The sequence below is a fragment of the Squalius cephalus genome (genome assembly GCF_949319135.1).
Source record: "Squalius cephalus genome assembly, chromosome: 10".
In the NCBI taxonomy this organism is placed as follows: domain Eukaryota; kingdom Metazoa; phylum Chordata; class Actinopteri; order Cypriniformes; family Leuciscidae; genus Squalius; species Squalius cephalus.
The window spans coordinates 34,201,687-34,345,865 of NC_137131.1; the positions used below are offsets into that span (position 1 = coordinate 34,201,687).

A 144,179-nucleotide genomic window follows, 5' to 3' on the forward strand; every position below is an offset into this window, starting at 1 on the left:
TATTGTTCTCTTTTAAAATGTTTGATTTTAAAACTCTGATATCATGTTTTATGTGTATACGTTATTTGTGAATATTCCCAAACTATCTGACAGTGCGATCTCTATGGGTTATGCAATGTCATTTTTATAAAAAATAAAATAAAAAAACACATATGTATGTATTAAAGAAAAAAAAGATTGATAAACATGTATTTGGAATGGAATTAAATAAGTAGGCTACTTTGGGTGTCTTGTTCATTATATTTATTTCCATATAAAAGCAACAGAACTTAAATTCCATCCAGTTTAGCAACACTGTGCACGAGCGTGAATCCCGTGAATTCCGCGATATCCATCTTTGATCTCACAGGTGTCAGATCCACTACGAGAAGAGAGAACTGTCCGTCTTGCCTGCGCTTTTTTCACTCCTCCCCTCACTGCAGCCGCCTACTCTCGCATACATTTCAGGCGAGGCAAGGCGCATCTCAAACAAGCCTAGTCACTTTAGTTTTTTAGAACCCAACCGAATCGCAAAACAAGTGTTTACTGCACTAATGCGGGCAGATGAGATTCCCATGCTCTGACTATTACAGCCGGTCTAGGTGACATGTCTAAACAGAACAGGCCGTGGTGGTTGTGATGTATGAATGCATGAAATAAACTTTCAGTTAATTTAATCTGATTTGAAAGCCCATGGGCCCTATTTGAACGATCTAAGCGCACTTAAGGCATGTCCGAATCCACTTTTGCTAGTTTAACGACGCGAAAAATGGTCTGCGTGCCCAGTGCATGGTCTAAAAGGGTTGTCCCTATTCTATTAATGAGTAATGGGTGTGTTTTGGGCGTAACGTGCAAAAAAACAATCAGAGTGTAATTTCACATGGTCCCATTGCATGAAAATTTCACTTTATGAGTTTTTTTAACCTCAATATGAGTTTCCCTAGCCTGCCTATGGTCCCCCGTGCTAGACGTTTTGATGGGTGTAAACCAAGCCCTGGGTATTTTTGAGAAAATAAAAGCTCAGACAGGCGAATCTAGAAATCTTCCCCTTATGTCGTCAAAAGGGGAAAGGTTACCTCCCCTTTCTCTGCTTTGCCCGCAAAGAGAATTTGGCCCGCCCATGAGAAAATGAGCTGCACGAGCGCGACATTGGTTTTTCCTCGAGAGACATGAAGGCTTGCAAACGAGCGAAGCATGGCAGTTGCTCAGTGTTTGTACAAATTAACACAAAAGTATTTTTTAGTTCCTTCATCCGAGCCTCTGAAGAACCAGTGGGTTATGTGAATTTCTGATGTGTAATTGTTCAAGTTCAGACAGATAATCTTTCTCTCAAAGTCATTCAATACTGTTTATGCATCAGTAAATCAAGCTAGTGACTAAACGATCAACTTCACGTCGTTTCTCTTAGTAGGATGAAAATAATCTTACTTAAACTGTGATTAATATATATACAGAAAGCGATCAAAGAACAATCCCTGTCCAATCGCCCAAGCTGTCAATCACACAGCGCAAGTTTATCTGGACACTTGCCAAAACTTGTTATGAAATCAATGACGCTGTTACACTGCACAACGAAGCTCTTACTGTACTTACCTCATGTTTGCATTGGTGAAATCATTAGTGAGAGTGAAGAAACTGCGTTGCAATGATAAGATCTTCATTCACGCGATCAACAGGCTGTCATCTGCTCAATGCTCATCACTGCAACCTTTTATGTGATGGGAATAGATCTAAATACTTAAAAAACTTCTCACGATTCGTTAATCTCGACAGCTGTAATAGTAAAAACGTATAATAGCTGTAATAGTAAAAGTATTCGAGAGAGTTCCACATGTAATGCTAGATATTTCATTTGCAAGCATGTCAGCCAATCAAAGCAGTGGGCGTTTACACTGAAGTCTCACACAGACACGCCCCTTCAAACAGAGTGTTCAAATCAGAGGCTAAAATCAGGCTAGCAAATATGCCTTTTATTTCTAAATTATAACAAACATACTAACATTATTAGGGCACCCCAGGAAACATTCTAAAATAATAAAATAATCCATGCAAAGGGAACTTTAAGAGCCAGTTGCGCTTGCGCCATGGCGGATTACTATTTATATGGCGGAATTTGCAAGCGGAAAGACTGAACCAGCCAGAGAGCTAACGGATCTGCTCGTGTGCGAGGTTAAAGCATGCAAGCAGACCATCTACGCCTACGGGACAAGCCGGATTCCACCATATCTTTATGTACACAATATAATCTTTTACATTGTAATCCTTTTATTTGTAATATTTGGCTAGTTTGTGTGCTGTTGGGGGTCCCTGTGTGTGTAATAAGCAGAGTGTATGCGCGTTGTGGACCCGCCTATAGGCGCATATTACTAACGTGCTCTTTAATAACAAAAAGAATTTGCGAAATTGACTTTAGACCAGGTTTCAGTTGGTCAATGGCGCAGTCTATTCTAGTTGCCTCAAAATAGCAACGCGCCAACAATGCACCTGAACACACCTCGTTTTCAGACCAGCATGCCCATGGGCAAACAGATGGGCGCAAATGCATTTGCTATTTAAACAACGTGGTGCAGGACGTGAAAATGATAACTGCGTCAGGCTGAAACTAGCAAAAAACACTTGCTTCGCGCCTGGCGCTGCATTGCACCAGGTGTATGATAGGGCCCCAGGTGTTCAAAGTAAAGGAGCTTCTCCTGAATCTTCATTCCATCATATCCAATGGAGAATTGCTTACAAGACCAAACTTTCATGCCATTCTGTGAGCAGACAATGGAACAGCCTGTGGCCTGATTTTAAAACTGGCAGAAAACAGTGTGTAGCTGACATAGTCTTCTTTCACTGTAAAGATCATTTGCATAACGCTTACACAACGCTTGCAAAAATACACCAAGCGGAACATTTGCTCAAGGCGTGGACATGACCAACCAAATTCTGTAATTGGTCCATTGAGAATTCAACAGTGCACAGAGCCTTCAAAGCCATCACGGGAACTGTGGGCAACCAGCTGAACTGACCCATTTGGATGACAGCTTGCAGAAACAAAGCCCATTCTGGTAGAGCATTGTTAATGGGCTGTATAGTGGGCTGTGTAGTGGGCTGCACAGGACAGCTGTGCATGTGCCACTCTCCCCAGATCTCCCTTAATGTTGCCAGCCTAAACTGTAATGATGCCGGCTGAATCAAAGGAGGAAGCAGGATCCACATGCAACAGCTTTATTAAATAAACTCAAAACTAGACAGACAGACTTAGACCAGGGAACATGACTCAGGAACAGAACAAACAACATTACAAAGTCAAGAACCCACAAACACTGACACAAGACACAGGGTTTAAATACAGAGGCAAACAAGCTAAACAAGATAACAAGGGGACGTGGCTACTCAGAAACACCTTAGGAAACTAATCAACATAACGGGGAACTGCTAAACAAGGGACAAGACAGGGGAACACAGACATGAATCATGACATAAACATTATTTTCTAGTTTCCTAATGAGCAGATGTGTGTGAAGGTATACAGTACAAGTTGCAAATGGAGAATATGACTGAGTTTGAGTAGTTAACTTAAATATACAGTTCAGCCCAAATTGAAAATAATTTACCCAGCTTTACGTCCTTCTGTGGTGGTGGAAAAAATTTGGGATGGGAGAAAAAATATTTTTCAAAACTTTTATGTTCCCCGAGAAACTTTGCGTTCCCTCACAAAGATATTTGCGTTCCCGTGCAAAAACTGTTGTGAGCTCGGACAGACATTTCCTGTTTAATGTCCACTAGCAGTGTTTCAGACAACTTTATAATATAAATTTGTCTCTAAGCAGGCGGTTGAAAGACATGTCCGAATAAGGGACTGTCTACAAAGTGCAAAACCCAAAACCCTTTTGCATATTTTATATTATGAAAAATATTCAGTAACTTCACTGTGACAAACTGTACTGTCACCAAATTCCCCTTTAAAATACAAATGATCTGGTGCTCCCGGCACAGAGGGTGGAGCTTCAACAGCTCCTGTGTGTGTGTGTGTGTGTGTGTGTATTAGTAGCTCTGATTACCTCACACAGACAAGCACTAAAAATGTCAGAAACTGTTCTGCCTTTTATGTTTAAACTGGAGTTGGACAATGATGGAGAGACTCAAGAAGAAGTGACAACATGTAGAATGCAACAGGATGCTTTTGAATGTTTAGTTGATTAATTTATGTTGCTGATGTAGAGTTAACTATCTTCATGTCTTTGATTAGCATATTCTGTCATGATAATCTATAAAATCGGTCGTGTGGGAACTGTTGGAAGATGCCTACAGAGTGACATGCTATTGCATTTGTGTTACGTACTGTATTGCATGTAAAAAAAGACGGATGCAACAGCTTGAGCAGACTCACAAATGTGCTCAACAACTCTTCCTCTTCTCAACATGGACTGCGTGTTCCCGGGGCCGGGGTTTATATTTTATAGTTTATATTTTAGGGTTGGTGAGGTCACTAACCCGGGAGGGATGTTGTGTAGTCCCTACCAGTGAGGGGAAAATGGCGGTGTGAAGTTGACAGCGTGAGTGAATCAGTCCGTGAACAATTGTTTTTAAACATGTAATTTAAAGTGCATCTCGTTTAATAGATATAATCTGTACTCGAAAGCACTTTCTGATCATTTAAGGGTCTGTTTTGTTACTTATTTTATTTTTTATTCTGCTTTTGGGATGTTCGTTGTCATGAATTAGGGCTATCCTTTTATTTAGATTTTCTTTAGTTAGGCCTAACACATTTGAACTTTCTCGTCACCTTCATTTTGTTCGTCAGCGTTACGTGCTGGAACCGCTGGAAGGATTTTTTAACTATGACAAAAGATAAGAAACACAAATCTAAGCTGATGGATTCATCTTTAGATCTTGGTGCAAGTGTTACTGTGGACTTCGACTCGTGCTCTGGTGCAGTCGTTTCTCTACCTGAAACTCTGATAAAGGAACCATCACACTAAAAAGGCAGGAATGATGATGATGATGAAGATCTGCATTCCCCTTTAGCCATGATGATGATAACATCTCTCAAGTCCGTCATTAATGAAAGAGCCGACATCCTTGACAAAGGTATTGAAGAAGTGAAGGTATCAGTCGAATTTCTGGCACAAGAAATTAAAGATGTAAATGGGAATGTGGAGCGAGATGATAAGCGGGTGACAAATGCCAAAAAAGATGAATCTGTGAATTGGAGAACAAAGTACAGGATCTCTCCAGATACAAAAGGAGATGGAATATGCGGCTCCACAGTCTACCTGAACAACTAGGAGAAAACATCAGGCAGAAAGTTCTGGATATATGTGACGCTCTTGTCCCAGCGTTTGCTGGTAAATCTCAAATCTCAGAGTTAATTGATGTGGTAGACCGTTTGGGAAAAGTGAGGAGCGACGACACTCTCCCCTCTAGTAAAAAAAAACCTTGCGAAATTATTCTTCAGTTCCCAATGCGTTATTTTCGGGATGCTCTCTGGAAAGCCGCAAAGAACTCTCCTTATCTTACCACGCACAACTTGCGTTTCGCAGAAGACTTGTCTCCCGAGGATCGTTGGTCCTTACTTCGTTGGTCCAAAGGCGTACATCGATGGCAAAGAACTCCTTTTGCAAGACATGGAGGTCGTTGAATGATTTGAATTTGATTTTGTTGCTAGTGGTACTGTTCTGCTTTTATTGTCATGTTTCTGACTTAAGTAACAGTTCTCAATCTTCAAAATGCTTACTGAAAGATTAACAGGCTATTTAGAAAAAGGTTCATCTGCGGATTATTAATAATTGTTATAAATATTGATAATTAACCCAAGAGGGTTACGTAATGACTTCAAACGTAAAGATATTTTTCTGTATGCTAAATCTCTTAGCACTGATTTTTGTTTTATACAAGAGTCTCATGCAAACTCTAGCGATTTTAAGTTTTGAAAATCACAATAGGGTGATGAGTTGTTTTCTTCATATGGTTCTAATCTTTCAGCAGAAGTCTTAACTTTAAAGCTACACTGTGTAACTTTTTTAGTTGATTCTTAGCAAAAAACACTTAGTTCTTTCAAAAATATATGTGCTCATTAATGTATATTTACTTCTTTCAAGTAATAAAGTATTCTCTTAAGTTTATAATCTGCCATTGAAAGTACATACGGGTGAGGGGTTCGAATGCCGGTCGCCATGTTGCCCCTCCATCTTGAAACTACATTAGCCAAAGAGGGACATGCCTGTAAATTCAAGCTTCGCCTTTTGCGTTTTTCACTCAGTGACACCGTGACGAATGCGAGGGGGGGGATTACTCGCGAGCTCGCGAGTGCCGGCAGATTTGAAAGATAGTGTGGTGTGTGTGTGTGTGTGTGTGTGTGCGCGCGCGCGTGCGTGCGTACTCACATTTGAAAGAGAGAATTAAAAGGTCAACGTGACAGACAAATCAGCAAGACCATAGTCAATATTGGAGTAACTTTTCCCAGATGGAAAGAGCTCATGAGGAGAAAAGATTTTAAAACGGACGCCGAGGTTGCCTGCTTTCTTCTCGACAGGTAATTCAGCCTGTTGTAATTTATTAGTGTAAATTCGAAGTTTTATAGTTGCTTGTCTAACCATAGCATGGTTGTGCATAACGCCAGAACGACCTCTAGTATAACTTCATCCTCGCGTCAATGGTGAAAAAGTATTGTTTACCTTGTAACATAAATCTGTGCTGCGACGGATCACAGGTGATGAATAGTTTTAAAGGCGCAATTTTTTAAGCTATATAAAAGGACACTGTAAATTTTAGTTATTTTTAATTGCTTTTACTTTGTACACATTGTAAAGTTAGCCTAATCTGATTATGCTGGGATAGCCGATTCCAAGGGTGACGTTTACCTCCTGACATCTGTCCAGTAGTTTTATTCATTTTAGACGTATTGTTTATTATTGTCATGGACGAAGTGATAACTGGAAGCCATGTTAATCTTGGAATAATACGGCCACCGTAGGAGTTAAAACGCCCTCGGAATTGAGAGGAACAGAAACTAATATTCACTGGGTAGTCATATACAATTTCACCGCTAGATGGGGGTAAAAATCACACAGTGTAGCTTTAAAGCACAAGTTTAAGGGTAAAATAATAGAGACAAATGAAATGTCTGATCCTGAAGGTCTTTTTCTTTTTTTATTAATTACCTTAAATGATTGTATCTTTGTCCTGGGTAACATTTATGGATTTAACACTGCAAAAAAAAAAAAAAAAAAAAAAAAAAAAAAAAACCTTTTAATTGTTTAATTCAAACATATTTAGACTACTTTAAATCTAAATATTCTAATTTGCATATTATTTTGAGTGGAGACTTTAACCAAACTATAAACAGATCTTTGGATAGATCACCACCTAGAATATGGATCATCAGGCCTCTGTGAATTGATTTCCTGTTTTGGTCTGACTGACATTTGGAGGGAAAAACATCCTCATGCTTCACAGTTTACCAGGTCTAACAGCTCTGGATTGACTTCTGGTTAATATCTGACTCTTTATCTGATTATGTCACTAAGGTTGAAATTTTGCCTTCTCCACTGGCCGATCATAAGTCTACTATTCTGTCTTTTGATAACCCATCTTACTCAAGAACAAGTTCATATTTGAAACTAAACTCAAGGAAACTTGTCAATCTGTAATTTCTAAGATTCATTTCTTTTTAATAAAGATTGAAGTCTCTATTAAAATTATTCACAATTGCAGTTAATTATAAATTTGCTAAATTTAATAAGAGTATTTCCCCCTTGTGCTCATTTTGTCATCAGACAATTATTAATTTGTTTTGGGAATGTGTGTATTGCAAAAAAATTTGGGTTGACTTTTCAAACTTTGTTAAAAGGTATCTATCTTTAAACTTCTGTACACTCAAAAAAATGATTTTAGCTCTTTGTTCAATTTCATTAATTAAAATGAGCATATACGACACAACCCTTCATAGAAATGATTCCAGCTTAATTTAATTAAATGGAATGGCTCATTCATTTTGAAAACATGCGTGACAGACATCAATAAAAATGCTTTATTCTTAGCTGTTGTCACTAAGGTATGTGAATTATGTGAATGCAAGTTGAATCAGATGTCTTTATACTTTCTCAGGATCCATTTCACCTGAGGGTAGGCTATAAGTACTATTCCAAGTAGTACACTGGGGCGAAGGTGAAAGTGTTTTTTCCCTCTGTTTTCTCAGTACTGTTCCTCCCTTTTCTCAGTACTTCTTTGGTTTGTCAGTACTAAGTTCATAAATAAGATGTTTTATTTTATCTTATTGCTAACAAGCATCGGTCAATACTGAAGCCACTTTTTCAAAACTCTTCATACAGTATGCATTACCAAGATGAATTTAGGCCAAACAGTTAATCTCACCTCCAAAAACTCACTCAGTTTGTTTGTTTATGTGTAGAACATAGGCCTTCAAAGATTCAGTGTGCAGGAGTTACAGATGCTATTCAATCTCTCCATATTTCAGTGTCAGACAGGAAGAATTGAACAATTTGCAATGCAACAAACTTTTATTAAACATGCAATTTATAACTTGTTGCAACCGTCCCCAACCCTATCAGCCATGACAGAACATCATATGCCTGCTAGACTCACTGACTTTGACACATGCTAACCATGTCACTTAGAAGTCAACAAAACAATAATTCAAACTAAGTAGGCTAAGTTTTGATTAATTCATACAAAATGTCAGGACAGTATGACAAAAATACATTTCATGAAAAAATTTACGTTCATACCTCCAAAACAAGTTTTGTTCAATAAATGCAGCAGCAGATATTGAATACGTCTTCTGTCTTCTTGGTGGGGGGAGGGTGTAACTGTGCATGTGCAGTATGTTAGCCTAGAAATCTAGACGCACCCTAGCGGCAGCAAAATTTATTTTGCAGCCAGGGTAGTCTAGCAACTCTCCATTGACTTTCGTGCTGGAAAAACCTAAATTGGGTCAGGCCAATCACGCCATGTATAGAGTAGGCGGGGTGGGCTTAACATAATGACGACAGAGTTGCAACGGTTCCCTGCTACTTGAAAACAAAGAATGGCGGCTGCTGCTGGAGAACAGTCTTTCGAATCGGCTTTGGCCGTGACTCTGGAGGACTTGGAGTCAAGTTTTTCTTTGAGAAAAGAGCAAAGAACGGCACTTAAGTCATTCTTAAAAAAGGAAGATGTGTTCGTAGTTTTGCCGGCCAGATTCAAAAGTTGAATCTATCAACTAACGTTAGCTCCGCTGTTGGGAAAACGCTCTGGTTGGTTGAAGCGCTGTCCTATTGCATGCAGAGGGAATTTGAAGGACAGCCGTTAATCCCGCCCCTCGGATTGAGCCGTGTCTATGGTGAGTTGCCAGACCTAACATCTTGATGTGGGTCTGGCTTGCCAGGCTAGCAGTATGTGTCACTCTAGCTTGTTTCTGATTGGAGAAAAATGACATGTTGCAACCGTTCCCTGTTACAACTCTTCAAACCACCTCACTCTTCAAACCACCTCACTCAAAACTCTTCAAACCACCTCACTCAAAACTCATCAACTCTTCCGTAAGACTTTGTCAAAGAAAACCCTCTCAGAGTTGCTCCAGCAGCTCCGCCAGACTCAGAGGAAACTCCGTTGCATAGCAACCCTCAATCCAGGAAAACCCACACAGGAAGCCCACCTGGCAAAGCCAACCAACCACTCACCATCGAGTGCTGTCCCTCAGAACGCATCATCGACCGACTGCCAGCCAAACAGCGCCGAAGAGAGCAACTTCGTCACGGAAGAGAACGCACGCGCTCACAGGAGCATCCGAACGCAAGTACACAATCTCCTAATTCTTGCTGAACTGGTGCAAATCTTATTAAGTGCAACCTTCCTTATGGACATTTTTGTCCTTTTCAGTTTTTTTTTTATTTTTTTATCACTTTGCCTGTGTTAATGCTAACTGCATAAAATTTGCCACAATTTTACTATTTCACCGCCATTTCCTTTAAAAAAAATCTATTTTGCACCAGGTACACAAAATACTTCCTCTCAGCACCTTTTGAAAAAATGTCCCCATTGAAACCCATTAAAACTTAATTTTTTTTATCCCAGGGCCGTTTAACTATAAAATGATGCAATCTTTTTTAAGAGGCTTTCATTCTGTTGGCAATTTTTACAATTTTTTATCAATGAGACCAATGAGATAGGTTTGGCCTATAAAACAAACACTCGCTTTATTCCTGTTTTCTGCTTCGGCATATTATAGAGCCAATTGGATAAATTATGCGACGATAATTGTGTGAGTGTGTTGGTATGGATGTCTGAGTGTGGTTTGTATGTGTGTAATAAAATAAAAAGTGTGTTTGCGTGCTTGTAATATTTGAGAGAGAAAAACTCAACTGCAAATCTAAAATCCAATCACTGTGATCACCAGTGGAGTTTTGCTGGCATCCAATGGGGAAAGTCTGGTACTGCGTCCAAACAAAATCTTACCGAAAGCTAATTTTTTGAGATATCAACCTCAAATTTGGAACACTACTTATTTAGATGTATGGCTTTGATTTTCTAGCCGTTTTAGAGTTCAACTTGTTTCATAAAATATATATTTTATATAAAATAATGTTCATAAATAATTTTCATAAACTGAAACCTATATAACTTTTTTTGTATTTACTTATTATTATTATTTTACTTAAGCAATAATCTGTCAAGGGTATTCTTTAAAATGATACCAAACTTAAGTCTGTGCTCCCAAGCTTAAATGTTTTATGACAGTTTTTTTGACACGGACATTTTTGTCCTCTATGTAGCTATCTGTATCTTTTTTTAATTGATGCACAAGGGTTAAGCAAACAAACTAAGATTAAAGTGCTAGTAGATTTTCTCAGGTTGCGCTCAAGAAATAGTGTCAAACGCGAGACATTTAGGACTCCATTCACACTCCGCTAATGACATCACATTTCTCTGTCACTGTTTGAATGAATGTTTGTGTTTTCGTTAAGATTAGTTTGTGTGTATTAGAGTAAGATTATTGGGTGTCGATTGGAGGCGCCCCAGATAAAGATATTAAGTGTCGACTGTAGGCGCTTGGGTGTCGATTGGAGACACTCCATAAATTAGAAGTCAGGTGCGTAAGGAGAAAAATCTACCTATAGGCTACCTTAAAAATATTATTCATTTTTTTACATAATCCTCTATAGATGCATTGGTTTGAGACAGATTTTTCAGTTTACTTCACAATAAAACATTTACAATCTTAATCTGTGATCTGCCGTGTTTTGAGCTTTCATTCAAACACATCCCCTTTCATAAATGTTTGTATTATCCTTTCGTAAACAACTAAATAGCACTTAGCATTAAGCTTGTGGTTAATTTTGGCATCTACATGGATGTGAGTACTTCTCAGGCCGCAATATCACTCCCCTTCACAGCATGTTATTTTCTTATTTTCATTTTTGACAATCTTTTTGATAATAGTTTACTAGACTCTTAACACCTTTTTAAATGTTATTGTTTTTTCCCCCAGAATTTTTAAATACTGTTTAAGTATAAATTGCATAGTTGTGATGCATTAATTTATATTGCCTGCATGCCCTATACCAACAAGAACATTTGCAAATTGCAAATTGGTGATGGCACACGCCTGCAGCATCAATCTGAGAAGTTTAACCAATAAGCTGAATCTTTGCTACGGGCAGTTGAAACATTCGCCATTAAACTCTCTTGTAAAGTGGCAGTGAAGAGTGATGTAACTTAATTAGGAGGCACAGTTCAACAGTGAGAGCAGTATAATGGACAATAAGTACCTGAACTTATTTTGGTATTATTTTAGACCTGGGAGGGGTATAGAAGTAAGATTAGGCTTGATAAATCCTGTCAGGTCCAATTAGTTTTATGTAACAAAAAATGTATACGAGATGGGGAGTGGTTTAGATTGAACATTTACAAAGGGGTAGGCTGAAGTGCATGAGGAATGTAACCAAGCAATAATTTGAGATTTTTTTTCTTTTATTTAACACCTCAGTAGCCTTTACTACTAAAAACAGAATACTTTAGCTTTAAAAAAAAATTGCAACACATATTTTTCAGGTCATTTCAATGCAAACAGAAAATGCATTGATATAAATGCAATTACAATGGAAACCTAGCCAAGATAGCAAGAGAAATTGTATTGTTTGTAATTTTACAGTTTTTCTTAATCGATTTGAGACATTTCTCCAAGTAACACAGCAAACTAAACACACTCTTATGTTGGCAAAACACTTTAGTATTCACTGCATAATGAAGCACTTCATTTTATTCAATGCGTTTATCAAAAATAAATATTAACATCAAAACTACGAGTGTGTTCTCTGTTGATTTGATAACAAATTCAGCTGTAGATAAACAAATAGATGAATGGAAATATGTTTGTGTTCTTCAAAGTTCTTTAATGAGTTTAGTTGTATAACAATGGGTTTTCGATCTTGCCTCTCATTTACATCTGGTCAAAGAATTATCAACATCACAGCATATATTTTCACGAGTCATGCATCGTGGGAAAAAAAAAAAAAAAAAAAAAAAAAAAAAAAAGCCCTGAACGCTGGATCCATCCTTGTGTCTCAACTTCTCCACAGGCCTCTTCTATTGCTTAAAGACTTACTTGGTTGTAAAGGTTGCAATCATATACTGGAAGGAGAATATGCTGGAAGGAACAGCATCCTGAATGTGGGTGATGCTCAAACCACTCTTGTTCCAGTGCTGAGTGGTGAAATTGGAAATTGTCCCAAACAAGTACACAATTTTGCTCAATTTGCTCCTGATCACCCAGCATGTTTAAATTGGTCTGAACTCTGTCCAGCTTTCTTCAAGGAAAGGCCAATTATTATTATTATTATTATTACAGGAAGATACTCATTGAGATTAAAAATCTCTTTTTCAAGAGTGTCCTGGCCAAGACAGGCAGCAGTACATACAAAAATATACAAAAACACTAGAAACATAAAACTACTAACACAGCAAATCTTTCAAAGTCAACTACAATCCTAAAAACACGTTAGGTAAAACATCTGCAGCCAGATGTGGCTGCCTCCATGTCAATCAACAACCTCTTAAAGCGACCAATGAGACGAGCTCAGCAAGTTAGAACACAGACGGCCGCCAACACAACAGGACAGGCGGGCGGACACAAACGCTGGATGGAACAGTGACGCAGGGACCTCGGGGTGCTGGTGCTCAGATCCAGTGATGATCCCTCGTGACGGTGTTCAGATCCAGTGAATATCCCTCGTTATGGTGCTCGGTGATCCAGTGCAGAGTGCAGCGAATCCGGAGACGAACACAACGACGACACGGGTAAACCAATCGACACGGGTAAACCAATCCACACGAACAGGCACCGGAAACACACCGGGAAACCACAACGATCTGACAACATGAGACCCCAGTTACTGAACATATAAAGGGGACAAACAATTGAATCCAGCTGGCGCTACTGATCATTGATGATCAGCGACCACGCCCACAGACACACATACACACACACACACACACACACACACACACACACACACAAACACACACACACACACACACACAACAGCACGCTAGACGAGAGAGAGAGACAGTGAATTCGTAAACCGTGACAATATGTCACTATTATCAGAAATTTTCCCTTCCATCCCTGAGCAGATCTGAATATTCACGAATTGTACATTAATGGGACTGTTGAAGCTATTTAAATCCTTCTAAATTCTGTTTAATTCAATTCATGCAAATGGAGACTTTTCCTATCATACCATTAAACAATGAAAACAGACTTACCCATTCCATGGTCAGAAGGTCAGCTTTAATCCATTCACAAAATCAACTGTGAAAAAATGTCCTCATTCTGATGACCGATCAAAGTAAATTTCAGAAAACTCACTGCAAGGGATCCCGTGTTTCGGCACCATCTGTAAGGGTGGATTCCTGATGACTAAAGAAATGTTATTCGCAAGATGGTAGAAAACTGTACATTTCTTGTCTTCCACCCACTGCTACTTATACCAACAACGGAAATAAGCACAGGTACAATAGCTTAATATGTGGGAGAGCATTGCTATAGAGACTGAGTGACAATGTTGTATTGCAATTTGTAGCACTTCAAAGTCAATACCAAATCAAAAATAGTTAGCACATTATTTGTAATTGAAACGGTTTAATGACAAAATATGGTTATGGTTACACTTAAAATGTTACAAAATAGATGTATGAGATGATGATAACTTATACCAATAATCTTACCCAGCATGTAAAATGTTACCAGAGAGAGAGAGAGAGAGAGAGAGAGAGAGAGAGAGAGAGAGAGAGAGAGAGAGAGAGAGAGAGAGAGAGAGAGAGAGAGAGAGAGAGAGAGAGAGAGAGAGAGACCCAAAAAAAGGGACCCATGAGAATAAGAGAGCCAGAGCACCAAAAAGACAGAACATCAGTTACAATCTTGTTTTATCCTTTTTTAAAATTGTATTCCTTGTTTTAACTTGAACTTGACACGGGAACTTTAAAAACACAACACTGAGTGCTGAACTCTGGTCAAGCCAGTCACAGCGAAAATAGTGTGCACAGTTATTATGACATACTGTTAATCTGTAGGCAGTGCACAAATACAGGCTTTGGGGTGTTTTTCCTAGAGTAAGTCAGCAAGTCTTCAAGACCTGCCATAATCTGATAAGCAGTAAAATGATGTGTCAATATTTGATATTTGATCTCATCCCAATTAAGAATTTATGGGTGGACTTGAAAAAGGCTATCCACTTATGATGTCCATTCAAAATGATTGTGTTTGAACAGTTTACTTTAGCTGTTGACTTTGGAAATGCCAACTTATTTCTGCTTTTCAAATTACCGTATTAATACTTCCCAATAGTCACATTTTCACAATTATAATTTTATAATTAAAACATATTTTCTCCCTGTTTTTTTCTGAAATGAAATTGATAATTGTTTGGAAAATCTTTCCCAGAACTGTTGTAAATGAAGTAGCATTTTCCCTCCATTGAAGTCTTGACTTTGCCTTTGTTTGACCCATAATAATAGCAATAATATTAATAATAACATATCAAGGAGTGTTACAAGTTTGGTTATGATTCTTTCTTTTAAATTGTGATAAGTAACTAAATTGAATTGTGTCATATAAAGTTTGATCCCTGTGGGATTAGGAAATTACAAATACACCCTCAAAAATACAAGTACACAGTAAAAGTGCATCGTTTTACCTGACCTCACCTTCAAACAAACAAACAAACAAACAGATTAATAAATAAACACCACTTGCCCAATAAACGAAACAGTGTGCAATAAAACTGCTTTGAACATAATATTATATATATATAATATTTGCAAAGCTAAAGTAATTTTAAATAACTAAGTCTATGACGTTCCCTCCACGAATGCGAATGCATAAAGAAGCACTCCCCGATGATGTAGCCTAAATGCATTGAACAACAGTGAGCATCCGACCGGATACTGCTTGTGCTCAGGGAAAGACATCGCGCGCTTTGGCACTGGATATTAGACATTTTGTCCAAAAGAAACGGCGTGGGAAAACACACTGAGGGCGGGCTGATTCCGTAGTCATCTTTCTTTCGTTGTCTGCACTCATTAGATCTGGTCCCAGAGTTTTGCGAGCTCATGTGGAGCGTGACTTGAGACAATAACATGCTGGTTGCGTAGCGAACTGGCATAAAATAAAGTAATGACAGAGAGAAAGGCTGTGGTCCAGTTCTTTGGCGTGGAAACGGCTCAATGGATTACAATTTTAGTGTAGTAAATGTTCACACGTGGACATTTATTACTGTTCAGTTTTGTTAAACAAGCGGCGCGAGCCGCAACTCGATCTGTCTACAGCTGCAGTAAGTGCACACTACTCCTTCCTTTCCACAGACTTGTGTCAGTAGAATCTATGTGTGCCTGATTATTGTATTCAGAACTTTGTTAGCTGTTTGTAAGATGATTCTAACTCCGTTTGTGTGTGTGTGTGTGTGTGTGTGTGTGTGTAATTTGGCTTTTTAAATGAAAGAGTAGTTTAATATTTTAATCTGAATGTGTAATTGTTCAGTGCATTTGTGGAGTTGCATACTTTCACAGTGTAATGACTGTTATTGAATTAATCTAATAGGATGTATGCAGTGTTTAAGTTATGTTGAGGACCTGCTGTCTGTTTGAATGACTTTGTTCCTTATAAAATAGCCTAATAAGTTGAGAAGGAAATTACTGCATCTAAAAAGCACAATCCATGAACGAAATGGGAGTTATCCTATTTTTATTTTCTAGTCTACTTCTGCATGCCAAAATGTAGATTAGATATAACAAACAGAACATTTTCAGTTGTATGCAGATAACTCTACACACAGAAGGGCATCTGTCTCTACATCTGTCCTAGACAGCACATTACCACCATTAGACATTACATACTGACATTATTCAATCAGCTTATGTTTGCCTCCTGTTTTTACTCAGCTTTTTATGGAAAAATGACATCCTGCAAATCTGGCTTCTGAAAAGTAGGCTACTCTGACTGTAGCAGATCTGTGAATATTGATTCAATATATAATGATTTGCAAACCATGTAAATAAGACTGGAAAAATATAATTATAATAAGGAAATATAACACTCAGTTCTTGAACATATTTTATTTTATACAGTTCTTTTTCAGAGACTTGATTTTTGGCAATAAGTACAGTCAGTATTTGGTGTCTCACACAAGGGTTAAAGGAGAACTCCGGTCAATTTTAACATTGAGCTCATTTTTTGGTAAATTTGGAGTGCTGTCAATACAGAGAACAACGACAAAAAATCGGTGTTGCCTACACCGTGTTATCCTCTTTTTAAAATTTGCACCCTGTTGACTTCAATGGGGCAATATTTAAACCTGCTTTTAGCCTCTTAACATCCTTGATGTGTCATTACAAGTGCACAGGTCATGTGAGTGATTCCTTCAGAGTGAACACGAGTGAATCTGACTGCAGTAGATGTGAAAGAAATGGATAAAAATGATGTTATTTAAGCCAGCGCAAATACCTGTATTTACATCCTGTTTTCGGTTGAAGTCCAAAGTAGTCGATTGTCGAGTTCACGCGCGTGATCATAGGTAACTAAACCTATTATTATTATGTTTGGATTGAAAAAGCTTTTCTTCATTTTTTTCCCTCTTTGGCAGGTTTGCTTAAGTGTGTTTAAAAGCTTTGCTGATTTAAAATTCTCCTCCACTGTGTATTGCCTTTGCTGTCGTAGGCGTTTGTTTCTCTCGGTGGTATTGGACACATGCCAAATATGAAGGACCAAGAGGCAGCAGGTGAAATTATTTATATCCTCTAATTTGTGATGGTGGTAGCCTAATGGTTAAGGATCAAAACAGAAAGCTTGCAGATTAAATTCCATGGTGTGAGAGGAGAGGTACATGATATAATAATTATTCATCACATTTGTGCCCTTGAGTAAGGGCACTCAACACCAGGTTGTCACAGAGATACCTTTTCTATAACAGTTTTCACACTGGATGCAAAAGAGCATTAAACATTAAACAAAAAGAACTGTGGAAGAATTTGCATATTTGGGGTGCTGTCGTTGTACTGGCACTCAGTGATTTTTTTTTTTTTTTTTTTTGCCAGCACAAAGCTGGAATTGTGCACCTGACTCCCACACTTTAAGCCTTACTAAACATGGTGTTTGTATCCATTTGTAGCATTTGTGTACAGTAGGCAGCTTATCAAATGCTCTTAGGTGTCTAAAACTATGATTAGAGAAGGTTTTTTGCATGGACAGAAGAATATTTTAAGTGAAAAGGGATATGGAGACATTGTCTTGTATAAAAGCTCCCCTTTAGCAGATTTAACAACAGATCCCAACCACATTGAATGCTTGATATTATCTCCCAAAAAAAGACAGATATTTCATAAAATCTTTCATCTGAAATCTTGCAGGAGCATGCTCCTGTTAAGACCAGAAGCGTCCCTTCCACCCACTCTTCTCCTTGGTTCACCCCTGAGCTTCGTATCTTAATAGAATGTAGTTTTGTTTTGGGTTCATGTTTCATGTTACAGTCATGTTTCCTGTCTTGTCATGTGATTCCCTTGCCCTCATTTGATCATGCCATGTGCTTCTAACTATTGCCCTTGCTCAAGGGCACAAAGGTGAGGAAGAATTATTTATATCATGTACCTCTCCTCTCACACCATGGGATTTAATCTGCAAGCTTTCTGTTTTGAACCTGAGATCCTTAACCATTAGGCTACCACCATCACAAATTAGGATATAAATAAATATTATGAGAAAAAGAAAAGGTTTTTTGACCTTTGTAAGGCTGGAAAAACTGGAAGAACTGGAAGAGAAAGCTGCTCTATTTGAACTCACTCTTCTAAAGTTAGCATCACCATTTAAGATGCAAAGTCTCACCTCAGAATACATCTCTTCCCCCACTCCCCCTCTCTCATGCTGAGATCACATGAAAATCACCCAAAGATCCATATGGTTTGATGTGAATAATTATCAGAGTATTATACATGTTTGGCATCATTTGAAATGTCTCAGCATTCCCAAATAAGTAAAACAAAAGGGAATAAGGTTTTTAAAAGTTTAGAGATAACTGGCACACAAAGGAAGGTGGTCTCTAGGCAAATGGTCTCCTACTCCCAAAAGGTGTCAACTCTGAATGTAAATTCCCATTGTTAGCAGATGTTGTTTCCATGTGAAAGAAGTTTCTGTCTATATAATGAAATGCAACTAGAGGATCAGGGCGATTCTGTAACCTAGATCAGCCTGTGATGCGAAGTTTAATCAAAACACTTTGCATCATGTATTTTATAATGTCAATTCCAGAGCATTTGATGTTTTGTATCTATTATCTTTGAACTGATTATTAAATTGGCATGATACATTTACCTGACATAATAAATTGTAAACATTTGATTTTATTCTAATCGACTCTGACATTATTTTCAGTGAAGAGTTAAAAGGAATAGTCAAACATTCGCTCACATTTAATGATGCACAGATATCATTAAAACCTTTTCATTTATGGAGTCAGATGAAATAACGAGAAAATACATATGAGAACATGTATTGCATTTAATCAAATTACTTTGCCACTCGGAAAGACAGTAACACGCAGAGACCTTCCCCCACTAATTGGATGCCTCCATTGGGCCGATTGAGCGTGGACTTACACCTATGATGTAAACCTGTTGTAGGAGACTCCAAAACTACATTAGGAAACTTTAAAATAGCATAATAGGGGCACTTTAAATCAGGGTTCACCAATCTCGGTCCTGGAGGGCCGCTGTCCTGCAGAGTTTAGCTCCAACCAGCTCCAACACACCTGTTTGAAAGTTTCTAGTATGCCTAGTGAGACCTTGATTAGCTGGTTCAGGTGTGTTTAATTGGAGTTGGAGCTAAACTCTGCAGGACAGCGGCCCTCCAGGACCGAGATTGGTGAACCCTGCTTTAAATAATGTAAACAGATAAATCATTTATTTTATTATAAATGCTGCAATATTCCATAAAAAAAAAAAAAAAAAAAATAGAATGGTCAATTTAGATTTTATTGTGACTATTATGTTTAGTTTTTTTTAGCGGTGGGCCGTTATCAGCGTTAACGTGAGACTCTTATCGGGCGATAAAAAAAATATCGCCGTTAATCTATTCTCAAAGTTGGGTTTGGAGCTGGGTCTATACTACGCAAGCTATGATGACTTTCACCTTGATATTTTAGCGCGGATATATACCTAGCCAAATTCGGTCCGTTGTTCGGTACGCATTTTCAAACCGAACGGTTCGTTGGACTTTCCCCGATTTCGCCTGTAGTAAGTCAGTCTGGTCACTGGGACAATACTACAACCTTTGGAACATGAAAAAAAAACAAAAAAAAACCTTTGGGTGAATTACAGTATTTTTTTTTCTGAAAATAATTGTTTACTGTAAATACATAAAGGGAGGTATTGACAATGTCACCTGTAGTAAATCAGTCTTACCAATAGGAACCTACAAGCTTTGGAATTTGAACATGTCTGTTTTTAAATGTTAAAAGTCATTTTAATTAATACAAATTTTACATTTTAAACACTTCGTGGAGATGGGAGAATTGGGAGATGTTCCCTTATACGCATCATGCGCCGTTGTAGCATGTCAAAGCATTCTCAGGTATAAATATGTTGCTATAATGCATGTAGGTTGTTTTGAATTTCATGTTGATATACAATGGTTACATACTGTTAAAACTAACCGTGGTATAGAGTGGTGCAGGTGTGATGTCACTTTGTAGGCCAACCAGCAGTTAGCATCACACTGGTTCCCTCGACAAAAACCCGACGTTTATCTCCTCGGCAGCGATTGTAGTCCCATTTAGCCACTTGTTAGCAACCGCCTTTTTCAAGACACGTAACAGTCAGCTTCCATGTAACAGAATTACGAGTGGGGTAAAGTTCATGTTTTATGTCGTACAATAAAACAAAGGTTTTTTGAAGGTGTCTTGAGCTTGTGTTCACCACAGATCTTATTTCAGCCATTTAACCAAAACCCCATTCAAAAAACCCACTGATCTCGGGACGATGGAACTGGAAGTGCTAAAATGCTAACTCTCTTCCGTGTTTTGGCCTACAAAGTTATGTCATACCTGCACCACTCTATTGATATCTTTGTAAGACTGCCGACTCTATAGAACAGTGGCAAGGGAAAACGAATATCGAACCTAAAACTAACTTTACCACGTTCTGGGTGTCCCCTAGTATTAGGGAGCATTTTCGTTGTGTTGTGGCTTGATTTCGTTGTGTTGTGACTTGTTTCTGTTGTGTTGTGGCTTCATTTTGTTGTTTTGTGGCTTCATTTCGTATGTTGTGGCTTGTTTCTGTTGTGTTGTGGCTTGATTTTGTTATGTTGTGGCTTGATAACATTAGCCGCTTTCCGACCGGAGGAACTTTTCACAGTTCCTAGAACTATTGGCTAAAGTACCCGGATGTCGGCGTGTTCGCACCGCAGGAACTAGGAACGATTTTAGTTCTAGGAACTCCATTTGGAGGAACTAATTTAGGTCCTACTTCAGAGTAGGGTCTAAACCAGCACTATAGGAACTACCCGTGACGTTAGTGTACGCTGATTGACCGAACGCACGCGGAACACCAACACCCGCCATTTTTAAAACAGCTAGAATGTAAACACACAGATTATAGCCAATACAGATATTATTTACTCCATAAACTAACTATACAAACATGGAAAACAGAGATAGATGGGTCTCTAAACCTTTATGCTGAAGAGAAAATCCAACGCAACTTTGAGGGGACCAAGCCAAACATGATTAACGTTATGTTTATCTGCCCAGCTAGCAACACTGGACATCAACCACACGACATAGGCTAATAACCTTTTTTTCATATACTGTCTACTTTCTATTACAGTTCTATCTAATAACATATTAAACAGTACTGTTAGACAGATCGCTAACTAATAAACACAGAGAATGCGAGCATTGTTTGCTCTGGCGTTCTCAGCGCCGCCAAAATAAAGGTCCGTCGCGCCGTCAAAATAAAAGTCACTGTGCTTGCGTCACTCCCTTACCCCTCCTACCAGTTCCTATGGCCACTTGGCCAGTGAGAACGCAAACAGCAAAACAGAGTTTGGGGGAGAGAAGTTCTTAGAACTGTTTAGAAGTGGACAGTTCCTAGAACTAAGTTCCTGTAACTATTGTGTTGTGGCTTGATTCCATTGTGTTGTGGCTTGATTTCGTTGTGTTGTGAACTTATGTTTGCTTTTTAAATTTCGTTGTGTTGTGCACTAATGGGCGACCGTACTAAACAGGGGTGTGTTTTCCGAAAGCATCGTTAGCCAACTATGGTCGCAAGTTCCGTCATTATCAACATAGTTCAATGAGTCTGTGTTTCCCGAAACCATCGTTCCAACGAACATTCGAAAACAGCATTGCAAAGTTGTGTGGTTGAAACTACAGCTCTCGACCTGTGGTTAGAAGCATAGTTTCTAGTTTGCATGACGTGGACTTAATAAATCCTTATCTTGAGAAAAATAAGCAAGCTGACATTCAGTGCAACCTGTGTCTTATTTAGAATACATACAAATGTAATTTACGTTTTATAGTTTGTCAAGAGATTTAAAGCACCGTTTTTGAAGACTGCACATGTGCAAATGTGCTCTAAGAACGAGCCTATGATTGTATCTGGAAATAAAGCAAAATAACTGAGAAAAATGAGAAATAGTCCTCAGATGCAATGTCTGTAATTTATATCAAAACATCTAGCGTTGATTCGATCTCAAACAGTTTCATTAAAAATAGTTTTTACTCCACCACGTGCGTGACGTCATAAATCAACATGTTTGAACGACCACTTTGCAACAATTCGGTTTCGGGAAACAGTCTTGACTATCTAGTTGATTTCTTTAATGAAGCATCGTACTATGGTAGTGAACCAGCGAGTTACATCATTGTACGGGAAACACACCCCAGTGCGTTTGTGACACATTGGGAAGAGAGGTGCTGCAATAATGTAAAATATGTGACAAATATTGCATTAAATATTGCAACCAGTGACTTCACTCGTCACCATAATGGCAGTCTGTCATCTGTAGAATTTTTGCCTCAAGCCCTTGTTGATTTCTGAACTTTGTGACAGTACAGTTAACACACTATAGCCTACATAAATGCTGGTTGGAATAATAGCATCTGAAATGCACCTGATTTCCTCTGTATCATTTAAAACCACTGTTATTAATACTTTAAATAGGAAACAGAGACTCTGACCCCAGGCAGATATACCAAACGTATGGGTAAACTTTCACCCTTATCTCATTTAATACTGTTATTGAATTTAACACAGACAGTAGGTCAAGTATATTTGTATAGCACTTTTCACAATACAGATTGTATCAAAGCAGCTTCACAGTATTAAATTAAAATAATACAACAAGGTTTGTTTCAAGTGGAATTTATTGATTGATAAAATAAAGTAGGTGCAAAAAAAACACACACAAAAAAAACATGTTTTTCCGGTCTGGGGATTAGATCTGTGTCTTTCCATCTTATAAAGTTGCACAACTACAAATACATAGCTATGTAAAAATCTTTGTGCAATTATGTTGTATTGGATAACAGTCAATTACACAGTTAGTGATCAGTATACAAATAAAGAAATGACAAAAAGTATGATTTTTGCAAAGTACTATATGTCATATGTCATTTTACATTTATTTTACATTTATTCATTTTAGCTGACGCTTTTATCCAAAGCGACTTACAATTGCTATACATGTCAGAGGTCGCACGCCTCTGGAGCAACTAGGGGTTAAGTGTCTTGCTCAGGGACACATTGGTGTCTCACAGTGGATTCGAACCCGGGTCTCTCACACCAAAGGCTTGTGTCTTATCCACTGCGCCATCACCCCCCACCATGGCATGTCAGTGTCGTGAGGATCCATATGCAGCTTTATTAAAACAGAATGCGAGTCAAACAGGCAGAGTTCAATCACGGGCTTCAAACACAATGTAGATAAGGCAGAATCAAAGTCAGAGTTCAGGCTGAAGATCAGGGCAGGCGGCAAACACACAGGATAATCAAATGACAAGGCAGATGGAATCAGAATAGGCAGGCGGCAAAGAATCAGAGTCCAGTAACCAGTCCAGGTCAGGTCATACACAGGAAATCACACACGGAATAAACGCTCAGAAATGTTTGCATGGCAAGACAAGACTTCGCAATGAGGAAGCTGGGAGAACAGTTTAAATAGTTCAGAGTCAATGGAAAACACCTGTGAGTCAATGGAAAACACCTGTGAGTGAAATCAGCCACAGGTACGGGGTATATAGGAAATTAAGTCCAAAGAGTTAGTACTCAGGTGATGGTGACCTCTGGTGGTGAGCGGAGGGAGCCACAGAGGCTGAATTCGTGACACTATAGAGGCAAAGAGTATAGAAGCCCAAGAGGCGAAACTCAATAGAACGCTCCACAGCAACAGTTGCTCCCATGACGTGACGGCGCGGCCGCCATTATGGACTGAAAACTGAAGGAAAACGCCGAAAAATAATGGGAGTCAATGGCACTGAAAAACTGAACATAACAAAAACTTAACATAACTTAATTTTTTCTGGCCGTCATATCTAAATATGAAAACAATTTAAAATACATTAATGAGGATGACCGACGTTAAATGACGTTAAATGACAGAAAATATACGTCTATGTGTTGGTTATGCATGGCCTAATTACCCTTAGGAAAATAGTATTTTGGGACAAAATATTACTATAGAAGTACTATAAGACTACTATAGAAATACTATAGCGGCTCTAGGATATTATAGAGGTATTACAGAACATAACATACTTCTGTGATGTTCTGTAATACCTCTATAATATTTTTAAGCTGCTATAGTATTTATTTAGTCTTATCGTACTTCTGTAGTATGTCCCAAATTACTATAGTATTCCTATAAGATTATTATAATATTTTGTCCCAAAATACTATAAGATTCCTATATAGTACTTTTTCGTAAGGGTACTGCTATGTTCCCCACCGAATCGGCTTCATTAGCCTACCACTTACGGTTTGCAAAGATAAAATTATAAAATTACTGCAAACCTTTAATCTATCAATATTTATGTTCTATTATGCATTTTCCTTGTTATATGAATAACAGAAATTCATGAAATAATATATGCAGACACACAGTAATAAGATATTTATTCAAATGTTGATTTTGAAATTAGTGAACATCACCATATATATGATTTGGAAAAATAAATAAATAACATTATAAATGAACATTTCTAAAGACTTTTCTTTTACATAGAATATCACAAAAATATTAACAACTTGTTTTTTCAACATCTTCAGTGAAAGTGCACACAGTGAACGTTTCAATGGCAAGAAAAAAAACAATCTATGAATGTCCTATTACAGGCGTAAAGGTACAAAAAAGATGTGCAATCTAGCAAGTGCACACATGAACTATAAACACCTACTAAAATGGATTTTGCCATTGACTGGCGCTAACGATTTCAGTAGCTTTCAGTCCATAATGGCGGACGCGCCTCCGCAGCGCCATCTACAGACTGTTACCCATAACCAGGGGCGCTGCTAAGGATTTTGGGCCCCATGAAAAGAATCTTGACAGGGCCCCCAACACAGCTGAGACTTTTTTCATATTAATTTACATAAAATCATGGTTTATGGTATTTTGACCATTGTCACAGGCGGTCCACTAACAATTTAGGCCTACTTACAAACCCACCTTGTGAAATATTGGGTAACATACTGTCGACCCTTTGCCTCTTTCCAGGGTTTCCCCAGGTTTGATCACCCCAAATTTAAGACTTTTTTAAGACCTTTTTAAGACCACTTTAATGAAAATTAAGACCTACATCGCATCCATTATGCAGTCGTAAAACACCAGATCAAATCCCAATAATGACTATTACTAACAAATGTTTTAATTAAAAATACATTTATTATAAAAAAAAAAACTCATTCAACAACACACTGCAAAGTGATGTTTTTGGTAAATATCAAACATTCATAACAATAAACAGATAAACTAACTTTTCAAATCGTCTTAGTAAAGTTTCTCAGCATTCAAATTGCTTTAACCATTGCTTCAGAGGGGTAGACAGATAGGTAAGAGAGATATAGATAGTAGGGGTGTAACGGTTCACAAAATTCACGGTTCGGTTCAATACGATACACTTGTGTCACGGTTTGGTACGTTTTCGATACAGCAAAAAGAAATAAATGCCAGAGAATTTTTTTTATTTTTTTTATTTATTAAAACTAACACACTTTGACCAATGATGGAGCTATAATAGACTCTTCTTAGGAGCATAAACAAAACAGCTCCTTGGAAAAAATGAAATGTAACCTAATATTGTAGTAGTTATAAACAAAGGTCTATTTTTAGTTCAGATTAACATTTGAGGGCAGCAATTGTATTCATAATGTCAGAATAAAACCAACGTAACGTTACTTGAAAGCATTGTAGCCTACTATTCCTGCCAAACTTCCATGGTTGCAGTTAGTGTTACTACAGTAAATCCATGGTGAATGTTGCTGATCTGTGGACACTGGATAGTTCATTCATGGCACAATGTTTCTTCCTGGCTTCCACGCTCTGTTTGATCCGTTAAAAACGGAGAAATGTGAATGTTTCTCACTAGATCTCACAGCGTTGTTATTGCTTCTGTGGCGAATTCAAATGATTTATTTTCTGGATCTCTTATTAGCGCTGTGTAACAGTGTCGCTTGATCAAGATCGCTCAAGCGGCACTGGTCCAAACTGATAAGCGGTCCTTTAACCACACAATAACGAGTAGCCCAGTTTCGTTCCGCTTACATTACGTTTGCACATTTGATGTTGGACATTGGACAATGTTGTGGTCGCGCCGGCGTCTCTTACATTATGAGCGCGCTTGCCACGCGCAACGCGCATTTGAGGCATTTTCACTTCCTCTTCCGTCAAGTTGATATTTATTTGTGTTGCCTGGATACAATTTGGGCGGACTGAACCATTTTATGATAATCGAGAGGGGGAGAGGGGCCCACGGACGTTTGTGTTTCCTAAACAAATAAAAAAATTTGACACCAGGAAACAGCAAATATAATAATTTAAAGTTAATAATTTTTACTATCAAATATATTTTTTTAGCACCACAATTTTATTGGGGGCTTCTCTGGGCCCCCTCTTAGTCATGGGCCCCGAGAATCGTCATCGTTTACCCCCCCTTTACAGCGCCCCAGCCCATAACACAACAGAGTTTCGCCTCTTGGGCTTCTATACTCTTTGATAGAGGTATTATTAAGGTTGTCCATATCACTTGTGAACTATTTTTCACATTACATTGACATTTAAGTTTAAAATCTTGACATCCAAGATATTGTAAAAAAAAAAAAAAAAAAAATCCTAATTTGCATTCCACAGAATAAAGAAAGTCCTACAGGTTTCGAAAAACATAAGCGAGTAAATTATGACAGATTTTTAAATTCTGACTGAACTATTCTTATAAATGTGCAATTATATAATTAATATATATATACACTGCTCAAAAAAATAAAGGGAACACTTTTTAATCAGAGAATAGCATCAAGTCAGTTAAACTCCTGGGATATTGATCTGGTCAGTTAAGTAACAGAGGGGGTTGGTAATCAGTTTCAGCTGCTTTAGTGTTAATGACATTAACAGCAGGTGCACTAGACTGGCAACAGTGAGACAACCCCCAAAACAGGAATGGTTTTACAGGTGGAGGCCACTGAGATTTTTTCCCTGCTCATCTTTTCGGACTGTTTTTCACCAGTTTTGCATTTGGCTAGGGTCAGTGTCACTACTGGTAACATGAGGCGATACCTGGACCCTACAGAGGTTGCGCAGGCAGTCCAGCTCCTTCAGGATGGCTCATCAATACGTGCCATTGCCAGAAGGTTTGCTGTGTCTCCCAGCACAGTCTCAAGAGCATGGAGGAGATTCCAGGAAGACAGACAGCTACTCTAGGAGAGCTGGACAGGGCCGTAGAAGGTCCTTAACCCATCAGCAGGACCAGTATCTGCTCCTTTGTGCGAGGAGGAACATGATGAGCACTGCCAGAGCCCTACAAAATGACCTCCAGCAGGCCACTGGTGTGAATGTCTCTGACCAAACAATCAGAAACAGACTTCATGAGGGTGGCCTGAGGGCCCGACGTCCTCGAGTGGGCCCTGTGCTCACTGCCCAGCACCAGGGAGCTCGATTGGCATTTCCCATTGAACACCAGAATTGGCAGGTCCGCCACTGGTGCCCTGTGGTTTTCACAAATGAGAGCAGGTTCACCCTGAGCACGTGACAGACAGGAAAGGGTCTGGAGAAGCCGTGGAGAATGTTATGCTGCCTGTAACATCGTTCAGCATGACCGGTTTGGTGGTGGGTCAGTGATGGTCTGGGGAGGCATATCCATGGAGGGACGCACAGACCTCTGCAGGCTAGACAATGGCACCCTGACTGCCATTAGGTATCGGGATGAAATCCTTGGATCCGGTGTCAGACCCTATGCTGGTGCAGTGGGTTCTGGGTTCCTCCTGGTGCACAACAATGCCCGGCCTCATGTGGCGAGAGCATGCAGGCAGTTCCTGGAGGATGAAGGAATGATACCATTGAAGGGCCACCACGCTCACCTGACCTACATCCAATAGAACACCTCTGGGACATTGTGTTTCGGTCCATCTGACATCACCTGGTTGCACCTTAGACTGTCCTGGAGCTCAGTGATGCGCTGGTACAGATCTGGGAGGAAATACCCCAGGACACCATCCATCGTCTCATTAGGAGCATGCCCCGACGTTGTCAGGCATGCATACAAGCACGTGGGGGCCATACAAACTACTGAGTACCATTCTGAGTTGCTGCAATGAAATTTCAGCAAAATTGACAAGCCTGCTGCATCATTTTTTCACTTAGATTTCCGGGGTGTCTTTGAATTCAATCCTCTGTAGGTTGATCATTTTCATTTCCATCAAACGATGTGGCATCCTTTCGTTCATAACACATTACCCAGTCCATATTAGTATAGATATCCAGCATGATATTTTTCCCCATTGAGATCTGATGTGTTTTCAAAGTGTTCCTTTAATTTTTTTGAGCAGTGTATATATTTAAAACGTTTAACCATAAAACGTTTTAAATAAATAAATTTAGATACCGGTTTCTTCCCAGTTGAGCTAAAACTTTCTATTGTTTTTCAACTTTCAAGCTCTTTGAAGTGTCTGGCTAAACATGTTTCAACACTGAATGAAATTTCAGTATAATATTCCGTCATTTATTTTTCTCTACAGAAAATGGCATTTAACTCACCATTAAATTTCTCTGTACTGTAGGCTACTATACATGCTATAGCCATTAAAGAAAACACATTTATTTTCATATTTATGTTTAAATAGCCAAATATAATGTTTTTTATTTATTTATTTTATTTATTTATTTTATTTAATCTATGTTTATTGATTATATTAAAAGTGAACAGCATGAGTAAGATAGGATCATAAGATGCGCAGTATATCGGAAGACATATGGAGTGGTTCAGACATGATTTTGACCACTTCATTAAGTTTTGTTTTGTAGAAAGCCTTTCTTTAAACTAAGTGAATTTAGTTTTGTATAAACTGTATCTTAATTTTAATCAATGTTTCATCAACCAATTGCTTGGATTTAATAAATAAGAAGCAACTATAGCAGACAATATAATCAGGAAATGGAGGCGCCGATGCGATCACTTGCTTTCCACGTGAACTGGAGCTCGTCTCATAAATGAACCGAAACTCGGCTACTTGCCTCACAGACATGAGAAATATATACAGTGAGGAAAATAAGTATTTGAACACCCTGCTATTTTGCAAGTTCTCCCACTTAGAAATCATGGAGGGGTCTGAAATTGTCATCGTAGGTGCATGTCCACTGTGAGAGACATAATCTAAAAAAAAAAAATCCAGAAATCACAATGTATGATTTTTTAACTAATTATTTGTATGATACAGCTGCAAATAAGTATTTGAACACCTGTCTATCAGCTAGAATTCTGACCCTCAAAGACCTGTTAGTCTGCCTTTAAAATGTCCACCTCCACTCCATTTATTATCCTAAATTAGATGCACCTGTTTGAGGTCATTAGCTGCATAAAGACACCTGTCCACCCCATACAATCAGTAAGAATCCAACTACTAACATGGCCAAGACCAAAGAGCTGTCCAAAGACACTAGAGACAAAATTGTACACCTCCACAAGGCTGGAAAGGGCTACGGGGAAATTGCCAAGCAGCTTGGTGAAAAAAGGTCCACTGTTGGAGCAATCATTAGAAAATGGAAAAACATGACTGTCAATCTCCCTCGGACTGGGGCTCCATGCAAGATCTCACCTCGTGGGGTCTCAATGATCCTAAGAAAGGTGAGAAATCAGCCCAGAACTACACGGGAGGAGCTGGTCAATGACCTGAAAAGAGCTGGGACCACCGTTTCCAAGGTTACTGTTGGTAATACACTAAGACGTCATGGTTTGAAATCATGCATGGCACGGAAGGTTCCCTTGCTTAAACCAGCACATGTCAAGGCCCGTCTTAAGTTTGCCAATGACCATTTGGATGATCCAGAGGAGTCATGGGAGAAAGTCATGTGGTCAGATGAGACAAAAATATAACTTTTTGGTCATAATTCCACTAAACGTGTTTGGAGGAAGAAGATTGATGAGTACCATCCCAAGAACACCATCCCTACTGTGAAGCATGGGGGTGGTAGCATCATGCTTTGGGGGTGTTTTTCTGCACATGGGACAGGGCGACTGCACTGTATTAAGGAGAGGATGACCGGGGCCATGTATTGCGAGATTTTGGGGAACAACCTCCTTCCCTCAGTTAGAGCATTGAAGATGGGTCGAGGCTGGGTCTTCCAACATGACAATGACCCGAAGCACACAGCCAGGATAACCAAGGAGTGGCTCTGTAAGAAGCATATTAAGGTTCTGGCGTGGCCTAGTCAGTCTCCAGACCTAAACCCAATAGAGAATCTTTGGAGGGAGCTCAAACTCCGTGTTTCTCAGCGACAGCCCAGAAACCTGACTGATCTAGAGAAGATCTGTGTGGAGGAGTGGGCCAAAATCCCTCCTGCAGTGTGTGCAAACCTGGTGAAAAACTACAGGTAACGTTTGACCTCTGTAATTGCAAACAAAGGCTACTGTACCAAATATATTAACATTGATTTTCTCAGGTGTTCAAATACTTATTTGCAGCTGTATCATACAAATAAATAGTTAAAAAAAATCATACATTGTGATTTCTGGATTTTTTTTTTTAGATTATGTCTCTCACAGTGGACATGCACCTACGATGACAATTTCAGACCCCTCCATGATTTCTAAGTGGGAGAACTTGCAAAATAGCAGGGTGTTCAAATACTTATTTTCCTCACTGTATATATATAAAGATTGAAACGTCTACTATTAAACAAAACAATTCAAAATTAAAAGAATCAGACTACTCTCTGCTTATGTAATCCATATGAAATGTGCATTTATCTCTATAGGCGCATTCAGTAGATGGCGAGTCAGCATCGTCAACTTCATCTTTGCATTTGTACTTTACAAAATATAGCTGAACAAGCTGTTTCAATTTTAATAACTTAAAGCTACACTGTGTAGGATTTTCGCCCATCTAGCACTGAAATTGTATATGACTACCAACTGAATATTACTTTCTAGCCCCTCCCATTCCGAGGGCATTTTAACTCCTACGGTGGCCGTATTATTTCAAATCTGCCGGCAGTCGCCGGTAATCTCCCCCTCGCATTCGTCACGGTGCCACTGAGTGTAAAAATGAGAAAGGTGAAGCTTGAATTTCCAGGTGTGTCCCTCTTTGGCTAATGTATTATCAAGATGGAGGCGCACCATTCGAGTGACTCGCTCGTATGTATTCTAAATGGCAGATTCTACGCTTACAAAAATACTTGATTAGTTGGTAGAAGCATTTACACATCAATGAGCACATATCATTTTAAAAAGAACAAAGTGTTTTTTGCTAAGAATCAACTTAAAAAATGACACAGTGTAGCTTTAACTTTATTATTTAACTTTAACACATTATTTTGTGATGTTTTAGCTATAAGCCGTATGCTCTGTTATGGCTATAATAAGGAACTCTAGCAGTTACAGTATACGGATTGATCGTGCTTGTGTCAGAGACTCCTTTTCTATGGAAGATATTTATTCCACGCAATTTTTTTTTACATAGGAACGATGATCCAGTGTTTAACCAGAGTTTTTTTATTTTTATGCAGTTACATGAAATACGTTTTATGTGTTCCATTCCACATCCGTTTTAACGTAGACTATTCCACGCAGGCTTTACGCGATCACAGTTAAAGCCCCGATATAGCTACTCAGGGCGAAGTTCTTTTTCGTTCTTCGTTTAGGGGTATAATGAAGAAACACGTGAGCAACGATATACTGTTAGAGAACATCTGACGCCGCCCACACTGCTGAGAGTTACGGTAAGATGAGTTAAAGGGGTACTTCACCTCTGGAAAGATGAATGTGTATTTAAAATAGGTCATTTATGTACAAGAAATGTGAAATTATTTTTTAATTTGGAGCTTTCTAGACTGAGAAAATCCAGAAAATGTATTTTTGGCTTATGTGGATGAAAGACAACAACTCCCAGAATGGACTTGCTTCGCTGCCCTACGAGGCCACTCCCAAGCCACGCCTACCGGTAAGAAAGCGCAGTTGAAAACAACAAGGCTAGGCTACTAGTGAGACTCCGTGATGAGTTTGCCCGGGATTTCGAGATCGCCCAAAATGTCCGGGATTCGGCTTTTGCATTCTACAGTCGCCATTCATCATGTTTACTGTGGCGAGCAGGACGAGGCTGACGGCCGCGGGAGAACGACGCGAGGCCGGTGGCGTCATTACTGAGACGCGCCGGTCTTGTATGTCTCACGGAGGAGCGGGAATTTTCTTAGCAATGTTAAAACACACATCAACCAATCACTTTTTTAGTGTTCATGTAAACACTACATTCAGATTCACCAATCGGAATGAATTCAGTTAGATTGAAACAAAAGGTGTGCATGTAAACAATGAATGGCCACTGCAGAAAGCAAAAGCCAAATCCCAGACATTTTGGACGATCTCGACGGCCGGACATGTCCGGGAAAAAGAGGATGGTAACCCCTACTACTTAGCTTTCTCTTACTACTCAGCTTTCTCCACAGAACAAGAGCCTGCTAGCTTAGCTTCCAAAGAAAGACGTCTGACGTCTGGATTTTTTCCTGACAAAAAATACATAAATCTCTCGTCTCAGGGGGATATGAGGGTGGAAAGCACGGGAATTCGAAAATACTACAGGTTTTCTACTAATACAAAGCTTAATGCTAAATCCTGAAGTATCCCTTTAATGTGCTGTGCACTTTCCTCTCTCAATAATAAAATAAACACACAACAAAATTAAGAAAATAGTAAGCTGTTTTGTAATTAGATACATGTTAAGGGATTTTCTCTAGATTTGAAGCAGGATTTTTATTTATTTTTTGCCACCCCAATAAAATCACTGGGTCTTATCTGGGCTGCGTTCAGCCCCGACAAAAAGTAGCAAAACTTTTTTAAACGGAAGCGGTGGTGCGTTGAACACCCTGTTCTGATGACGCAAGAGTTGCAACTATGGCAGGTGAGAAGGCTTTTGTGTTCTTTTTGAAGATATGTCGGAGCCTGATGAAATCGGTATAAATGTGTTTAATACTGCAAAATACACTTGATGTTACAGTCACTGACCTTGCCGTGCAGAATAAAAGAGAACATCCCAATCGAGTGAAGGGATTTGTGGAAACTGTGGTTCCTAATTATTGTGATCCAACATTTGATCCAGGATGAAACAAACATTTCAGGTGAAGGATAATCCACTTCTTACCTTCGAGACTGTGTTATGATCTATATGACCGTATTATTTTTATTGTATTAGGCTTATCATTATTTATGATCACTGTTGATATGCTATATTTTTACTATAAAACGCTTACGACAAACATGTCTTCTAATATCTTCAATTGTTGGACACATTTGTAAACGACTTTACTTGGACCTATTGTGCGAGCTGTCTATGTAATACCGCGTGGTTTACATGTTGCTGACATTTTTGAAACACCCACCAAACAAGAGAAAACGTATCTCAAACCCGTTGCACACAGTTTCCAGGAAACATGTCGTTTAACCTTTAAACCATAGCAAAGCATGGCACACCAGTTTAAGCTTGAACGTGCCCCTGGCCACCCCTGAAAAAAAGTTGGGGGAGCCAAAATAGAGCCCTGTGGAAGGCCACAAGTCATAGGTACCATGGAAGAGGAGAAATTACCCATCTTTACAAAAATTTTGTCAGACAGGTATGATTGAAACCATTTCAGAACAGTAGCTTTTAGACCCACCCAAGACTCTAGTCTAGATAATAGAGTAGGGTGGTCAATAGTATCAAAAGCAGTTGAAAGATTTAAAAGAATCAGAACCGCAGTGTCTCCGGAATCAGTAGAGAGATAAATATTGTTTAACACTCTGAGGAGGGTGGACTCAGTGCTTTGAGCAGACCTAAAGCCAGATTGAAAAACCTCATAGATACAATTACTTGACAAAACGTGTTGGAGTTGATCCAGCACAATTTTCTCCAGTAGCTTAGAAATGAAAGGTAAAACAGAAATAGGCCGATTTTTTTTTTTTTTTAAACGAAAGGATCTAGTGAAGGCTTCTTGAGCAGAGGAGTGACCGTAGCCATTTTAAGATTGGCAGGAACAGAGCCCATTTGGAGGCACTTGTTTATAAGAGATACCATACCTGGCCCAATCGCATCAATAATTAATTTTAAAAATCTCGGGTGAATGATATTGTTAGGACAAAATAAAGGTTTGCGCTTGACAATCACTTCCTTAAGTGTCTGGAGGTTGATAGGTTCAATAACCTCCCACAAATCAGAAACAGGTGACAAGATTGTGGAAACAGTTAAGTTAGGGCAGATGCTAAGTCTTAAGTTAGTAATTTTGTTAATAAAAAAATCTCACAAAGCCTTCACATAGAGCATCAGAAGCAACAGACAATGTGTTAACAGAAGGATTTACAACAGACTGAATAACTGAAAACAGAACCTTTGGTTTTGAGTGATTGGATTGGAGACATGCAGCCTGTCCCTTTTCCATTTGCGTTCTGCCTTTCTACAAATTTGTCTTTGGTGACGGGTGTCAGAATGTTGCCACAGTTCAGATTTTGGTTTGCACTTGTGAGGCTTTAGGGGAGCAGTCACATTTGCTACCTTAAGCCAAGCCGAATTTAAAAGGCTAAGATGTTGATCCGCATCCAGGTCAGATAATGGTTGATCCAAGTGCAACTGAGAGCAAAGTTCAGCAAAGCACAGATTGAAGTTTGTGCTAAACTGTGGAGAGTAGAACCGAGACAATGTTACAGGTGTAATAGAAAGTTGAGAGAGATCCAGAAGAGAGAGTGAGAATAAAATAGGCTTATGATCAGAGAACAGAAAATCTGAGAACACAATATCAGTGACATCAAACCCATAAGAGAGTACAAGATCCAACGTATGGCCCTGAATATGAGTAGAGTCTTTGATCCACTGCGATAGATTAAAAGCATATATTAGATTAAGGAACTCCTGCGACAAGGGATTAGACTGTTACATCACGTGGTTGTGGAAATAGCACGAAGACGAAGGAAGATGATGATAATGATCTTTAATGACAAAACTAAAACTTTGACAAATGTTTTACAAACTAAAAAATGACAAAACTTTAAGGAGAAAACCACACTAAACATTGACGAAGATTAAGGGAGAACACAGGGTATAAATACACAAAGCAAACAAAAGGTACTAAATTACAGTTACTTGATTTTTGTATCCTGATTACATAACGCCGTTACATGTATTCCGTTACTCCCCAACCCTGACAATGGCACATACAATGACACATGAGCCAGGGATTCAGAGGGAAAAATATTTTGTTTCTAGCCCTTACAGTTAAAAAGTTATTAGCAGAAACGTAAGTGCTACTTTAAACAGTTGGTGGCACTAGAGGGATTAAGTTAGAGACTCCAAAATTGTTGTGGTTTATGCGGGAAATGTGGGAAAACCAACTGATACAATAGGTGCCTAAGCACCCTTGGTGCTTGGCCTCTAAAATTCATGTCAAGTTGTATTTGCATTATTAATCTCTTAATTGTAAATTTTTTACCAATATTCAGCCAGCTTTGTCAAATAATGTCAAATTGGATACATAAACAGCACAGCTCTGTCAACTTCTATAGTGACTGTCAGACAGTAGCGACATTTGATCACAAATAACTATGGATTTGAACATTCAGATAGCTCAAAATAAAAAGTAAAAAGACAGTAACAAATATATTTCCTCTGAAATCAATAATTTCTGGATTTATTTGTGTCACTTTCCCTATATGTTATCAATGATTTTTGCATATGTCCCCTCAAACTCATATTAAGCACCACCCCTTTCTGTTTCCTTCCAGGGTGAGTGTTGTGAAACGGGGTGATGATAGTCCAGGACTCTCTTTTGCCTTGCCTACGGCATTTCATAAGGCAGTCGTCTCAACTTCTCCTGCTGGTCCTGCTGGTCTGGATGCTGCTCTTCTTTGCCGTCTTTTCCTACTTCACTGACTCCCAGGTGAACCAGTTCCATAGGACGACTTCCGTCTTCAACTCTGAATCTCAACACTCAACCCATGTTCAGCGTAGTTCCCGGGCCATCATGGCGTCCCATAATGTCCCCTGGGGTATGTTTGCGGAGAGGAGGGACACTTTCCAGCGCAAGCAAGTGTTTCAACCTCCTCGTACTAGAGAAGAATTTAATTTCAGGAATTTTGGCAAACGTCGGGTTGAGTTTAGGAAGAAAGTGATGAAGCCCCCTGAAACTGAATTCAACACCTGGTCGTTGGTCCGTGGTCTGTGGAAGGGACAGGTGTCCTCCAAATTGCTAGGCCAACGACTAGAGAAAGCCAAGAAGAACTATATTCTCTCTAATGAGCACAAAGTTTTCTATAAAGGCCAACGTAAGGAAGACAAGGGTAGGCAGGAGATACTGTGTCAGATAAAAGAGCAAGCTCAGCTCAGGACTCTGAATAGCTCTGAACAGCCCTTCGCTCACCTAGGTTTTCAACAGCTGGTTCCTCCTCAACTGCAGAAGGCATACAGGACATGTGCCGTGGTGACTTCAGCCGGGGCAATTCTTAACTCATTACTGGGGCGTGAAATTGGTGAGTTGGGTGGGGATAATATGCATATATACACAACTACCAGACAAAAGTTTGAAATTTAGATTTTAAAATGTTTTTGAAGTATTTTTTGCTCACTAAGACCGCATTTGATGAAAAATACAGTAAAAACAGCAATATTGTGAAATATTATTACAATTTAAAATAACTGTTTTCTGTTCATTTTAAAATGTAATTTTTTCCTGTGATGACAATGAATTTTTTTTACAGACATTACTCCAGTTGTCAGTGTCACACGATCCTTCAGAAATCAATCTTGTGCTGATTTGGTGCTCAAAAAACCTTTCTTATTATTATCATTGTTGAAAACTGTTTTTTGCTGCTTAACAGTTTTGTGGGAACCATGAGACACTATCATTTTAAAGTGTAGGGTAAGTGTTTTTTCAGCAAGGATACATCAAAAGTGATAGTAAAGTCATATATAATGTTACAAAAGATTTTTATTTTAAATAAATGCTAATCTCTTGGCCTTTCTATTCATCAAGAAATCCTGGAAGAAAAATCATGGTTTCCACAAAATATTAAGCAGCAAAAAAAGTTTTAATACAGCTGTTGCTGTAATGCATCTCTATATATTTGTTCCTCTTTTAGAATGTCGTTAAACAATTCTTTGTGGATTTTTTGCTTTTGCTGATGGAGCATGGGGAAAATAATATTTGGTTATAAATTTTATTTGCAATACAGTTATGTGTTGTCTTTGATATTCATCAATAATAAAGCATAACAAATATTTTGCACGGCTACAGAGTGCTGCAGGGATAACATATTGTTGTCGGTCAACCCGGAAATCAGCATCACCCTGGTTCCCTTGACAAAAACCCAACAGGATTTTTCCATTGGCTTTTGGATTATTGCAGAAAATAAGATCTATGACCAACAAAAGTTTATGTTTCTTACACGTTCTGTTCATCAAGATAATCTTCTCGAATTAACACAACTTTTATGAATTTTGAAGCCTAACCAGAGGTAGAAAGTTAAAGTAAGGCTAAAAGAACGTCTCAGGTTAGGACTGTAACCTATGTTCCCTGAGAAAAGGGAACGAGACACTGCTTCGAAATGACGCTAAGGGGAGACAGGCTTTGACCTCTCAGGCGTGACAGGTGTCTGAAATCACAATCAAATAACGGCAATCAGATTGACCGGCGACAGCCCATGAATCAATAGCGTGCGACCTGGAAGTATAAAAGGGCGCCTTGTAAACATGATAATCACCTTATTGTCTGAAGGGACTGTTAGGCAGGCAGGCCCCGAGGCATGGCGAAAAGACGCAGTGTCTCGTTCTCTGTTCTCAGGGAACATAGGTTACAGTCGTAACCTGAGACGTTCCCTTTCGAAAGGGAACTTAAACTGCGTCGAAATGATGCTAAGGGGAATGATATACCCACGCCACCATTCTAAGAGGAGTGCGTGATCATTAGCAGTAACAACTGTTACTCCTCAGGTCACACTGGGCTGTCAGTGATAGCATTCTCTACAGTCATAGCCCAAGCTATAAGCCTCACAGGGAAACCTCCATAAACATTGTTTACCGAAAGGCCTACCTGGCCCTGCTCAAGGGCCTGGAACCACAGCTTCAAATTAGAAGGGGTCCCTTCTAGGGAATGTGGCTAGGTAACCCAAAGGAACCCCAGCCAATCAATATTCAGGGGAACATACTCACCCGAAATGCCACCAGAAAGGCCTGATCTGGTGTCACTTACATTAGATACATCAGTCTGGCCAAATTCCTGTCTGTCCGAAGACAGAGCCTCTGGACACTTGCCTTTAGATAAGGCAATTGTCCTATAAGCCTATTACCTGACAACCACCCTATGTGGAAACTTGCCTTCAGGGAGGCCCGAAGAGGCCTACCACCTGACAGCAAGCTAAACAACTGGTTATGAACCCTGAATCCGAGTGTCAGTCCCAGAGCGGCCTGCTAAGGCCAGCCAGTCCTGGGACTCAGTCTCTGACCGGCCTGTTAAAGCCGGCCTCCTGAAAGTCGGCCTCCTGAAAGTCTTCTTATGTAAGAAACTTGGGGACTGAGTTACATGGTGGCCTGATAAGGCCAACCGACTGACAGTGGTCAAACCTATTTGGCTGATCGTAACCGGGGCTCACCTCCAGAGAGGCCCACTGAGGCCAATTATCTGATACTGATTTTAAACTGATACTGTTTTGCCACTTCTGTTTATTTTCCATTCTATATTTGAGTCTGATACTGTTTTGCTACTCTGATTTTAAGCTCTTAGCTTTGCTTAGCTCTATAGCTTTGCTGTTATGCAGGTATTATTTTCATATTATTTGTCTGGTTGTTCTGTAAAGCACTTTGGTCAGCCTAGTGGCTGTTGTAAATGTGCTATATAAATAAAATGAACTTGAACTTGAACTACAAACTTGAACTTTGAAAAAGTTTTCAGGACATATCCTAGTGACAAAGATGAATTAATGATATTAAGAAGATGATATATGCCCTCTGGAGGCATCTCTTTCAATAGCTTATTCGGTATAGGGTTTAACATTTTTTGATTTAGATGATTTAACGAGTTTAGACAATTCTTCATCACCTAAAGCAACGAATGAATGAAATTTGTCCTCAGGGAGACTACAATGCACTGTCTGATGCGATACTGTGGTAGATGGTTGCATAGTTATAATTTTCTCTCTAATATTATCAATCTTGTAAGTGAAGAAGTTCATAAAGTCATTACTGGTGTGTTGTTTGGAAGCGTGCAGTGTTAGAGCTTTATGTTTCGTTAATTTAGCCACTGTTTCGAATAAATACCTAGGGTTGTGTTTGTTTTCTTCTAAACATGTTAAAAAAATAAGCAGATCTAGCAGTTTTTAAGGCCTTTCTGTAGGCAATCGTGCTCTCGCTCTCCACGAAATGCGAAAAACTTCTAACTTTGTTTTCTTCCAGCTACGCTCCATTTTTTTGGCTGCTCTCTTTAGGGCCCGAGTGTGCTCGTTGTACCACTGTGTTGGACTATTTCCTTTAATCTTCTTTAAGCACAATGGAGCAACTGTGTCTAAAGTGCTGGAAAAGAGAAAGTCAATCATTTCTGTTGCAACATCGACTTCTTCTAAGCTATCTGGGATGCTGACGAGATGAAACTGATTAGGAAGATTATTTATAAAGCAATCTTTAATGGCAGAAGTGATAGTTCTACCATATTTATAACACAGAGTCGGCTTTGCAACCTTGGCTAAATTAATTATACATGAGATTAAATAATGATCTGAGATGTCATCGCTCTGCTGCAGAATTTCAATGGCATCATTGATTCCATGTGACAATATTAGATCTAAAGTATAATTATGACAATGAGTAGGTCCTGACACGTGTTGTCTAACTCCATAACACAGTCTCACCCCAAAACGTCACATACTGACGCGTCTTGACCATACGGCAACATACGACGAAAAGGGTACCCCTAAAACGTCCATATGTGACGTTTTGGGTTATGGGTAGGTTTAGGTATGCGTTAGGGTACCGCTAAGAGGCGCTGCTGGTGCGCTTATGTCTTCGTCTCATATGGACGTTTTAGGGGTACCCTTTTCGTCGTATGTTGCCGTATGGTCAAGACGCGTCAGTATGTGACGTTTTGGGGTGAGACCGGGCTGAACTCCAATAGTGTTTAGAATGTCTGTAAATGCTAATCCCAATGAGTCTTTTTCATTATCTACATGTAGCCTATATTAAAATCACCAACAATTAGGACATTATCTGCAGCCAGAAATAACTTTGAAAATCATCAAATTCTTTGATTAAAATATGTATGGTGCCCTGGTGGCCTGTATAGTAGCCAGCACAAATGTCAAATGGGATTGATCACTTACGCTATAACGTTACAGAAAGCACCATTACTTCAAAATAATTATACTTGAAACTACTTGAGTAATACTGAAGATATTGCTATAAATTACAGCAATACCTCCCCCCTTTCCTTTTAAACGAGCCTCGTGTTTATAGCAGTAATCTTGCGGGGTGGACTTATTTAAAGTAATGTAATTGTCTGGTTTTACCCAAGTTTCTGTCAATCACAGCACATCTAGGTTATGGTCTGTAATCATATCATTAACAATAAGTGCTTTTGAAGAAAGGGATTGAATATTCAGCAACCCGAGCTTTATCATTTGTTCATCTGCATTATATTTGTTTTTTATTTGTTGAACATCAATCAAATTTTTACCCTTAAATGGGTTTGGGAGTTTTTTGTATTTCCTAGTTCAGGGAACAGATACTGTCTGTGATAATATCTAGCTGAAAGAGTCTCTATGTGATGGGATTTATCTGACCTCAGTGACGTGAGACAGCTAGGCAAGGCCGTGAAGGATCCATCTGTTGTATCCTTCATCCACAGGAAAAACGAAGGCCACATTTGAAGGAGCCTTCAAATTGGGACAGCCTTCGTTGTGCCGCTGTGATGCAATCGCTTCTTCGAATGCGGCCTTCGGAGGATACAGCCTCTGAATTAGGACACAGCTTGTGTATTTACACTCCCTGTTTAGTTCAGTTCTTTGTTTGGTCTTGTTAATGCTTTGTGGTTGTGTTATGCTTAAATTCCAGTGATTTACTGTAACTGTTACAAATGAATTTAAATCATTATCTTTGTACACCTCAAAGGTAAACTGCACCTTATCTCTGCATGTTAAAACGGTGTCGTGTTAGCGGCTCCTAAGTTAATAACTAATGATCGTTGCGACGGAAGTGAATCAATCAAAACTAACTTTAGACAATAACTTTATTCTAGAGCTGCTTTAAAGCCAAAACAATTTCTGTTACTTTATTTTCCTATTATCAATGTGAAGCCGCTTTGGAACAATCTACATTGTTAAAAGCGCTATATAAATGAAGATGACTTGACTTGACTTGCATTTGGATGCTCGTTTTTGGAATCAGTTGCTGTTCTCTGTAGTATTTCAGAGAAACGTGCCGCACCAGTAGATGCAGATTCCTTGTGTACAATAAAAAGTTTTTAATGGATGGCCCCAATGTAACACAAATAACGTTTATAATTCAAAACTATGAATTTTCAGCAAAAGGGGGTGTGTTTGCAGCATTGATGTTCTATCTATATTTGTGAATTCTAATTATCAAAGGAAAAAAATATTTATTTTTTGGGGGGGAAGTTGCATTCAAAATCTTAGCTTCAAAAATCTGTGTACAATGCTTCTTATTACACACCAGCTTGTGCTAAAGTTTCTTCTCAGACTTTTATTTGCCAAACCGCCACTTTCTTGTCTTGTTTTGACAGTTGCGCTCTCTTTCTTTCTCTCTCGATTTTACTCTCTCTCTGTCATGCAATTTCTTTCTACTCAATTCATCGTCTCTCTTTTTTTTTTCTCCTTGTTAGTCCTTGTTTTGGTCTGCTGTTGAATAGAGACATTGATGCACAGGGTCCTAATTGTTGAATGTGTTGGAACATGAATACTGCAGCTGACAGCCAATGGCAGATAAGCATGAGAGCAGTGCTCCCTGTTCTCTGGAAGCCCTTGAACAGCATTGCCCTGTTTCATTGTCAGAAAGAAGGAGAGCACTGCTGACACACAGTCTTTACGTGTTTTTGTTTATTTGTTAGTGTCTTATTGGATGTTTTATTAAACAGGTTCAGAAACTGGACATGGACTTATGTCTAGAAACTTACAGCATTACATCAACATATTTTACATTTCAAGCCACCACAAATGTGTGCTCTGAATTGTTTATTTGATCGTAAAATGAGTTTTACTTACATTACTAATAAATTGAAAACTTGTGATGCGAGTCTAGATCAAATGGTTTCTGTTGCCAAGTGAATTGTATTTTGCTGCCATCTAGTGGCGATTGAATGTCTTGCACGTGAAATTTATTGATGGAAGAAGATAATGCACAGCAGACAGATGTTTTGATTATTCAGGTCAGTGAATATGGAATTACTCAGTTTACTAGGGATATAGAAGAAGAAAAACAATCCAATATACCTGTACATCAGGCTCCTGTCCATTAGGAGTTTAATATGATAGAATTTGCCTTACAACATTTTTTTTTTCATTTTTTTTTTTACTAAATTATTTTCAAATCAAAAGGGAAAACTAATTTGTCACACAACTGGTTTGTCACACCTGATGCGTCACATATAATTTGTTGTATCTCAATAACTGGTTTTGTGTCAAATTTCCTATAACACATGCTTGTTTTATGTTGGTTTCAAATACTAAAAACCTGAAGTAGAATTAAGAGTTGTTTGTGAAGATTATTGATATCATTAGATATTTTGATATTTGATATATTGATATCATTAGATATGGGGATATTTTGGGGATATTTAATTTTATTTTATCAATCAATAAATTCCACTTGAAACAAACCTTGTTGTATTATTTTAATTTAATACTGTGAAGCTGCTTTGATACAATCTGTATTGTGAAAAGCGCTATACAAATATACTTGACTTGACTTGACTTGACATTATTCAATACATTCAGACAACAGTCAACTATGCAGGTATTTTGGCTGAAAGGTTAAAAGGTTAGTCTGTTATCTCAGAATTCCAGACAAGGGTATGTTCCATGTCTGGTCAGGGCAAGGGCAAGTTTATTATTATGAAAATTAAGTACATTATTTTGGGGTAAGTTGTCAGATGTTTCAATGTATGCAATTTATAAAGGTGAAGTAAGTGATTTCTGAGAAACACTGTTTATATTTGAAATCAACAATCACACCCCTCTCTTCATTGCTCTGCCCTCAAAATACATGAACACTCAATGTAAGAGTGGATGTCTGTTTATATAGTGGAACTTCAGCAAAGCAAAATAATGCTTCACGAAAAATTGCAAAGATGACGAAGGAATGACCAGGAAGAACAAAAAAAAAAAAAAGAAAGAACATACAGTACACAAGAGTATTTACAAGTAAGAGTTGGTTGTTAGTCGCCAGCATCACCAGTTCCTGACAAACAGTGACACTCAAAACTGTTCTGTTACTAGGGCTAACATAACTACAGCCAATCTTGCATGGTTCTGTGAAATATAGCAAAACCAATGTTACTCGCGTATGGAGCAAAAACAATGCAATGTCGGCGTCCGTTTCCAGGCCTTCCCGCTTAGGTCTCTCCAGTGCTGGAAAGCTTTTCTATTATTAAAGGTGCTCTAAGCGATGTTGGGTGACGTCACTTCTTGTTGACGTTCGAAGTATTGTCAAACAAAACGGAGGCTAGCTCGACCCTCCCTCCTCCTCATCCCGTCTCCTCCCCCTCCCTTTCCTGCTTCCTGAAACAGGCTTTTACGATGTAAATTCGGGACTTCGCACGTTGTAACGTTTGTCAAAGAGCTTGAAGTCTGCCCAGATGAAGAATACAAGACGAACTGGTAGTTCCACGAGACTTTTATAGATGTTTCCTCTCAGTTAAACATACTCTTCACATACTGTACATGTCGAAGAGCGAATGTTAGAAGGGAAAAGAAAACACTCTAAAACACACTACAAATCAAAGTGGAAGTAAACACATTATAATAAAACAACGGTCAGCAGTAGAGCGGTCATCTTACTCCTTGCGCGAGCAATCTCACTCTCACTTTGTGTGCGCGCTCACATAAAAACAGCACGCATACAATAACGTACGCCATAGAAGAAGTCATCTTAAAGGCACATCAACATTCATGTCATGAACACTACTTAACACTAGGTGGCTGTTACAACGTTCCTTCTCCTTTTCCCTCTTCTTTGCTATTTGTTCATCGGAACGTTGTCTCTTTGGTCGTGTGTCGGCCATATCAAAATTCAAGAGAATATAATTCTAACGTTAGTCGTTGTCTAGGACATCTCTCCTCCAGCTAACTTCCCTCTTCATGCTTCTCGCTCCTCCACTCCCCCGCCCCCCACCCCCCCTTCATGTGCACGCACACTAACCCCCCAACCCCCACCCCCAAATCATTCTTGCCGGTTATTGGCTTGAAAACTGTTTATGTTTCGTGCTGCAGGTTGGCCCAGTATGTTTTTGTTGCCGTTTGTGAAGCCTGGGCTGTCTTCAGAGGCCGCGTTTTTTTACAGTGTGTTCAGGGGACAGGCAGCAGGCGGATAGTGAGGAGATGTTTGCTGTATGTGACAAAAATGTTTCAGCCTAAAAAACGCGTGACATCGCTTAGAGGACCTTTAACATGGATCCTAAAGCTTCTGCCTGATCATGACTCTTCTTTTACTCTAACCATTTCTCTTTTGTAATGTCTTCCAGCCATCTCTTTCTTCAGATCTTCCTCTTGCTCACTCTCTCTACTCCTCATCATGAGTGGACACGCCCCCTACTGCTGATTGGCTACATGTGTGTTGTGGTGCTCGGTCCGATCCACTTTCAACAGCATTTCTCAGAAATCGCTTACTGTACCTTTAACTAAAATATTTTTTCATCAAAACAAGGAACTGATATTTAAGTATATTTTATAATTATACTGTTTAAATTTACAGCAGCTAAAAAAACGCATGCATTGCTGAATAATGACAGGTTTCACTGTGACAATGTACCCCATAGTGCCACAAAAGGTCTGCATGTGTTCTCCCTTTGTAATTTAACTGGTCCTTTGGATTGACTGCTTTTTTTGCCATTCTAGATTCTCATGATGCAGTTCTGCGTTTTAATGCTGCACCCTCCAAGGGCTATGAAAAAGATGTGGGCAGCAAGACAACCATTCGAATCATTAACTCTCAGGTTTGGGTCATTTGCATTAATGCACAGAGACACAAACCTTCACCCTCTGACTCATTCCCTGTCTCCCTGTGTGCAGGGATTAAATGGAGATGTGTTCTTCTTTTTTATCAGATTCTAGCTAACCCCCAACACAGATTCAACAGCAGTTTGATCTATAAGAACATTACCTTGGTAGCCTGGGATCCGGCTCCTTATAAAATTGACCTGGATGAGGTATGAATATCATATCAGAGGATCTGTCAGGAGTGTTATGCTCTTCAGCCCTATTAAACTTAGCTTGTGTTGTTTTCTTGCTTGAAAAATATATTTGGTTTGGCAGGAGCAGGGTGAATTTGTAGGTATTTAAGTGACATTATCAGCGCACTGGCCGGCAGAGGAATCATTTATAATGATTAGATCCAGAGCGTTGCTTCACTGACTGAGAATGAAATCAAAAAGCGGTGGACATAACAAGAATGGCTGATATTTTCGCTAGAGTAGCCAATTTGAGAGGAATACAAAGATGACGACGAAACAGAGTAGGAAGGGGAAAAAAAGATCCCTAGACTGGGATTGCAGTCTGGTTTTCTAAAGTAGTCTCCTGATTCACCAAGGCTGCATTTATTTGATCAAAAATACAATAAAAACAACAATACTGTGAAATATTAGCGCATTTTTAATGAACTGGTTTCTGTTGTAATATATTTTGAAATAGAATTTATTCCTGTGATGGCAAAGCTGCATTTTCAGCATCATTAGTCCAGTCTTCAGTGTCACATGATCTTTCAGAAATCCTTCTAAGATCGGTTCTTATTATTATCAATGCTAAAAGCATTATAATAAGAAGAACAATAACAGTTTTATTGTGCAGTTTTTTTTTTTTTTTTTTTTTTTGGGAAATCATGATACACTGCCATTCAAAAGAACAGAAAAGTACCCCCCCCCCCCCCAGAAATTAATACTTTTATTTAGCAAAGGCACATTAAATTGATAAAAAAAGACCGTAAAGACATTTATGAAATTAATAGTTATTACAAAAAAGATATATTTATAAATAAATGCTGTTCTTTTAAACTTTCTATTAATCAAATCCTGAAAAACTGAATTTCCACAAAAATAATAATTATTAATTGTAATATTATTTGACAGTATTGCTGTTTTTATTGTATTTCTGATAAAATGAATGCAGTCTTAGTGAGACTTTCAAAAACATTAAAAAGCCTTAATGTTTCCTAACTTTTGACCGGTACGGTGCGTGTTTTTATATATACCGGTATATATATATATATATATATATATATATATATATATATATATATATATATATATATATATATATATATATATATATATATATATATATATATATATACGGTCAAACCAAAAATTACTCAGACAGATACAATGATACATGATTTTTGTATAGTGTGTGCAGGACACTATAGTTTATAGAGAATAGCAAAATAAAGTAAACTGTGACATATTATACCCAAAAATTCTTCATACAGTGGACTATCAGTAAAATTTATACAAATTTATACCAAAATGTATTCAGACACTTTGACCTGACCATGTTTTGCTTAAATGTTTTTTCTTTAATTGCAAATGTGACCTTTTTACACCACAGACTGAACATAATTATAAGGTAATTGGTTGACCTAAATTGGTACTATCTAATTGTGTTCTTAAATTTAGCAGCTGACAGCTATTCAACCTGATTCATTTGTGAAATATCAACTGATTTGATAACTTTGATTTCTTGTCATATTTTTCTATTACAATTTTCTAAACTATAGTGAATAAACTGTGATGATGTGAGAAATGTTGAAGGTGTCTGAATACATTTTGGTTTGACTGTGTATATATATATATATATATATATATATATATATATACTGTATGTATATAGATAGTTTTTTCCTTCACTAATTCATTGCTTTTTTATCTTAGTATTAACAAAATGTTTTACCAAATTACTTGATAAGGCTTTCTTGATAATGCTTTTTTCTTCATTTTAATATCAGCACAGCTTTACCACTTTTTAACTTTGTCTTCCAAAACTATCAAAATTGATTTTTTATTCAGAAATGAAAAACATGTTCATCATAGAATAGGTCTTTTCCAGCCATTCTATTTATGGATTGCATTTTTATATAAATCAATAGATCCAGACAAATGAGCATCATGTCACTGACCATTTATCAAACCATGCAACTAAGTGTCAGTACTTTATTTTTAACATAATATTTGACTGTTTTTTCAATGTTCACAGTGGTACCAGAATCCCGATTATGACCTTTTTAATCCATACATAACTCACAGGAAGAACTTCCCTGAGCAGCCATTTTATATCCTGCATCCTTCATTTATCTGGAAACTTTGGGATATTGTGCAAAGCAACACGCTGGAAAACATTCAACCCAACCCTCCTTCCTCAGGATTTATAGGTGAGTCTTTTCACCATTTACATATACACAATATCTATCCTATTTTGATCCCTGCACTCAAGAAAATTGTTGTGCCACATGTTGTGACAGTAATTTTAGAGGGATTTGCCATGCTGTGCAGTTGACACACACATTCGACCCTAATTTAAGCAAGATCAAATGTTTCTCTGCCTACTTCTCCAGCGTCTTCTGCTGACTTACAAATGATAATCACATCTGTTTGCATTCACTGTTCCTCTTGAATTCATTTATGTCTGAAGAGTGCAGGGTGTGTGTGTGTGCGCTAATGCTGAAATGTGTTACTAGGTAATATCACTTTGATAGATGCCAGTTTGGGTGCATGAAGTGATTATTTCAGTCAGAAAGGCAGCTCATGTGGGGAAAGTAAATTCTCCATAAAATGTCTAGAGGATACTTACCTTGCCGGAGGCTGTACTGGCAGAAACAGTGCTCGGTGCCCGTGGCAACAAAAAGCCCATGAATGTTCATGGAAACACACATACACACACTTTCTTGTTGTCTCCTTTTGTTTTGCAAGTTCATTGCTAAATCTTTATGAATGAATGGAGGTTTGGCTTAAAACTCTGAGAGGAAATGAACAAATGTTATGACAGTGAGCATAATTGTGGGTAGTTCGTTTATTTTCTCGTATGACTGACATATAATCAAGATCTGTGTGAATTGTTGCTGTTAATACAAGTTGATGGCTCTCAAACAGACAATCAACATTCCAACACCCATCAAACATCATTGGTGCTATCAAAGGCACAATCCAATATTGGCGGTACTAGTATGTTTGTTTGTCCTCTTTCATTGTATTGAATGTGCAGTATTGGATTGTACATTTAACATACCATTACAGCTTTGACGTAAATGAATATTGTCGTCATTTTCTCCCCCCTCATATCATTCCAAAACCATATGACTTTCTTTCTTCTTCGGGGAACAAAATTTAGCATTATGTGATTCTTAACAAAACAAAAGTAAACAATGCTTTTATATCAAAAATCTTTTTTTTTTCTCTCTTTTTTTTCTTACGTTACATAGTGATATTTCACAAGCTCAGTGCCAACTCGTTTTTGCATAAAGGATTGTGGGTGATGGTAGAATATACTTGATGCATCCTTTAAAAAATCTGAATAAAGGACGCAAAATGAAAGCTGCCTTCCAGAGCTCTTGATTACGTGGAAGCCCAGATATGCAGCCTTACTAGGGCTGCCTTTAAGTCTAATTTTTTACGCCCTTCCCTCACTAACTTCCCTCCGTCTCTTTCACTCGGATGTACGTCATTGCTTACATTGCACGAGTGCCCACTACAGGCAGAACCCTTGCAACCCTTTACGCACCATTCTATAGGCCTGTATGCTTGGGATGTTAAAAAATAAATATAAACAAATATAAAATATTATTATATTAATATATTTATATTCAAATATAAAATGAATAAAAATACAATAAACTATAACTGTATAAAAAAACAGCCAGCTTAAGGTAGCTATAAGCATTAAATATGGTTAAATACAAAAATAACTCCAATACACACTAGAGTTGTGTGGGGTGGGGGTAAATTAGGCGTGACCAGCTGTGACATCACAATCATGGTGCATTGTGGTCTATGGTTCTGCTTGAAGTGTACATGTTGAGTAGACTCGCTCCCTCTGTCAAAATCGAGGGGTCGAGGGTCTATCCAAATAAACTTCCCTGTGTCCACTTGATGAAGTTGAACACATTTCAAAATGGCACTGGGGATTCCCCCGAGGGGAAGTACTTAGGGAAGTTGTACTTTGGAAGTACTTTGCAAGTTCATGTCTGAAATTGGACTTGAATGCAGCGTAGGATTGAGAATATTTGTTTGGGTGAATTCAATACCGTTACAGTACATTGCCTCCCTCTGGACTGGAGGGTGATGTGCAGAATGGTGCAAAGAAGGACAGTGGTGTCTGCCATGATTTTACTGTACAGCTGCTTAAATATTGAGGAGTTTTTCACCAAAAATGGTCAGATAGACCACTTGGTAAATGATCAGTGACCCACATGGACTTTTATTTTTACTTATACTGCCATTGTACTGAATTCACCCAACCGGATATTAAATTATCCATGTTCAGCAGCAGCAGAAGAAGAAAACATACAAGTTTGGAATGAAGGATTTTCCTTTTATTAAACTATTCCTTCATCATCACCACTAGTGACCAAGTTTGGATATACTGTCTTGGGTCACTGGACTACTTTGAAGCAATGATGTGACTAATGATCCACTTGTCAACATCCTTGATCTCCAGAAGCTAATGGTGAGATTAGGATCAGGGTACAAATAGAATACAAAGAAGTCATGGGTGGAGGATTTTACCAGTTTTGAGGATGTTTCCTTGAAATTCACAGCTTTATTCATATTATTCAGACCTGGCCTTAAATGGGTTGGGAACATAAAAACAACATAGGGCCAAGCACATTTATAAGTAATGCACCAGCACATGATCTACACATTCAATTTAACAAGTCACCAGTAACTGGTTGCACTTTTCTCGCTCTTTGTAACATTTATATTGACAAATCACATACAAATACTGGTTGGTGTGTTAGGTTAGACAACAGTTTGACAGCTATAGAGATCACCTTGCTACAGTTCTGATTTTCAGCTTTTGATTGGTAGGCACTCAACAACACTACACAGACGATTTTGTCATAATTTTGTCAAATATGTATGTCGTGTTTTGGGTAGAGTGGAGCTGGAACATAAAGGTGGGATTTGTGTGTTGTGTGTGTGTGTGTGTGTGTTGGTTCAGCCCGAGACAGGGGTGCTGCAATCATTTTGGAGACCAATGGAAGGAGGTTCGTTGCCAGCCACTGGGTTGCTATAAGCCCTTCGGTTGAGCTGGATGACAGTAGTTTTTGAGGGCAAAGAGGACTGTCCATTCTCTAGAGAGCTGTGTTTGCAATGAAACAGGATAAGGAAACACCTGTAAAACTGCACAAAACACAATAAATTACCACTCATATTTTCAGAGACACAAAAGATGCAGAACCATTAAAGATTTTGTACATGTGTGTGAAATCCTTTGAATTGCATCTTCTCAGTACATTTTAAATGTATTTTTAAATGTAATTTTTTGTTTCATTCTTTTTATGGCCAATTGTAGTGGGAGTATCTTAATAGTAAGTGTTCATAATAAAGGAACAGACAAATAATTAAAAAATCAAGTTTAAAACACATCATGTGCCAAGTTTTTTATAATGTACTCTTCATTTTAATGTTGGTTTCATATGGATTAAAAAAACAAAAAAACATTCTCTAAAATGTTTATATCTTACAAGTAATACATGGAAGTGTACATATCTTAATCATTCTTTTCAGAGGTTTTATAATACATAATTTTACATGAATTATTTATTAGTATCATGGATTATTAATTCATGAATATTATTACATTTTTAAAGGGTCATCCCACATGACATTTTACAACCTGAACTAAACTCATGTCATAAAAAGGTCAAAATTATCTGATATTTTAAGAGCTTATTGACCATGACTCACTGCAGGGGTCTTTTCTGTGATATAATTTCCTGTTTAAAAAAATAATAATATTATACATGTTGGTTTGCACACTTTTGTTAAAATATTTATTTTCTAAAAAGTATTCATAAAAGATTAAGCCAAGCAACTTGATGTTGTCTCTTCGAGAATATATATATATATATATATATATATATATATATATATATATATATATATATATATATATATATTAATAATAATATTAATAATAATAATAATTATTATTATTATTATTTTAATTTAATATTTAATTAATATATAGAACAAAAATTAGAGTCATTAACCCAATAATTATTGACTGGAATGTTTTGAAGCACTTGTTTCTTACTTCTGATTAGATGTCGGATGTTATAGTGTGTAGAAATAGCTGTTTACATTCAAACATATGTGTGTGTCTCTTCACAGGTTTTGTAGTATGCCTAGGGATGCTATTTCAATTCAATCCAGTCCACATTGGCAGGACCTGACCTACAGTAAACAACATAAATCACACACTCTGCTGATTCTCAAATGATAGTTGCAGGGTTGATGCTAGTCAATACACTTAGACCACTTTGTCACCTTGACAACCTATAGATGTGTACACCGAACAAATGGTCTAAGGTGATTGGCTATCCCAAGGGGTGGATGCCCTGTTGTTCATCTCATGATACACATTGTCTGATTGGCTGGGTGAGTGGTCTCGACCCATGCATCCAGGCCCCTGATTGGCTTTCATATTGCATGTGGCTACACTGCCAAGTGTTTGATGTGTGTCCCCTGCATGTGTGCGTGTGTGTAGTGAGAAAACTCTGTGTCTGATCTTGGCAGGGTGCTGTCAAGCTGTGTATGATGACAGCCTGCGGGCAGATGACAGAGTCTTGATGTAAAACAAAAATTCAACAGTTCACAGAGTTGGCCAACATTAGACCACCGTACACACAGCTGACAATGTGTACCGTGTACTAACATAGATTTAACCACAAGATCTTTGAGTAGATTCTTTCATTTACTCACCATCATGTCATTTCAAGTATGTATGACTTTCTTTCTTCTGTTAATGTACTGGTTCTTTTTTCTTACAATGACTTGGGTCTGGAGTTTTCAAGTTTCTTATGAAGTCTTTTGAAATCATATCCACCTTATTCCTGACGAGCTAACTACGTTTTGAATTATGGGTGGTACTTCCATTAAAAAAGACTGAAATGAATCATTTCAAATCATAAGGTTGCCCTACAAATAAAGCTTATCCATCAGTTTGACTGAATGAGCTGTCAATTTTCCTTCATGTTTTATTTTCCGACATCATGACGTCATAACGTTACACTTGGTATTTTGACGTGACATGATATAAAAAGGATATCTATGGCAAGAGCTATTTTCAGTCGCTGCATTGTGTAAAAGTATGAAAAAGGACAACATATACTGCACATTTGTGGTCTTTTCTCACGATATATTTTATGCTATTCTCCATTAGCCTGACTACGTCAGACTTTGTACTTCCGCTCAATTTCAGTTCGCTTCTGTACTCAGTCTGAGATAGCGACCTTTCTTCCTGTTTTCCTCCGGCCTCAAAACAGCCGGCCAATCAACGAACAGAGGGCGGGCTGAGAGCCGTGACGTAGACGCTGATTGTACCGTGGATGCGTAGATTTACTTCACATAATCTGCAAAAGTCGTTCACAGCCATGTTCACGCCGGTATTTCGCTCGATGGTTTTGTTTTCGCATCATACATGTGTTTACAGTAGAAGTTCGATGCGGTTGAGCCTGCGCATAACACACGTCATAACCAAACATTATGTGATTGGCTTACGGGTAACCAATGATTTTAAACTTCAGACAAGCGCCCCCCCGCGAGAAAGAAAACGCTTTTCAATAGAGAGCCTAAGTCCCTCCCCTTCCGGTCGACCACCATGGGACCTTATTTTGGAAAAATATTGTATGGTAGTCAATGGCGAGAGACAACAAATATTTTGATCTCGTTTGAATTGTGCCCTGATTTACACATATGATGTTTGTCAATTTAAAAGATACATTTTAAAGTCAAGAAAGTCGCAGCTTGATGTAAAACTGCTGAGGTATAAGACTGTGAAAATACGTAATTACAAAGACTACAAACCCAGAAGGCGCACATGCGACGTCATACCTTTTCTCTCAATGAATGAAGCTAACTTTACTGAAGCTAACGTCTGTCATGTTTTCTATAGTCTTACATTATAATCGTAACGTTACGCCGTCATGCCTGAGTGTTTTGAGCCAGAATACACACATACGAGCAACGGATCTTGTGACGTACATAGTGCGAGACGAGAGATGTAGTTCATTGAGCGATTTTCACATAAAACTAAACGTTACTCTTCTGTTTTATGACAAACTGCGACTTTCTTGACCTTCATAATTACCTTTTAAATTGACAAACATCATATGTGTAGTTCAGGGCACAGTTCAGACGGAATAAAAAGATAAGTTATCTCTCGCCATTGACTTCCATACATATTTTTTCCGAAATAAGGTCCCATGAGACGGAAGCGGAGGGGCGGGACTTAGGCTCTCTATTATGCCCTTCCGACTCTGTCTACGAAGCAAAGCGAAGTAGCAGAGTTTGGTATTACCAGGCTAATTCTCCATTAATAACTCACTAGAATGCATGGAGACTCACATCTCTTTCCAGGTTTGTTTTTGCAGGTAAATACAATTTATTTATCTGTCAAAATGACGGAAATCACTTTGAACATTTAATAAAAAAAAATTATTAAGGCAACGTATGTTACACAATCCAGATATATATTACTACAGTGATATTTATCTCATCCATTATTGCTGTGGAAAGAATCACGCTTTTGGGGTTATTCATGGTCTGTTAAAAGTGCCTTGTTGATGCTTTTACACTTTTAAATGTCCTTTTAATGGACGAAGGGTGAGTAGAATAATGTCATCTCATTGTACCTCATTGTTTAAAAAAAAAAAAAAAAACGCATTATTGCGTTCATAGAGCGAGCCTTTCACTGATTGTTTACAGCTTAACGGAAGTTACACCCATAATTCATGCAACACGTCATGGGGCATAGGAATAAGGTGGATATGATGTATGTTTACAGTTACAGTACACAAAAGATTGTGTGAGGAACAAAGTTAAATGCAAGTCATTATTCACTGACAATCTTTCCCTCCGGTTCCTTTCATTCTTCGCTTGGGGTAAATAGTTCAAAATACCTTTACAGCAGTATACTATTAGCAAACATCCGAATATGTAAATATGTGCTGCACACCTTCCTCTCAATAACAAAATAACACAACAAAAGTGACAGCAGAGAAAACAACAGTTAAGAAAGCATCAGATTATAGCGATGTGAATGTTTGCTTTAGCTGTGCAATTCAGCACTCCAGTCAAGTCACATTTATTTAACATTTTATACAATAGATTTCTTTAAAGCAAGCAGATTTACAGTATTAAACAGTGTCAGTGTCACTTTCAATTAGAATTACAACTTCAGTTCATAAAGCAATTATTGAGTGTGTTCATGTTTTACTCACATCTAACCTCGACAAAATGAACAGAATAAATGAACCAGTGAAGATTATACCGACCTATTTTGTAATCGCCACGGATCAATGATCGTTCAAAAGTGTTTACCATCTGAAGCAAAATTTTCTGGAAAGTTTGCTTTGGCAAGCTGTTTCGAACTCACGAAATTAAACCCAAACAAACTTCATTTTGGCCTAATTTTGTTTGAAATGACGTCAAGATTATTTTTTTATATTAAAAAATATTTTAATAATTAAACCCTAAATATAACCGTCACTGGGGAATGAGCAGATCGTACAAAAATAAGAAGTCATATGAATGAGAATGTTTGAATTCATATTTCAGATTGTATACTGTTTAGCTGTATTCCATTTATTATAATGAATATATCAACTTCATGTGTATCTGTGTGTTTATGTGACAGGTATCGTCCTGATGATGAACCTTTGTGAGGAGGTCCATGTGTATGAGTATATTCCTTCTATGAGAACAACTAATCTGTGCCATTACCATGAGAAGTATTACGATGCAGCCTGCACATTTGGGGCATACCACCCTCTGCTTTATGAGAAACTGCTTGTTAAGCGTATGAGCACATCTTTTGAGGAGGACCTCAAGAAAAAGGGAAAGGTCACACTGCCAGGATTCAGTAAGATCAACTGTGCACTGTGATTTAAAGACATATCACAGTACAAACCCATCTGATCTAAACTAATGCAGACTTTTGTCATCTAATAGGGTTTTTATATATAGTTTTTATAACAATCTGAGACAAGACATTATAATGAGGATAATTAACAGCACTTTCACAGAAGTCTTGATGGGAGGCTTCACCTCATATGGCCCTTATACTAAAAGACTGGCAACATATTCAGAACTGACCTCAATTCACAGATGCTGTGAATACAAAACATGTTTGTGATGCAGAACAAGATGAGAGTTTCAAAGTAAATTCTCAATTTACTTGGACGAGCTACTGAAATTAGCACAGAGATTGTAAATATAAGGATCCACTTACACTATTTACTGAGTGGAATCAAATTCTAGTTTGTGTTCTAATAATAACAAAGAAAAAAAGTGTGAAGAGAGGATTGAATAACGTAAGTTTTAAATTTCCCAAACGTTGGGATTTTTTTTATCATTAGCCGCGTTTCCATTACCCTTCAAATTGCGCAAATTGAAATTGCGAATTAAAAATACGCTCAATGGAAACACGTCAATTTCGCAAAAACTCCCGTTTATCGCAAAAAAGTTTTTACGCTCTCATGAGGTGGTTTTTCAGGCAATTCGAAAAAGGAATATTTCGCAAAACTGCAATGGAAACAGTTTTTGCGCATTTACAGTCACCTGACTTAGAAGACGCGGTGTGTTTGAGGTCTATGTATAGCTACGCAAATAGGCCTAATAATTATTTTATATTATTTTATTTTAACATTTAATAGGCTATATTTAGAAGACGCTTTTATGCAAAAAAAAGAACAAAGCGTGAGGAGCGCGCACTGCATGGCACGGAGGCGCGGGCGTGAACACTTGCATTTTCCTATCAACAGTGGAAACAACTTAAAAATACTCTATCATTTCTGGTCATACAGAAAATAATAATACATTATTCTCAACTACTTTTATTTGTGTAAACTCACAATAACAAAATAAAACGTTGTGCTTTTGTAAAGTAAAAGAAAACAATCAGACGCACTTTCATGATCTCCGTAAACTGGAGCGCGAGAACTGAAACAAATATAGGCTAAAGCTTGAAATGTTCACTTTAAAACGAACAAATTCGAATCGAAAGCTAATACCTTCTGATTTTGTAATTCGTATGAAAGGTGCATTTCTCTCTAAAAGCGCATCTGCTTAACAGCGGAGCGGAGATGGAGATGTGATTTTAGCCAAAACAATAGTTTATTAATAATATTAATGGCTCTTCTCATTCAGCACTGCGGGAAAACATCAATTCCAGGTTCTAATTTGGTCTTAGAAAACCAGTAAAATCGACATGTTTTCCATATTAATTTGTGACTATTTTAAATGTTAAGGGGCAAAAAGTCATAAACAAAAATCTGAAAATTCGTCGATATTTACTTTTTTGCGCAGCAGTTGGTGTAGCCAGTTCAAATTAAAATTTTGGTGTTCAACTTTGCGTTTTAAAAAGACAACAACCGTTCATTTTCGTTTTTCAATTACGGGTTAAAAAAGGAAAAACGAATGGACACAAAATAGCCTACATGGATCGTTTGGACAGAATACGAGACAGAGTTCTTTATTAAATTCATTAAAAAAATAATAATAATTAGACTATAGGAATACTGGATTCTAAATCTCAAAGAAATGCCACAATCAAAACCTCGGAGCAGAAATGAGGGCGAAACACCCAGAAACTCCATGTGTCGTTCGCATTATAAGGGTCTTTCCCTGCCATTAATGCTTGGATAACACGCCACGTGTTAATAATAATGTTCCATTAATAATAATAATGTCTAATGCGGTGGCTGTGATATTATATAAACCAACGTCAGTTGCCGTGATTTTTGGAATGACTTATCGCGAGAGAAAAAAGGACGTTTTTGTCGCATAACATCGGTTAATGGAAACGCCGTCATTTCGCAATAGTTTTTTATCGATATTTAGATAATAGCGCAAAACATTTGCGCAAATCTGTAATGGAAACGCGGCTATTGTCATTTAAAGGTGCCGTGTGTAATATTTAGGAGGATCTGTTGACAGAAATGCAATATCATATACATAACTATGTTTTCAGTGGTGTATAAAGACCTTACTTAATGAACCGTTATGTTTTTATTACCTTAGAATGAGCCATTTCTATCTACAGTATATACAACGAGGGTCCCCTTACTTTGAAATAGCCATTTTGCGCCGACATGTTTCTACAGTAGCCCTTAACGGACAAACGCGTTTCATCACAATGTTGTTCTTCATGTAAAGAAGCTAGCTAAAGTTAGTGAATAAAACACTGATACAATGATGAACAAGTAACAATAATATTTGCAATTACATATCAATTTACTGAATAATTAAGTAAACCTAATTTCTTAATTTATTTTGTAAAGAAACCTCATTGCTTAACTAGCTACTCTCTGCTGTCTCAGACGACGACATCTTTTCCTGTCAGTCACCGTAACTTCAGTTGGTTGCAATTCGCAACCTCACCACTAGATGTCGCTAAAAATTACACAGTGCACCTTTAAGGCTGCTCACATATTGTAAAGGATGATTACCTTTTTTTATTTGAATGTTTAATGTGGTTAGTGGAAAGAGATTTCTCATTTCTGTGCTGTTCTCATAATGTTTTGTGGTAAATTTTGATTAAATCTTTTGCACTTCTCATCAATTAGATGAAACGTTTAAAGCTGTTATTATATTATAGAGCCAAGATAATTGGACTTTAACTGTAGATAATTGAGAAATGTTTTTATTTATTTAATTGAATTTAAATTTCATAAATTACTATGAATACTACTGACAGATCTCTCTGAGAAGCTGGACTCATGAGCATATTTCTATTATCCTTTTTTATCTACTTGTTGCTCTTTATAATTAAAAACTTGGTACATGTATTTTAAAAACCTGCAATGTATTTTCACAGAAAGAAAGTTTTGTTTTAAGCTGCACCAATACTTATCTGCTGTTATTGTCTAAAGAACTCACATTTTAATAGGGCAGTGGTCGGCAACCTATGGCACCTATATACCGAGGGTTAATCACTGGCACGAAAGCAAAAGAAAGGTGTATTTATTTCATTCAGATAAAATACCTCGTACCTGCATACAGATGTAAATGGTGTAAATGGAACAATTTTACCAAAACGGATAGCCATCTGATAATTTAATACGCATGCATGACCTGGTATAAATAGGCCCTTTGGAAATCTGTTCTTCAAAGTCTAATTTAAACCTGAAAAATAAACTAAAGGATTTTGAAAAATGTAAAACAAATTTTATGAAAAATTGCTTCAGGAATATTTAAGGTTCTGTTCTAAGGTTATATTTCTATGTTAGCCATTATGAATACTTAAAATGTGTTTATGTGGGGTGGGGGTTGTGGCACAGTGATTAACAGTGATTAAAAATGGCACTTCATGACTAAAAGGTTGCCGACCAAGGGTTTAATATTATTTATAATTTCTTACAGTCATTCCAGTACTTGACATTGTTACTTCTATTGGGTGGTAATTTGTTCTTCATTGTTGTGGATTTAAGTTTTTATTGAGTAAAGACAATGAAATCAATGTATTTAGTGGAAGGAACGTTAATTTAAGCACCTATGTGGTTATATAGGATATACATTGAGAAATATAAGAAAATATTTCCTATGATTCAGTGCTAAATAAAAAGTTGGAAATGTCTAACCTGTTTGTTCATAAGGATGTAAATAAGAGGGTTGATGACTGTGCTGCTTTTGGCAAGGAGGGACGGCACCACGCTCGCAATGGGTGTGATGATCCCCGGATGTCCAAACGTAGCCATCATTGCAACAACCCCATAAGGCATCCAGCACAAAAGGTAGCACACCACTGTAGTGATGACCATAAATAAAATGTGGTACTCTCTCCGTCTTGCTGCTGTCTTCCTGATACGCCCTACCTGAGGAAAAACATGTAAATTAGATTGTATTTTTTGTTTGCACCAGCAGATGATTCAGAACTAGTCTTCAGGATACGCAAATCCCTCAAGAAAGAATTTCCGATCCAGTATAGAATGAACCTACATTGTGGTTTAGAGCAACCACTGACTCATCAGGTTCATGAACATAATTTATTTATATTTATACGATTTCAGCAATTTCACATATTTATGAGTGTATGAAAAGATAAAGTAAAATGCATTCCAAATATAATGAACCACATTTAACAAATTGTTATAGGTTCTTCTTTATTATGTTAATGCACAATGTTTCATGTTCACTTTTAAAAGCTAGAATCTAGAACAGTACATTCTTAAAAATAAAGGTTCTTTATTGGCATTGATGGTTCCATGAAGAACCTTCAGCATCCAATGAACCTTTCCGTTATACAAAAGGTTATATGTTAGTGTGCTCTGTTAGTGTGGTTCATTTGAATAAGTGTTGAACCGAACCCTGGTGCGCACCAAACAAGCGGACCAAGACCCCTGAAAAGATGGGTCTCGGTCCACTTCCATATGAACTCTGGTGCGGTCCGAATTAAATATGAACGCAACATGTACCAAAGACATGTAAACGACCCAAAAGCGGGACATTATGTCACAAGATGCGACCCTAAAAAGGACAGAATGCTCAAGCATACCAGTTTGTTCTTGTCATAGTTGCGATGTTGCCCATCTCAGTTCGGTTCAGGCATCAGAACAGCGTCTCCTTGCAGCAGATCCTCGTTTGTGTGTGTGACGGAGGGATTCCTGTCGCTGTTCTGACTCCTTTACACATTTTATAAGCTCTTCGAGAGTTCTCAGCTGTTTAAAATACCATCATATATAGGCTACGCACATACAATGAGTGCATTTAGCCCAGCATACAGCATTATTTTGGATGTTCGGTAAGTTCCGTCATGAAATAGTATACTAAAAGCCGACCAATCAGGATGTGAACATATCCCAATGACTTTATGTTCCGTATCTTGAAGTTCAAATGCTAAGCGGACCAGGATTAAATGTTTTTTGTTTTGTTTTTTGGTCTGGACCAAACAAACCAAGCGAACCGAACTACAAGTGTGAACACCCTTAGCCTAAAGGTTCAGTTTAGGGAACAAACAAACAAAAAAACAAAAAATAGTCCCTCTATGGCATTGCAGTGAAAACCCCCTTTTGGAAACTATTTTTAGCACTGACTTATCAAAAAAAATAAAAAATAATAATTAGCGAGTGTGGATTCCAGATATCACTGACTTAAAGATAATTTGAGGCGGTTTAAACTTTATCTGGAGTCTGAGATACTGACCAAGTTTAAGCTAAGAGAGACATAGTTTAATTCCAAAAAGGATTGTAAACAGCACTGCAGGCAATAATTTTGAGTTGTGAAATCTGACTTTTTTAAACTCCTTACCCTGTTATGTAGAAATTTTACACACATAATTATATTGTAATATTAACTTTGAATTGATATGTTTTGATGGAATTTACCTGTTTGACAGCACAGAGGAGCCGACTGTAACAATACACCATGACCAGCACGGGGAGTCCCAAACAAAAAATGAACAGGCAGATGATATAGGAATGTGACTGGGGGGTGTTGGCGGTCCATGTGACCGAACAGCTGGTTCCTGCCCCTTCTAGTCCATAGCTACTCCAGCCCAGCAGTGGGGGAACCGTCCAGAACAGTGAGTAGAGCCAGGAACCCCCGACAGCCAACAAGGGTTTGCTGTAGTCTGGGGCTCTCTTGTTGTAAACAGTTAAAGTGCTGTAACGATCATACGAAAGGATTGCCAGAGAGATCAATGATACAATCCCTGTTAAAAAAATGAAAAGAGAAATTAGGCTGTATGCTCACAGTTACTACAGAGCCACAGTTAAATAGGAGGTTATTCAGACACTGCATATCTGTTATTATTTAGCATCGGGCTTTAAAACTATCATGTGATATACTGTATGATCAAGAGCATGTACTATTATATTAATTATTATAATGGCATTAATTTATTCCCTCATAATGCCAAAATCACAAATATGATGACTACCTCATGAGGGACCCCCTTTCTAAAATATAAAGAATGTTATATATTGTATATATCAATAAATATTGTTCCAAAGCAATTTTAGAGAGAATATTCCTTTAGAAATTACAGTGATGAGTGATGATACAGTGTTGGGGAAAGTGACTTTTAAAAGTAATGCATTACAAAATTGCTTTACTTCCTAAAAGAGTAACTTAGTTACTTGTTAAGGAACGTAATGTATTAGGCCTTAAAAATTAGGTAATAGGCCTCAGGCTGAATGAAATGCAAACTCCTGTACATTATGGCACACCATTCTGGATTGCAGGAGAAGAAATTTCAACACTCTTTCTTCTAAAAAAAAAAAAAAAAAGGAAACACAAATGTAATGTCATTTTTGCTTATTAGTATGGATGAATTGGATCAGCAGCAAAGACAGTGGTTAAATAGATTATATTAAACAAAGTATATTTGTGTAATTTAACATTTAATTATTGCATGTTTGCATAATATTCTGAGTTTGCATTTCACTGTTTTTATTCATTTTAAGGAATACTGAATCTGTTTTTGTGCAAGTGAGATGAGTAAATGCATGTTCATATGACTACAATAAGCATCATGTTTAGACAGCACACCTCTGCAACATACTCCCGATTTCTCTCAACATGGGGACAGGAGAGCTGTCATTCAGTAAATGGGAAAACAAAGTAACGTCTCGGTTACTAATGTAACCCTCGTTCCCTGAAGGAGGGAACGGGAGACGTAACGTCGACGTGACGACGTAATTGGGATCACTTCAGAGAGCCCTATCAACTTCGAGTATCTACAGAACAAGCCAATGAACGTTGGCGTGCGTGAACGCGTCACGCGCCCCCGCCCCGCCGCGCGTGTATAAACAGGAAGCGGGCGCACGCACACATTGTTTTTCGCTGAGGAGCCGAGATTTGTGACGGCCATGCAGCGATGGTCAGCAACGGTGGCGACGGGACGTTACGTCTCCCGTTCCCTCCTTCAGGGAACGAGGGTTACATTAGTAACCGAGACGTTCCCTTTCAGTCGCTCACGTTCGACGTAACGTCGACGTGACGACGTAATTGGGATCCCATGGAAAACGCCACGGTTGCTGCCACATCCAGCGCCCTACGCAAGACTCTCAGACCCCCAACTGCTGGGGCGGAAGACCTGCGTAGAGGGAGTTCAACTGCTGTTCCATTATACCCCACACAGTGAACTCTTAATAACACTGGGAAAGCGTACCTTTCCAGGGGAAAGAACGCTGCGGAGCCACATCCTGCCCGAAGGGAGGTAACATGTGGAGAATACACATATGGACTGGCCGAAGGGGCAGTGCAACATATGGAATGTCACTGGGGTGGCTCCACCCGAAGGGGGAGACACACCGGACAGTGACGGCAGAGCAGACTCTGCCAAGGGAAGACAAGGGCTCACCGCAGGGAGCTGGTCGTGGAAGAATACACATATGGGATCGCCGCAGGGATCGCACATATGGAACCCAGCCTAGCACAAGTTACACAAGCATACGAGCACTAGGCCTGGCGTCAGACGCTCCGCAACGTCCGACTGCTGAAGGGGTGCGGAGGAACTCACAGGGTTCGCCAATGGGGAACTCGACTGGAGTAAAAAGCGCACGTATCCGTTCCTAGGAAGGGAGTGGCGCAGCAAGCCGACACTAGAGCGGGAACTTCGGTGTTACCGGCTAGTAGAAGCGAGCACACAGGAAGAAACCGGCTCAACACGTAAGCTATAAAACCTAGCAAACGTGTTAGGTGTCGCCCAGCCCGCAGCTCTACAGATGTCTGTCAGCGAGGCGCCGTGTGCCAGCGCCCAGGAAGAAGCGACACTCCTAGTGGAGTGGGCTTTCAACCCGGGCGGGCAGGGCACGCCTTGGGCTTCGTAAGCCAAGGCGATGGCATCCACTATCCAGTGGGCCATCCTCTGCTTGGAGACAGCCTTCCCTTTCTGCTGGCCTCCGTAACAGACGAAGAGCTGATCTGAGGTCCTGAGGCTTTGCGTTCTGTCCACGTACAGATGCAAAGCGCGAACGGGACAGAGAAAAGCCAGGGCTGGGTCTGCCTCCTCCGAAGGCAGCGCTTGCAGGTTCACTACCTGGTCCCGGAAGGGAGTGGTAGGAACCTTGGGCACGTATCCGGGCCGGGGTCTCAGGATGACGTGAGAGTTATCCGGGCCGAATTCTAGGCACGATTCGTCGACCGAAAATGCATGCAGGTCCCCTACCCTCTTGATAGAGGCCAATGCAACCAGGAGTACTGTCTTACAGGACAGGATTTTTAACTCAGCTGATTGCAGAGGCTCAAAGGGTGGTCTCTGAAGTGCCGAAAGGACCAGAGACAAATCCCAAGAGGGTATAGAGAGTGGGCGAGGAGGATTCAGTCTCCTTGCTCCCCTCAGGAACCTGACGATCAGGTCATGCTTTCCCAAAGACTTACCATCAACAGCATCGTGATGTGCAGCAATAGCGGCAACATACACTTTAAGGGTGGAGGGAGACAGCCTTCGCTCCAGCCCTTCTTGCAGGAAGGAAAGCACGGCTCTGATCGAGCAAGATCGGGGGTTCTCCTCGTGAGAGGAGCATCAGTCAACGAACAGGTTCTACTTCAACGCATAGAGGCGCCTCATAGAGGGGGCTCTAGCGGAAGTGATGGTGTCAACTACCGCAGGGGGTAGGTCACCTAGAACCTCCGCGTCCCGTCCAGGGACCAGACATGGAGTTTCCAGAGGTCTGGACTCGGGTGCCATAGGGTGCCCCGTCTCTGAGAGAGCAGATCCTCTCTCAGAGGAATGGGCCAGGGAGGGGCTGTCGCGAGGAGCACTAGTTCCGGGAACCAGGTCCGGTTGGGCCAATACGGCGCAACTAACAAGACCTGCTCCTCGTCCTCCCTGACTTTGCACAAGGTCTGTGCAAGAAGGCTCACTGGGGGAAACGCATACTTGCGAAGGCCCCGGGGCCAGCTGTGTGCCAGAGCATCCGTGCCGAGGGTCCCCTCGGTCAGGGAATAGAACAACTGGCAGTGAGACGTGTCCGGGGCGGCAAACAGATCTACCTGTGCGGTCCCGTAGCGCCTGAAAATCAGCTGGACCACCTGGGGATGGAGTCGCCATTCTCCCGGTAGCACCTGCTGTCGTGAGAGCTCGTCGGCTGCACGGTTGAGCAGGCCCGGAAAGTAAACGGCACGAAGCGACCTCAGATGCTTCTGACTCCAGAGGAGGAGATGGCGGGCGAGTTGTGACATGCGGCGGGAACGTAGACCACCTTGGCGGTCGCAGTGCTGTCCGTACGGACCAGTACGTGCTTGCCTAGTAGCAGCGTTTTGAAACGGCTCAGTGCAAGACGTACTGCTAACAACTCGAGGCAGTTGATGTGCCAATGCAGTTGAGGCCCCGTCCACAGACCTGAAGCTGCATGCCCGTTGTACGTGGCCCCCCAGCCGGTGGCAGAGGCATCCGTGGAGACCACAGAGTGCCTGGACACTTGTTCCAGGGGAACACCTGCCCGCAGGAACGAAGGGTCCGACCACAAGCTGAGAGTTTGGCGACAGTGCGGAGTCACTTGGACCCGGCACGAGCCGCTCTGCCACGCCCATCTCGGGACTCGATCGTGGAGCCAGTGTTGGAGCGGCCTCATATGAAGCAATCCGAGCGGCGTAACCGCGGCTGCAGATGCCATATGCCCCAGGAGCCTCTGAAAGAGTTTCAGTGGTGCCGCTGTTCTGCGTCTGAGCGTGCTCACGCAGTTCAACACTGACTGGACACGGGCCTCGGTGAGGCGCGCTGTCATGTTGATCGAGTCCAACTCCATACCGAGAAAAGAGATCCTCTGCCCGGGGGTGAGTTTGCTCTTTTCCCAGTTGACCCGAAGCCCTAGGTGGCTGAGGTGACTGAGCACCATATCCCTGTGTTCGCACAACTGCTCTCTCGACTGGGCCAGAATAAGCCAGTCGTCGAGGTAGTTGAGAATGCGAACACCACGCTCGCACATGGGAGCAATGGCCGCCTCCGGCCAAAGACGCGGGGCGACAGGGCCAGCCCGAAGGGTAAGACCTTGTACTGATATGCCCGTCCCTCGAACGCAAAGCGAAGAAACGGTCTGTGTCGAGGGAGAATCGAGACATGAAAGTACGCGTCCTTCAGGTCGATCGCTGCAAACCAATCTTGGGGACGGATGCATTTGAAAATGCGTTTCTGCGTCAGCATCTTGAACGGTAGCCTGTGAAGGGACCGGTTCAGGACGCGCAGGTCCAAGATTGGCCGTAACCCACCACCTTTCTTGGGTACAATGAAGTACGGGCTGTAGAAGCCGGTCTTCATATCGGCTGGAGGGACCGGCTCGATCGCGTCCTTCGCCAGTAGGACTGCGATCTCTGCCCTGAGCACAGGGGCATTGTCCGCCAGAACACGGGTGAACAGGATGCCCTTGAAAGCAGGGGGGCGCCGGGCGAACTGAATCGCATAGCCGAGTCTGATGGTACGGATGAGCCAGCGAGACGGGCTGGGAAGCATTAACCAGGCTCCCAGAGACCGAGCAAGCGGGACCAAGGGCACCACAGACGTACCCGGGGTGGGGCAGCGCGGCGGAATGCGGCCCGAAGTGGTGTCTGAGTGTGTGGTGCAGCACATACCTGCTTCCGTCGAAGGGCAGAGTGAGTGTGCGGAGGCGTCAGTGCGTCCAGGACACAGCCACTGCTGCCTGCTGGCGATGAAAGAGGGGCTCGGGAGTGACAAGGCATGGCGGCGTCGTCGACTGCCAAGCGCGCCCTCTTGGGGCCCAGAGGTTTCAGAAATTGCTCTTTTTTTGAAAATGTGGGTACCACTGACCCGTGGGTCAGTGGCGGAACAAAAAGAAAAGGAAACAAAAGATTCTCCGCCCGGCCCTCCACCGGGGGAAGGAGTGGCGCCTTCGCCATCTCCTGAAGAGCAACTTGATCCACCTCCGGGCCGCCCGTCTCAGGGTCGTTTGCACCGTCGCTTGCCTCCTGGTTTGGCAGCGGCCTGGACGGGCGGGGTCGGCTTCCTACGGCTGGCTCCACGCTGAGGCCTGGATGGTTGCTGCTGCTGTTGGGGCTTAGCGGGAGCGGAGGACGCCGCAGAAGGCCGACCTCGGCGAGGAGTAGACGGAGGGTCTACGGCCGGCGGACGGGTGGGAGCAGCAGCAGTCCGCCGGGGCAGGATGTGTCGGATGGCCTCCGTCTGCTTCTGTGCGGCCGAGAACTGTTGGGCAAAGCTCTCGACCGCGTCGCCGAACAACCCAACCTGGGAAAGAGGGGCATCCAGGAACCGATATTTATCGGTGTCCCTCATATCCGCCAGGTTGAGCCAGAGGTGGCGCTCCTGGACCACCAAGGTGGACATCGCCTGACCGACTGAACGTGCGGTTTCCTTCGTCGCCCGGAGGGCGAGGTCGGTTGCCACACGGAGCTCCCGGAGGAGCTCTGGGTCAGAACCACCCTCGTTCATGTCCATGAGCGCCTGGGCCTGGTGGACCTGCAAGAGCGCCATGGCATGGAGGGCGGAAGCAGCCTGTCCACAGGCCTTGTAAGCCTTCGCCGTTAGACCGGACGAAAACTTACAGGCCTTGGACGGGAGGCATGGATTACCCCGCCAAGAGGAAGCGGACGCCGGACACAGCTGCATCGCGACGGCCCGCTCCACTGGGGGGATATCCACATACCCCTTAGCTGCCCCGCCGTCGAGGGTGGCGAGGGGGGAGGAGCCACTAGAACGGCTTCGGGCACTATACGGTGCCTTCCACGTCCTAGAAAGCTCCTCATGCACTTCAGGAAAGAAAGGTACCGGGGCGGCGCACTGAGAACCAGCACGGCCCGCCCCGAGAAACCAATCGTCCAACCGAGAAGGTTCGGGACGTGGTGGAGGGTTCCACGAAAGCCCAACCTTCTCGGCGGCCCGGGAAATCATAGCCGTCCATTCTGGATCCGTCTCGGACAACGCTACACGCCCCGAGGGGGGCAACGCAGCCGAGTCTTCATCTCCAGAGGACTGAAGCTCCCCCTCCGATGCTGCGATCGACATCTGATCGTCAGCTGGAGCCCCAAAGGAAACGGTTGGCCGTTCCGGAGAAGGACCAAGACGTTCACTAAGGAGCCCCAATGGCGACAGCGCTTGTGAGGCGTGAGGGGCCCGCGGAGGATGACTCGACGGGGAAGCCCTCACAGTAATCCTCAGATCACCCTGGTCATGCACCGAAGTAGGTCTATTCTGCGGGGCAGAATAGACACTAGATCGGGGCATAGGCGAGGGGACTGCACCTCCCTTGAGGTAAGCGAGTCTCGATCTAAGCGCTGCGATAGTCATATTCCCGCAATGGGAACATGAACTATCCACAAAAGCTGCCTCAGCGTGTTGAATGCCCAAACACGAGAGGCAACTACTGTGGCCATCTGCTGGCGCCAGTGAACGACGGCATCCAGAAACGCACAAGCGGAATGACATCTTGAAAAAGACACAGGGTCACGCTTGTGTTGCTCTTTTAGTGAAAACAAAAAAATAGAAAAATAACTCTCTCAGTGCTGAGGCACCCAGGGGTAGCCGCGGTGTGAATGAACACACGGGGAAACGCCCACCGAACCGACACACACACACACAAACACAGAACAATAATGCTGTGAAAACAGCAGTTGTGAGCTGCAATGCTCGCGGCCACCGCTGATCGCGCCGTCACACCAACACAAGGAGAGTCCTCTTCTCGTTTTCAAAGGCAGTCTTTTCCTGTAGAGTTCGGAAGTGAAAGCAAAAGCTCGGCTCCGAAGTGAAAGACAATGTGTGCGTGCGCCCGCTTCCTGTTTATACCCGCGCGGCGGGGCGGGGGCGCGTGACGCGTTCACGCACGCCAACGTTCATTGGCTTGTTCTGTAGATACTCGAAGTTGATAGGGCTCTCTGAAGTGATCCCAATTACGTCGTCACGTCGACGTTACGTCGAACGTGAGCGACTGAAAGGGAACTTGTGTTACTTATTTGAAAAAAGTAACTCAGATATTTTGTTGTAAATTTAAAAGTAATGCAATACTTTAAAAAAAAAAAAAAAAAAGTAATCTGATTACGTAACATCTCGGTTACAAAACCTGAACCAGCGGGGACATGTGAGGCATCTGAGCCAGCGGCTGGGTGGAGGCAGCAGCTGGCCGCCGGGGCAGAATATGGATGATGACCTCAGTCTGCTTCTGGGTGGCCGAGAACTGTTGGGCAAATTCCTCGACCGCGCCGCCGAAGGGCCCAGTCTGGGATATGGGAGAGTTGAGGAAACGTGTTCACTCAGCCTCTTGCATATCAGCCAGGCTGGGCCACAGATGGCGTTCCTGGACCACACATTTGGACATCACCTGACCCAGGGAGCGTGCCATCACCTTCGTCGCCCATAGAGCGAGGTCGGTGGCGGTACGCAGCTCTTGCATGAGCCCTGGATCAGCCCTGCCCTCGTGCATGTTTCTGAGCACCCGTGCCTGATATACTTGCAGGATGGCCATAGCATGCAAAGAGGAGGCAGCCTGCCCCACAGCTCTATAGGCTTTAGCCATGAGAGTGGACAAAAACCTACAGGCTTTGGAGGGGTGCTTAGGGTCACCACGCCAGGTGGAGGATTGGGGACTGTGGAAGAAATTTAATGTTCTATTATGTTTGCACTTAATTATATTCATAGAATCTTAGAAATATGACGGTAATTAGATTAATGTGGTGTCGATACCTATTCTTATTAATATATGTATGTGTATGTCCTTGTATATGACCGGACAAAAGTTAATGTGACTGAATGTATGACCGAGACAGAGAGTCTCCATTCAAGGGTGTAATATGATTAAGTATGATAGACAAATCTAAACAATATGTTAGTTATGGCTAAGATGTATCTTGATGTAGCCTCTGGAAAACAACCTTGGGGGAGGAACAACTATAAAGAATGAAGGATACCCCCCACTCGTTGTCACACTCTGCAGGCACTTTGTAATGACTGTATGACTGCTGACCTTTCCTTGCAAGGGAATAAATAATTGTTAAAGACAATTGATCATGTTTGTCTCTTATTCAGTAATGTAAAATTGTTTGCCACTACAATTTGGCGTTGTCGGCAGGATTCCTTGGATGTGTCTCTTGGACCCGAGAGCGGACGGTGTTTGGCCACCTGGACTGAGTAGTTCCAGCCCTACCTCGCAAACTTGAGAGAGAGGGGCCGACCGCAAGGGCCCAAGAGAGACACCACTGGAATCATCAAAAGAACTGAAGTGGCGTAAGATGGTTTGCCACTACAGGACACAGTTGCATCGGCACAGAATGCTCCACCGGGAGGACACCAGTGTACCCTTTGGCCACGGCCTAATCGAGGGCAGAGGAGGCGGAAGAGGCCGCTGAACGGTCACGAGAAGTCAAAGGAGACTTCCACGATCTCATGACCTCTTCATGCACTTCCGGGAAGAAAGGAATTGGGGGCGGCCCCAAAAACCAATCATCAAGCCTTGAGCGCTTGGGACATGGCGGAGGGTTCCACACAAGCCAGATGGTCACGGCTGCCCGGGAAAGCATGGCTGTCAGTTCTGGATCAGACTCGGGGAATGCTGGCACCCCCGAAGGAGGCAGCACAGCCGAGTCTTCATCTCCAGATGACTCAATCCCACCTTGTGATGCGGCGATAGACATGACGTCATCTTCCGGGGGGCCAAATGAAATGCTGGGCCCACCACAAGACGGGTCAGCGACCTCATCCAGAAACCTCATGGGTTGCAATGTGCTAGAGGGGGGTGTGGCCCGAGGAGGATTTGTCGAGTTGTTCCAGACTGTCACCTTCAAATCACCCTGGCCACCAGCCAAAGTATCCCCTCTCGTGGAGGGAATTGATTGGGGTGTGGCGGAGGGGACTCTACCCCTACAGAGGTCATCGAGTCTCGATCGCAACATTGCGATGATCATATTCCTGCAATAAGAACATGACACATCCACGAATGCTGCCTGAGCGTGATTCAAGCCCAAACACACCAGGAAGTGTTCGTACCCATCAGCAGAATTAATCTGTCTACTGTACCCAGAAATACACGGGCGAGACATCTTTAAAGAGCATGCAGCTCTTTTAGAGAGGATAAAACTCAACAGTAGTGCTGAAACGCCCAGGGAGAAGACATACAGTGTTGGCAGATCACTGCACAGACCAGCAGCAGGAATGAGATCTCACTGGAACACGCCGTAACACCAACACCGCTGAAGAGTCGCTCGCCTCGTATATCAGAACTCGTAGACAGCTTTGCAGTGGAGAGAAGTGAAGAAACACTCGGCTCCGAAGCAGAAACATAATGCGAGGTTGCACGCGTAGCTCCTTATATACACACGAGGTGGGGCGGATTTGTGCTATGCAAATTCCGCAGACCCATGGCATTGTTTTGCCATTGGCTCGTTTTGTAAGAACTCGAAGGTGATAGGCTTCTAAGCGAAACCTCCATTCCGTCAGTCACTGACGTAACTCGTAATGACTGACTGAAAGGGAACTTGCGTTACTTGTAATGTGTAACCCCAACACTGGTGATGAGGAGAAAGTTCCTAGAAAGATAAAAAAAGGACTATTTTTCAATGTTTTTACAAGGAAGGAGAGATTAAAGTTTACAAATAAATAAATAAAAATTACAAACCTTTATGCACTATTTTTTTTTTCTTAATGTTTGTCTATTTTTTAATGTTAAAAACTAGAAAAGCAAAATGAAATGATAACATCAATATTGTCACAATTATATTCAGTTTAGTTTGGTTTTCTGTCCTTCATCTCCTGTCTGCGTGTTACTATGGTTTCTGATTTAATTGTATTATCCTGTTCAGCTGAGTTCACCATGTTAACCTGTGTATTTAAGTTCCTGTGTTTGAATCTTAATTTATCTGGATTCGTCAGTGTTACGTGGTCGTACTACTTTGCCAACCTGCCTTTATATGAGTTTGTTCTTTGAATCTTTATTATTAAAGACTAATTAGTATCTTGATCTTTATCGTCGTGCTTTGGACTTCCAAGAGTGTGACAAATATAGTAGGCCTACATGCTACTTTTTCCTCTTTTTTAACTATTTAAAATCCCTTTAAATAAAGAACCCCAAAACCACTTAACACCCTAAAGTGAAACCCCTATTTTAATTAATTCACCTTCTGAACTTAATGTCAAAGAGATGTTATGATTTAAGAAACAAAAATGAGAAATGACTCCCACGTACATATATTTTAAGAAACAAAGTGGGCTATTTCAAGCATAAAGTGGGAAAAATCCCACAGTCCCATTTTGTTGCTTTTACATATTAATTAAAATGCCTTTAAGCAACATTCATTCACTGATGTTCTTCAAAGGGCAAGTGTGGAATATTTCAGACTGGGTGATGAGACATGTCAAACATTTGTATGTAAATAAGTTCATTCATATCATACCAAAACAGATTCTTCTCCAACATTCAGATATGAAAATTCATTATGGACATTAATTCACCAGATATTCACGAGAATATGAAGGGGACATTTACTGTTCCTTTGTTTTATCCCTTTAATTATGTAAAAGCCTGTGTTAATAAAGATGTTTGAGTCTGTTGATGGAATCTTAGGCTGTCTTATTTGTCACTGTGTATGCAAGAAACGGCACACAAGCTGAACATATTTGCACTCCAGAAACACACAGAAGAGGATTACAGGGTAATTTTCATATTCTGAGTGTGTTGTTGAACATTGTCAGACACTGTAGCTTACATTCTGAAGAATGTTAAAGAGGACCTATTTATTTATATATACTACTCATATATATAATATATATTTATAAAATATATTTTTATAATATATAAACAATGTAAATGTATATTACATTCTAAGAAAGATTAATATTCATTGATTTTTAGATGCAACCCCAACTCCAAACGTTCTTGGCAGCAGATAAAGACAAAATATTTAAATATAATTCAAAGTGGTGAGCATTTACCACAACCTTTTATTATTTTTGTGAACATTTTATCACAAACGCTTGTTTGCAGCAAACAGAAAAAAAATCTGAAATTCGGAAAACTGGCGGAGGACCACCTCCTCCAGAATACACTGTGGCGAAGGAGTTGGCTCTGAGTAGCAATAAGGGACGTCCGTTTATGGATGGGATTACATGTGCTGTACAATCTGACCCTTGTGCTGGCTCCTCTAAGCAAGTAACACTGGGTACGTGTGCAATACATTACTACTTTTTTAAGTTTTAAATATGACTGACCGTATGTTCTGCAGTAGAGGGAAAAACAGTGTACCTGTTGAAGCAACTGTCTCCCACACAGAGGTCAGTATGCAGCAGACAGAACACCATAAACATAACCTGCTTTACAACAGTTATGTTTTGTATTGGCCTACTTTTATTTATTAGGGTGAAGCAAATGATGAAGACATTTTGTCTGTGTGTTCTGAGACAGTTGCTGAGGTGAATGCACTGGGTTTTTTATTATGGCACACATTTAAAAAAGTGACTGGCCCTTACACATCTCTTTTATTGTAGGATTTTTCACAACCTGCCCCAGAAACTGCGGCCTCTACCTCAAAGGGCTTCAGAAGAAATGTGAACAAGGATTTAAAACCCCTGACATAAATTACAGTCAGTCCTGTGTTTGAAGGAAGTCAAGGAATTTTTTGTGATTTAAACTTTTTGTGACCCTTTACAAAAAGAGCCTAGAACTAGACTGCACACTAAAGGAGCTGGACTGTGAGCTGAGGAGGCTCCAAACAGCTGAAAAAAAAAAAAACAGATCTCAGTATGTGAACTTATTTAACTAAGTAACACTTTAGTATGAATACTATGAATATTTATAAATGCAACTTTATCTTGCTCTCTTTCTCCCTCCCATCCCACAAAATCAATACAACAGTTCGAGACTTATCTGCAGTTGCAATGTGCTTTTATTAAGTGAAATATTGTATGGTGATTGCATCTCAGACAGCTGCACCAGCTGGGTGGTCAAGTCAAGTGTGATCGGGTCAATTTCATCAGGGAGAAGCCTGTCGTTCATGATCACAAGTCATCTGCAGATGAAATGTTCAATAGAGCATTGTTATACACTCACCTAAAGGATTATTAGGAACACCATACTAATACTGTGTTTGACCCCCTTTCGCCTTCAGAACTGCCTTAATTCTATGTGGCATTGATTCAACAATGTGCTGAAAGCATTCTTTAGAAATGTTGGCCCATATTGATAGGATAGCATCTTGCATTGGTTGGATATTTGTGGGATGCACATCCAGGGCACGAAGCTCCCGTTCCACCACATCCCAAAGATGCTCTATTGGGTTGAGATCTGGTGACTGTGGGGGCCATTTTAGTACAGTGAACTCATTGTCATGTTCAAGAAACCAATTTGAAATGATTCGAGCTTTGTGACATGGTGCATTATCCTGCTGGAAGTAGCCATCAGAGGATGGGTACATGGTGGTCATAAAGGGATGGACATGGTCAGAAACAATGCTCAGGTAGGCCGTGGCATTTAAACGATGCCCAATTGGCACTAAGGGGCCTAAAGTGTGCCAAGAAAACATCCCCCACACCATTACACCACCACCAGCAGCCTGCACAGTGGTAACAAGGCATGATGGATCCATGTTCTCATTCTGTTTACACCAAATTTTTACTCTACCATCTGAATGTCTCAACAGAAATCGAGACTCATCAGACATTCAACTGTCCAGTTTTGGTGAGCTCGTGCAAATTGTAGCCTCTTTTTCAATGAGTGGTGAGATGAGTGGTACCCGGTGGGGTCTTCTGCTGTTGTAGCCCATCCGCCTCAAGGTTGTGTGTGTTGTGGCTTCACAAATGCTTTGCTGCATACCTCGGTTGTAACGAGTGGTTATTTCAGTCAAAGTTGCTCTTCTATCAGCTTGAATCAGTCGGCCCATTCTCCTCTGACCTCTAGCATCAACAAGGCATTTTCGCCCACAGGACTGCCGCATAGTGGATGTTTTTCCCTTTTCACGCCATTCTTTGTAAACCCTAGAAATGGCTGTGCGTGAAAATCCCAGTAACTGAGCAGATTGTGAAATACTCAGACAGGCCCATCTGGCACCAACAACCATGCCACGCTCAAAATTGCTTAAATCACCTTTCTTTCCCATTCTGACATTCAGTTTGGAGTTCAGGAGATTGTCTTGACCAGGACCACACCCCTAAATGCATTGAAGCAACTGCCATGTGATTGGTTGATTAGATAATTGCATTAATGAGAAATTGAACAGGTGTTCCTAATAATCCTTTAGGTGAGTGTATATGTTAATGTTACTATTAATTTAAAGATTCATCTCACAGAAAATAAAAATCATCTCACATGTATGCCTACCTGAACATTAAGGCTGTGAAAGAACTTCCTATTAGCATAATCTGCCTCATGTTTTCCTAGAGCAGTGGAGATTGCAACATGCGTGCAGTATATTGCTCCAATTACGAGACTCTGTTTTTAACATGTACTGTATAGTACATTTAAGTGCTCTAAGTGAAATCTGCTTTTTGAAAGAAAAAAAAAATGTTCATGTGATGTCACCCTATCAGTATATCATACCAGCAATTTTATAAAAGCCCTCTTTTATGGACATGGACGATAAATGTCCGGGGAACACAATGAAGCTATTAATGTACCCCTGCAGAGCGAGGACCACCTTGCGAATGGTTCGACAAACCGTGTTTTTCCCTAGGTTCTCCGCATCACCGACCATATACAAGTATGTACCACTTACAAAAAAATGCAACGCAATTCATACCATTTGCGGTACAGTAAGTACATGGCTTCGATGTGTCACATTTGTTATGTGCGGCTCAAGAAGTTCGCAAAGATAAGATATTCCTTCCGCAGAAAATCTGTATCTTTCATACAAGTACCAGGAAATGCAAGGGGATTTTGTCAGTACCTAAAAACTCTTTCTCTACGAAGTGCTCGTCTAACAGTTTGGCTGAGATGTTCCCAGGATTTGGAAGAAAAGGTGAAGCCACTGCAACAGACACTGGGAATTAGTTATGTCACCTATATGTTTCTTTGCTCACAGCTGATTGGTCAAACTTCAGTCTGAGATCTCGAATCCAGAACATAACCTGGCCCGGAGCAGGTTAGCCGTGCAGCGTAAGAGACCATGGTGACGAACACCAATTAAAGCCGAGCTACCTTTCATAGTACCTAAAACCCAGGGTTGGCGCAAACTAATCTTAAACCACCTAAACCGGCTTCATGGTACAGGCCCCAGGTAGATGAATTTACATGTTACTGACATACTGCATAATTTTCAGTGGGCTATTGCTTTTTTACAACAGTTGAGTAAACAAAATGTCTATTTTTGCTTTCAACAAAAAACTAAAAAATAAACAAAAAAATATCCAAACCAAGTCAAAGCAGAATCAAACATTGTGTGTCTCAAAACAATGACAACAAAACATTAGTTCCTGGATGAATCAAAGTTTTTTTTTTTTTTTTTTTTTTTTTTGGTTCAGTGAATGATTCAGTGTTTTGTTCATGAAGACTAGTTACTGGTGTAATATAGAAAGAGTCAATGAAAAATCCCCACCATTAATGCACAGACTGACAGCTTACTACAAGCGGAATAATACAAACAGTGAAAAGTCCCAGTGGACTAAACTCTTGGAATGCTACTCAGCCAATCAAATTAAATGACCGGAACTAGATTTTGTCACAAATGTTATCAATAGAGCTGAACTTGTATTCAACCAGAGACATTTCTAAGCCTCATGGGTAAGTTATATGTTTGTAAACTCTGGGGTAAAGATGCCCAGAGAAACAGATGAGACAATTTCTAATACCAGGTTTATTTTCTTAATGTTTGCTTTTTCAGTTCTATTATTAGTCTTTAAGCACCCCTTTGGGATTTTCTACATACTTGCATACAGCATACACAAAGCCAGCTACAAGGGGATAATAGCATCATACTGTAATAGCATTTGACATGTGTGTCAGTATGGCTACATTAGCATTTGCATATCAGTTTTATAAGTTTTAGTAACTGACTTTAGAATCTCTATAAAATAAGTGGGAGGACTGGAGTTCAAACATTGCACAAACCACCTCAACTGACCACCAATATGACCCCTCAAAAAAGGTGCTTAATATTAAATAAAAGTTTAGCTTATCTTCAAATTCCATTATGATATACCTGTTCTAGCAATTCTTCTTCAGAAGGGACAAGATTCAGTCAGCTGGAAAGATACTCTAAAATGTCTTCTTGATTAGGACATGCTCATTACATCTAGCATCCAGGGATTTTTTTTTTTTTTTTCACACTAAAAAAATTTGTTGATGTTAATCTGAAGATCTTTGCTAAACCCAAATGCATATTGACAGAACAATGCAAAATATAAAATATCTCTACAGCTACAAATGCACAAACATTAATTTACTATCCAATTATTTTTGTTTTTGCCTTAGAGAGCAATGTATAGTTGAAATCTGAAAACTACACCCATCCATAACTCTGATTTTACAAAACTGAAATGAAGATGAAAGGTTTTCTAATCTCTGCAAGCTATGCGTCCCTTTGGTAGACTCCCCTCATCCAGGCCTAGTTGTTCACCGACAGTTCCTCATATTAACTGAATTTGCAGAAACATCTATGAGACATGCAAAGCTCTAGGGGTGCCCAGATCAGACATCTGCTGCTGTAAGTTATCCACTTTAAGTTTTGACATGTTGCATTCAGAGATGTTTGAATTCAGTCATAATTCTACTCTAATCCCTATTATTAACAAGACATTTTCACCACAGAGCTGTTGATACCACTATAATTTTATTCCTATTTGGGAATGCAGTATAAGCTTTTTTGCAAACAAATTTGCCCAGAGTAGCAGAGAGGTCCTTTTGAAATACTACAGGTTTCACCACTATATATATACCACTATATTCACCTTGTATACTGACTGCATCTGCACTTTCAAAACTGTAGGTGCATTAAAATCACATTTGACAAGAGCAAACAAACAGACTGCTCCAGTTAAAGAGCACTTTAATTTTTCGTGTGAGTTAATGCGATTTTTGTCAACCATATCAGAAATCATTTGAAGACACATGGCACAGTCAAATGTCATTTTAAAGATTGTGAGCAGACAACCAATGTCCTTTCAATTTTAGTCACATAACTCTCAAGGTTTTAAAGATTTTAGCTCTTCTGTTACATTTAAAACAGACGATTTGGAAAGCAATGAAGAGCAATGGCCGGAAGATACTGGAGATCCTATACCAAATCAACAGTCAAATGTTACATATATCACTGTTCCTTTAACTCCCGAAACAAGCTTGTATTCAGAGCCTGTAAACTATACAAGGCTAGAGTGCAAACTTGCATCATTGATCCTGACAATTTTACACATTTCAAAAAATGCAACTCAGGAGATATTAAGTTGGATGGATGATATTGTTTCGTTGTATGCAGCAAAACAATCGATCAGGGATATTTTAAGAGAAATCTGAACAACTGTATTAAATCCTTATAGTTGAATTTTTCTCAGTGATCAGTCTGATTTCATCTGATAGCACAAATTCAACAAGTGTTATACTAAAGCAAAGAAAATGGAAAATTACTGCTTCACAACACTGTTCTGAGACATTGAAAACCTTGAGATTGAGACATTCCCTCTGATCTTCAACCAGTGAAAGCACTACAGCACACAATCATGAGATTAAAATGTGTAGCAATAGTAAAGAATAAATTAAATTAATATAATATATGAATACAGCAGATATAGAAGAAATGTTGTTTCAATATGTTTCAAACTCAATTTTCTTTCTTCTGAGGAACTCAAAGATATTTTGAAAGGTTTACGAGGTGTTTTTGCCAATACAATTCTTTTTTTTTTTTTTTTTTTACATATTTAATCTCTTAAACAATATAAAAGTGTTAGATCAACATGGTTGTATTCTGCTGCCAACGAGTGATACAGGTAATCGCATCAATGCTGATATGCAGTCTAACAGTACAATTGCAAGTGTGACATTGTTTGGGTATATACAGTAGGCATCAATTATTTGTTTTTAGTGCTATGGCTGAATTGGAACAAGCTTCAAAACATGACCACCGTTACTTTCCAAATGAAGTTGTGTAGGAAGAGTGTGTAGGAAGATGTTTAACACTGGTCCAGCAGAATTCAATCAATAAAAAATGTCTTTTTACCAAAAATAATGTTTTTATGCAGCTTTTTACTCCAGGACACAGAGCCAGGAGACAATTACACAAAGGGAATGAAGATCTTAGAGTTAGTTTTAAATTATTTCAGTAATTACTCACCCCATGTTGTTCCAACCTCATAGAACTTTCATTCATCTTCGGAACACAAATTACGATATTTTTGATGAAATCTGAGAGCTGTTTTACTCCTTCATAGGCTTATATTAAATTTTATTCTGCCGGCCCAGAAAAGTTAGAAAAGACATTGTTAAAATAGTCCAAGTGACTACAGTGGCTCAACCTTAAGTTTATGAAGCGACGAGAATACTTTTTGTGCGCAAAAAAAAAAAAAAAAAAACGACTTAATTCAACTATTCATTTTATTCTGTGTGGGCCTTTGATGTGAGTTCACTAGAACGCCACGATGCATGCGCGAGAACTGAGATGACGCTCACGATCATTTGAAGGGAAAGTGTGAAAGGTAAGCCATTCATTTTGCAGCATTGGTAAGGCACTTTTACGTTTTCTCACTGATTTCTCACGATTCGGACATCCAGGAAATGCACACTTTAGAACCATTTTAAACACTACATCGAGACCCATTTGCGTCATCTTATAAGTTCTCGCGCATGCGTCGTGGCGCTCTCGTGAACTCACTTGTGAACTCACTTGATATGGTTTCAATGGTGCCAACAGTGCAAATCTTGGGCTGTGGACAATGTGAAACATGTATTGTTCTCTGATGAGTCCACCACAGTGTCTTTCCCACATCCGTGGGTGTTACAGTATGGAGAAAAGATATTTAACATCCAGACTGTTGCGTGTCCAGAGTGAAGCATATGAGTGGATCAGTGATGGTTTGGGCTGCAATATCATTGTATTCTCAACTGTGCTTGATGGGTGCATCACTGCAAAGGACCACCGAACCATTCTGGAGATCCATGTGCACCTAATGGTTCAAACATTGTACCCTTGTTTCTGTCATTTCCAAGACAAAGTGATGCTGTTTGACAACAAAAGGAGGCCCTCCACCATACTAATAAAAAGATGTTTCAGTTCCATATATATATATATACAGTATATATATATAACGGCCATGGAAAGTTTACTGTATTATCTTTTACTACATGGACAATGAAACTGAAACTCAATGAAACTCTTAATTTGCATAAAGCTAAACATATTTCAACTTTGTCGCATCGCTGGACATGCCTACATCCGGTCACCAACGGTCACTGTGGTTTGTGTCACCGGAAATCGCCAGGTCTCCATTGAAATTAATTTGATCATGATGCTATGTCACTGCATATCACTGATGGTGTGAAGCGGGCTTTAAGTTGTCGTCGCCTTTGAACCTATACCGTGAACCTGGTTTAGGTAGCTAGCCATGTTTCAGTTTAGTTTGCACAACCCTGGGTTTTAGGCACCATGAAATCAAGCGTATAGCATTAGTTCTGGTAGGTCACGTCAAACTTGCATCAGCTGACTCTCAGCCTATCCACGTCTACCAACAGGAATACGACACCTATCACAGCATCTATTAGGGGTGTAACGGTACGTGTATTCGTACCGGACCGTTCCGGTACAGGGCTTTCGGTACGGTACACCGAATGACCGAATGCAATATTTTGTGTGCAGAACATGGCTTATTAACGCCTATCCCTCTCAATTTTCACAAACAGTCAAACAGTGCTCAATTCTCTTCTTGCAAACACTTGAAACAACAAAGTCATAGAAATTGATTACCCAAAACTTATCTATATGAAAGTATCATCTTGTTTCTTAGGAGCCTTTTAAATCCACTTATTGTTTGTGTCAATTTAAGGTCTATATGCAAACAATTCCATAAATGCACTCCTTTTACAGAGATAGTTCTGCATCTAATATTTATTCGTACCTTCAGTTTTTTAAACAAACATGTTCCTTTTAACTCATACTTACAATAATGTTTCTCAAACATACTCAAAATTTTATCAGGCAGCATTTTGTAATATGCTTTAGGCCTATACATTGTCAATGTAACCTTGTAATCCACTAAATCATAGAATTTTAAAATGTTTAATTTTAAAAATAAATCGTTTGTATGATCCCTATATTGTGATCTTGTGATGATAATAAAACCATTTCAGAACAGGTTACACAGACCCTGCTAAACAATTGCTAAATGTATTTTTTTTTTTTTTTTTTTTTAAAGGGTGTATGTAGTTTTGAGAACATATATTGTGCAAAACTGTAAGTATACAACATAATTTTGCAGATAAATACAATTTAAGTACACTAGCTGCAGAGACTTAAGTAGGTCTAATGTTTATTATGGCTTGGAGCTTATGAAACCTTTTGAAATTTAAAATTAGAATATTGTCTAACTGATGTCTTTTCAGTTAAAAAGAAACACAACAACGATTCTTAAAATCGGGCGCAGACAGAGATTATGTGCTACACCACTAAGATATATTGGGAATAATACGCGTGCGCTGGTATTCAGTGATATGTTTCGTTTTGAATTTGAGGTGGTAGAACGGATTAGTCGTGTGTTAACTTACCGAACTGTTAACCCACACACTCTGTCTATATAGTTTGCTGCTGCTCGTTGGACGGCTTAAATCCAAACCAAGTCCAAATAATGGATGTTGCACCGACCTTTTTCACCAGCTTTCACTTTCAGCAGTTTACTTAAGATGATGACGAATATGATGCGTTGCAGCCGGGTTTACCTCGCGGCCGCGGGTAGATTGCGTCATCATAGCTTGTGTAGTATAGAGGCAGCTCCCAACCCAACTTTGAGAATAGATTAACGGCGATATTTTTTTATCGCGCATATATTTAATTATAATTATATAAATATTTTTTATTTTTTTATCACTTAAGAGTCTAGCGTTAACGCAGCACGTTAACGCCGATAACGGCCCACCACTAATATATATTATTATATTTTATTAAAAAGTGTTTAAAAAAGTGTAAACAAGTTGTTAAATTTTTTTTTATAGTAATAAACAACCTGCAGTTTAATGTTTGCATTTCTTTCCCTTACTGTACCGAAAATGAACCGAACCATGACTTTAAAACCGAGGTACGTACCGAACCGTGATTTTTGCGTACCGTTACACCCCTAGCATCTATATATATAAGGTCCATTCAGTATTATCAGCAGCTTATACCCATACGGAACAAAAATCTATGGGAATATACTGCAAAATATAAAGCGATATATTACATAATACATTTCCATATATGGGAAACTAGTGCTATTATTTTTCAATATACAGCTATATAATTAATTGACCATGTATGGCTATAAATTAATAAATATTAAATATTTATAAATGAAGACAAAAATAGCATTGCATCTAATATTCACAAAGTTTTATCCTTTATTGTGTACATATATTGCACACACGTTCTCATATAAGTGTGAATGTATGTTTACACATACACATTCACAGAATGAGTTACAACAGATTAGTTCCCAGCATGCTTTGCTTCCGGCTGTTAAATAAGAGCAAATGTTAAAATCAAGTGTTATTTAATGTGTTTTACTCAAGATTAATATAGGGGGAGATCTGTTAGTGTTTAATGTTCTATTATTTTGAAATTTAAAAGGTTTTCTAGTATGTGTGATCACCATTGTGCTGAAGAGTAGAGCCTGAGGTTAGGTTGACGATTGGCCAAAAACCATTAAGGTTATAATTACTATATTTTAAAAGTAATGTCTGTGAACTCCTCAGCACAGTGATAGTATCTTGGCTAAATACTTAAATACATGCAGGTGTGCTTGTGCTTTTGTTAACTAGCTTAAAAAATATAAGAAATATATTGTATTATATATTTCTCTATATATGTGTGTGTTTATGCTGCATGAGTAAATATATATTTGCAAGATATTACACATACAGTACCATATCTGATTACATATACATCTATAAAGTGTATTACTGAATATAAAATTACATACATTATGATATTTTAGTAAATATAGTGTCACATATTTTTCAATATATGAAAAGCGTCAATTCCTTATATATTATTTAAAGGTGGGATCAATAGTTTTTGAAAAACACTTTTGGCCAATGTTGATATTTGAAATCACCAAAACAAACACGTCCCTACTCCAAAAGGTTCTCGCCCCTAATTTGATAGCTCTACCTCACATTTACGCACGCAACCGTAACCCAGGCAATGACTATGGCGAAATCTGCTGTAGGCCTACCTGCTGGCCAAGGGTATGATGTCATCAATAAGTGAAAGCAATGTGATACTATGGTAATCCATGTCGAATGTGTTTTGGTAGTAGGCTAATGTGTGTTTTAACGCGTCAATGGTTCAGCTCCGTTTCACGTGGAAGACGACGCTCAACACCCATCCCCAAAACACAAAGTTATCATGATCAACTCGATAGCATGAGCACGACAGTTATAGTAACAAATATATTACAACTGTAACAAGATTAGGGGGTTATATCAATCACTAAATGAGGAACCAAACATATATTAGGAGTATATTATCTTACTTTTCAGACACAATTTGGGAGCCGACGCTTGAAATAGGTTTAGACGCTCCAGGCTTATTTCACGAGTTCACACTTACATCATATTAAACAGAGTAAAGATTATGCGCAGCGTATTTGACGTGGTGTCCGGGGGAAGGGCTCCGGGCTCGGAATTTGGCCCAAACCCAGAGTATACACTTCTTAACTCGTTTATTGGGTTTATTAACTGAGTGTTCTCCACTCATGTTTAATTAGGTTTGATTATCTGAATGTGCTCCATGGGTGTTTAATTAGGTTTAATTATCTGAACGTGCTCCTCCCGAACTTTGTTAATAAAACATCATATGCTGTGGAAATTAATGTGTCTTTTTCATAGCTGAAGCGAACAACAATAAGATCACAAATGAAAAAACAAGCAAAGATGACAAACGAGCATATTCAAGCAATGGCCAGCATATTTTAGTTCTGTGAAACAAAGCTAAACAATGTTACTCACCTATCAAGAGGAAATAAAGCAAACTCGGCGTCCGATGTTAGGCCTTCCCGCACCTTGAGTTCTCTCCAGCGCTGGTAAGCTGCTCCGATATTAACACGAGTTCTGCCTCTTGCCTGATCGTAAGCCTTCTTTTTAATTTTAAGTTCAGCAGACATTTTTCCTCTTTTGTTTTTTGTCTGCCATCTCTCTCTTTCTGTAGTAGTTCGGCTTATGTCTGTGCTGAGTGCACTAAGCGTTCTCCATCATTAGTAGACATGCCCCTTGCTGCTGATTGGTTACAAGTGTGTTTTGGTACTCGGTCCGACACAGTTTTCAAAAGTGTTTTTCAAAAACTACTGATCACACCTTTAATATATAGTAATATATTAACACAATATATTATTATGTATATTTTCAAATATACTGTTAAACCATTTAATATATTGATCATTCATATAAAGGGAAATATATTTTCTTTTCATAAGGGTAGCGTTGCTCAGCAGCTAGTTAAACTGCAAATTCGGCAGGCGAAATATAAATAATAAATAATCTAAGATTATCTCGTCCCGGGCCCAGGCAAGACTGTCAGCTGGCCTGGTTGCAAGGCTTGCGATCATATTGATTATTGACAATTTGCCTTTCTTATCTGTTGTCACTGGCAATGTGCTTGTTGCTGCCAACATGCTGTGCTTAAACCCATCAAGTCATGTCACTTGTTTTGCACAGTGCAATTGTTTCAAGAAGCTGGCAGTCAGTGATAAACAGGAAATAGTGATTCAGTGATGCGAACAGAATTTTATTGTGCTGTAAGCAGCTCTAAAAATACAATAATAAACAGTCATTATTAAAGGGGCATTCCACCCATTTGAACATTGTTTTTTATTTAAAGTGGGTCATATATGTAGTCGAAATGTAAAATAAATTTTGAATTTGGTGCCTTTGTGACCGAGGAAAGACAAAAAATAACTCCAGGACGCATTTGTATTAAAGACAACAACTCCCACAATGCACCACATTGCACAGCTCCGCAAGCCACTCCCACTAATCCAGAAAGCGCATATCTGCCTATAAGAGAAATCACTCTTCTGTCTACAAGGCTAGCTACCACCAGAGCTTGAAATTCATTTCACATTCACACAAAATGTCTAGTTAGTTGGCGAACTATTCGTGCATTACTCCTCGTTTGTATTTCTTTCGAAAAGGTGAATTATTGCATGGTACCTGGATGTTCAGTCAGAACATATGCGGTGCGAAACTAGGATAGTTCTCAACACAAACGTCCGTGTCCTCGTCTGATTCAGAGATTTTGTCCAGGAGAAATTGTCATCGTTGAAATTCTTTGTCGCAGACGGACTCTATCTCTGTGTTCGTAGTTGCATCTTACAGTCTATGAATTGCATAGTGAGATCACCGGCGCCACCAGTCCGCCCTAACTCGAGCCAGTCCGGGCTCCTCGTCCGCGGCAGGCAGGTCTTCTGCCTCGGCTGCTCTTCGCTATAATGCGGCTTGTAAAGGTAGCCACAAACACCTGATTCAAGCATCAGACTTCCGAAATCCTCTTCTTCTATATCATATTGAGCACTCTCCTCCGCTATTGTCATTACTTTACATCTGTCTCCACAGCGCCTGTTAGCTTAGCTTCAAACAAGATGGAGGATATTGCTTTCAGTTTCAGAGAGTAAAGTCCCACCCACTGATCTGTAATAGGTCTGTAGCGTGAGTGGGTCCCGCCCCCTGGGAAAGATGAGGAACTAGTTCTTGTAGTCTCAACAGAAATCCCCCCCTCTTACACTTCCTCCTACAATGACGCAAAATGACGATTTTTGCGTCATTGTAGGAGGAAGTGTAAAAGGTAAATAACAGATTTCTCCCGTCTCAGGGGAAAATGAAAGAGTGTTGCACGACCATTTAATAGTATGACTGGGTTTCTAACAATGCAAAGCTTAATGCAAATGGGTGGAGTGTCCCTTTAATTGAAATCAGATCAGTACTGATTATAGCCGGGTATCGGCAACATGTTTGTAATTAAGACTATCTAGGTGTTGTTGAAAACATGCTTGTCACTTTAGGCTTATCTGGTGTCATTGCCAACATGCCATGCTAAGCTTATCTGGGTATCATCAACATGCTTACTGTTGTTATCTGTACTATACTTGTTGCTCAAGGCAATTCTTATCGAAACTTTCTGTTACTTAGGCTTCTAGTTTTATTGCCAAAACGCTGTACTAAGCTCAGCTCATATGTGTTCCTTAAGCTTATAATGTATCAGAAAATGGCCAAGGTTATCTGGTTGTATTGGAAAAACGCTTGTTACTCAGGCTTATGTTTATCATTGTAATCCTGCTTGTTGCTTTAGGCTTACCTGGCTATTATTGCCAACATGCTGTGCAGCTTATTTGGAAAAATATATTACAGACCAGAGGTTACAGACCTTACTTCAATAGTGTGCGGTATTTCCAGGTGAAGAGGATATTTGAAGAGGAAATCTCCATCTCTCATCTCTAGCTTACAGATACTAACCATAAGCATGCAGCGCTTCATTGATGTTGATTACTTAATCTTCACTTTCTTTTATTCCAGACAGCATGTAGTTTATGGAAATATTACATTGAAATGCTCAGAAGAAGAACTCTTCTGTCTGTGCCCACTTGAATTCAATGTTTGCCTGTTAATCACTTGCTTTTTTTTCTCTTGCACTGGTTGCTAAGCTAAACAGTCTGGGTAAGGGCAACATGCTTGTTGCTTAAAGGGGTCATATAATGCCATTTTTGTACAAGCTAATATGATTCTTTAGGGTCTAAATTAAAAGTTTGTAATATACTTTAATTAAAAATTCTCATTAGTATTGTAAGAAAACAGTCATTTTACCTGGTCAAAAACAGCTCTGTTTTCAGCACGCCATTAAAGTGCATGTGTCTTTAAATGATAATGAGCTTTGCTCACCCCGCCCCTCTGTTCTGTGCGTACACCGTAACACAATAACACAATAACACAATAACCATAACGCGTTGTTCATTATAAACGTGGGATTATGAATTATATTGAGAACGTCGTATATAGAAAACATGCCATAATGTACCCTGTAAACAGCCGTGTAACAGAGTGTAACAGAGTGTAAACAGAGTGTAAACAGCCGCATTCATCGTGAAACGTGCAGCAAGCGATTTGCAAAGATTAATATAAATATTAATATAAAGGTTAATAAAATGTTACACTCACTTCTTCTTCTGGAGGTGCAGCAGGAACACGAATAGTTGGTACCGATCCTTTTTTCGGGAGCAGCTTCTTAGCAAAGCAAAACCAGCTTTATATTGACCTCGTTTGTAAAGCAGTCTTGTGAGTGAAATGATTCGAGCAAACCTGAAAGCACTGATGTTGATTGTGGGGAATATTCCCTTCGAAAACAAACTCAGCCACTGCGTCTTCAGCGGTTCGGATTTAGGAACATCAAAATGACTGCTGTGTTCGTTATTACACCCAAGAACAGAACAGAATACCACAATCGCTTAGACGCCATTCTGCTCATAGACAGTGCTCCAGCGTATCAACAATGACCATGCCGGTTCGCGCGGACTATGATTGACAGCACGCTCACGAGCAAGGGCGGGTCTGTGTTGAAACGCTGCTGTCAATCAACAATCGTGGGAGGGGCATCGATTTTGTGACGTCACAAAATTGAACGGCTTGATTTGAGATGGGGGAAAACATAAGAAGATTTAAAAAAAAAACACTGGATGGATTTTTATTATTTTATGATGGTTGTGTACAGGCACCCTTTAAGGCTTTCTGGCTATTGAGGCAACATGCTTGTTGCTTAAGGCTTTCTGGCTATTGTGGCAACATGCTTGTCAGCATATGGTTTTGTTTACATACTGCCAATCCAAACTGTATGCCAATTGCCAATCAACCTTGACGACAGTGGTCCTGACAGAAAGTGGCTTGGCTTTTAGCACTGTTCATCACCATAGTAACTTACGCTCCACGACTAACCTGCTCAGGGGCAGGTTATGTTCCAGGTAAGTGATCTCAAACAAAAATGTAACCAAATCAGCTGTAAGCAAAGTGACACATGTCTGATGCATGGGAGTTTTTCTCTCCGTCATGCAATCTGTAGATTCTGTACAATTGCAATGCAGCTCAATGGACGTGCAGGATACCTGTATTTGACGTACCGTAAACTCTAGTGTGACGGCGCACAACTCGCCGTCGCTTTGCTGAGAGTGCTGTTTCTCACACACATGCAAAGAGAGAGCGAGAGTCTTACATTACACGCAGAATCGATGCGCAACATGTAAACAATATTCTTTGTTGTATTTTCCTGTCAAAATAAGTTATTTTATAATTATTCAGCTTTTAAGAACAAGCATGAGATTTGCCGGTTTCTTAAATCCCCCCCATATGCCAGCAAACCAATGAGAACGTGGGACAATGATGGCGATACATAACAACAGAGTGTAGGCGGCAAAGCTGCTGTGGATCTGCTTACCCGGAACTATCAGTGAGTGGCAGATTTGATGAAAATTACCGTTGTTTGGCAAATAAATAAATGAATGAGAGTTACATACGTATTACTAACATTTTGTCATGTAAGCTTTATGGTACACATCAAACAAGGGACTTTATAGTAATGTATAGTGGTAATACTAATCAGCGAGTCCATGAATGGCTTGGGTATGCAGAGCATTCATATATATATATATATATCAGTCTGGCGAGTACACTGAAAAATGTACTAGCCAATGGCAATTCTATTGCCAAGGTGTTTGTAGAAGGTTGCAATGCTTATTTAAAATAATAATTTTGTATGATTTAGATATTGTGTAATTATCATACCCTTAATCCATTACAAATGTACAATTTTAGTTTATCTATTATTAAGCAATTAGTTTAACCCTTGTATGGTGTTCGGGTCTGTTGGACCCGTTTTCATTTTTTATCAAAAGAAAAATGATACAATTAATTATTTTTTCAAACTGAGACTCATTGGCCTTGGCTCATTTTCTGTGAGGAATATATATCAGAACACATTTTTAATGAAAACACACTGTACACCCACCCCCCCCCCCCCCCCCCCACACATATACATTACACACAAGATGTTCGGGTCCACTGGACCCGGGGCTAATAAAAGTGTGGAAATTGTAGGTCCTGTGTACCTTTACTCTGTCCTCCTCCTGTCAGGGCCTGCTGTTAGTGTGTGTATGTTCCTGTATATGGTTTATGAGGACACAAATGTGTATAATGACATGGGTATTACAACGTAAACATGGTTTATGTCGACATCTGTGTCCTCATACTAAAACATACTAAATGGTGTTTTTTGAAATTCACAAAATGCCAAAAGTTTTCTGTGATTGGTAGGTTTAGGGGTAGGGTTAGTGTAGGGGGATAGATTATACAGTTTGTACATTAGAAAAACCATTATGCCTATGGAGAGTGACCGTACACCACATATCCAAGTGAGTGTGTGTGTGTGTGCATGTGTATGTGTGTGTGTGTGTGTGTGTGGGTGTGTGTTTTGTGCGTGTCTGTGTGTGTGTTGTGGGTGTGTGTGTGTTGTGGGTGTGTGTATGTGTGTGCATGAGTGTGTGTGTGCGTGCGTGTGAGAGAGAGATTGTGTGTAAGTGTGAAAGAATGCAAGAGTGAGTTTTGTGTTTCTACTCCTGCCATTCCCACACGAGGTTGCAATTCTTAAATGTGATCTAACAAAGGTAAAGAGAAAATATTAACCATATATGCTGTTTATATTGCTTGTAATTGGGATGAAGTAAACATCTGTTGAGTATTTTAACATAACATTTTTGATTGTGTTGAATTAAAAACCCAAAAATGCAGCGGGTCCACCAGACCCACGAACACTGGCTGAGTAACAAAAATATGAACACCACACAAGGGTTAAATGAATATAACGATAATATAAATAAGCTTTAGAATCAATAGATAAACCAATAACAATGACTGCATGTGAGCTTAAATGTTCAAATCTCTCTCTATATATATCAACTACACTGCTCAAAAAAATAAAGGGAACACTTTTTAATCAGAGAATAGCATCAAGTCAGTTAAACTCCTGGGGTATTGATCTGGTCAGTTAAGTAACAGAGGGGGTTGGTAATCAGTTTCAACTGCTTTAGTGTTAATGAAATTAACAGCAGGTGCACTAGATGGGCAACAGTGAGACAACCCCCAAAACAGGAAAGGTTTTACAGGTGGAGGCCACTGACATTTTTTCCCTACTCATCTTTTTGGACTGTTTTTCACCAGTTTTGCATTTGGCTAGGGTCAGTGTCACTACTGGTAGCATGAGGCGATACCTGGACCCTACAGAGGTTGCGCAGGCAGTCCAGCTCCTTCAGGATGGCTCATCAATACGTGCCATTGCCAGAAGGTTTGCTGTGTCTCCCAGCACAGTCTCAAGAGCATGGAGGAGATTCCAGGAAGACAGACAGCTACTCTAGGAGTGCTGGACAGGGCCGTAGAAGGCCCTTAACCCATCAGCAGGACCGGTATCTGCTCCTTTGTGCGAGGAGGAACATGATGAGCACTGCCAGAGCCCTACAAAATGACCTCCAGCAGGCCACTGGTGTGAATGTCTCTGACCAAACAATCAGAAACAGACTTCATGAGGGTGGCCTGAGGGCCCGACGTCCTCTAGTGGGCCTTGTGCTCACTGCCCAGCACCAGGGAGCTCGATTGGCATTTCCCATTGAACACCAGAATTGGCAGGTCCGCCACTGGTGCCCTGTGGTTTTCACAAATGAGAGCAGGTTCACCCTGAGCACGTGACAGACAGGAAAGGGTCTGGAGAAGCCGTGGAGAATGTTATGCTGCCTGTAACATCGTTCAGCATGACCGGTTTGGTGGTGGGTCAGTGATGGTCTGGGGAGGCATATCCATGGAGGGACGCACAGACCTCTGCAGGCTAGACAATGGCACCCTGACTGCCATTAGGTATTGGGATGAAATCCTTGGATCCATTGTCAGACCCTATGCTGGTGCAGTGGGTCCTGGGTTCCTCCTGGTGCACAACAATGCCCGGCCTCATGTGGCGAGAGCATGCAGGCAGTTCCTGGAGGATGAAGGAATGATACCATTGAAGGGCCACCACGCTCACCTGACCTACATCCAATAGAACACCTCTGGGACATTGTGTTTCGGTCCATCTGACATCACCTGGTTGCACCTCAGACTGTCCAGGAGCTCAGTGATGCGCTGGTCCAGATCTGGGAGGAAATACCCCAGGACACCATCAGTCGTCTCATTAGGAGCATGCCCCGACATTGTCAGGCATGCATACAAGCACGTGGGGGCCATACAAACTACTGAGTACCATTTTGAGTTGCTGCAATGAAATTTCAGCAAAATTGACAAGCCTGCTGCATAATTTTTTACTTAGATTTCCAGGGTGTCTTTGAATTCAATCCTCTGTAGGTTGATCATTTTCATTTCCATCAAACGATGTGGCATCCTTTCGTTCATAACACATTAGCCAGTCCATATTAGTATAGATATCCAGCATGATATTTTTCCCCATTGAGATCTGATGTGTTTTCAAAGTGTTCCTTTAATTTTTTTGAGCAGTGTATATAAACAAACTTCACAACTTTTACTTGCACTGATAGAGCAAGATTTTTGCTTTTAGTTGTCTTCTTTCATAGACAGCTTGTTTCTTCTTGCTGTGTAAATTTGTAATTCAGAATCATAATATTCTGCAGAAGAGAGAAGTAAATCGCACTGCTTCTCTCACGAGAAGAGAAGTTTCACTGTTGCACAGCATGTGATTGGCTGTTCGCTACTGATGTCACACCTAAACTCCTATACTCAGGATCAAAGGTTGATTGGATTGGTTTGGTTTTGTCAACTCAAAACTAATCCTGTAACCCTGAGTTTGTTCAACTACCATCATGATATAGGCGCCTGCTCACTTTGGAAAGAAATTTGGAGTTGTTTTCCCTCAGTTTGTTTCTGTCACCGTGAGCAGGGAAAAGGAGAGGCAAGGATCTAATCACAAGCAGTATTTATTTAAAAAAAAACACACACAAAGATAGATAATTCAAACAGGGAAAGCGGATGACAAAGATCCACACGTAAAAAAACATAAATACAACAAGGAAGACGAGAATAATCCAATGAGGAAACAGCTGACACAACAGCCTTACAAAAATGTGTAAAGACAATGACTGACAAACCAAGACTGAAACACAGGGGTAGACAAATTTTTTTATACGCTTTTTCTTAGTTTTTTGATATACACATTGGGCCCTATTTTAACGATCTGAAACGCAAGTATCAAACGCGAAATGCAAGTAACTTTGTGGGCGGATCTCGTATGACAACGCAAATCTAAAATGGGTTGGTCTGAAGTAGCTACATTACTCATAGGTGTGGTTTGGGCGTAACGTGAAATATACCAATCAGAGCATCATCTCACATTCCCTTTAAGAGCAGGCGCGCTTGTTCCATGGCGGATTGCTATTATAACGGCGGATTTGCCAGGTGCGCGCCAGGAGCGGTTCACAGCCGAGGAGACCGACGTTCTCGCCAGGGCCGTAAAACACAGAGAAGTGACATTGGGGATGGGAGAAACCCACCCAAATAAGCTTAGGTTAAACAGGCATATAATAATTTTGGTAAATGTGTAAGCTAGATTTATGCCTATTTTTTTCACATCTTCATGGACACCACAATGATTTACCTCATGTGGAATATTTTTCCTTGTAATTATGTATGGTTTGCAAAAATGGCAACTGCTGCATCTGTGTGTAGATGAGAGAAGCAAAGTGTATGTGCGTTGTGCACACGCTACATTATGGCCAAGCATGCGCCCTTAAAATAGCATCTGAACGCGCCACTGACTTTAGACTAGGTTTTTCCTGGTCTGTGGCGGAATTGTTTTCTGGAACTGCAATATAGCACCAGGGAACGTTTGCGCCGGAACACGCCTCTTTTCGCTGAACCGCCCCCGGGAGCGCAAGTTCATTCCCTAATTTACTGACGTGTGTCTGTCGAGGGAAAAGTCTGCTGTGCGTCGGGTGCAAAATAGGAATGACACATGCGTCGGTATACAAAGTCAATTGCGCTGGGTGCTAGATAGGGCCCATTATATACACACACATGAAGTTTGTCAAGTTTAGAGAACTCCTGCAGATATTCCCTGCTCAGTGTATAGGGAGCAGTAAACTCATTGTAAAAACCATGTTTCATTGTAAAAACCATGTTAATCAGAATGCAGTCTCTACAACCACACACATGGCACGCATGTTCTAAAGATCCACTAGTACATCAATCCCATAAATGTCATGAAATCCAATTCTACAGTATTTTATCTGACAGGCTCCAGCAAGATCACTCAATATCTGTGCAACAGGGTGATCACTGTGCTGTTAGTCTTAGTAGTAGAAAATGCGAAATTATGGAACAAAATACAGTTCAGTATAGTTCAGGGACCTTTCCAAAGAAGAACTCAATCTACAACTACACACTAAGCAATTTATATTAAACGTAAGAGCAGACACTTTTTACTTGAATGTGCAAGGCTTCCAGTGTCAGATACTTCCATAATACTGTCTATGCTGCTTGAAGTTGCAAACGGGTATTTGCTATCATTATATAAAAAAAATTAAAATAAATCACAATCGCTGGATTTTATCGCATACAGTTTTATGTTTACTGGACTTTTTGTTATTCACCTATAGTGGCTAATGAATCGGAAATTGTGCTCATTCACAGGAAATAGCTTCCACATTGAAAAATTAGGTGAATAGGTCTGGACAAAGAATTTGACCAATTTCTCATTGTGATGGGAAAATTCTTTCATTCAAGTAATTCAAAAGGCCTGGAAAATCTAAACTGATACCCTGCCCATTATAGTTATAATAAGAGAGACTGATCAGAAATGGAAACCATGTGGGTGTCATGATAATACATAATATCATCTATTGAAGATGAAAGACTGTAATTATCATTATTATAATTCTGGTGAGGAAATATTCTAACAGCATTAATCACCTGATTGAATCAATTTCTAATTAAAATGGTAGAGACAGGTAGATTCACATATTCATAAATGCTTTTGTCACAAGGGCCGATCCTGAGCTTCTTCTTGGCCTTAGATCTGAAGTTCCTCAGTCTTGGCTTTGGGAAGAGGTGAGTTATGCAATCTATTCCCTAATGTTCTCAAATCACTTCTCGGGCCTCTCTTCTAACAGGACAGCATGTTCTAATCTTCAAAGCTGTTTAATCATGTTTATCTGCGCTTAAGAGGATACTCTGCTCATAAGGATTTAGTCCCAACATGCTTGAGTGAAGACAAGAAATAAGCACAATTTGAGATTAACATGGATACACTGTATGCAGCTCTCTAACCGGGTGTCTCACACATACTAATGAGCTATCACAATATACTGTAAGAATGACAACTGCCAGATTTTCTAATTAATGTTTTTAACGAGGATGTAATGCAAGAACATAACAGTGAATATACCAGTCATCTTTGTACCTTTGAGGCGCTGTTTACATATGGTATATTACGAAGGGTCATTCCATGTCAAATCAACCAAATTTCAGATACTTCCTCAGCTCAAATCTTTTATTATGTTAATAGATTTTTTCTGGAAAAATACTATAAATAGCGATGAAAACCAATTTATTAAATGTAATTAACGTATATTGACTGAGTAATCGATTATTTTGTAGAAGGGGTCAAAATTAAAATTTTCACCTGAGAATTGGAGCCAAATTACAGGGGGATAAAAATGACTTTAGAAAGATGCCAGCAACAATATTTTATTTTTACATAGGGATTGGTAGGTCTATTAGTTAAATCTGTTTACTTTATCAATATTTGTTGCAAAATTATTCATTTAAATGTTAGTGCATAGTAAAGACATTAATATAAAGTGGGACAAAGAAATGTGTCTTCTAAGTATGCGTCTGTCACTCACTGTGGTAGTCTTTTCTGCCTGATGTTGCAAAATTATTCATTTAAATGTTAGTGCATAGTAAAGACATTAATATAAAGTGGGACAAAGAAATGTGTCTTCTAAGTATGCGTCTGTCACTCACTGTGGTAGTCTTTTCCGCCTCAAATGTTGTATTTCATTACTTCCACATGACAGGACATGCTGCACATAATGGGGGAACTGTATTAATTATTAAATACATGTAAGACATGGACAGCATCACCTGTGAATTAAGATAGATTACGAGAAACACATTGTGCAAGCACATGTTATATAATGAGAAACATCTTGACATTTATAAAAACCTTTTTGGGGTCAACTTGGAAGGAAAAGGGGGGACAGTGGCACAACACAACCCCACTGCGTGTTATTTGCCTGCTAATTTAATTCCATCTGCAGTCTTTTGTTCCACAACTACACTTCAGCAGCTGCTTTCCCATGCTTTAAAACTTAACTTTCTTGTCCAACTTCCAGGGGACTGATGAAATTAAACGTAGTATATTTTTCACCTAACATTTATAGCATTTATAGCACTCCAGGGATGAACTCCCTGAAAATAATTCAAAATGTATTAGTCACTACATGATTTAAATGGCATCACTTATGCATGTGAAACTTTAAAAATACTTTTCAACGATTACAGTCTGATTTACACAGGGAGGTTCAACGATGGCTTTAAAAAAAAAAATCCTTTAGAGAGTAAATCCTACACAGTGTAGCTTTAAACAAAAATTCTGATAGGGAATGAGTTATGGTTATGAGAATGAGTTATGGTTAGCATAAAAAACAATAGAAGTATATTGGAAATTTGGTAAGTTCCAATTTAGATAGCTAAGTAAACATTTATAACAGAGACAGGTTATGTTATGAGTTATATTCAAACCCACAGTTCAAGCTATTATCACCTCCAAACAAACCTGTATTTTGTTTGCATCTTTTCAGAACATATAATTTGATCTTTCCAGTTCACCCCTACAGTGACAAGACTAATACAATGTCACAAATCATCAACACCTGACCCAAGGTTTACGACTCAACACTCTTATTGGCAAAATCTGCTTTTGCATTTATTCTGTGCAGTGTTGTATGTCATCCATAACAGTCAGCTGAACTAATAACATTACTTCACTTCTTGTACCCTCACTGACATTTGTTATACATTTGTTAAACACAATCATCTCATTTTCCTGTACGAATCAGAAACAATAAAGCAACAACACTGAAGAAATTACATTATAGCACAAATGCAATAGAACAAGGCAGAGATGTTATGGAAGATCATATTATTTGACTAGCATCATCCTAAATCATATTCTTTTTATGGGTGCAATTTGCACTACTTGAAGCATCATACCCATTCAAACTGAGTAAGAACTTTTTGAACCAAGTGATGCAATTTCCAAATAATAATAATACATAAATAAATAAAATAATGTGGACTATCTCTAAAAATTAGACACGATTGTAGTAAATAAAAGTGGAAAAATAAAATGTGTTGGCTGAATTCACACATTCACATGTCTAAATTTGAGTTGACATGTTTACCAAGTCTGAGTAAAAGTGTTTAATGTCTAAACAAATTTAGACATGTGAATGTGTGAGTTCAGCCAACATATTTTATTTTTCCACTTGTATTTACTATAATCATGTCTAATTTTTAAGGATAGGCTACATGATTTTATTTATTTATTATAATTTTTTGGAAATTGTATCACTTGGTTCAAAAAGTTCTTGGTCGCTCAAATAGAGTTGCATTTTCTGAAAATGATTTGCTTTTAAATAAAAAAATTATCTACCCTCTCCTGTATCACTTGAAATTTGTATTATCTTTTGTTCCCTTTTTTCACATAACACAGAAAGAATTAGGCTAATATTGTTAGCTAATACTAAGCTGCCTTTTTACAAACAGCAAAAAATATAACTAAAATGCATGTACGCTGAATTCTCGATATCACAATCTCGATTTAAACAGTATAGTGACAAATGATTGTCACTGTGAGTGTGTCATTGAATCACTCATTCAACCAATTCATTCAAAAATGCTAATTCATTCAGGAACAAAACAGCTGTCTTTAAGAGTCATTGATTTAATCAATTTGTTCAAAAATTATTTGTATGTAAAAACACATATAAAATCAACACATCAGGGAAGTTTTCTGATTCTCTTTAGTCGTGGCAGATAGGAAGCTAATATTTTATGTAAACTTTTAATTAAAATATTTCATTTAAATATTTCAAAAGATATTTACTTGGACTGAAAAATAACATTTTCTCAGAACCTTTGGTAAATGACATGTTTTGTTTAGTAGCTTTACATTCAGGTTTTCTAGAGCAATGACTGGCAACATTTTCTTTAGAATTTTGAGAGAATATTGATCTCTTTTTTTAAGCAACAACAAAAAAAGTCATTTTCAATTTACCCAGAATCATGCAGCTCTAAAACTGTGTAACTATTTTTGCTCAACGTATATCAATCAAGCAAGCAAGCAAGCCAAAGCAACTGTTGACCACAGTCAACACACATTAGTGGCGTTTAGTTCCTTAATGAATCGGTTTTTGTATGAATCTTTTAAATTTCGAACTTTTTGATTGTTTCTTACTCACCAAAGCATGAGTTGACAAATCCGTACCACATGCACCCGTGTCTCCCCACCAGCCACCGGCCGCGGATACTGGCCGCGAAGCTGAGCGTGGTGCCGAACAGACACACTAGCATGTCACTCACACTGATGTTGAGCAGAAGCATGTTCACAGGAGTCCGCAGGGTCTTGAATTTACAAAACAGAACGAGGACGATTAAATTGTTTAGGATCCCGAATACCAGAATAGATCCCAAAATAACAGCGACCACATTGTGTCCCGTCCGTGACAGTTTCTCAGCAGGAGTGTCGCTCCAATCTTGATCTAGCGCGGACAGCGTGTCATCATCATCAGTGCCGTTCGAAGTGTAACTGAAATTAGCTTCTTCAGAAAACATCTTTGCTTTACTCAGTTCAGCTGATATCACTTTTATTGCATGTTTGATGCATGGAGGAAATTCTTTCGGAGCTTCCCCACACCTGAGCGTGGACCATGCCATTCACGAGAAGTTCTGTGAAGAATCGCAATTCATGCTTCATCTAATACTGTGGTCAAATCCTCACATCGCGCGAGAATAAACTTGCTGGGCTCAGCAGCCCACATAAAAAGCCTCCCAGTCCATCACAAACAAATAGGCTATGTAGGTTAAGCGTGTATGTTAAGCTTCATGTTGGTCATTTCGGAGGATATGATGCTGTCGCAACGTGTTATAAATTCAAGTCTGCCACTGCTAAATGTAAAGCAGATTCTCAAACAGGTTATCTACATACAAGCAGTCAAAAGTCGAAAAAAGGAAGTTAATCTTATCTTTAAATGCTAAATAAAATAAATAGCAAGGCACATAAAAAGCGACCAAAAGACATCCTTGTTTTTCCTGCTGCTAATGCGTTAAACTGCGAGGCGCTCACATCTCGAGTTTGCCACCTCTTCAGAGCACTTGTAGAGAGTGAGTGCGCATTTGTGTGTGGAAGAAGCCTTCAGAGTGACGTCGACACTCCATAGTAGCTAGCCTATGATCATCATAAGTAGCCTAGTGCATTACATTTCCATGTTGTACAAGGCGGACTATTTGTACATACGCCTAAATAGACATAGAATTATAGACACTTCTGTTATACTGTATGTGTTAGCTAGACTCTGGGTTTAATATTTGAATATTAAAATAGGCTATTCAATTTTTAAAGAGCAAAATGTAAATGGTAACGTACAAAAATATTAAACAATGTCCAAAGGACAGCGCAGATTATAATGAATGAATTGTACACACAATTTTTGGCTACACTTTATTTAAGGTTTCATAGTTACAGTTACTTACTGAGTAATGTTCACTACATGTAACTACATAGGGTTAGGATTAGGGTTTGGTTTGGTTTAGGATTAGTTGCATGTTATTATGCATAATTTATAGTTATTCCTATAGTAACTACATGTAACATAATGTAACAATGGCACTGTAACATAAAGTGTTAACCTTTTTTATATATATCCCCCAGGTTTTCTAAGGTTTTCTATATGTGGTTTTATTATGTTCACTTTCTTCACCAAGCTATATAGCAAACTGAATTCACTATATATATATATATATATATATATATATATATATATATATATATATATATATATATATATATATATATATATATATATAATTTTTATTTAGATCTGTGCATTTGAAATCAACATGAAAAACCACCTCTAGGAAAAAATATATATATATTTGTGTAATTCGATCTTATAGCCCTTGTGGCAACTTCCTTGTGTGACAATAGCCTTTTTCTTTTTTGAAAGCTGCTCTGGGCTCATTTTAAAAGTGAAAAATTCCTGTTTTTATGCATCTCAGAAAAAAAGGTACAAAAGCTGTCACTGGGGCGGTACCCTTTCACAAGGTACTATACTATTTAGGTACTAATTTATACTCTTTATACTAATATACCCTAAAGGGGTAAAATAAATAAATAAATAAAAATAACAAAGGTACCATTTGAAACTACGATAGCTTTTGCACCCATGAGTGTGGATGGCTGGAAGATTGACAGGTCACTAGGTGGTCATTCAGTTTGGTCTGAGGATGCAGAAAGTTTGCAAGAAACATCGGGCCCATCCCATGCATTTCATCTCCTATAGTGGTGATCAGAAATTGTTTTGGGCTTGAATACTCTGTCCACATGATCAGACCACCTGACATGGACAATAATACTCAGTGAGTGTAAATGGTGTATTTTGTACTGACTTCAGTGATCGGATCCAGATTATGTTATACTACTACTGTTACTAGCAGGGGCACTGTATTATTTATTTTTGTTAGTTAGTTAGTGCACAATTATTAGGGAGATTACAAACAAATTAGATATTGAAGTTGCTTCTTCCTTAAACTGTACAATTTAAAGACTCTTGATATTCTGCATACAAGGAAAGATGTATTCCAACTCAAGATTTCTGACCTTGTCCAACCACTTGAATACCAAATATTTTAATGCATGGATTTATGCTCACCATGACCCTGTCTGTTTAGTCATGCTCTGGCAATTATTTCAATATTTAAGGCTACACTTTTTTTGCTGAAGGCCTGTAAATTCATAATGCATTGATTAACCTTGTTACATGTCTTCCCACTGTCTGACATCCAGACATCAGTACAGTACATCCATACATATGTAGTAACTACACCAGAGTCACACCATCACTTGGGCAGTAAGGTTTCCAACAGGACCTCTGTATCAAAAGATGTTTATTTGAATATCTACCCATCCACATCTATTCATTGCAACATATTAAAAAAGCTCTCACTTTATGATCCAATATTCATTATATTTTACAGATGCATACTGCACATTAAAGACAGGGTTTCTGCACATGAAACTAAGCTCTTAAGATTCCTCAGGGCCATGACTCATCGGCCTCTGAAAAAGGCACAATATGACAATGATCTCATATTATAAGAAGTGTGACATTTGAGCTGATCCAGAGGTCCATTAATGAGTCTATCTATAGCGCTTATAATGTGTGGAGTGACTGACATCACGTATCTGAAAGAAATGCAAAACAGACCAAAAGGTCACAAATCTCAAAAGTCTACCATGATTTAATAGTAAATTTGATGTAAATGGGAAACTGAAGACAGTATTGTGTAGTAAGCCGCACATCATGATTTTGCAGAGTTAGAAGTGTTCCTGGGTCAGCAAATTTTGTTGATCCTGGAGCAACATTCCTGTCCGAAAATGTTATGCTAAACCTAACCCTAACCATAAGTTATCCCTAAAATTTAGAGGAATATTGTGGAAAAGATAAGCACCTAATCTGGTTGAAAGCCTGAACTTGTCCCTCAAATCTGATTGGTTGATTGGAATGTTGTTCCAGGATCAACAAAGATGTTGATCCAGGAACATGCTGAACTTGGTGAAGTCAGGTTCTGCTATAAGACATGTGCCTCTGAATTCAACTGGCAACAAATAATCATACAAATGATACAAACCAAACATTGTCAGCTTCTGATAGGTCGAACCAAGTTGATCACAGGCATGCCGGAAGTATTGCAGGGCTATTCAGGGAAAGAGAATGGTTACAGTCGTAACCGAGGCGTTCCCTTTCAAGGGAACTCGCGTTGCGTCGAGATTGACGCTGTGGGAACGTCTATACCAACACCACCATAGTGACCAGTGCCTGTCTTGTGTGAAATAAGGCGAGCACAACAAAGACAGAATCACCTGGGACCCAGGGGTGAAGCCCAACACTAGGTTGTACACCCGATGAGTGTGTGCGGAAAGGAACAGCCTGCCGCATCACAGACCTCTTGTAGGGATACCCCTAATACAAGGCTACAAAGCCACCATACTCCTCCTGCTTCAACGAACCACAGAGGAGACCAGTTTGTTTCCTGTGCAGGGAGCTCTAGAGTGATCATGGCCTCAACATCCCCCCTCAGAGGCCAAACCCACACTTCCATAACTCTGTTCTCCAGAACTCCCGGGAGTAGAACAATCAGGGAAACCACAGACACAGCACAGTCATGTCTGCAACTCCATATGAGCTCCACCACTTTGGGGTGGAGTCTTCCTTCCCTGGGCCTCAGACCCTGCCTCGACAGGATATCTGCTCCCTGAATCTGGTGCCCAGGGATGTAGAGCCTGAGCTGTCATCACCAGGCGATTAAGTGCCAGGTGAGATGATGACCCATCCCCACACACACGAGCGACCATTCATGACCGCTGCCCAGCCAGTGAGGGAAGCATCAGTCATAAGCGTTACGCGGCAAGGGTCTCATGTACAACAGGCCAAAAGGTATCACGTTGGACGCTGCTGCCATCAGACACAACAGACTCTGAAACTGTTTCTCAGTGAGTGACTAGCCTAGCTTTATTCTTTTCACAGCCGACAGGATGGACTCTATGCGTGCCAGTGAGAGGCATGTCTGCATCAACATTGACTCCCAAACCGCACCTAGAAAAGTGGTCCTCTGTAGTAGAGAAAGCACACTCTTTTTGGTGTTTAGCAGTAATCCCAATTCTTTCATGTGGGCGAGAACGACATCTCAATGCCGAACCACCAACTGATGCGACTGAGCCAGAATCATCCAATCGTTGATGTAGTTAATGATGCGAATACCCTGCAGGCACAGAGGCGCCAGAGCTGCATCTACGCATTTCGTGAAAGTGTGGGGTGATTGTGCTAGGCCGAATGTAAGAACTCAATATTGGTATGCTTTGCCCCTAAAAGAAAACCTCAGGAACTTCCTGTGATATGGAAGGATGGATAGGTTTTGTCTCAAGGTTAACATTTTGAATTTTAGTTGCATGACTGACTCATTCAGAACTCGCAGATCCAAAATGGGACGCAAACCCCCAGGACCACCACGTTTCCAGGTGGACCCTGAGATATGTGCTCGCCGGAGACCAGGACCACTACATTTCCGGGTGGACCCTGAGATATGTGCTCGCCGGAGACCACTGTGCCCCGAAGCACACAAGGTGGCGGGGTTGGCAGAACAGCCCTCTGAGGGCACCGAAGGGAAATGGGCACCGTATAATGAGGTGTTAACCACTTCCCCCCAGAAGATGAACCCCCCTCAGAGGTCTGGTGCCATTTGCCTCAGGACCCCTTTTTTCGAGATAATCACTGTCCTCAGATCTGTTTTATCCCAAGACGACTACGGCTGAGACTACTAAATGTACCAGCCTTTCGAGACTGTTCTCTAGTATTGTTCGAGAAGCCAATCCAGTGTCCTGAAACGGATGACCGGCAGGAAACAACCGAACTGACTAAGGCGAGACACGGCAAGTGAAAACATTGTTTTTTCATGCAGTGGTCAATTTTGAGATTTTGGGCCAGTTTGCTCCCTTAACATGTAAGCTTTCATGTCAAAATAAAAAATGTCAACATTACACATTAAGGTAGTTATTTCATTATATTTTGTCAACTTGCTCCTTTAGATTTCTACCGGAAATCACCAAAAGTTAGCATTCTAAAGCAAGCTCCCGTGCAGTCTCCATTCACAGAATGTCATGCCTGTTATCATTGTAAAGCTCTCAGTCTCCTACACAGCGCTGTCTAATCCAAATATGGGCATTTCCTTTGTAGAAATAACCAATCGCAAAAGTTTGCAGAGGAATTTACAGCCGAAAACCACATCTGATTAGTCGATGTGAATTTCCGACTACGTGATTGGTTCTCTGCGCCAAAATTGTTGTTATGTGTGTTTGTTAAGGTAGTTCTCTTCAGCTTAAGGCTATTGCTATTAATAATTTATTCATTTATCAATTTCCATGTGTTTTAAATATTAAATATTAAATACACTACTGATATTAATTAACTGAATATATAGTTTGTTTGTAAGTTGGGGGTTTCAATAGAAATGTATGAAATTATACAATATAAAACTTTAAAGGCCGATTTCTCAGTCAGATATATCCACTTAAGTAGCACCTACAAGCACCAACTTTTCCAGTCTTATACTTAACTATATTACTATATAATAGAACCAAGAATTTTAAACCTGGTCCTTTCCAATTTCCAGATTTTGTTTTTGGAAATGTATGCAAATGAGTGTATATTTACGTATATAAGGCCTCATTTGCATATTAAAACATTAATTTACACAAAACTTGTAATACATTTTTTTCTTATGTTTATGCCAGTAATAAACTGGAAAAGTTTCATAGTGATATCTTCTAATTTAAAAAATTTCCCTATTCACCTGTAGTGTTTCACCTTAAACCCTCCTCCTGCGAGTCAGACACTGAGACTAGGGGCCCTATCTTGCACCCAGCGCAATTTACTTTGTACACCGACGCATGTATCATTCCTATTTTGCACCCGACGCACAGCAGACTTTTCCCTCCACAGACGCACGTCGGTAAATTAGGGAATGAACTTGCGCTCCCGGGGGCGGTTCAGCAAAAAGAGCAGGCGTGCTCTGGCACAAATGTTCCCTGGTGCTATTTTGCTGTTTCAGAAAACAATTCCGCCACAGACCAGGAAAATCCTAGTCTAAAGTCAGTGGCGCGTTATTCAGATGCTATTTTAAGGGCGCATGCTTGGCCATAATGTAGCATGTGTGTGCACAACGCACATACACTTTGCTTCTCTCATCTACACAGACGCAGCAGTTGCCATTTTTGCAAACCATACATAATTACAAGGACGTTGCATGTTACACCCAAACCACACCTATGAGTAATGTAGCTACTTCAGACCAACCCATTTTAGATTTGCGTCAGGCGTAAGAGACATTTATCCCGCCGGTATAATAGCAACAGCGCCCGAGATCCGCCCACAAAGTTACTTGCGTTTCGCGTTTGATACTTGCGTTTCAGATTGTTAAAATAGGGCCCTAGAACTCGCTAGAGACCGCTGTGCCCCGAAGCACACGAGGTGGTGGGGTTGGCAGAATGGCCCCTGAGAGCACTGAAGGGAGATGGGCACCGTATAATGAGGTGTTATTCATTTCACCCCAGGAATTTCACCATTTATTTCCTCAGAATTAAATGCAGCCAAAGATCAACCAGACAAGTAGAAGGTCTAGGTGAAATGCTGAATATAGTGTATTAATACAGACATTAACTCAGATGAGTATTAGCTTTTAATTTCATCAAAATTAAATGCAGCCAGATATCAATCAGATAGAAAACTAGGTCTGGATGAAAGGTTGAATTTATTGTTTTAATATATCTACTTTCAAAGCCAGACAAATATTTCATTTAATTTCTCTACATTAATTATTATAATCAACACAAAAAGAGCCATAAATAATCGCACATAATTAGTTTGCAAACAATCATAAGAGAAAGAGAGAAAGGGAAATTCCCGTCTGCTCAGTTCCCTGTGCATATATTGCGGACCCATAATCTACATGTTGCCTCAACAAACGTGAGATCCGAGCCACATCCCCACTCATAATGAAGCGAAGGCAGGGGGAACAACGATCCAAAATGCTGTTTTTTCGCCATTGTACTCCTGTCTAGATATATAATATGCTTGTGGACAAACAACAATAAATAGACAGAGACAGTTTCACACAGAGCGCTTGCTGAAGACACAGAAGCTGACAATGTTTGGTCTGAGTGCGCTTTATAGCTTCCTGCCATGACGTCACCCGTCTACACCTGCGCTGCAGTTCCCGTGTTTTCGATGATAGCTTTCGAACTAATCAAATTGTTGATCGATTGCTCCTGTCAGTCTTGCTGCTGCTGCTGCTGCCGCTGTTGCTGCTGCTGTTGAGTTGGTTTGCGTCTGTAAGCTTTGCATATCTTTCGGTTTTGAATCATTATTTACTATCATTCCTTGTTGTCTATACTGCTAAATATAGCTTACTCAATATCACACATTAACCTGACATCGCTAGCTTCAATCTAAATTGTTACTGCTAGCACAACACACTAGTAATTCGCTAGCCTGTCAGCGTGCCATCCGTGCGCTAAAATTATTCTAATTTTTTTCGCTCACGCCTTTTACGAGTTCATCAAACAACTTAGGTAAGTAGGATCAGTCAATGTCATCTTCTCTTATTGTCACTTGCACTACATGTCACATGTATAGCATAGCCTTCTCTGTCAGCACAGGATTTACATGTGATAAATGCAGGGAGATAGTCAGGCTGACGGAGAAGATTTCATAACTAGAGACACGCATCCAAACTTTAATCGAGGTTAATTGTAAAAGTGCAAGGGCTTTAGATACTGCTTTGGATGCGACTAGCTTAGTGAACTCCGTACATTGTTCGGTTCCGGCTGTAGAGCCCATGCAGCAGGGCAATTGGGTGACGGTGAGACGCTGTAGCCGCACTGCTCTTCCGTTCCGATTACCATAACAAATAGATTCTCCTCACTCAGTGAAACACCCACTGTGAATCCTGTTGAATGTGCCCTAGTTATTGGCGATTCTATTACATGGAACGTGAAAATAGAGACACCAGCCACCATAGTCACATATTTGCCGGGAGCCAGAGCAAATAATTATTTATTACTAATAATTCCGTCAGAATCACGACTGAACGCTAGCACAGCTGATCAAACAGTGAGCACGGTGGCTAACGTAATGTCTTGTTCCCGCCTCTCAGGGAACCGAGGTTACGATAGTACTGTATTAAATCCCGCCGTGAGCGCAGTGAAGATAAGCCCAGATAACAGGGTCAAGCTACACCCACACGTAAGAGACAGACAGTTCTTTAGCCAATAGCCGCGCCGCTTGGAGTACTCTCATCTGATAGGCGGAACTAGACCAATGAGACATCTGCTCCGACTTTATCAAAATTTGCATATCCCAAAGCAATGAAAGCGAAGGCTGCACTGATCAGGGTAGACACAACACAATAAGCACTCAAGCATGAGAGTTAAACACAGTGTCGACAGTGTTTGCGGCGACAGCTGTTTCAATATAATAGCCATAAACACAGAGTTAGCAACATAATGGTAACTACTGCATAGCTGGTTATAACAGTTTTTATAATACATGAATAAAAACTCAACTCACCGAAAGCACTTGTGACACTAAGCAGATAAGGCGGGCAGGGAAACAACCTGTGCTCTGAACAGTGTATTGAGAGACTTCGGAATGTAGCCTGGTCTCAGCCGGAGAGTGACGCTGCAGTCTCCAGGTCCGAAACAGATGCAATCGTCGTTCACAGAGAAAGCGTGTAAGTCTCCAATGCGCTTCGCTGAAGTGAGAGCAAGAAGTAAGGCCATCTTCAGGGAAAGCTCCTTAACTGCAATCGAAGCTAGCGGCTCGAACGGTGGTAGAGATAGAGCCCTCAAAACTAGAGCTAAATCCCACGGCGGCACGGAGGGTGGCCGTGAAGGACACAATCTCCTCGCTCCCCTGAGAAATCTGATCACCAGAGCGTGCTTACCGATCGATTGCCCATCAACCGGGGAACGAAAAGCAGCAATAACGGCCACATACACCTTCAGCGTGGAAGGCCAACTCCCGCTATCCATTCTTTGCTGTAGAAAGCACAAAACATCCGACATGGAACAGATCCCCGGGTCAATATCGATGTCCTGGCACCATTTTGCAAAAACTCCCCATTTCAGAGCATAAAGGCGCCTGGTAGAAGGCGTGCACGCCTCCGCGAGTGTGCTCAGCACTCGTGAATGCAGAGTGTCCCACTCATCTAAGGTCCCCACAGTGGCCACACATAAAGGTTCCTCAGCTCAGGGCTGGGGTGCCATATCATGCCGTTCGCCTGAGACAGCAGGTCCTTCCTGAGGGGGATTTTCCATGGGGAGCCACCAATAACTCTCTCAGGTTCGCGAACCAGGGCTGATTTTGCACAACACCATAGGCAGAATCTTCACTGGAGGGAACGCGTAAAGGCTGGCTTCCAGCCAGCGCGATGTCAGAGCATCTCCCGTCAGCGGGGAGTGAGATAGCGAGAAGAATGTCTGAAAGTGCATTTTCTCATTTGTTGCAAACAGATCCACTTCGGCCCTCCCGAACCGATCCCAAATCATTTGGACCGATCCAGGGTGAAGCCTCCACTCTCCTTGAGGAATCCCATTCCTCAAAAGCATGTCCACTCCACGGTTCAGGAGACCAGGGATGTGCGCCGCTCTTATGGAGAGAAAGTGTCGGTCAGCCCACAACAGGAGACTCGCTGCCTGTTTGAACAGAGCTCTGGAGAGTACGCCGCCCTGACGATTTATGTACGAGACCACAGACGTGTTGTCAGTTCGAATCAGTACATGTTGCTGCTCCAATTCTGACTGAAAGGCTTCCAGGGCTAAGGACACCACCTTTAACTACAAACAGTTTATGTGCCACCCTCTCTGTGACTCCGACCACAGGCCTGAGGCAGGCACGCCTAAGCACACTGCTCCCCAGCCTGAGGTTGACTCGTCCGTCGAGACCACGGTGTGCTGCGTCACAATACCCAAAGGAACTCCTGGGCTGAACATATCCGGGTTGCTCCACAGTCTCAGAGTGCAGATGCAACTGTGAGTGACCGTAATGCCCTTGTGGCCTGAAGACCACGCCCTCGGCGGAACTCGAGTTTTCAGCCAAAACTGGAGCGGCCGCATATGCAGCAGGCCCAGATGGCACACTGAAGAAGCCACCGCCATCAGTCCCAGAAGCCTCTGAAATTCCCTGCCCGGTCTGAAACGGCGCAGAGTCAATGAGATTGTCTCTATGCGCTCTTGAGAGTCCAAACATACTCCCAGATCTGTTACAGTCTGACTCGTTATAAACACACTTTTCTGCATATTCACAAGCAGTCCCAGCATATCCAGATGGCGAAGCAGTGTTTCCATGTGACTGATTAGCACATCTTTTGAGTGGGCTAAAATCAGCCAATCGTCCAGATAATTCAGGATGCGCATTCCGCTCAATCTAAGGTGCGGGGGCCTAGGGCCAGCCCGAAAGGGAGCACTGAATACTGATAAGCGGTGCCTTCGAAAGCAAACCTCAGGAAGCGCCTGTGGTGGTGCGTTGCTATTTGAATATGAAAGTACGCGTCCTTTAAATCCACTGAAGCAAACCAACTCGCCGGTGGCAGTGGGCCTCATTCCCGCTGTTGCCCGAGCCATTTCTCTTCTGGCTCTGAGGGCGCGCACTGGCAGCTCGGCGCAGTGGGCGCACGTGGATTCGTCCGTAAGTGCCGCCTCGGCGTGGGCGAGGCCCAGGCAGGCGACAAAAAACTGGTGAAGGTCGGGAGGGTCGATGGGGCACGCACAAATCTAGCATGTAGCAGCCATCGGATGCAGAGAAGACAAAGGTGATTAGTCCTCTATGTGCAACTTCCACGATGACTAGTGTGATCAATTTCTTCACAAACAGCTCATTACGAGGAACACCGTGCACACCAGACATGTCCTCCACAACAGAGATGCCATGACTGCTGGATTCTTCCAGCCATTACCTCCAACAACTTTCGTGGTGGATAAGGCGCTTTCCCATTGTGGTAAGTTCTGGTTTGTGTGTGTACAACATATATCTCATTCTTAGAATAGATAAGCTCATAAGCTTTACTATTTAAATTGTGCCTTTTTGTCTCTTATTGTTTTATCTTGGATGTATGTGGATTCTCTGTGTTTTCAGTCCGGCTTGTACCTGTGGAGATGCCTGACAAAATCTGTGGTTGTTCACCAGAGTCACTGAGGGTTAGTCCAGGAAAGATTGTTGCTGTGGTCACAATGAATGGTAAGAATGTGAAGAACTTTATTTTGTCCTGTTTGAGAAGCATCTTAAAAATAAATATCTATCCATATGCGACTCCCTACACGTTTGACATAGATATAAAACTTAAAAATATATATATGAAGTATACAAAGTAATGTATAAATTGTACAAAGAACCCGAACCCTGATTAATCAGCTAAGGTTTACATTGCAGTGGATGAGTTTTTGATATTTCCAGGACGACATGATCTAAGCATGCCAGAGTTAATTTGTGAGGCATGCCAAGCCACTTGGACTGCTGGAGTCGCTGACCTAAACCGAAGTGACTACTGGCCTGCAACCCTTCAATTTGCCACAGTTTATGCCACAGATGTCTTTTTTTTTTTCATTTGAAGAAATGAAGATGGCGGCACCAGGACTGTCCTGCCAAGCATTTCTAAGAATGCTGAATCAGCCAACTGTCCGCTTTGGTCGTGTGAGTATTGAATTTATCTATCCTGGAGTGTTGTTGATATCTTTGAGTTGTGGGTTGATAAGCTGTTTGATGCTTATGTATTTGTTGTACATTAATAGCTGTTGGTTTCCTTACTTTTAATAGACTGGCAAGATCTCAGCAGACAGTTTTCAGAAAAGTTTTTTTGAGTGGGAGGCTGTGTGATTTGAGGTTGACAATATATGCAAGGAAGAGCCCTTCAACTGTCCTGCATGCACCCCAGATATGCTTGCAGTTTCAGTTGATGGAAACCGCAAGCATTACCGTTTCAAGAATGCTGCTAGGTACACCAAACTGTATCACAGTGTTTGTATTAATAAGAAAACATAGCTGTGAACCAAGTAATCTCAGATTATAAGTTATCATAAATTGTTGTCAATCATCAATTGTTGTTTTTTGTTGTTTTTTAGATCTGAGGAACAGGCCATCTTTGAAGGCGTCTTCATAGCCAAGGACGAAGACGTGAAAAGATTTGTAGACCACATTCACAACACAACCAAACATGTAAAATTCTAGATGATAATTAGACTACAGGACTATAATAACCTCTTTAACGTCACATCAAATAAGTATTTGAACACCCTGCTATTTTGCAAGTTCTCCCACTTAGAAATCATGGAGGGGTCTGAAATTGTCATCGTAGGTGCATGTCCACTGTGAGAGACATAATCTAAAAAAAAAAATCCAGAAATCACAATATATGATTTTTTAACTATTTATTTGTATGATACATCTGCAAATAAGTATTTGAACACCTGAGAAAATCAATGTTAATATTTGGTACAGTAGCCTTTGTTTGCAATTACAGAGGTCAAACGTTTCCTGTAGTTTTTCACCAGGTTTGCACACACTGCAGGAGGGATTTTGGCCCACTCCTCCACACAGATCTTCTCTAGATCAGTCAAGTTTCTGGGCTGTCGTTGAGAAACACGGAGTTTGAGCTCCCTCCAAAGATTCTCTATTGGGTTTAGGTCTGGAGACTGGCTAGGCCACGCCAGAACCTTGATATGCTTCTTACAGAGCCACTCCTTGGTTATCCTGGCTGTGTGCTTCGGGTCATTGTCATGTTGGAAGACCCAGCCTCGACCCATCTTCAATGCTCTAACTGAGGGAAGGAGGTTGTTCCCCAAAGTCTCGCAATACATGGCCCCGGTCATCCTCTCCTTAATACAGTGCAGTCGCCCTGTCCCATGTGCAGAAAAACACCCCCAAAGCATGATGCTACCACCCCCATGCTTCACAGTAGGGATGGTGTTCTTGGGATGGTATTCATCATTCTTCTTCCTCCAAACACGTTTAGTGGAATTATGACCAAAAAGGTCTATTTTGGTCTCATCTGACCACATGACTTTCTCCCATGACTCCTCTGGATCATCCAAATGGTCATTGGCAAACTTAAGACGGGCCTTGACATGTGCTGGTTTAAGCAGGGGAACCTTCCGTGCCATGCATGATTTCAAACCATGACGTCTTAGTGTATTACCAACAGTAACCTTGGAAACGGTGGTCCCAGCTCTTTTCAGGTCATTGACCAGCTCCTCCCGTGTAGTTCTGGGCTGATTTCTCACCTTTCTTAGGATCATTGAGACCCCACGAGGTGAGATCTTGCATGGAGCCCCAGTCCGAGGGAGATTGACAGTCATGTTTAGCTTCTTCCATTTTCTAATGATTGCTCCAACAGTGGACCTTTTTTCACCAAGCTGCTTGGCAATTTCCCCGTAGCCCTTTCCAGCCTTGTGGAGGTGTACAATTTTGTCTCTAGTGTCTTTGGACAGCTCTTTGGTCTTGGCCATGTTAGTAGTTGGATTCTTACTGATTGTATGGGGTGGACAGGTGTCTTTATGCAGCTAACGACCTCAAACAGGTGCATCTAATTTAGGATAATGACTGGAGTGGAGGTGGACATTTTAAAGGCAGACTAACAGGTCTTTGAGGGTCAGAATTCTAGCTGATAGACAGGTGTTCAAATACTTATTTGCAGCTGTATCATACAAATAAATTGTTAAAAAATCATATATTGTGATTTCTGGATTTTTTTTTTTTTAGATTATGTCTCTCACAGTGGACATGCACCTACGATGACAATTTCAGACCCCTCCATGATTTCCAAGTGGGAGAACTTGCAAAATAGCAGGGTGTTCAAATACTTATTTTCCTCACTGTATGTGTACATAAACATAATGAACATGCTCTTGAAAACTTTTCAGTCTCTCCCATTTACTTTCAATGGCCCATTGAAACAATGGCCCTCAATGGCCCAGTGGAACACCACAAGTGTAACTCTGTGCCATTTTATACAAAATAAAAGTTTTTCTAAACAAAATTCCTGGTGAAAAATTAAAGTAGACTAGTGTGATCAACAGTGCCAATTTTCTTCAGATTTTATTAAATATTTCCAAAATTATTCAAAAATAATGTTTTTTTTTTTCTCAAAAAATTAGATCCCTACTGTCAAATAAATGAGGCCTATGATTATTCAGATGCAAATAGAAATATAAAACCAGTCCTAATTGAAAGAGAACAAGTTGACAAAAAGATTGAATCCAATATTGGGTGAAAATATAGTATAATGAAAGATTTATAAGCTATTTTTTATAGTCCGGTCATTTTTGACCGAGAAGATCCCGGGTGTTATAGGGTTTTGAACACCACACAAGGGTTAAATGTTGTTGGGATAATTCCGGTTCGCGTGGGTACGCAGACGCGACAAACAATTTCTGTATTATAAATTTTTAAGGCCAGACAAGTAGTTTATTGAGGGCATCTGTGTTTTCGCCGGTTTGCGTTTTTGAGGTTTGCGCAGAGATAACGGATAATAGTTTGCACCTTCAAACCTATTTCAGGGAGTGCGTTCTCTAGACACCAGGCACTGTTTTGTGTGGATGGGCGGCCGGAACGCGTTAAGGGTTTTCCTGTTAGAACGGTGTTGTGTTAGCAGTCCCTAAGTTAATAACTAATGATCTTCGCAACGGAAGTGAATCAATCAATCAAAACTAACTTTAGATGGACAATAACTTTATCTTAGAGCTTTTGTAAAGCTTAAACAATCTGTTACGGTAATTTCCTATTATCACTGTAAATCTGCTTTGAAACAATCCATATTGTTAAAAGCGCTATATAAATGAAGGTCACTCGACTTGACTCCCTTGTCACAAACGCCGGTGAAGATTCCCCTGTCGGTCACCGGAGGTCTCACTCTCATGAGTACTAAATAATGTTAGCTTTGGACTCCATTTCCCAAGAACCCACATATAAGGACTGATTACTGCACACCTGATCCTTATCACCAGACTTTAAACCCTGTTTGTTCAATCACACATTGCAAAGTCTTGTTTTTCTGAGCGTTATTATATTACTGTATCTTCTGCCTGTGTTTTGACCCTGCCCTGGATTACCGTTTATGACTCTTCTCTGCCTGCCCTTGATCTCTGTTTACTTGGACTCTCACTTCTGTCGTTAGCTGCCTGCCCTGTACCACTGCCTGTTTTGACCACGTTTGATGTCCTGTCTCTGATATTGTTGTTCGCCCTGGTATTTTCGACCCATGCCTGTTTGTACACTGAGCTTGCGCTATTTAAATAAACTGCACATGGATCCGACTCAGCCTGAGTCTGTGTTACACAATGAAAGGGAACCTAAGATCTGTACTTTTTCTCTGTGCAGCATATTTTGTCTTTATTTTATTCTCTAAATATAATGGGAGTTTCCACCTCAGGATAAAAGGTAATTCTGTCAAACTTTAAAATAAGAAATAAAGCCACATTGTGACATAAATATATATATATATATATATATATATATATATATATATATTGTAACAACTGAGAGACACAACACAAGTCACAAATGTGATATCTAGTCACAGTTAAAAGAAATATTCACAATCATGACAAACAACATCACCATACTACGGTGCAATATATAGTCACAATTACTACAAATAGTCACAATTATGAGATATAAAGTCACATTTTATAGATACAGATATAGAAAAAAGTCACTTTAAATAAAATAAAATAAAACCTGGAGCAGGGTAAAAAGGTTTTGATTTATTACAAAAAATACATAAGTTATGCTGAAACACAGGATATAAACAGAAAAACAAAGAGCAGACTTTATGAGTCAGTCGTTGGGATAACAAAAAGATGAGAAACATGATGACATAAAACAAGGTGTTAGAGAACTGTTTTCCCTTTTTTATTCCCAAGTCTAATTGCTGGTACAATTATTCCATGTTATAAGCAGGAATGAGGGTTAAGGTTTGATGGTTCACCAAGTAGCATTTTAAGCAGGGAATACAGTTACAATAATAATTTTTCGCAGATTGTTGCTTAACCAAAACGTATGAGGGGGTGGCTCATTGCTCTTCATAGAAATTGTGTTTCTTGTCGTTACACTGCATTGGCAGCAGAACATGTCATGACTCAGGCGAGAGAAGATATCCGGGCATCGACTTTTATAGTGAACCGGGTATCGACATTGTATTGCTTTACAGAGATTATTTCAGTGTCAGTTTCTACATGGTATAAAGATCTTGTGACTTTTGCACATTTGCACAATATAAAGTAGGATTGAAAAATATTAGATTCACTTTACACAAAGGCAAACCTTTCAGCAAAATGGTAATAGAGAGAAATGCCACTGTTGTGTTTCTTAATGAATGTTATGAACAAAAGGTGATATATGCATTGCTTAAAATGTCACCTAATATGTTTATCTGAAAGGGGATGAAATAGACATATATTATAATCAAATTGCACAAAATTAGACTGGAAATTATCCAAACATTCAGTACATCTCTTTTAGATGACTATGTTTTATATTGAATGAATGAAGGACCTTTTTGTATCATTATGAGTAATCATCATTTGTTACACATTCACACATTTAGCAGATGTATGCATTTACATGCACAGAATCCCCCTGATGAGTAGGTCATTAAAGTTGGTATAAACTGTGTAAAAAAAAATCTCAATGTGTATTTTGAAAGTTGTTTGTTTAGCCAGCTGAACTCTTTTTGATATATCATCTTTCATCGTTCTTCTGTTCCCTGATTCCTGAAGTCTACTGCCATGCCACAAATGCAGAGAACAGTTTCTAAGGTTTGCATCCAAATCTTTAAGGACTCGGTGACCCATGTGGCTCGGTGACCCATTGAAGGCTGATTAAAATTAATCTCTTTGGGAGATTCAATAGATTACAAAAGCTCAGGGAGGGATCTGTTTCCCTTGAGAGACCAGCAAACAAACAAACATTTACACTACTATAGGAAAAACAATGAATCATCATACAGGCAGTCACAGATGACCATGAACTCTAGCTGACCCAACTAGATTGAACTAGCTATATGAAATTTGTGTAAAGAAGTGTTCTGCCAGAAAATGTAGAGACCATTATATACAATTTTACAGACAAATTCATCACAAGATGTTGTCATGTTCTATATTATGGTCAGATGACCCCACTTTTAATCATTTGAAAGCAGATCATTTATTTTCCTTATAATAAAAACTCTTAAATACTTAAATTCAAGTTTTCCTTGAGTCTAGCATAACGTCTGCCATAGTAACCATGGCGACAGACGTGGAAAACTGCGTTACATCTAGCGGCACGCTCACGCTGTTGTTGTTTCGTTCAAACATTATGGACCATGGCAAGCAGACTTTGGGACAAAAGGAGAACTAAAATGAGGATCAATATCAGCGTGGCGTTTTCGAGATGCCGAGAGCTCCACGTCTGTGACATACTTCGACGCCACTCTTGCATGTAGACAGGTGAGCAAATGTACATAAAATGAATCATTGTTATATAGCTCAACATGATGAAATGTTAGAATATGATCAGTATGTTATTCTAATGTTGATCTAGCTTACTGCTAGTCTCATACAGGCAAACTAACACATAGAATAACATTATAACTTTCAACACAGTCAAATGCAGTTTAGTGTGATAGTGTAGACCAAGTGAAACAGCGCTGCATTACCTCATAAGTTTTATTCGTCTAATAAACTGACCTGTGTGAGTATTAATCAGCACTTGCGGGTAGTTCGGTAGAATGAAATGTCCTTATTCCTTTATATCCGCGGGACTTGCATGTGGCGCTGATATCTGTCTCTCATTAGCAATTGCGACCTGCTTCATACCACAGTCACGTTAAAAACATCAGTGTATTCACTCATCCATAAACATTATTAGATCCATCAGCATGACAAGTTCCATAATTCCGCGTCATCAACCTTGGACTTTAGGAGGTTAGCGACCCCTAGCGGCGAAAAAAATTACATAATTGTAGCTTTAACCTACTATTACCCAACTATTTTTAAAAATAAATACCTATTCAACATAATGAGGAGGACTTGGTTCAAAAGGTTCAGCAAATGGATAAAGAACATTTTGTAAATGCTTTAGTTGTCACAGAGTCAGCCACACAGTCAGCCACACCCTCAGCACCAGATTCCTACACAAGCTCCCAATCACCAGATTACTGATCAGCACCACCTGCACCCAATCATCATCACAGTCACTATATAAGCCAGGACTCATTAGTTAACCTTTGTCTTGTCTCGTCATTTTTACCTGAACACTCACCCAACTACCATCCTGTTGATACTTACCTGTTCAATCCTGTCTCGAACTATCCAGGCTTCAGTCCTCTTCAGTCTTCTGTGCTCATCTCATCCTCCAGTCTTCCCGTCTTCCCATCACCTCTCATCTCTGTCTGCAATAGATAAGAACAGTCACTTCCCTGCTAGTATCACCACATTGATCTATATTCCAGTTACTCACCTGCTAATATCATCCTGTGTGTCTCTCAAACTCTGTTTGGATTTTACCTGTGTCAGCATTCTTTGGTTAGTAGGGAAAAACAATTAAATGTCGCATTTTTAATTTACAATTTACTGTAACATTGAACGTCTTGTTTACTGTTTTAACCACCGTTCCCTGATGGAGGGAACGGGATGTTGTGTCGAGGTTGTAACACAAGGGGTTGCACTTGGGAGCCCCAAACACCTCTGATAGTTCAGGGGGTAAATCAGTGTTGTGGCAGAAGGGGCATAACGTCTCATTCCCTCCATCAGGGAACAGAGGTTTCAACAGTAACCAAGACGTTCCCTATCTTTCACTCACTTACTGAAGATGTGATGACTCGAGGGGTCCCTATACAAAACGGCACAACCAGCTGAACTGTGTTATGAGGTTTGGCGGTGCAGATGTCGGCAGGCTGCTGTGTGCCTAGTAACAAGCACATGTGACCACGTCGTAACCTTCCCAATGCCCTAAGTAAGCTTCCATAGTCCCCCATACCACAAGGGGGTGGTAAGGACAGTCTTACAATGGAAATAGGTCTTGTCAGACATTTCTTGACCTTTTCTGTTTTATTAAATAAAGGATAAAAACGTACATCTATGCAGACTAGGAGTTTGCGCTGAGGAAAGTGCTATTTTTTTTAAAAAAGGGGCATACCACAAGTGATTGGCCTGGCAGCAATTTTCTCCGCCTTTGGCTACCGATGAGTGCTGGAGAATAAGAGGGCGTCCAGGGTTCACAAGAAACGGGGAACTCACATGGACAAAAAAGAGCACGTTTTCACAGGGAGGGGAAAGGTGCTGTGAGCAAGTAATACACCCAGCCAGTTGCCTGAAATTTACCTGTTCGTATCTGATATCACTGATAAAAATCTCACAAAGGTATTAGGTGTAGCCCAGCCCGCTGCTATACAGATGTCCATTAGAGAGGCGGCATTCGTTAGAGTCCAGGAAGATGCAACACCCCTAATGGAGTGTGCTCGCACTCTCAGGAGGCACGGCCCACCCCGGGCTTGGTACAAAATGGCATCCACAATCTCTGTTTGGAGACAGCCTCCCCCTTCTGCCAGCAGCCATATCAAGACTGATATGTCTTGATATGGCATATCAAGACATATCATATTCATATATGACTGGTTCATACAAGACATATTCAGTCCTTGGACAGACCTTGTAATCTATAGGCAGTTTCCTTTAGAACAAGTGTCAATGTGTGTTGCTACAGATGCACAGGTTGGGGCACTGTCTGCAGCAGGCATGACTGGTTTCCCAGTAAAGCTAAGCAGGGTTGAGCCTGGTTAATACCTGGATGGGAGACCTCCTGAGAAAACTAGGTTGCTGCTGGAAGAGGTGTTAGTGAGGCTAGCAGGGGGTGCTCACCCTGTGGTCTGTGTGGGTCCTAACGCCCCAGTATAGTGATGGGGACAATACTGTCAAAGAGCACTGTCCTTCGGATGAGACGTTAAACCGAGGTCCTGACCCTCTGTGGTCATTAAAGGGGGGGTACAATGGTGTTTCATGTATTCAGAGTTGTTTACAGTGTTAAAGAGATAGATTCTCATGCTAAACATGGGCAAAGTTTTAAAAAAATATTTTGGACGAATAACGGAGAATTTCTATGCTGAAAATCTTACTTCCGGGTTGGTACAAGTTTCGGCTGGTTTTTTTTAGATCGTGGATCTAATGACGTAGATAAGAGTGGAACTCCTTATATGAGCATTTCTCTCGGAAAAGCTCGCCCGCGAGCACGTCGACTAGAGGAGAGCGAGACCGCGCACATCAACGCGCTTCAACAGGAAATCATCGGCAGCGCTGCATAGGATTTGTTCAAGAATGTCTCCAAAAAAGTGTGTATTTGGATGTGAGGGAAAGCTTACCGTGTTCAGTTTTCCAAAGAACCCAGTGTTACAGGAACAGTGGATGCAGTTTGTTTTTCCGGGGCAGCAACGGAGTGTAGGAAGTGCGGTTGTGTGTTCTGGTCGTTTCAATGACGAATGTTTTATTAACAAGGCTCAGGTCGACGCTGGATTTGCAAATCGTTTGCTATTAAAACGTGGAGCGGTCCCAGTGATAAAAGACCCCATTCATGTAAGTACAACTGGATCAGATTTCTGTCTTTTGCTGGAAATCGCTTGACTCTATAGCTCCGCCTCCAGGACCTCGGCTTTTTCCGGAGAGAATCGGAAAGCTGTATTTTTCTTTTCTAAATATAATAAAACTAAACACTTTTTTGAGATATTAAGGATGCACTACTACTCTATAGGTACTCAAGATTAACATGAGATTAGGTGAAACTGTGCATGTTATGTACCCTTTAAAAATCCCAGGATGTCCTTTCGGAAAAACAGTAGGGGTTTAACCATGGCATCCTGGCCAAATTTGCCCATTGACCTCTGTCTATCATGGCCTCCTAATCATCCCCATATATACTGATTGGCTTCATCACTCTGTCTCCTCTCCACCAATAAGCTGGTGTGTGGTGGGCGTTCTGGCGCAATATGGCTGTTGTCGCATCATCCAGGTGGATGCTGCACATTGGAGTGATTGAGGAGATTTCCCCGTTCTATATAAAGCAATTTGAGTACCCAGAAAAGCGCTATATAAATGTAACAAATTATTATTATTATTATTATTCTGTTGTTGCCAAGTGGAGCCTCATGCAGGGAGTATCATAGCGGACAGTGGGAGGATTCCTGGGAAGCAAACAGATCTACCTGTGCTTCGCTGAATTAACTGCAATCAGCTGGACCACCTATGGATAGTGCCTCCACTCTCCTCAAAGCGTCATTTGTTGCGAGAGCGTGTCCACTGTGTGATTGAGCTCACCTGGGATGTGAGTGGCTTACAGTGACTTCAATCACTGCTGACTCCAAAGAATGAGATGGCGGGCAAGTTGTGACGTGCGACATGAGCGAATGCTGCCCTGGCAATTTATATATACTGTACCACCATCGCCATGTTGCCTGTCTGAACCAACACGTCCTTGGACCAGTGGTCGAAACCTCAGTAGTTGGTTACCGCCAACAATGCGAGGCTGTTGATGTGCCAACACAATCAGGGCCCTGTCCTGGGTCCCGAGACTGCATGCCTGCTGCAGACAGTGCCCCAACCTGTGCATCTGTAGCAACACACATTGACACTTGTTCTAAAGGAAACTCTGCCTATAGATTACAAGGTCTGTCCAAGGACTGAAGTGCGGCAACAGATCGGCGTGATGGTCATGCTATGTGTGCCATGGTGCCATACCCATCTCAGGACTCAAGTCTGAAGCCAGTGCTTATGTGTTCTCATATGCATCAACCCAAGTGAAGTAACCGCAGATCTCGAGAGTGACAGGCTGGTCTGAATATTTCAGAAACTGTGAGGGGTTTTTAGTGTGCAATCAGCTTGGTGAAATTAAATGTGTCTGACCAGTGATGATTGATGCTCCGAAATTGACTATTAAAAAACAGCAGAACATTAGTTCACAAATAAAATGTATTTTTTAAATTGTTATAATTTTGGAAGAAATGTAAAACTGTTTAAAACACTTGATGACTTGATGAGATTTATACTTTGTTTTAATAAATAGAACATTAATTACATTGATAATGTAAAAATACAAAATAGAATTTGATTTAGTTTCTTTTACTTTTCTTTTTTCATGATGCAATGCTTATTTAACCAGGAAAATGTGACAACATTAATTGTAGGTATAACTGGGACATAAATTTACATTTAAGAAAAAAAAACCTGTGAGGACTTTGCCTCCTCATTTCAGAACACCACTCCACGCTACTGATATGATAAATGCATCTATATTCTTTCCATGTATAATAATAATAATAAGCACACAATCCCAGTTTTTACTGTCACAGTAGACATTGTGTGATAAAAATAAATTAGGTTAATATACGGTATATATACATATTTATAGTTATTCAGTATATTTTATAATTCTTAATTGTGCTTGGGGTTTTAACAGTTTGCTCAGCAGTTGTGGTGACACTTGGATATATTTATTTTCATAACTGAAATAATTATAGTAGTGCAAAAATTAATTTAATGCTTGCTACAACCAGAGCTTATACAGACCTATAGGTTGAGTCTACATAAAGCGAAACATATTGAGAACCTGAGGCAGTAGACTTGGCAGGATGTTGGGAGCAGAACGTTGCCAGCGGGCAGAAAGGAAGATGCAAATGTCTTGAAGTGGTAATAGCAAGAGGTTATTTAAGGAAATATTTCTGCTGCTTTGATCCTTGTTCTTTGGCCTATCAAAATAACTAAAGGAAAAATTAGGTCACACCTGGTGGTCTTATCCAAAACCACCTGGACTGCAAACACAGTCATCCTAATTTGTTGATGCTGCATATATTTCAGAGAAACTTTTCTCGCAGTTTCTTATGATACACTATAAAAGTCAGTTTCTGACTTTTATACTGTATTATTGTCTTTTCATGCTTTATGAAGATCCCAAGACAAGCCTTTGCTGTCCTACATTTGAGAACACATACAGGCCGCTTAGTGTGTGCTTCAGGTTAAAAGCATTCAGAAACGGTATCAGTCGCTGACAAGGAAAACAAATCATCAATCATTTTAGTGTTTAATTAGCCGTCAAGAGGGTACAACTCCTTAGGGCAACACAGCTGAGGACACCAGTATTCACTTAAGAAATAATGAATTTGTTTTTTGCATAAACAATTTTATAAAGTATTTGTCTGTTTCCTATTAAGTTGTTTGTCAGTATAACAAATGTTTAGTGTATTTTGTCATTGTTGTACTCTTGAGGGTTTAATGAAATTCCTCTGACTTTATCAGCCTCTGTAAAAATCATCTTGTCATGGATGAATCACGCATAAATATTTATCTGGTTCTTGCAAGCAAGAGACAGCCAGAGATCAAGATGATGTAAGGATAGAATCAGAGCTGTGTTTTACAATACAGTACATGTTACTGGTAATGTAAAAATTAAAAATACTCTAATACTAAAGCATAATACAAGCATCTTTCTGAGATCACACAACTAAAAATATATGTTCTTGCTCATGTTGCACATGCCTTACTTTGTTTTTGTATGTTTGATAGCATTCTGTAATGGAAATGACATTAACATTTTTGGAATACAATGGCCGAATTATTTTTGTCTTGCCATGGCTAATCTCACAGCTTGCACTGTTTTGTGATGCAAAATAACAGCTTGATTGGAAATTATGCACTAATGTATCAGCATATGCTAAAATATGGTTTACAAAATATGTAGTAGAGTGATATTTACCTTGATTTTTCCTGGTTTTCTTCACCCATCACATGGATCATATTTCATCTCTAGCATGTTCTTCATTGACAGTTGTCTGAAACAGACGCAGTTGTAATTTCTGCAATTAATTGAAGTAAATATACAGCATCATTTTTTCACTTATTGAGGCTAGTACGCTAATGCTATTATAACGCTGGTAAGAGGATGATTCACACGTGCCATGATCGCCGCGTTTGCATTTACATTATCCTCTATATGACCCTTAACACTTTATGGTCTAATTTAATATCAAAGTTAATATTAATTCTCATAAATAAAAGCAACGCTAAATAAGGGATTTATTATAATGTTCATGGGATGTTATGTTTAATTAAATTAAATGAAAAGTTGTTATAAAATCAACCATGGACTGTTAATGTCATCTGATAATTTGCAGTATTCTTATTAAATGTTAAATATATAAATATATATATCTACAGTAGATGCTTGGGTTGCCATGTTTGTGGTTTAGCATCTCATGGTGTATGTTGTTTAGAAACACTGTCCAGTCAGTTGTGTACTGTAGAATCTGCTGTATCTATTTAGTCCTGGTTCTCTATTTTTAAAGCTCTAATAGGTAGAACAAATCAATCATCATGGCAAAGCATTGTGTGATAATCAGAACCATAAACTCTCTCTTTCTGTCCCTAATTACAATCAAGAACATTTTATTATACTCATAAACTTGTCTTTCACACATTCATCTTTAGCTCCCTGGCCAGGGGACCTTTTCCATCACTTGAGCACTATCATTAGTCCAGTATGATAATTTGACTGATGTTTTCTGGCATGGCTGTCCATCACATTATATAGATGTGAGCAGAGCAGAGATCCTTCTCGACAGCTCCAGAGAACCCTGCTGAGTTCCAGACCCACTGCATAGCAGGTCCCTGGTCTGCCAGTTTTTGCATTTCCTACAGTATGGATATCTGTCTGCTGACAATAACATAAGACCAAAGCATAAGCCTAAGACCAAATCTGGTTTATCAGACTGTATATGCTACTCACATCATGTTCCCTTGTTTCAGTTTTGGAACACTGGAAGGCTAAAAGTTAGGTCCATTATTGATGAAGTCTGTCCCGAAAGTTGAAATATGAGATGCATGGCTGTCATTACTGTCTATACACACGCATTTAATTGTCCCACATTGTCCATTACTATCCAGCAACTGTTTCCTGGGTCACGAAGTTAAGTAAGTGCAGTTATGCCTCAAAGGAAACCTCAGAAAGACCAGGAGAAAATGAACCATATACGATACAATAAGGGCAGGTGACTTTAATCCTTGGGAAAAAGTGAGGGAAATCTGACACTATCCAACCATAATTTAATCATTAAGTAATCATTTATTTTTTCATCTTATTTAATACATTTAAAAATATCTACATTATGCTAAATGCAACTATATATATATATATATATATATATATATATATATATATATATATATATATATATATATACAGTGAGGAAAATAAGTATTTGAACACCCTGCTATTTTACAAGTTCTCCCACTTGGAAATCATGGAGGGGTCTGAAATTGTCATCATAGGTGCATGTCCACTGTGAGAGACATAATCAAAAAAAAAAAAAAACATCCAGAAATCACAATATATGATTTTTTAACAATTTATTTGTATGATACAGCTGCAAATAAGTATTTGAACACCTGTCTATCAGCTAGAATTCTGACCCTCAAAGACCTGTTAGTCTGCCTTTAAAATGTCCACCTCCACTCCATTTATTATCCTAAATTAGATGCACCTGTTTGAGGTCGTTAGCTGCATAAAGACACCTGTCCACCCCATACAATCAGTAAGAATCCAACTACTAACATGGCCAAGACCAAAGAGCTGTCCAAAGACACTAGAGACAAAATTGTACACCTCCACAAGGCTGGAAAGGGCTACAGGGAAATTGCCAAGCAGCTTGGTGAAAAAAGGTCCACTGTTGGAGCAATCATTAGAAAATGGAAGAAGCTAAACATGACTGTCAATCTCCCTTGGACTGGGGCTCCATGCAAGATCTCACCTCGTGGGGTCTCAATGATCCTAAGAAAGGTGAGAAATCAGCCCAGAACTACACGGGAGGAGCTGGTTAATGACCTGAAAAGAGCTGGGACCACCGTTTCCAAGGTTACTGTTGGTAATACACTAAGACGTCATGGTTTGAAATCATGCATGGCACGGAAGGTTCCCCTGCTTAAGCCAGCACATGTCAAGGCCCGTCTTAAGTTTGCCAATGACCATTTGGATGATCCAGAGGAGTCATGGGAGAAAGTCATGTGGTCAGATGAGACCAAAATAGAACTTTTTGGTCAAAATTCCACTAAACGTGTTTGGAGGAAGAAGAATGATGAGTACCATCCCAAGAACACCATCCCTACTGTGAAGCATGGGGGTGGTAGCATCATGCTTTGGGGGTGTTTTTCTGCACATGGGACAGGGCGACTGCACTGTATTGAGGAGAGGATAACCGGGGCAATGTATTGCGAGATTTTGGGGAACAACCTCCTTCCCTCAGTTAGAGCATTGAAGATGGGTCGAGGCTGGGTCTTCCAACATGACAATGACCCGAAGCACACAGCCAGGATAACCAAGGAGTGGCTCTGTAAGAAGCATATCAAGGTTCTGGCGTGGCCTAGCCAGTCTCCAGACCTAAACCCAATAGAGAATCTTTGGAGGGAGCTCAAACTCCGTGTTTCTCAGCGACAGCCCAGAAACCTGACTGATCTAGAGAAGATCTGTGTGGAGGAGTGGGCCAAAATCCCTCCTGTGTGCAAACCTGGTGAAAAACTACAGGAAACGTTTGACCTCTGTAATTGCAAACAAAGGCTACTGTACCCAGGCCCGTCGCAACAAGGCAGGCAAACCAAGCAATTGCTTGGGGACCCGAGCTGGCCTGGGGCCCCAAGACAACGACTGGTTAAGAATAAAATGCAACGACAAACTGTGTGAGCGCCCCTTTGATAGTCAATGCAGTAAAGTGCAATGACACTGTTATCGGGATCCCCCTCAAGGGGGCCCCCCTCAGTAGTCGCTGACAGCAACCAGCCAACCACGTGATCTCTGCTGCCGGTGTTACAATATATTCGGTTCCTGAAATATTTGGTTCCAAAGGATGGAGCTATCATGAATATTCACGAGACCATAGCGTGGGCGGGGCAATCAATACAAGCGAGTGGAACAGAAATTGTTAGCGTGAGCGCCTCAGATCGCGTTTTGTTCTAAACTACTTCTATAACTGTTCGTTTCTCACGAATGACTGAGATTAAGCTTTTTAAATGTCTATTATTGCATGTTTAAATAAATATATTCTTGTGTTTTTATTCTGTCTCCCAAAGTTGTCTGTAGGGTAAATATTATTAAAATAGCTTTTATATTACGGTATACAATATAGCTTTGAATGTTGCTTTACACTCAACTGAAAATCTTTTTGATACACAACTGTCAAAGGTTATCATAAATGTTAAGCTTCAGCAGTTGTTTTCTCTAGCAATGCTTTTTGAACGTTGGTCAAATTAAGTGATAATTATTTCAATTGTATTGATGTATACATAGCAAGGTCCAAGTAAAGAAATGTTATACTTGTCATTTGTCGTTTTGAATGTACCATTCCAAAGGTAAGTGCACTTAATTGTAATGAAAAAGAGACAAAAGTCTAGAAAATGTATTCATTTAATTTGATTTTTATTTGGCAATGTAAATTTCAATTTTTCTTACAGATATAATGCATTGGAGTATCAAATTAAGGGCTTTGGCACCTAGGGCAAATAAAAACCTCACTGTATAATATAGTATAAGACCTCATGTAAAAGTAGTATGTTTTGATCATGAAGAGACTATTAGAGAAATCAGTTAGTTAGTTACTAAACACCTATGATTGTGAAGTTCTGTGCCCCTCTAGGACTTTTTTTTTTTTAGAAACACCATGAGGAACCATTTTTTCAATTCATACAAGGTTTTAAACATTGACAGCCAAAATGACAAATTCAACAAAGATGAGGAGGTTTATTTATTTGAATTGTGGTTGAGACACGTTATTCTTTTAAAACATCACCATAGCTAATTGGCCAAAACTGTGTACAATAGTAAATTGCATAGAAATATTGTTCAGAAAAGAAGTTTCTCAGGTGTGGTGGGACATGGACATATAAATAAAAAGTATTGTCATTCATAAGAATTTAATATATATAATTTTTATAATATAAAACAATATACATAAAGTTATCTACCTATCCTAAATTTGATCTAGACTGTTTAAATACTGATAAACAAAAACATCTGCCTCAACATACTTCTGTGTAAAATTTATTGAGTTTTTTTAAAGCATTCATTCATTCGAAAACTCGAAATTACTTTTATAGTAAGATGAAGTGTCATAAAATTACATATTTTATTCATATTCATCTGTAAAAATGAGAATGTTAGACAAGAGAAACACATGGGATCAAGGACAAAATTAATACAGCAGGACAAATAAAATATTTAATATATTATTCAAATATTTTATTTATAAATACCTTTCCTTATTTTTTTGGTATACCCATCTACACCAGTGTGTTTTTGTGTACACTTGTTTACAAAAAGATTACATAGAATGATAACATTAATACACTGATAAGATGTAGGCCTATTTTTTATGATTAATGATTAGTCATTATTATCAATTAATTTGACCGTTCTAAAGCATTGCTAGAGAAAACAACTGTTAATGCATCTGAAGCCTAACATTTATGACAACCTTTGATGAAGTAAAGGTTGTGTATCAAAAAGATTTTCAGTTGAGTCAGTATAAAGCAACATTCAAAGCATGCAGCATGCAACTCCAAGTTCTTATGTCGTCTTGAGCTATCAGCCTATAATTTAAAGGCTATTTTAATAAAATGCAGACAACTTTGGGAGACATAATAAAAACACAAGAATATATTTGTAAATATTTATTTAAACAGCAATCAGACACATTTTAAAAAGCTTAACCTCTGTCATTCATGAGAAACGAACATCATATGGAATGTCAACAACAACTAATCTGGGAGAAATTTAGAGAAATATAGGTCTTCCAACGCTTCCTACAGGATCAGGTCTGTAAAAGTTCAGGCAAACTCAGAGTCCTGAAACACATGCTATAAAACGATGAATTATTTATAAAATATATATGAGTAGTTTAAGCTTAACTTCGTTCAACCTTATTTTGAAAGAAATAATCCATAAAACAAAATAAAACACGAGGCGCTCACACTAATAATTTCTGTTCCACTCGCTTGTATTGATTGCCCCGCCCACGCTATGGTCTCGTGAATATTCATGATAGCTCCACCCTTTGGAACCAAATATTTCAGGAACCGAATATATTGTAACACCGGCAAAATACAAAAACTCCTCGGCAGTCATCATGAAGCGGAATTATGCTTCAGGAAGCCAGAAAAGAATGAAGAGAAAGGAAGAGGAGGAAAGAAAAAACAAGATAGTGGTAAGTAGGGGTGTAACGATACACGTATTCGTATTGAACTGTTCGGTACGAGGCTTTCGGTTCGGTGTTCGGTACGCATTTTCATTTTTCCTGCCGACCAAAATTTCGTTATTTCAAATGTAGGAGCGTTGCGCGTGGCAAGCGCGCTCATAATGTAGAGACGCCGGCGCGACCACAACATTGCCCAACATCAAATGGCAAACGTAATGTAAGCGGAACGAAACTGAGCTACTCGTTATTGTGTGGTTGACGGACCGTTTATCAGTTTGGACCAGTGCAGCGCGAGCCGATCGTGATCCAGGCGGGAAGGAAGTCGACCAGAAGTTGAAGCCGGCCGCGTGCCACCATCTTGTAGCAGAACTTCACCTGCAGTTAGCATCCCATTGACTCCCATTCATTTTGGCGTCACTTTGACAGCGAATAACTTTACATCTGAGGCGTTTGAGGACTCCATTTGTCCATTATTTATTTCTAAAGAAACACGACAATGTATAAAATGCTCCATTACCTTGTAGCTTGTGTTATGGCCCCGTAGAAGCAGTTTTTGTAAAAGTAGGCTAACGATTGCGTCATAACCACGCGACTCTCTGTCGCACAGTAGAGAGATTACCGTATGGACGGGAGGAAAAGCTTGCGGGCAATCGGGGGACGTAGAGGCAAAATGACAATATAATTAATCAGAATACCTAGCAAAAGTTGCTCCTGCTCCAAGCTCATGGACAATTCCTACTCACACTCTCCGTCTCTGTAAGATTCGGAAGGGAATGATTCAGATTTCTCTTGGCACAGCTACTAGAAGACAGACGGGTTGCTCACGTGGTCCGTGTAACGCTTTGCTCGGTTTGAGACTGCGCGTCAGGAAAGGAAGTGCTAAGAAATCGCTAAAAATGGGCTTCACTTGTCTCAATTGAGTTCCAATGGGGTCGCTGTGTCCATTTCTTTTACTGTCTATGTCGTGATCATGCGACACTGTTACTACACAGCGCTAATAAGAGATCCAGTAAAGAAAGCATTTGAATTCGCCACAGAAGTAATAACATCGCTGTGAGATCTAGTGAGAAACATTCACATAGTTTGGCAGGAATAGTAGGCTATAATGCCTTCAAGTAACATTACTGTACGTCGGTTTTATTTTGACATTATGAATACAATGCAAATGCTAATCTTAACTAAAATAAACATTTGTTTATAACTACTACAATATTACATTTAATTTTTTCCAAGGAGCTGTTTTGTTTTATATGCTCCTAAGAAGAGTCAATTATAGCTCCAGAATTGCTCAAAGTAAAATGAAATCATATTTTATGATAAAAAAAAGAAAAGAAAAATAAATAAATCAAGGAAATTGGCATTTCTTTCTTTTTGCTGTATCGAAAACATACCAAACCGTAACACATGTGTATCGTATTGAACCGAACCGTGAATTTTGTTACACCCCTAGTGGTAAGTGATAAATTACACTGGATAAAATAGCTCCACTTGTCTTGTACAAATGGTGTAATTGTAGGCTAGAAAAAATATGTTTATGTTAGCTACCTGCCTGACGGCAAATGCTGCTTGTAACAAACAGTTAGTGCAACTTTTTTTTCGAACGGACGGAATATGGTTAGGTACATATTATAATATGTTTTTTATTGGGGGGGCCTCCATGTCCATTTTGCTTGGGGCCCCCAAATTTCTTCAAACGGCCCTGACTGTACCAAATATTAACATTGATTTTCTCAAGTGTTCAAATACTTATTTGCAGCTGTATCATACAAATAAATAGTTAAAAAATCATACATTGTGATTTCAGGATTTTTTTTTTAGATTATGTCACTCACAGTGGACATGCACCTACGATGACAATTTTAGACCCCTCCATGATTTCTAAGTGGGAGAACTTGCAAAATAGCAGGGTGTTCAAATACTTATTTTCCTCACAGTATATACAGTATATATATATATATATATATATATATATATATACAGTCGTGCTCAGAATTACTCATACCCCTGGTAAATATGATCAAAAATGGCTGTAAAAAATAAATCTGCATCGTTTATCCTTTTGATCTTTCATTCAAAAAATTGGCAAAATCCTAACCTTTCATTTAAGTAAAAGAATTGAAAGTGGGGGGGAAATCACATTATAAAATAAATGTTTTTCTCCAAAACACGTAGGCCACAATTATTCATACCCTTTTATTAAATACCTTTTTGCAATCTCCTTTTGCCAAGATAACTGCTCTGAGTATTCTTCTATAATGCCTGATGAGTTTGGAGAACACTTGACAAGAGATCAGAGACCATTCCTCCAAACAGAACCTCTCCAGATCCTTCAGATTCCCAGATCCATGTTGGTGCTTCTTCTCTTCAGTTCACTCCACTCATCAGGTCAGGGAACTGGGAAGGTCATGGCAGAAGCTTCATTTTGTGCTCCCTAACACATTTTTGTGTTGATTTTGATGTTTGTTTTGGATCGTTGTCCTGATGGAAGATCCAACCACGGCCCATTATAAGATTTCTAGCAGAAGGCATCAGGTTTTGATTTTTTATCTGTTGATATTTAATAGAATCCACGATGCCATGTATCTGAATAAGAAGTCCAGGACCTCCAGCAGAAAAATATGGCCACAACATTAAAGATCCAATGGTATATTAAATTGTACACATGGGGTACTTTTTATCTTTGTGTGCACCAAACCCATCTAGCGTGTTTGTCTGCCAAAAAGCTCTTTTATTAGTTTCATCTGACCACAGAACCCTGTGCCGTTTGAAGATCCAGTCGTGTCTGACAACTGAATATGCTGGAGTTTGTTTTTGGATGAGCGAGGAGCATTTTTCTTGAACATTTTCAAAACAATATGTGGGGATGTAGGGGTTGTTTGATTTTTTTTTTATATGCTTTCTGACCCCAAGACTCAACTAATCTCTGCAATTCTCCATCTGTGATCCTTGGAGAGTCTTTGGCCACTCAAACTTTCATCCTTACCGTCCATTAAGACAATATAGACTCTTCCTGGCAGATTCGTAACATCTTTAGTTGATTATAACTTCTTAATTATTGCCCTGATGGTCAAAATGGGGATTTTCAATTCTTTAGCTATTTTCTTACAGCCATTCTCTATTTTGTGAAGCTCAACAATCTTTTGATGCACATCAGAACTATATTCTTTGGTTTTACTCATTGTGATGGATGATTCAGGGAATTTGGCCTTTGTGCTTCCTCATATTTAAACTCCTGTGAAACAAGAAGTCATAGCTGGACAATTTCATGTTCCTAGTCACCCTGGTGTGCTAAAAAAGGTAAATATTAATGGGAATATACTTCAGAGATATTTTATTCATAAAAATTCTAGGGGTATGAATTGTGGCCAACGTGTTTTGGAGAAAAACATTTATTTCATAATGTGATTTCCCCCTACTTTCTATTCTTTTACTTCAATGAAAGGTTAGATTTTTGTCAATTTTTTGAATGAAAGATCAAAAGGATAAACAATGCAGATTTATTTTTTACAGCCATTTTTGATCATATTTACCAGGGGTATGATTAATTCTGAGCACAACTATATATATATATATATATATATATATATATATATATATATATATATATATATATATATATATATATATATATAATATATATATAGATAGATAGATAGATAGATAGATAGATATAGATATAGATATATAATGTATACAGTATATAAAGGATTTGCTAGATTTTCATGTCTCTAAAGCTGTGCTCGAGCTGTTCTAAAGCTATGTAAATAGCTTAAACAGCATAAGATATGCTGTCAGTATGTCTATATCTCAGTGGACATTCAGTACCAAACAAATGAAATGTGTAATCATTACATATGACAAAACAGTATGCCTATACAAATATCAGACTGGCCTACATACTGTCACAAGATGAAGATGGACTGAAGACAGGATACAAATATATACAAGGTTTATTAACAAAAAAAGGCAGACATGCAAAACTGTGTGCATGTAAGCATAGCATAGCACACATGAACAACAACCGACAAACACAGAGTGAAGGTAAGGTACTTAAATGCATATGGTGATGAACTAAATGATGAACAGCTGTGATGATTACTGTCCATGGAAAAAGATGAGTGGCAGGAAACAAAGACAAAGAACATGTGACTGATGAAAACAAAACTGAATTTCACAGTGAGGCTCTGTGACTAGAGACTATTATTATGTAAAAGGACTCTTATTCTGACACTGGACTGAGAACATGCATGCATACACTTTTTATTCTAACATCATAACTAATCATTTAAACACCATTTAACACAGATATGTTTGTGTCACTGATTGTGTATTGTTTAGTGTTGTTCCTGTCCTGCACCATGCCATTTTTTCTTCAGTTTAACGGCAGCAACCTCCTAGTTTACACCCGCGCCGGAGTAGGAGAAAGAAGCGCAAAAAACGCAAACGCACCGGGATTATGTGCAGAACTCGGAAAAGGACTTTTAAACCTCCTCTTCCGAGTATTCTTCTAGCAAATGTTTAGTCGCTGGTCAACAAAATGGACGAGCTAAATGCTCAGATAATGTTTCAGCGAGACATCAGAAACTGTTGTGTTTATACTCTTCTGGATAGCGGTGTCACCATTCATCGCCAAGATAGAACAACAGATTCTGGTAAGCTGAAAGGCGGCAGTGTGTGTGTGTTATGGTGATAGCACTTTACAATAATGGCTTTACAATAATCATGTACTAATACCTGAATTAATAGTTACTTCAACATGAACTCATGACTAGTGAAGATATGAACTAGTCATGAACCAACGAAGAGCGGTCCTTTACTACAACAGGAGTCATAATGATTCATGCATGAATAACAGCAGCCTTAAACATGTTTGTCCATATTTGATAGTTAATGCATTAATTAACGTTCCATGAGTTCACACTTACATACAATTAGAGGGAGTAAAGTTTAATGCGTATTTGGCGTGCTGTCCGGGGGGAGGGCTCCGAGCTCAGAGTTCGGCCCGAACCCAGAGTACTCCCCCCAAAAGGCTAAAGAGTAGAGGACAGCCGTCGGACTAAAGACCCCTCCCCCCCCCCCCCCCCCCCCCCCAAAAGAATTTGGCGGGCTGGCATCTCGTGAAGGGGCCTGGTTGCTTGACCAGGAGGGCCCGTGATGGCAGCTCACCGCGCCGGAATGACGGGCCCTGCTGGCCCGTGAATGGGGAGCAATTGTAATTTGGAACGACCAGTCGGGAGAGCTTGCACCTTTCTTGATGGGAGCATTTCGCGGCAGATCACGGACAGCAGACCGCGAGGGCCCATGTAGCTTCGACGGGGGCGGCCTGCGGTCGTCAGGCCCTACCCGCTGATGGTGGAGTGACAATTCCGATCTATGCTTACTGGATGGAAAAGAGGATACACGGAAAAGAGGAAACATGAGTACTCGACTGGGAGAGTTCTCGCTGCGTCCGCTGTGTGACCAATCCTCGGTGGACAGAAAGAGAAAACAGGAAAGAGGAACATGAGTACTCAACTGGGAGATTTTCTCACTGTGTCCGCTGTGAGACCAAATGCTCGCTGGACGGAAGAGAAAACATAAGTGCTCTACCGGGAAAGTCCTCGCTGTGTCAGCAGTGAGACCAATGCTCGCTGGACAGAAAGTGAAAAGAGGAAAGAGGAACATGAGTACTCGACTGGGAGATTTTCTCACTGTATCCGCTGTGAGACCAAATGCTCGCTGGACGGAAGAGAAAACATAAGTGCTCTACCGGGAAAGTTTTCGCTGCGTCCGCTATGAGACCAAATGCTCGCTGGACAAAAAGAGAAAACAGGAAAGAGCAACATGAGTATCCGACCGGGAGATTTTCTCACTGCGTCTGCTGTGAGACCAAATGCTCCCCTGGACGGAAGAGAAAACATAAGTGCTCTACCGGGAAAGTTCTTGCTGCGTACGCTGTGAGTCCAATGCTCACTGGACAGAAAGAGAAAACATAGATGCATGCTGCGTCCGCTGGGAGACCAATGCTCGCTGGACAGAGAAAAAGTTAACATAGATGCATGCAATGTCCACTGGGAGACCAATGCTCGCTGGACAGAGAAAGAGGAAAGATAGATGCATGCAACGTCTGCTGGGAGACCAATGCTCGCTGGACGGAGAAAGAGGCTGGACAAAAAAAGATGCATCGAGTAGGGGTTTTAACGGTTGAGTTACGGGAATATTAATTCTGAATAGTGAGGTACTGGAGAGGAGACATCACTGTTGCGGCAATAGAGAAAATTAGCCAGAGAAACAGAGCTCCTGCGGGAGCAGAGGAGACATCACTGCTGCGGCAGTGGAGAAGATTAGCCAGAGAAACAGAGCTCCTGCTGGAGCAGAGGAGACATCACTGCTGCGGCAGTGGAGAAGATTAGCCAGAAAAACAGAGCTCCTGTGGGAACGGAGGAGACATCACTGTTGCGACACTGGAGAAAAATTAGCCAGAGAAACTAAGCTCCTGCGGAGTGGGGCTGAGCGAAAGGAGGAGGAGAGTGGGGCCTGTCAGGCCGATGCTCGTCTTCTTGCACGTTAATCAAAGACGCAAGGAAGAGGAGGTGAGAGATGAAATCCTTGCAGGATTATGCGCATCTGAAGTTTAAGTGGCCGAGCAAAGATAGCAGCTCGCGTTTAGAACAATTCTGACTGTCTGGGAAGGTGGACGAGATCAGAAATATCCAATCGATTTTTCTTTGTGCAGTGAGGTCTGGAAATCAACTGTATCCAAGTTAATGCCCAGAATTCAATGGACAAGGCTGAACCCATGGTTTTAACCTGTGCAATTGGAATCCCAAGCTCAGCAGAAACTGTGCGGGGCTGAGAGATTGATTATTAAACTTTTGAAAATGTTCTTATTTTCTCTGGTTTTTCATTGGTTCCTTGAAGTGATAATGTGCTTACATGATGAGAAGACTAAAACATTTTAGAACCTGCGTATATTCACCTCTGACACATCGGTTTGCTACTATAATCATTGTTTGATGTTGGATGATCATCAAACAGCAAAGTACAGTCTGATTTAGATGATTGTTTGTTCATGTATCAGTTGCTGGTTTGAGTGGCACACGCGTATTCATTTAGTGAAGTTCAAAAGAGACAACTTTTGGTAAAAGACAAAGCTTTACATTCATTTGTGCACCTTGAATTTATTTAATTGTGTTCGACAATCACTTAAAGGATCACTAAACTTTTGGCGTGTATGGGTCACATTCCCTGCCAATTTTGTTTGTTCTGAATCAGAAAAACCAATAGTGAAGCTGTGGAGTGAAGCTGTGGGTTTAAAGGTGCTCTAAGCGATGTTGGGTGAAGTCACTTCTTGTTGACGTTCAAAGTATTGTCAAACAAAACGGAGGCTAGCTCGACCCTCCCTCCTCCTCATCCCCCCCCTCCCCCTCCCTCCCCCTCCCTCCCTCCCCCTCATTTAACCAAACTACCTACATCCCTTCCTTTTAGTCTTTAGCACTATCAAACGAGATAACACTGGTAAACATATCTTTGCAACTTAAACAAATAAGGTTAACTGAATACCTCATATTTCACTAATTTTAACATTTAAGCCTCTTCATAGCCTACTAATCACCAAGAGCTGTGATCTCAAACTCAATTCCTGGAGGGCCACAGCTCTGCACAGTTTTGCTCCAACCCTAATCAAACACACCTGATCCAGCTAATCAAGGTCTTCATGATTACTAAAAACGTCTCTGGTTACTTGCGTAACCTATGTTCTCTGAATAGGGAACGAGACGCTGCGGATAGCGCAGTGGGATATTCTCTGAATGTGCCGATTGTCTGAAGCCCTATAGAATCACGCCAATTCATTGGCTGATGGCGCTCGCGCAGTCTGGCTCCGCCCCGACGCTCTTACGTCGCATCATTACATATTCACGCGCGCGCCATCTGATCCTCAGATTTCTCTGCCGAAAAGAAAACTGTCAGCAGCGTGAGGAGCTTGGCAGCTAACGCAGCGTCTCGTTCCCTATTCAGAGAACATAGGTTACGCAAGTAACCAGAGACGTTCTCTTTCATAGGTTCACTCAACGCTGCGGATAGCGCAGTGGGAACGGACTACCAAACTCGCCAAGCTAGAGCGCTTTCCATGACTGGTACAAAAATAGACAACGACCAAGAGGAGTTCAAACAGAAAGAACCTGGGAACCCGGGGTCATGTCAAGATCCAAATTATAGAACCTTACAAAAGTGTGCGGAGAGGACCAGCCTGCCGCAACACAAATGTCCTCCAAAAGTGCTCCTCTAAAAAGAGCTTGAGAAGATGCCACACTTCTGGTGGAATGTGCTCTAATGCTAAGAGGTGAAGGAAAGCCACGCACCTCGTAAGCCAACGAGATAGCTTCTGTAACCCAGTGAGAAATCCTCTGCTTTGATGCAGCAAGCCCACGGCGGCCAGCACCGAAGCAAACCAGAAGCTGGTTAGATTTCCTCCAACCGCCTGAGCGGTCTACATATATCTTAAGAGAACGAACTGGGCAGAGCAAGTTAAGCTTCCTATCTTCCTCAGAAGAAAATGGAGGAGGGTGGAAAGCGTTAAGGTTAACCACCTGCGAGCGGAAAGTTGTGGAAAGAACTTTGGGAACATACCCTGGTCTCGGCCTCAAGGAAACCTTTAATGATGACAAAGCCAACAAAAGAGAAACCTTGAGAGTCAGAATCCGCTCCGGAGCTGACTCTAAGGGCTCAAAGGGAGCCTTCGTCAAACCCTCTAGGACAACAGAAAGGTCCCATGAGGGAACTCTAGGGGAGCGAGCCGGTTTCAGGCGCTTAACCCCACGCATGAAGGCCGAAACTAACCTTAGTTTCCCCAGGGGAATCTCGTCCGATTCCCTATGCGCTGCAAAAGCTGCGACATAAACTCTGAGAGTGGTAGCAGCTGCTCCAGAAGCAAACTTCTCCTGCAGGAATTCCAATACTGAACCAACAGGGCAGTTAACTGGACTCCTATCATGTGCTAAGCACCATGTCTCAAACACCTTCCATTTGGAAGAATATAGCCTCCTTGTAGAAGGGGCTCTAGCACTCGCAATGGTCTCCTGAACGTCAGATGGGAGATCAGAACTTAATGCTAACGGCCTCTGATCGGCCAAACATACAGCTTCCACATGTCTGGGCGAGGATGCCATATCCTGCCCTGCAGTTGGGACAGCAGGTCCTCCCTGACCGGGATCTTCCAGGGGGAAGATTCCAGCAGAGGAATTAGCTCCGAAAACCATGGCTGGGACGGCCAGAACGGAGCTACCAGGAGGAGGCGGACTCCGCTCTCTCTCACTCTGGCCAAGACCGCCTGGATCAGTTTGATGGGCGGAAAGGCATAGAGTTTCCGCGTTGGCCAAGGGTGAGCGAACGCATCTATCCCTAATGGAGCCGGGGGACTCAGGGAGAACCAAAGCGGGCATTGGGACGACTCTTGAGATGCAAAGAGGTCCACTTCCGCTTCTCCGAAAACCTCCCAGATCAGGGCCACTGCCTGGCGGTTCAACATCCATTCTCCCGATCTGAGTTTCTGCCTCGACAGAAAGTCTGCTGCGAGGTTCAGAATCCCTGGGACATGAACTGCTCTCAGAGAAAGGAATCTGCTCTGAGACCACAGGAGAAGGTGACGCGCATGCCTGTTCAGGGTGCGTGACCGAGAACCCCCCTGTCGGTTTACATGAGACACCACTGCCATGTTGTCTGTCCTGACAATTACATGGTGTCCCTCTAGAAGAGGGAGAAAATGATGCAGAGCCAGAAAAACGGCTCTTAACTCCAGGCAGTTGATGTGCCAAGAGAGAGTCTCGCCAGTCCAGACGCCACATGCTGGTCTGCCCTCGAAAACTGCTCCCCAGCCGGTGAGAGAGGCATCCGTCGTAATCATCTGGCGACGAAATATCGCACCCATGCTGACCCATTTTTGAAGAAAAAGAGGGTCCCGCCAAACTGACAGGGCTCGAAAGCAACTGCGCGATACCTTCAGTAGGCGAAGGGTTGGCCGGGAGGGCCGAACCCCTGAGAGCTTCATCCACCACATGAAAGGTCTCATGTGGAGCAGGCCCAGCGGTAGCACGGAGGAGGCCGCGGCCATAAGGCCCAGCATCCTGCGGCAAGTGCCCACAGACACATGGTGGCCTAGCGAAAAACGGGCCACGCATGTCGTCAGACTGGAAATCCGTGCAGGAGCCAATCGGGCCTGCATGAGAACGGAATCCATGTTCACTCCCAAGAAAACGGTGCTCTGAGCCGGAGCAAGAACACTCTTCTCCGAGTTCAACCTCAAACCGAGAGACTGGATATGACTCAGGACGATGTCTCTGTGGTGGGTCACTAACTCCCTGGATTGGGCTAAAATGAGCCAATCGTCCAGGTAATTTAGAATACGGATGCCCTGGAGCCGCAATGGGGCCAGAGCTGCATCCATACACTTCGTGAATGTCCTCGGGGCCAGAGCGAGGCCGAATGGAAGGACCCTGTACTGGAACGCTCTTTCTCCAAAGGCGAACCTGAGGAACTGCCTGTGTCGCCGTACAACCTGGATGTGAAAGTAAGCATCCTTTAGGTCTACTGTCACGAATCAATCCCCTGGCCGAATCTGAGATATGATAGCTTTCAGCATCAACATCTTGAATTTCCCTTTGTAAAGGGCGAAGTTCAGTCGGCGGAGGTCCAGTATGGGACGCAAACCACCGCCCTTCTTCGGGACCAGGAAATAGCGGCTGTAAAAGCCCCGTTCGGTTTCCCCTGAAGGAACCTCTTCTATCGCTCCTTTGAGAAGGAGGGATGAAATTTCCTGCTGAAGTACAGAAGCCTGAGTGGCGCTGTCTACTACGGTAGGAAAGACCCCGTTGAAACAAGGGGGATTGCGGCAAAACTGAAGAGTGTAGCCGAACCGAACTGTGCGAAGAACCCAAGACGATACCCCTGGTAAGCGATCCCACTCTTGAAAGAAATGTGAAAGAGGAAGAGGGATGTTGTAATGCAGACGACATACCTGAGTGAGGGTGCCGTGTTGACGTTCATGGGGTAGAGAAGTTGACTGTGCAGGAGAGCCCTTGGCGTCCTGGCACGTGATGGGAGGCATCGATGCTGGGGTCATGGTGACCAGGTCCGCCTGTTCTGGAGGAAAGCGAAAAGTGCCTCCGAGGATGCGACCAGCAGTTATAGAGAGTGTCGGGGGTGAGGGGAGAAAGCAAAAAGCGTCTCCTTCCTCCCGCGCCGGGCTGAGTCGAGATGGTGAAAAATGGCCTGCACTTCGAGACACTCTGAGTGGCGAAGGTGACAGGGCAAGGAAAGGAGAGCTGGGAGGTGGGCAGAAACGCTTGCGCGGTCTGTCCCAACCTTGAGGAAGCAGAGGAGCTCTCCTTTTTCCGACCGGAGGGTCAGGAACGGCTCTGGGCCGCCGGAGCGGTCGGTTTGTCGGACCGCTTCATCTGGAGTCGCTTGTGAGGCCGTTGACGGGGAAACGGGCGACCGCGGGCTCCCCAAACCGTGGTAGGTGGGGGATGCACCGGTTCGCTCCTCCTGGAAGAGAACTCCGGTCTAAAAGAGGGACGTTCTCTGGGTCGAACAGGGGAGGGAGCAGAAGGTTCCCTAGCCCTCCTGGGCATGAACTGTCTGAACGCGGCCGATTGGGATTTGGAGGAGCGGAATTTCTCAACCACTGTGTTGACCGCCTCACCAAACAAACCTGTTTGAGAAATGGGGGCGTCCAGGAGGAAAATCTTCTCCTTGTCACGGATCTCCGTGAGATTAAGCCACAAGTGGCGCTCCACCGCAACGGAACCAGCCATAGAGCGACCTATAGCACGTGCTGTATGTTTGGTGGCTCTTAAGGCTAAATCCGTAGCCTTACGAAGCTCCTTGACTGCTTCAGGGGTCATGCCATCGCCCTCGTCCATTTCCTTCAGGACGTCTGCTTGGTAGGCCTGAAGAATGGCCATAGTGTGCAGGGACATGCCTGCCTGCCCAGCCGCCATGTAGGATTTCCCAATTAGAGAGGAGGTAGTCCTACATGCTTTAGAGCGGAGGAGGGGGCGCGACTTCCAGGACGGCGCAGAGGACGGAGCAAGATGGTCGGCTAAAGTCTCCTCAATCGCCGGAACGGCGGAATAGCCCTGTTCCACAGAACCTACTAGGTTGGTGAAATCAGCAGCTGCCGCATTAGTGAGGCGCGCAGAGAAAGGCTGCTTCCAGGATCTGGAAATCTCGTGATGCAGATCACTGAAAAATGGCAGCTTTCTCCGTTGAGGCCTAGAATTAGGGCCACTGAGAAGTCTCTCGTCGAGTTTCGACGACTGAGATTCGCGGGGCTCGTCGGGCCAATCAATAGCGAGCTTCTCCGTAGCGCGCAAAAGTACATCAACGAGCTCCGCGTAGGCCGCAGTAGGCCGCGCCTCCTGGCCGCTAGGCGGGATAACCTCGTCGGCGAGAGTAGGCCCGAAATCCTCGGAGTCGGAAGCCTCGGTAAAAAGTACATCCTCCAGCCCGAAAGAAACCGCGTTGCGTGCTCCCGGGCTGGGGCGCAAATAATCGTATGAAAATTCGACTGGCATGCCTCGCGCGTGCCGAGGGGAGGGAGGGAGAGAAAGAGCGGGGCTCGTCTGCTCGAACTCCACATCCTCAAGCTCTACATCCGAACCCCAAGTCGCGGATCCTCGAGAGGCCTCGGGAGCGCGACAGGGGGGGACGAATGATTCCCTCTCAAAAACCGCGAGCCGCGATTTGAGGGTTTTGAGCAACAAATTTTCACAGAATTTGCATTTAGACGATCCTATGACTGCCTCGCGTGCATGTGAAAAACCCAAACATTTAACACACTTACTGTGTGGGTCGTCGTTAGCGATGTAACGAGCACATGGCGGAGAACAGCGTCGGTATTCCATGGCAACTTCACCGTAAGGAGAAACAGAGTTCCGCTTGAATAGTCGCAGAAGCGCCGAGAATAATCCAGAAGTCGTATGAGCTTAGAAAAATCAAGAGCGAAGGGCAACGTGACCGCTTCGTTCTGAAGGCAGAGAAATCTGAGGATCAGATGGCGCGCGCGCGAATATGTAATGATGCGACGTAAGAGCATCGGGGCGGAGCCAGACTGCGCGAGCGCCATCAGCCAATGAATTGGCGTGATTCTATAGGGCTTCAGACAATCGGCACATTCAGAGAATATCCCACTTCGCTATCCGCAGCGTTGAGTGAACCTATGAAAGAGAACTAAGAAAGAGGTGTGAGTTGGAGCTGGTTGGAGCTAAACTGTGCAGAGCTGTGGCCCTCCAGGAATTGAGTTTGAGATCACTGACCAAGAGTGTTTGAGTCCATCAAATGTCACAATACTGAACACGCCGGATAGCTGGGATGAAATTACACAAAGAAGAAAACTTTCACATGTATTTGGGATTTGGTCTGCGACCTGAACGTGTGGTGTATTGTGTGTTGTGATTCTCACTGGGTGAGTGCGCTGTGGACTTGGGCAGGGGGGAGGATGGGTGTTGAGGTTGCACAGTGTTTGGTGTCAGAATTTGTGGTGAAGGAAAACTGTACACTGTCCACGGCTGGTGTCCTGAAGGGTCTGTGTCATCAAGGAGCTGTGGTGATGGCGGCTCCGCCACAGGAAGTATATGGCGGCGATTTCTCCTTGTTATGTCCAAAGTTATTCTGTGCCCTGTTTTGCAGTTATCCTGGAAGCTCCTCCCATCATTTCCCTAATTACCTGGGTCTGCTGGCCAGCCTTTAAAAGCCCCTGTCTAGCTCCACCCACTCTCTCTCTCACACCCTGCAGCCTGGAGCAGTAGCTGTAACGGTCACCAGCTGGAGTGCCCTTGAGAGCCACCAGAGGGCACTCCACACCAGACTCTCATGTTCACTCACAGACTACATCTCCCATCATTCTCTGCCTGGACTCATCAGCACTCATTATCACATTCACCTGTATCTCATCTTCTTGTTTAGTTCACCCCATATAAGCCTGGTTCACCCCATCACTCACTGCGAAGTTTTGTATGTTGTTGCACTGCATTTCTGAGCGTTTTCCATGGTTTCATGTCTCTTGGTTTTTGGATTTTACATTTACATTTAGTCATTTAGCAGACGCTTTTATCCAAAGCGACTTGCAAATTAGGACTAGGTTAAGCGAGTCATCATGAAGAGGCAAAAACAAAAACAACGCAAGAAGTGCTCAAGATACGAAGTTCAGGCATTATTCAGAGTAGCATAAGCCCGATAAGTGAGGTTTTAGAGGGAAAGGGGAGTTTTTTTTCTTTTTTTTTTTCTTTTTTTTCTTGCCTGTTCCCTGGATTACTCTTTTGCCTCTGACCCCTGCCTGTTTTGATTGTTTGTTTGTTTATTTGTTTGTTTGGACTGCCTTCCTGTGTTTGACCCCTGCTTGTGCTGATTACGATTCTGGTTTACGCTTCAAATAAAGCTGCAATTGGATCTCAACCTTTGTGTCTCGGAGCAGTTCGTGACAGTAGCATTGTTAGCAGCAGCCACCATTATTCTTTGTCTGTTTAACTTTGTTTGCAATAAACCTTATTTTGGACATAATAGACGTTTGTGGCTCCTCTATGTTGCCTCCCTTGAGCCAGGGTCGTAACATATTGGGGGCTCGTCCGGGATAATCGCATCCGGAGGAGTTTTTTGTTGTTGTTTTTTTCCCCTAGATTGTGTGATTTGGTGTGCTGTTCGATGCTAGCTGCAGGCTGCTGTGTTTCTCCCTCCTGATGAGTATCTGGTGAGTATAGTGTCTGAGTGCTGTTGACTTGAAATACTTGGTGATCTCCCTGGTGAGTTAGGGAGTGTGTTAGCTGGGCAGAGAAATCTGTCCTTCCATCTGTGCCCTCATTTATTTTGCCTTTTTTATTTTTGAGATAACTCTGGGTGGAGACATGTTTCTCCGGTGGGGGCAAGCATTTCAGGTCCTTGGCCAAATGGCTGAGGTTCACTGAAGGTTTGCTTTTAAAGACGAAAAAGCAACTATCTTCCCGGCACGTCTCAGAAGATACTTAGGTTTCAGTGTATGATAGGCAGGTACCAGGGGGTTTGCTTTAAGGGTTGTCAGTGCACTCGGGCTTGCTTGCTGTGCTCATCAGAGGGTGATTTTGATAAATTAGGTGAGTTAGAGGTGCTCTAGTTTACGGGTACCATTGTGGTAATGTGTCCATGATCCTAGCTTTGTGTGTTATGCAGCTTTTGTTTGTCAAGTAACTGTGCAACTTGACTTTGTGTAGGCTAGTTCTCCCTGAGTTAGTTGTTGCCTTAGTTATTGATTACCAGCGAGTTCCATTTTGGTAGTGGTATTTTTTTGGTAATGTTCTGTGCTACATTAGTTGTTTGATGGGTTGGTTCTAGTCCTACTTTTGTGATTATGGTTCTGATAGCCATTGGGTAGAGAGTGCATTGGTGATTTAGCTGTTTTTGTAATATTGGACACTTTGTGCTGTGTGTATGGTGCGCACTGGTTTCATGTTGAAACTTTCTGTAAAGGCTTCAGGTGCAGTCTTGTTCAAATGTAAGAAAGCTATCGAGTATGGCAACACTTGATGACTTTGTAAGTGCACCTTCAGAAGAGTTGCTTGAGCAACTTACTAAAGATCAACTTCTAAAAAAAAAAAAAAAAAGCACAGGAAACTTACTCGGCTTTAAGTCTTGAGGAAAGCACGTACTATGAGATCGTTAAAGTTGCCATATTGAGAGCTTATAAGCTAGTTCCTGAGGCTTACCGCCAACGTTTTAGAAGTCTCAGTAAGCTTGACAAACAAACATATGTTGAGTTTGCTAAAGAAAAGGAGACATTTTTTGGTAGATGGTGTAAGTCCCTGAAAATAGAAACGAAGGAAGATCTTCGCCAATTAGTTTTGCTTAAGGAATTAAAAAAATATTTGCCAGATGTTGTTTGTACATATCTAAATGAACAAAAAGTGACCACTATCTGTAAAGCTGCTGTTTTGGCAGATGAGTTTATGTTGATGCATAAGCTTGATTTTGATAAAGGACAGGGTGAGCAAAAGGGTGGCGTTGTATTTCATAGAGCTCGTACTTTGAAGCATATTCCCACAGTTTCTGTCCCCTTTGCCAGAAAGTCGGCCATTGGAAATGTTGCTTCCGATAAGGCATGTTTCTATTGCAAGAAACCTGGTCATCTTATTGCCGACTGTCCTGTCTTGAATAAGAAACATAAATCTGTTAAGCCTGTAGCCTTAATTAAAACTGTGAACACGGCTGCGATTCCAGTTATCAGAGAGCATCCAACTCGAAAGTTAGAGTTGGTTGGCTCTTCGTCTTTCCTTATGGATGGTTTTGTCTCTCTTGCTTCTGACCCTACAGCCAAGCGACCTATTAAGATATGGAGAGACTCTGGAGCTTTTCAGTCTTTGATCCTCCAGGATTTTCTTCAGTTTAATGACAAGTCTGCATTGGGTTCCAGTGCTATTGTTCAAGGGTTTGGTGGCGGTTACCTGTCCTTACCCATGCATAATCTTAACCTCCAAACCGCTCTGGTGTCTGGGGAGGTTGTTGTCGCTCTTTGTCCTCATATTCCTATTGAAGGTGTGTCTTTCATTTTAGTCAATGACCTGGCTGGTGTAGAGTGCTTGCTGCTCCGGAGGTGGTTCCTTTCCCGGTAGCATCTAAAAGCCCGGATGAACTTGAAAAGCAATTTCCAGATACGTTCTCTGTTTGTGTTACTACTCGTGCTAGGGCAAAGAAAAACCAAGCCAAAACCTGTGACTCAGAGATTGCACTGTCTAACCCCATAAAAGATCCAGCCAAAACCTCTGACTCAGAGATTGCGCTGTCTGACACCTTCATGGTAAATTTTGAGACATTAGGGTTTGGTACAGTGTTCCCCTCTCGTGAAGAGCTAAAAGTGGAACAAGGACAAGATACAACTTTGGTTTCCCTCTTTGAAGAGGCTGTTTCTGAAGATGCAGTTACTGCTGTTTCTTGTGGGTACATTGTGAATGATGGATTGTTAATGAGAAAGTGGACTTCTCCTAAGATGTCTTGCCATGACGAGTGGAGTAGTGTGTTTCAGGTTGTCGTTCCTAAGGCTTATCGCTCTGGTGTCTTGCAACTGGCTCATGATCATTGTCTTGCGGGTGATATGGGCATCAAAAAGACTTTCTGGCCTGGGGTAAAATCTGACGTTGCACAATACTGTAGAATATGCCATGTGTGTCAAATTGTTGGTAAGCCTAACCAGAAAATTCCACCTGCGCCTTTACATCCCATTCCAGTTATTGGAGAACCTTTTGAGCGAATCTTGATTGATTGTGTTGGTCCACTCCCTCGCACTAAATCAGGAAACCAGTACTTACTGACCATCATGTGTGCTGCTACTCGGTTTCCTGAAG

At 40.5% G+C, this 144,179-nt stretch overlaps 2 protein-coding genes across 2 annotated transcripts; one reads left to right on the forward strand and one right to left on the reverse strand.

The window, feature by feature from the left end:
• The first annotated feature begins 15,370 nt into the window (after positions 1-15,370).
• Positions 15,371-56,536, forward strand: st6gal2b (ST6 beta-galactosamide alpha-2,6-sialyltranferase 2b). The gene is made up of 6 exons (XM_079883390.1): positions 15,371-15,797; positions 35,955-36,698; positions 45,282-45,379; positions 45,491-45,592; positions 47,631-47,805; positions 55,293-56,536. The coding sequence occupies exons 2-6, from the start codon at positions 35,978-35,980 to the stop codon at positions 55,538-55,540; spliced, it is 1,344 nt and encodes a 447-aa protein (XP_079739516.1). The 5' UTR covers positions 15,371-15,797; positions 35,955-35,977; the 3' UTR covers positions 55,541-56,536.
• tmtops2a (teleost multiple tissue opsin 2a) lies at positions 49,944-98,141 on the reverse strand. Its single transcript, XM_079883391.1, has 4 exons — positions 97,212-98,141; positions 60,979-61,304; positions 59,236-59,469; positions 49,944-50,773 (listed from the first exon to the last, which is right to left on the reverse strand). The coding sequence occupies exons 1-4, from the start codon at positions 97,684-97,686 to the stop codon at positions 50,588-50,590; spliced, it is 1,221 nt and encodes a 406-aa protein (XP_079739517.1). The 5' UTR covers positions 97,687-98,141; the 3' UTR covers positions 49,944-50,587.
• Positions 98,142-144,179: the final 46,038 nt, after the last annotated feature.

Bases quoted from the DNA above. Each gene is read 5' to 3' on its own strand.
- tmtops2a (XM_079883391.1), bottom strand. From the start codon at position 97,686: ATGGCATGGTCCACGCTCAGGTGTGGGGAAGCTCCGAAAGAATTTCCT. The intron at 61,305-97,211 runs GTGAGTAAGAAA...TTTTTTTAACAG, and splicing joins ATTTGTCAACTCATGCTTTG to GGATTGTATCATTGATCTCT. The intron at 59,470-60,978 runs GTAAATTCCATC...GTTTTTCCTCAG, and splicing joins TCCTCTGTGCTGTCAAACAG to GTAGGGCGTATCAGGAAGAC.
- st6gal2b (XM_079883390.1), top strand. From the start codon at position 35,978: ATGATAGTCCAGGACTCTCTTTTGCCTTGCCTACGGCATTTCATAAGG. The intron at 45,380-45,490 runs GTTTGGGTCATT...CTTTTTTATCAG, and splicing joins TTCGAATCATTAACTCTCAG to ATTCTAGCTAACCCCCAACA. The intron at 45,593-47,630 runs GTATGAATATCA...CAATGTTCACAG, and splicing joins ATAAAATTGACCTGGATGAG to TGGTACCAGAATCCCGATTA.